We start from the raw sequence: 142,485 nt of genomic DNA, 5'->3' as shown, positions 1-142,485 counted from the left end.
GCTACACTATCTCTGCCTATCAACAAAGGTGATATACGCCCACTCCTGACTGCCTCTCCCACCAACCGATGTAGAACATCCACAACCAGTACAAATAAGAACGGAGAAAGCGGGTCACCTTGTCTCAGGCCTCTTTCCATCTTGAACGGCTTGGAAGGCGACCCATTTATCAAAACCGACATAGATGCTGTGGAGACACACTCCATAACCCACGATCTCCATCTATGGCCAAACCCCATTTTTTGCAATACTATGTCCACAAAACTCCACTTGACTCTATCAAATGCCTTCTGGAAATCTAGCTTGATTAGTGCCGCCTCCTTTTTTCTCAGTTTAAGCCAGTTTACCGTTTCACATGCGATAAGTGCCCCATCATATATCTTCCTGCCCCTTACAAATGCACTTTGAGTTTTCCCTACTAATGCTGGCATCACTGGTCTCATCCTGCTAACCAACACCTTGGAGATAACCTTGTAAACGCATCCTACCATGCTGATAGGTCGCAAATCTTTAATCTCCTTTGCCCCTATGAACGTTGGTGCTAATGCCACCCAAGTGATGTTAGAGTCTGTCGGTAACCTTGACGTCTGAAAGAACCCCAGCACTGCAGCCGTGAATTCAGGCCCAATCTCACCCCAATACCTCTTGACAAAATTCATGTTGTACCCGTCGTACTCTGGTGCCTTAGAAGACTCACAATCCCACATAGCTTCTCTGATCTCCTCAGCTGTCGGCATCGCCTCTAAATTTACAGAATCTTCCTGCTCTATCTTATTTACCAGACCATCTCTGAAGCTCAGCATAGGAGAATTATCCTGGTGATATAAATCTTTGTAGTATTCCTTAATAGCAACTGTTATTCTAGCTTGGTTCCTGACCAGTTTACCGCCGATTACCAATGTATCAATCCTATTGTTCCTCCGTCTTGCTGAAGCTATGTTGTGAAAATATCTTGTATTTTTGTCCATCTCCTTTGCCTAACGAGACCGGGACATCTGTTTCCAACGGATTTCTTTTCTGACATACCACTTCTCACAGCAAGTAACCAATACTTTTCTTCTAGTCTCCATCGTTCCATCATACACCCCATTGCTTACCAAGTCATCAATCTTCTTGATTTCTTCCTCAAATTTCGTAATCTTCTTGTCCATATCCCCAAATTTAGTCTTATGCCAATTCTCTAACGGAACCGTCAAAGCCTTCAACTTGTCAGTGAACTGCATCTCCCCCGAACCTCCCCACTCCTCCTTCACGAAGCTAAAAAAGCCTGCATGTGTAAACCGTGAATCTAGGCTTCGAAACGGCCTTAAACCTCCTCTCTGCCACATGTACTCTAAGATGATAGGACAGTAATCTGACAAATGGTTTAGTATTAATACGTATCTGATTTATTTTAAGGGTAATTCTGATTGGTCATCACCTTTTAATTAGAACAAATATTTTTGTCGCAGTAAATTTTTGAGATCATTCTTTAAGGTTGTAATAATTTAAATTGACTTCAAATATAAGTAACCTATTAAATAGGTTTTACAATTTTGTTTGGAGGTCAGTTTTATTTTAGAGTTTTTTTAAATTTGTTGCAGTTATTCTAATTAATTTCTTGACTTCTCTATTAAAGAGTGTGATGAATGTTGTTGTTGCTATATTGTCGAGAACTTTGAATTTTATCCTAAAATTATAATAAATTATGTGTTCAATTAAAAATATTTTGGATATTCATAAGTTAATAGAATATAATTGAGTATTACATTTAAATGAAGTATTTTAAAATTTAATTTTTTTTATTTTATTTGTGAATATTTTATTTTTTGACGATCATTGTTGTAGAAATATTTATTTTTTTTCCGTTTTTTTTTTTGTAATTTTTATTACATAACATGTAACTCTAATTATATTGATCATCAACGTCATTTATAATAGTCAAAATTGTGTAGACTTTTTCTTTTTTGATTTTGTAGAAGAGTTTAATAAAAATGACATTATATAATGTAGTTATTGTAAATAGAATTTTTTATTTACCTGATTTTCTGATTCCCATGTTATAGCAAGTATATCTTCAACTGTTATTCTATTTTTAGTATCTCATTTTGTGCATTTGAACTTGAATAATATTGATTTGGTATCTCTATTATGTCATTTTCTTGTTCATTCCTATTTAGAATATTTTTGGTGATGTTGTTGATGTAATTTTTTTTTATTATTTGCGTATTGTAATTATTTTTATTCAATGATACGTAGTTAGGAGGGCATTTTCGTCATCTTAGAGCTAAGAGACGGAATGGTAATCTAGTCATATTTAAGGATCTGAATACGAGAAGAATTGTACTATGCCAGTCTTGGACATCAAAAAGACCAAGAGTCCGTCTTAAAAATGGTACTGAAAGGGCGACAACTCATAAAGCCCATTGGGCTAAGTCAGGACAGCAAGAAGCTCAATAATGCTTTTCAAATTCAATGAGAGGCATAATTTATTATTAATTTTCGACTTTTTAAGCATTTATGTTAGTTTGTTTTGTTGTTAGAGTTTGTTAAAAGATTTGAATTACTCCTGATTTGCTTAGTAGTATTTTTAGGGATTTAAAATTTAAATCAAATCTAATCTAATAAGATCAAATCTGATTTAAATTAGTTATCATATCTTTAGGATTTTAAAATTTAAATCAAATCTGATCTAATCTAATAAGATCAAATTTGATTTAAATTAGTTATTTTATCTTTTAGTTAGTTTGTTAGGTGCCTATTTAAACACTTTTGGTGAAACAATTTACATAACTTTTGATGAATAAATTTTCAGTTACTTTTAAGCACGTTTTTATTGTGTGAGGAGTGAGGTGAGTGATTTGCTTTGCTTGTTGCATGGAGAAGATTGAGTGATTCAATTTTCATCCCTCTGATCTAGGTTGTCAAGGACAAGTTCTTTGAAGGTCTAGTAGGGAGCCCCTTCCGGTGACTTAGGTTGCTAAGAACAGGTTTCTTAGAGGTCTAGTAGGAAAAATATTTATCTATCTTTTATGTTTCCGCCGTGTCTCTTTACGCCAATAAATTCCTCTTCTTAAATGCCATTGTTTTCTTGTCCCCCTTCCATTAGGATTTTATTACTTTGAATGTATTAAACCCTTAATGCCCAACATAATTCTTATAATTAATCCTTATCATCTAGTATCAGTTACGAGTCGTACGTAAATTCTTATTTATCTACCCGTTTCATGGGTCTTGTTTAATCTCTTTATTTTTTTTCTTTAATTCACCTTAGAGTTTCCAAAAAAAAAGAGTCACAAAAAAAAATGTTTACGTATTACGATAGTGATGATGAAAGAAGCTCATATGCCAAAAAGGGTTCTCAGTTACAAATCCCTGCATTCAAAGGGAGGAATGATCCTGAAGCGTATTTCAGATGGGAAAGGAAGGTAGTTAGGAAGATCTAGAAGACGGTACGGAAAGAGCCCAATTTACAGCTGGGAGAAGATGAAGAAAATCATGAGGAGGCAGTTTGTGCCATCATCATACCACATGAGGAATCGAGTTGTGCCATCATCATACCACAATGAATTTTTTGGAAGATTTTGTAAGTTGCAACAAGGTTCACAATCAATAATGGAGTACCACACGAAATTTTTATATTTAATGGGCAAAGCTAATATTAAAAGGAGACCTGAGGTTCTTATGGAACGATTTTTGTTTGGATTACGTGAAGAACTTGCAGATACAGTCCAACGTTACCGTTACGCAACCATGGAGGATTTGGTCAAATTGGCCATTGGCTGGGAGCAGGTGCAACAAATGAGAGATCGCCATAACAAGACAATTTCTTCTACAGCTATCTTTCATTCTTCTTCAAAGTCAGAGATGGAAAAATCTGTTGAGTATGCTGTAGATGGTGATGTATTCTTGGAAGATTCAAACGTGCAGAATTTCTCAACTGAGTCCTTGGGATATGAGCAATTTGAAAAATATGAGAGAAAAGAAATTGAAAAAGAGAGTGAGTGTTTGAGTGAAAAGAATCCATGTTTGTTTGAAAGCGAGAGTTTTGAGAGAAAAGATGAGAATAGTGAAAGAGAGGAGTCAATGAGTGACAAAGAAACTGAAAGCAATAAACACACTTGTGAGAGAGATCTAGAAAGTTCTAGCTTAGACAAGAGTGCATTAGTATCATTGAATTCCACGGAATCCTTAGTTTTTCATACATCTAACCATGAAATTCCTAGTGTTTTTATATCAACTTTTCCAGGCTTTGTAGATTCACTGATCAATTATGGAAGCATTAATATGGATGAAAAAAAAGGAAGACAAATTGCACACTTTGGATAAGATGGTGAATGTATGGTTGAAAAGATTGAACTGGCACACATGAAGGACATAGCTACAATTCAGTGGGTAGAGAAAAGTCATCAAACCATGGTATTTAAACTTGGAGATTGAGTTTGGATTCTTTGGAGGGACGAAGAGCATCTCATGCAGGATTTGAGGAGGAATCTTTTTGAGGAGGGAACGAATGATACGTGGTCAGGAGGGCATTTTCGTCATCTTAGAGTTAAGAGATGGAATGGTAATCTTGTCATATTCAAGGATCTGAATACTAGAAGAACTGTACCATACCAGTCTTGGACATCAAAAAGACCAAGAGTCCGTCTCAAAAAGTGGTGCTGAAAGGGCGACAACTCAGTGGTGCTGAAAGGGTGACAACTCATAACAGGACAGCAAGAATCCCAATAATGCTTTTCAAATTCAATGAGAGGCGTAATTTATTATTAATTTTTGAATTTTTAGGCATTTATGTTAGTTTGTTTTGTTGTTAGAGTTTGTTGAAAGATTTGAATTACTCCTGATTTGCTTAGTAGTATTTTTAGGGATTTTAAATTTAAATCAAATCTGATCTAATCTAATAAGATCAAATCTGAATTAAATTAGTTATCATATCTTTAGGATTTTAAAATTTAAATCAAATCTGATCTAATCCAATAAGATCAAATTTGATTTAAATTAATTATTTTATCTTTTAGTTAGTTTGTTAGGTGCCTATTTAAACACCTTTGGTGAAACAATTTACATAACTTTTGATGAATAAATTTTCAGTTACTTTTAAGCACGTTTTTATTGTGTGAGGAGTGAGGTGAGTGATTTGCTTTGCTTGTTGCATGGAGAAGATTGAGTGATTTAATTTTCATCCCTATGATATAGGTTGTCAAGGACAAGTTCTTTGAAGGTCTAGTAGGGAGCTCCTTCCGGTGACTTAGGTTGCTAAGAACAGGTTTCTTAGAGGTCTAGTAGGAAAAATATTTATCTATCTTTTATGTTTCTGCAGTGTCTCTTTACGCCAATAAATTCCTCTTCTTAAATGCCATTCTTTTCTTATCCCCCTTCCATTAGGATTTTATTACTTTAAATGTATTAAACCCTTAATGCCCAACATAATTCTTATAACTCATAAAGTCCATTGGGCTAAGTCAGGACAGCAAGAAATCCAATAATGCTTTTTAAATTTAATGAGAGGCATAATTTATTATTAATTTTCGAATTTTTAGGCATTTATGTTAGTTTGTTTTGTTGTTAGAGTTTGTTGAAAGATTTGAATTACTCTTGATTTACTTAATAGTATTTTTAGGAATTTTAAATTTAAATCAAATCTGATATAATCTAATAAGATCAAATCTGATTTAAATTAGTTATCATATCTTTAGGATTTTAAAATTTAAATCAAATCCGATTTAAATTAGTTATTTTATCTTTTAATTAGTTTGTTTGGTGCCTATTTAAACACCTTTGGTGAAACAATTTACATAACTTTTGATGAATAAATTTTCAGTTGCTTTTAAGCATGTTTTTATTGTGTGAGGAGTGAGGTGAGTGATTTGCTTCGCTTGTTGCATGGAGAAGATTGAGTGATTCAATTTTCATCTCTCTGATCTAGGTTGTCAAGGAAAAGTTCTTTGAAGGTCTAGTAGAGAGCCCCTTCCAGTGACCTAAGTTGTTAAGAACAGATTTTTTAGAGGTCTAATAGAAAAAATTTTTATTTATCTTTTATGTTTCTGCAATGTCTCTTTAGGCCAACAAATTCTTCTTTTTAAATGTCATTCTTTTCTTATCCCCTTTCATTAAAATTTTATTACTTTAAATGTATTAAACCCTTAATGCCCAACATAATTCTTATAATTAATCCTTGTCATTCAATCTACTTTAAAATATTAAGAATCTTTATAACTAAAATTTTACATCTTAAAATAGTATCTTTGTATATGGATCGAGTTAGTTTAGGTTATATAAAAATATAATTTAATTAAAAATTTAATAAACAACTTAAGTAATAAAAAAAATTATAAATAACTAAATAAGTAAATATTTACACTATTATATATTTATATTTGTTAAATATAAAACTATATAATAAAATAAGTTCAGTGAATTATTATTTATTTGTTCTACTCTCAAATATTAATAAACTTTTTATATTATTACATTTGTAAAAGATTAATTTATAATAAAAAATCCAACAAAAAAATAAATTTATAATAAACAACTAAGTAAAAAGATGCAATAATAATAATAATAATAATAATAATAATAATAATAATAATAATAATAATAATAATAAAATTCTACCATAAATTGAGAAATGTTTCGGATCGTTTCCAAACATATTTTCTTTAATATTGATTAGTTAAAAAAATATAAAAGGAAGTATAATATTAAATTATAAAATATCATATCATTCGCATGTAGATTAAGATAAAATACATAACCATATAAAAAATAAATAAATGTTACTAAATATAATATATAGGTAAAAGTTGTATGTCTCTATATTATACACTTCTAATATTACTTGTACATACTAAAATTAAAATATTGTTCTTTTTTTGTTCTTTTTTTTCATAGAACATGCTGGCAACAGCTTAGGATAACAAATGTACAAATAACAAATCAAATTTTATAAAACATTATGTTTATTATTTTTTAAATGTATTTGCTATTTATTTTGTAGATTTTTGTTTTCTGGTTTTATTATAATGGATGTGGTTTATTTTATTGGTGATGTTGTGGATGTATTTTTTTTAATTATTATTTGTGTGTGTGGTAATTTTAGTTTTCTATACATGTATTTTGGTTTTTGAATTTTTTATTAGTATTTTATAGCAAAGATATTATACATGATATTTTGATATATTTGGATAAGAGATGTGACGTGCGTGTATGTATTTTTTTTTTAAACTATGAAACTATTTATATTATTAAAATTAAATTAAATAGTTATATCAAAAAATTTATTAAACAATTTTAAATTACCTTTTTGCACCGCCAAAAAATATTTTTATTTATATTTTTGTGTGTTGGAGTCAGTTTAATTTAATAAAAATAAAATAGATTAATTACATTACTTTTATTTAATCTACTTTTAAATATTAAAAATATTTTATGACTAAAGTTTTATATTTTAAATTAGTATATTTATGTAGATGGAACAACTTTAGATTATATAAAAATATAGGTTAATTAAAAATTTAGTAAACAACTTGAGTAAGAAAAATGATAAATAACATAGCAAATGGAATAACATTTAAAATATAAATTGTGAAAAATAAATGAATAGGCTAAAAAAGATAAGTATTTGAACTTGTCAATGTTCATGAAAAATTTTCGGAGGAACGTGTTTTTCAGTAGAATTTCATTGACAATGAAAAATTTGGACAATGTGTATAATAGGTTTTGAATTTAGTTTAATATAAAAAAAAATTTAAACAGTTATTTCAAAAAATAAGTTTTTTCACTGGCCATCAAACAATCATCCACGTAGTTATTAAAATAAATTTCATTAGAAAAACAATGAAAAATTTTAAGATTGTGTACAATAAGCTGATATATTGGTTCATAGTGGATTAAAAAACAAAAAACACCTCCTAAATTCTAATAACAAAAAACTTTTACTCCCACTTTTCAAATTTTAACAATGTGACACCCCGCAATCCCACCGTCGCACCCATGTCTTTCCTATCTATGCTTTTCCCTTACGTGCCCATTGATGGATGTTCAGTTTAATAGGTTGGTAGATAGTTATTGTAATTCTTACGAGAATGATTAATTTAAGTATATATAATTAACAAATATTGGATACTCATTTCATTAAGTAGCCAGATAGTTATTTTAATTATTAAAAGTTACGAAAAAGATTAAGCTTCTCTAGAGTTTGGAGAAGATTTAAAGTTATGAAAATCCTAAAAATGTAGCCACTCAAATAGATTTTTCAAATTTTGTTCTATAATGTAAAAGCTTTTATGCAAAGAAAGTGAAAGGAAAAATTATTAAAAATGACCGTTAAAAAGATTTAATTATTAAAAAGGACCTTTAATATTAAAATTATTTAAAAGGACTAATTTTATAATATTTTAAAAAAAATATCAAATTTTTTTTGTTAATAAACAAATATATCCTTAGATTATTAGTTATTTATTATTATTTTTTAAAACATATTTTTTTTTAATTATTACGATATTCAAATCCTTAATTTTCATCTATAATTTAAAGACATTTATTATTGTCAATCACAAAACATAAGACTTAAGAGTATATTATTCAAGACTTAATCATTGAATCAAATATAATAATTGGTGCTGATCTAATTGATCTCTGACAGGTAAATAATTGTTTCAGAGTAGCACTAGCTGAAGCCAAAGTGAAACTCCTTTGCCTTACATTGTGAAGATCCCACACCTTCGAACACAAGTTTCAATTTGAACACACAAGTTGTATTTACAACGAATCTCGAGTTTGAATGCAACCAAACCACCTGTCAAATTCAAGCATTTACAATTTGAACTTCCTTAGCTAATTGAATCACTTTGCATCCAAATTAATTTTGGTTTTCTTCTCGAGTACGAACTTCTGCAGCATCTCCGCGCAATCAGGTGACAAGTCTACAGCGGATCCCCTAGGGCATGGACTCAATTCATCCAAAGCTTGTAGAACCAATCAGAGGCGGCGCGGAACAAAGAAGTCGCACTTGTCGATGGTTCGGAGAATGCATTCGACTCTCTCACAGTAATTGAGATTGATGTAGTTGCAGAGGTACGAGTATACAGTTAATCAGTTGATTGAAATGAATCCAATTTGATTTGAATTTGATTATATATCATACTAATTTCACTGATAAAATTTAAATTTAAATTTAAGTTTATTCATAAGAAACTGATTGAATTTGATTCAAAAGAATTTTATTTAAATCAAATCGAGTTAATTATCTTTTATTTGTGAAAATACAAAGACTATACTATTTGAATTATAATTATTTGGTAATTTTATGTCTTTTAACAACAAGATAATAATAAAATTTAAGTTTAAATAAGTTTCTAAACATATTTTTTTGTTTAATCTCTTAAAGTTTGTTTTTGAACCATGAAAATTAAAAAAAAAATTGATTTTAGTCTATGTTATTAGTTTGTTTCACCAATGATAGTTTGTTACGCTAAAATTTAAATAGGTTTTTCCATGCACAATAATAATGCAATTTAAATAAGTTTCAATTATTGCTATACAGTTAGCACTTTTATTTAGTCTTTAGAGGGCATCTATTTAATTTAATTATATAATATTTTATAATGAAATCATATCTATTTTCAAACGCATATATTTATTATTATTATTTTACTGTGACCAAAATATTTTATTTTGTCGCCATGTATGAAGCTGGATCAGTATAAATAAATCCACTTATAACATTGGTAAACACCCCCCCCCCCCCCCAACCCCCCTTTTTGCTGAATTCCTCTACTTTCTAACATGCTTTAATTTACCACCAAACTTAGCAAGTGAAAAAAAAATGAAGCTTATTTTCGCTACACTGCTGCTCTGTTTTCTCTTCTTTTAAGCTCGTCTTTATTGGAACCAGCCACTGCGAAGATGCATGTAAGATTTACAGTCACTGTACCTAACCAAGATCTGTTACTTTGTTTATTGTGGTGTTGAATGAGTTATTTTTCTTTCAATGGCAGCATATTGAGGGAAGAAGTGCTCAGATAGGTGCTCTGTTGCTGGGGTTAAAGTACTGTGGGATTTGCTGCCAAGAGTGCAAATGTGTTCCTTCTGGCACCTATGGGAACAAGCACGAATGCCCTTGCTACAGGGACAAGGTTAACAAGAAGGGAATGTGGAATAATAAATAGCATAACCAATTATTATCTAGAGACTTAAAAAGATATTAAAAATAAAAATTATTTTTTTAATTTAAAAAACTGGTCTTCTCCACTATTCATTCCTAAATCATATTACATAAGATTGCCAAAAAATTAAAAGTAGTTAAGATATGATATCCTTGCTAAATATATATACATATCAACTGCATACCAAAAATTAAAAAAACTAAGCTAAGCCCTGTTTGATAGTTTATTGGAAACCTTAAACTCATTATTCCTTGTTTTCCAATGGTCAACAACAATTCTTCTCAGCCTAATGACTGGTGCTGGGTCAACACTAATCTTGGAGTGGAAGACCTTGATTCTTCCATGGAAAGACTTAGCTTGTCCATCATGTCTCAAGAAAAGTCAGCAGCAGCAAATAGTGTTGACCCTCGTGAATATACTTTGACTCCCTTCACATTGGAGGAAGCTTCTTCTGAGCATGGGAATCAGAATGTTATGAATAACTATAATAATGGGGCCATTGTTCAAGGTGCTCTTCTTACTTCAAGCCATGACTACAACGGCTTCAACAGTATAGAACAAGAGACTCATGATGTTGGGGAATCAGTTGCACAAAGACTCCAAGGTATCAGGGGACACGTGGTTACACTAGCAAGGGATCAGTATGGTTGTCGTTTTCTTCAGGCCATGATTGATGATGGCATTCCCCAAGAAATTGACATGATCCTCGACGAGGTGGAGGATCACACACACGAGCTTATGACCCATCACTTTGGTAATTACTTAATTGAGAAGTTTTTTACCTCAGAAAAGCTCACTTTTAATCAATTTCAAAGGATTTTAAGTTATGTAATCATGGACGTGCAGCAGCTCGAGCATACCTGCATGAACGACCACGGGTAAGTTCTATGTGATTTAATTTTGATTAGGGTTAAGTATTGAAATCGTTTCTAATATTTTAGGGTAAAAATTAAAATCGTTCTCAACTTTTTTTTGTTATTAAAATCATTCTCAATATTACAAAACGTTATAAAATCGTCATTTTTTATTTTAATTTTATTTTTTAGCATATTACCTTTTATTATTAATAAAAATAATATTAAAAAATTAAAACAAAGTTAAGCCCCCTCCCTTTCCCTCCCGTAACTCCCTCACTCACTCACCCCACAAACCCCTCACTCACCCTCCGGTAACCCACTCAGCCCACTCCCTCACCCCCACCCCTCACTCCCTCAAAGAAGAAGAACAAGGCTAACAACAATAACAACAATCACCACGGCGCAAACGGCGAAGACACGGTGCTTATAACGCCGGTGCCAAGGTTCCCGGACAAGAGCGACGACACGGCGGAGAAGGTTGAGCTGAGCGAGGACCGAATGGTGGCAGGGAGCACGAAGGGCTACAGAATGGTGAGGCCAACGAGAGGGGTGGTTGAAGGAGCGTGGTACTTCGAAATTAGGGTTTTACATTTGGGGGAAACAGGGCACACACGGTTGGGGTGGTCCACTGAGAAAGGTGACTTGCAGGCACCGGTTGGTTACGATGGGAATAGTTTTGGGTATAGGGATATTGATGGGAGTAAGGTGCATAAGGCTCTGAGGGAGAAGATTTTTCTTCTCGCCGCCGCCGCCGTCGCGTGGTCATCGGGAGGGGGACCCCGCCGGCGCTGCTTCTTCTTCTGTGAGTGCCTTTGCTTCTTATTTTGTGACTGCCTCTGCTTCTTCCTCTGCTCTGCTTGAACTTCTGCTTCTGAAATTGTAACTTTTGGATCTGAAAACTGAAATTGTAGTTGATGATTATTGAATTATTGTTTATTGAAATTGATGTGATTATTGAAATTGTTATGCTTCTTCTGCCTCCGATTTTTGTGTTGATTTATTTTGTTTTGTGAATGTTGCTGTTAATTTGTTTTGTTATGAGTAATGAATGATTATGGTGGCAGTGGTGATGGTGGTGAGAAAAAGGAGAGGGAGGAGGTGGAAGGAGATTGGGTGAGTGAGGGAGTGGGGGGTGAGGGGGTGGGCTGGGGGTTACGGGAGGATAAGTGAGGGAGTGAGGTGAGGGAGTGAGGGAGATATTATAGTTGAACTGTGTTACGTTTTAGTTGTTATTATGTGGTGCAATTAGTCTGATGCATATAAGGTTGTCTGTGCAGAACTAGGGTAGCACAGAAGATGTTAACAAGTCTGAGAGATCCAGTGCAGATTGCTTATACTGTTAGAAGACTTATGTACATCACTGTGCCACTGCTGAAGAATGCTAATGGCGGTTATGTCATTCAACAGTGCGTGAGAGTTTTCACAGAATCGTGTCAAAAGGTAATGAAACAGTACCCTATATATACACATGATTTATCTGCTATGTTTTCTTATATGATTACATGCATTGTTGCACTAGACTCAATAGGATTATCTTTTTTAATAGACCTTTAATTGAAACGGTTCTGCTATTTTATGATTTAAAGTTGGTGCCTTTCGTTTTAGTGCCGAACTTACCTTTTATCTTTTAAGGTGAATACCAAATAATAATGGAGTTTGACTACAAAATAACTTGTTCATCTAGTATTTCTCTTTCCCAATTGATGGAATGAGTTATACAGTAGTCTATTAGACAATTGTCACTGCATCTAAGAATGAAACCTTTTTTTTCTACTTTTGAAAACTTATATACCTTCTTAGGAGTTGCAAATTCTATGATTTATTGTTGTGCAAAAAGTTTGAAAAAAATATGTAAATGAAATTTTTTGTTAGGTTATTTTCGATGAAATAGCAAGGAATTGTGTAGATGTTGCAACAGACAAAAAGGGGTGTTCTGTAATTCAGAAATGTATGGCCCATGGCGCGGGAGTCCCCATACTGTTACTAGTTAAAAGCATAATATTAAACTCAGGAATACTCTCAGCAGATCCATTTGGGTTAGAACTCTTCTATTGAACAGTTTGTTCTTTAACCTTAATTCCTTCATCAAATATATCTAAATCTATATTGTATAGTTTAATTTCTCTCTAAAGTTGAGTTTCTTCTTGTGACTGTAGAAACTATGTGGTGCAGTATATAATTAAAAGGAATATACTAGAGCCACCTGTAACTAAAATGATAGTACAACATCTTCGCGGTCGCTATGCTGAACTCTCTATGAACAGGCATGCGAGCCATGTAATAGAGGTATTGTTTAGACATTCTGACCCCACCGATGTTGCCATTATAATTATGGAGCTCGTCAACAGCCCCGACTTTGTCAATCTCCTTCGACATTATTATGGGAATTATGTTGCTCAGAGAGCATTGCAATTTTCCACGGTATTTCTAACCTTTTTTGTTGTTACACGCACTGTTTTTTTTTTTTTGTCAAATTAACTTTATCATTGAACATTCTAGAATGGGTCTACAAAACTTATGTCGAAATATTTGTTTACTATTTACCTTTTTTTTTTTTCCCCTTCCCTTCTGTTTGTATTGCAGGGCGTTACGCATAGAACGCTTGTACATAGAATTTTGTCAAATTACGCATATCTGCATGCCCATCCCTACGGTGAAAGGGTCCTAACATGTATCAAAGGAATCAGGTGGCCTGCGTAAGGAATGGATTTATAATGTACCACATGTATGTTGTGTTTAGAGTGCGTTTGGCTTTAAAAGTTTTTTTTTTGAGATATTAACTTATGAAAAGTAATAATATTCATGTCTGATGTAATTTTTAAAATTAAATTATAGTTTTTTAAGAAGCTATTTAAGTATTTATAGAGAAGTTAAAAAAATGACTTCTCATAATAAAAAGTTTTTTATCACATTTCTTTTAAAAAAAATATTTTTAGAATTAAAAAATCAAATACAAAATAACTTATTTATAAATTACTTTTAATATAAGTATTTATTATTTAAGTTATTTTTAAAAAAAAAATATTAATTAAGTTGTTTACTCAAATTAGGCATAGTCTGTTGTAAACAATTATGATGTTTGATTAAATAAGTTTTGGACACTTAATTTAGTAACTTTGACTAAATTATCATGTAATAATTCTTTATTAATTTTATATGAAAACAACTGTATGTTAATTTCTATCATAGTATAAGATATTTATTTTTTGGTTTTGGTTCTTATAATTTTGTTTATGCATTAAAATTTAAAAATTATCTATATTATAGTCTCTATAATTATTTTATTCCATTAAGTATTGACGAAAAACATTAAACATCAATGTAGAAAGTTATCCGATAATGTAACATAAAATTATAATAGACAATTTTAAAATTTTATTGAACCAAAAGTAAAAAACAAATATTTATAAATACCTAAACCTTATTTAGATCCCAAACTATAGTTATACGGCTTTAAGGTATACCGGCGGCATGATATTTGTAAAACCTCATGCTAAGCTAGTTAGCTAATTAGCTTTTATCTGTCTGTTAGAGTGATGGTTCATTTTTTTTTTCTCAAATAGTGTAAAAAACCTTGGCACGAAATGATCTCTTGGATATCATAAAATACATTGACACCTGAATAATTCAATATATATAGGATAGGTTGGAAAATACAAGATAGGATAGGATTAGCATCATTAGTACAATTCGCATAAAATTCAAAAGATAAGTTAGGCAATTTAGGTACCACAACAAAGCCACCATAAAATTCACCCAACAGGAAATACAACTCATTCGGAATCCGATGAGTCTGCTGTTGAGCTCTGCCGAACACTTCTTTTAGTTTGCGCACTTGACCTTGATGAAGATTCACCCTCAAAAAAGATTACTTGAGCTTTAGCCAATCTCTCTTCCAAATCCTCTGTGCTAAATTCATCAGTCCCACCAAGTTCGTCGAATCCCACCTGTTTACATGCCATTATGAGATTAAAGGGAGTAAAATTATAAATGAATAGGAATTAGAGACAGGTAACTATTTCTGTCCAAAAGACCAAAAACAGTGGCATTATATATCACAACCAACACCAAGGTGGTTCAAATACATACCACATAGTCATCCACTTTGGCATTCTTAATGAGGGCAAGAGTTGGAAGAACAATGATCTTGAGCTTCTCAGCCAAAAAAGGACTCTTTTCAGCATTAATTTTCACAAAACGAGTCTCGATATGCTGCTTTGCCAATATACTCAAATGTTTATCAACCACCTGCAATGAACTGTTTCATTGAACTGTTTCATTGAACTGTTTCTCTGGCATATAATTTGTACATTGTAGAGAATAGAAAAACCAAAAGACCATATGTAAAAGGTTAAACCTTATGAAACCACACTTGCAATTCAGCTTTAACAATGAATCATAAACGACTATCGAAAATTCGGCTCCTACGCAGCAAAACTAATAACTTGTTAACTTTCGTTGATAAGAAAACTCAGAAACCACCTTAGTTTCGCTATTTGGCATTCAATTTAAAATTTTTATGCAAAACCTCGTCATTTGACATGATAATTTGAAGGAATGAGGGAAGAAAAAAGCGAAGGTGAAATCTTTCAGAACTAAGCTAACCGAATTAACAGTAATCTATCTCAGTTCCAACTTGTAAGATCACGAATCACGTTCAATTTTTACATACATTATCCAAATCATCATCATTTGGAAGAGAATAATGCATTGATATGAAGTGAAGAAATTCTACCTTGCAGGGCCAGTTTTCGCGGTAGAAATGGCAGACGACGCGCTCGCTGGCCTTGACGACGGAGAAGAAGTCCTTTTCGGAAGGGATCTCGGTGTATTCGCCGTGTCCGAGGGAGATCCAACGGCTGCGCTTCTCGGCCATCTTCTTCATCTGTTGGAGGCGGCGCTCTCTCAGGGCTTCTAGGTCATCAGCGTCTAGGCGGTCGAGGGCGGCGATCTCATCGTCGATCTTGTCCTCAACGGCCTGCGCCACCGTCAGCACTTGCTTCTCTATCACCTCCTCAATCTTCGCCTTATCCATCTTCTTCTGCTTTCAAATCTCAAATCAGAACCGACCCGGCAATCGAACTGGGTCACCCCCGACTGACCCGGTTACAATCGATCGGAGGCAAGATGCGCAAGCAGAGGCGGACGGAGAGAAGAAGGACTTGCGCCACACCTATAACGGCGACGGTGATGAACCAGAGGACGGCGAGACTGGAAGCGTGAGGGAAATGAGACAGTCTGAGAGATCGAGATCCAGGAGGGTGGCAGGGACGAACGATTTTAGTAAATGGGCTAAACGCCTAAACTTTTTTGAATTTGGAGCAGAAGAAAAATCTGTAAATAAATAATTATATATATGTGAAAATAAAAATAGGAGCAGCAAAAAAATTAAAAGGATCAAAAGGGGAAGAAGATCGGCAGTGAAGCAGGGGAAAAATCTGAAAAACGGAAGAGAGCAAGAGGGATTGATTTTTTTTTTTTTGTCAGCGGATTGATTTTGTTTAGTTTCTCATGTCTACATGGCCTGGAGTTTATTTGGGCCCATTATTTTTTTCCCCTTTTATTAACATTTTATTTCTACAACATCTATTTAATTTAATTTTTTCATACCAAAAACAATTAGTTTTATATTCTTATGATAAGTTACACGTTTTTAAATACTAATGTAGATTAATTATAATATAATCTAAAATAAATATATGCTATAAGATATATTGTGTTTAAACAAAATAATTTTAAAATGACTAAAATTTTAAAATTCTTAATACATTTAAATAAAATTTAAAAATTAAAAATTGCTACTAAATTTTACTTAAATGATTATAATTATAATATAACAATAATATAAAATTTATAGTCGAAACTTATAATTTAACATGCTAATTAATACGATAAGAATATAACTTAATTATTTGTATTTGTGTTTTTTGTGTTTATTCATTATTTTATTATAAAACAATTTTTTCGATTGAACTAATAAATCATTAAATCAATAACCATTAAATAAATATGTTTTATAATTTTATATTATAGCAATAAACATGTTCTATATTTTTTATTGTGTTGATGATTTATTGATTATTTTTTATTGTGTTGATGAGAGATGTTATTAATTTTATTGTAAAATAGTTTTTTCGGTTAAATTTGAACTAACAACTAAAATAGTTCGATAACCGATCCGATTCTCAGAAGCTTGATATATATATATATATATATATATATATATATATATATATATATTAAGGAAAAATTCTTATAAATAAAGGTGTAAATTATTCCGGATTAAATATTAAAAAAAATAATTTCATTGATTATACATATATTATTTGATTTATTTTTAATGTATATTTTATAAAAATAATTTATTTAATAACTAATTTTTGGTATATACATAGTATAATTATTAGATGGTACATAATAAAAGTTGAGTTCAGATAACTTTTTCACTTTATTTCTGATTCTTTACTTATTGGTGAATTCTTGGGAAAAAGTAGAAAAGTTATCTGAACTCAACTTTTTGTCTATGATCTTTCACATTTTATGAGTAACTTTGCAGCTACGAAAAATGTAGAGTAAAAATTTATATAAAAATCTACAAATATTGCATAAATTATCCGAAGTCACATGTCTTTTAAAACAGAGCTCATTAGTAAGCCGTGCTTTCTTAGCAACTAACAAACAAAAGTTTCGAATTCTTTAGAATTTTTCAAGGTTCCAAATTTTAAAGTAAAGTTCGGTCTTGTCATGCTTCGAGAAATTTAAGTAGATAGTACAAACTGATCTAATAGTAAACAAACTATTAGAATTTTGAAGTCGCATAACTATATTCTCTCCTAAATTTGGCTCTAGCATCTTTAAGACAATGAAAATGGGTCGCCAGTCCTGCTACCTAGATTATTTCTTTATCAATAATAGATTTACTATTGTAATTCTTTTTTAGTGAGTGTACATAAAGAGTACATAGTATATAAGGTGTAATAATTCAACAAATATTTTCTAAGGGGATTTTTCATTCTCTTTAACAATGAGAAGAACTTATTTTTCTCCCTCTCTTAATCCCTTCTGGTTCATCAAACCATCAACATCACAGCTTGAGCAGCTTAGGGCATGAGATTTTCTTCATGTTGCGGTGAGCGTGGAGAGCAACCAAGCTGTGAATTGAAATCCAATCAAATTTTGCCATTTTCTTTCTATCCCTAATTTTTCTTTCGACATTTTCTTTTCCCCATTCTTACCTCTCCCTTCAAACTCATCCAATAGAGTTTGATGAGAGGTTATTTCGCAAGATTCTTTCTTGGTGAACATAGTTGTTCCGATCAACGAGTTGGAAGGAAGAAGGTCTGAATCCCTATTACTCTATGATTCATTGATTTCTCAAAATGGCGAACATGGTAAACAGATCCTCCCATTGTAGAGGTTATGGAGCTACATTGGCTTGCTCTCATTGTAACAAGCAAGGCCACACATACTCCTCCTATTTCTATCAACGGCATCAACATAACACCACCATCAATTACGTGATCACTGAGGGGCATGATGATATACTCAGTGACAAACAATCCCAGCTCAATTGTCTCCAAGAGAATACTGGAACATCAAGATCTAGGTTCAGTCCAGAGCAAAGATTTGTCTTGTTAGAGTTGATCAAAGACAAAAGTGTGCAGCAACAACCTCATAATGCAAATCAAATTTTGACTAATCCCATTCAGACTTCCACTCCAGGTAAAACCATTGCATTGCATTTTAATGCGAGAATTATGAGTATTATCACTCCAAAATCTGTACTATGGGTAATTGATTCCGGTGCAACAGATCATGTGACTTTTGATTTAAAAGATTTTGCAAGTTTTCAAAATATTACTCCAATCAATGTGATATTGCCAAATAGGACAAAAATTGTTAGCACCATTATTGGCACAATCACATTCTCTAAAAATTATTTTCTCAAAAATATTTTATACATTTCTTCTTTTGATTTTAAACTGATCTCTGTGTCAAAGTTAACCTCAAACTTATATTGTCAACTGTTAATCAATGATAAGTGTTGTGAGATACAAGATCGATCCACATCAAAGATGATTGGCATTGTTGAGTGTATAGAAGGGTTATATACAATGAATAAAGAACCAGAATTCTCTCACTTTCTACCTCTTCTAACAAAGCAAGCTTCATTGGCGGCAACTACGACTACTACTCATCCCACCACACCTTCACACAATGAGCACAACAACATTTGGCATCTTCGATTAGGACACATACCCATGCATAAATTAATTTTTCTGAAGAAGTATTATCCTTTTATAGATTGTATTGTTTCAAAACTTCCTTGTGATTCATGTCATTTTGCAAAACAAAAGAAATTATCTTTTAATCTTAAATTCTTAATACAACTGAAATAAAAGATTGTTTTGACTTAGTTCATATGGATATCTGGGGTCCTATTTCTGTCCCTTCCAATGGAGGACATAGATATTTTTTGACTGTGGTGGATGGTAAGAGCATATTCACTTGGATTTTTTTTATGAAAACCAAATCTGAAGCATCACAATTAGTTATTAATTTTGTGAATTTTGTCAGATTACAATTTGATAAACAAGTTAAGAGTATAAGGACTGACAATGGGTCAAAGTTCACTCTAAAATCCTTTTTTGCATCAACTGAAATCTTACACCAAACTTCTTGTGTAGAAACATCAGAGCAAAACGGAATTGTAGAGAGAAAACACCAGCATATTTTAGGTATTGCTAGAACACTACTATTTCAATCAGGAATTTCATATTGTTTTTGGTAATAAACAGTTGCTCACGCCATTCACCTAATTAATAGGCTGCCCAGCACTAACTTGGATAATGCTAGTCCTTACAAGCTTTTGTATGGTAACTTACCTGACCTTTCACATTTAAGAGTATTTGGTTCTCTTGCATATGCCTCCACATTAACAAATTCAAGAACAAAATTAGACCCAAGAGCTAGAAAAACAGCTTTTCTCGGTTTTAAATTAGGAACAAAGAGTTTTCGACTTATTGATTTAAAATCAAAGAAAATTTTCATATCCAGAAATGTAACTTTTTATGAAACTCACTTTCCATTTTTACATTCCACTAGCACTGACATTTCTGTGGTACCCACTCGTACTCCACAACGCATTGATCTTTTTCAATATGATACCCCTCAAGCTCAATGCACTCACCAATTTTCTCACATACCATTGCACCCATTACCACACCACACACTAACAATGCACTTACATCACAACACTCTGATATCACACATGACTGCATTACTAAAAAATCTGAAAGAGTCAAGAAATCGCCTGCTTATTTGAAGGACTATCATTGTATGACAACCCAGACAGCTCACTCTAGTAACTTTGCCAACTCTAACTCTTTATACCCTATCTCACAACACTTGTCATATGATAAACTAACCCCAAAATATAAGTCACTTTCTCTAGCCATCACCACAAATCAAGAACCTAGCACTTATGAGGAAGCGGATGCACATGAATGTTGGAGAAAGGCAATACAAGATGAATTGACAGCTCTAGATCAGAACAGAACTTGGTGTCTCACTGAACTCCCAAAAGACAAGAAGGCTGTGGGTTGCAAATGGATTTTTCGGATAAAATTCAATCCCAATGGCACGATAGAGAGGCACAAAGCGAGGCTAGTTGCAAAAGGATTCACTGCAAGGAGTAGATTATGGTGATACTTTTAGTCCAATTATCAAAATAACTACTCTACGAGTAATGTTAGCATTAGCAGCAGCAAAAAAAGGGCATTTGAAACAGCTAGACGTCAACACTGCCTTCCTTCATGGAGATTTGGACAAGGAAGTTTATATGAAGATACCACCCGGTTTGGATGTGTCACAACCAGGTTTGGTTTGTAAATTACAAAAGTCTCTATATGGGCTTAAGCAAGCAAGCAGGCAATGGAACATTAAGCTCACTCAGACTCCTATGGATGCTGGTTATAAGCAGTTTTTTTATGATCATTCACTCCTCATCAAGAAACAATCTGAAAGTTTCACTGCCATTCTAGTATATGTTGATGACTTGGTTTTAACCGGGAATGACATTGACGAAATCAATTCCATCAAGCAAAAGTTGGATGACAAATTCAGAATAAAGGATCTTGGTGATCTCAAATACTTCTTGGGAATGGAAGTAGCACGCTCTAACTCTGGAATTCACATTTATCAGCGGAAGTACATCATGGACCTTCTCAGGGATTTTGGTTATCTAGATTGCAAGCCTCTCTCTACCCCATTTGATTATAGTAAGAAACTCTCCAAGGAATCAGGTACTATTTGAACAGACAACACTGTTTACAGACAGCTCATCGGCCTACTCCTTTACCTCAAAGACACTAGACCCGATATCTCTTATGCTGTGGGACGTTTGAGCCAATTTTTAGACTGTGCAACCACTTCTCACCAACAGGATGCTTTTTGCGTACTCCGATATTTAAAAGGCCGACCTACAACTGGTCTTTTCTTCTCCTCTACTTCTAATCTGCATCTCACTGAATTTGCCGATGCTGACTGGGCTACCTGTGCCGATACTCGTCGCTCCGTTTTTGGTTATTGCTTCCTGCTTGGAAACTCTCTCATTAGCTGAAAGAGTAAGAAGCAAACCACAGTTGCCAAGTCCTCTGCAGAAGCTGAATATAGGTCTCTTGTTGTTGCCACTTGTGAAGCTAGTTGGTTATCTTTCTTAATGAATTTTATTGGTTTGCCGCTTCAAAAGTCTATCACTCTATTCTGTGACAACCAGTCAGCCATTCATATTGCCAATAATCTCATCTTTCATGAAAAAACTAAACACATTGAAGTAGACTGCCACATTGTTCGTGAAAAGTATTTGTCTGGACTCATTCATCTTATGCCAGTTCGTTCCATAGATCAAATTGCTGATTTTTTTACCAAAGCTCTGCCACCGGATCCTTTTCTTGCTAATGTTTCCAAGTTAGGATTAGTAGATTTACATAATTCTAGCTTGCGAGAGAGTGTTACCTAGATTATTTCTTTATCAATTACCATTATAATTTTTTTTTAGTGAGTGTATATAAAGAGTACATAGTATATAAGGTGTAATAACTCAACAAATATTTTTTAAGAAAATTTTTCATTCTCTTCAATAATGAAAGGAACTTATTTTTCTCTCTCTCTTAATTCCTTCTGGTTCATCAAACCATCAACATCACAATTTGAGCAGCTTAGGGCATGAGATTTTCTTTAAATCCTCGTCCAGAGGCCAGAATATTTACAATGCATTCGAAGTCCCATCCATTTCCAGCAATATAATTATAAACTCTCTTATCAAAAATGCCCCCAGTTACATCGTTGGACACCTAAGATCTAAGGATCTTTTTAAAAATTGATGTTATTACCCAAAATAACTCTCAAAACTATTTTTTTTTTAATTTCTGCCACGGTTGAAAAATATCTTTTCAGGCTTTTCAGGTATTTGAATAGAAAATTTGATTCTTCAATCAGTACCATCTAATAATTATACTATGTATATACTAAAAATTAGTTATTAAATAAATTATTTTTATAAAATATACATTAAAAATAAATCAAATAATATATATAGTCAATGAAATTAATTTTTAAATATTTAATTAGGAATAATTTACATCTATATTTATAAGAATTTTACTTTTATATATATATATATATATATATATATCAAGGTTCTGAGAATTGGATCGGTCATTGAACCATTTTAGTCGTTAATTCACTGATTTATTGGTTCAACTGGTCCAATTGTAATCTAACCGAAAAAACCGTTTTAAAATAAAATTAATAACATCTCTCATCAACACAATAAAAAAAATCAATAAATCATCAATACAATAAAAAATATAGAACATGTTTATTGCTATAATATAAAATTATAAAACATATTTGTTTAATAGTTATTGATTTAATGATTTATTAGTTCAATCGAAAAAATTGTTTTATAATAAAATAATAAATAAACACAAAAAACACAAATACAAATAGTTAAGTTATATTCTTATTGTATTAATTAGCATGTTAAATTATAAGTTTCGACTATAAATTTTATATTATTGTTATATTATAATTATAATCATTTAAGTAAAATTTAGTAGCAATTTTTAATTTTTAAATTTTATTTAAATGTATTAAGAATTTTAAAATTTTAGTCATTTTAAAATTATTTTGTTTAAACACAATATATCTTATAGCATATATTTATTTTAGATTATATTATAATTAATCTACATTAGTATTTAAATACGTGTAACTTATCATAAGAATATATCTGATTGATCTCTGACAGGTAAATAATTGTTTCAGATCAGCACCAATTATTTCATTTGATTCAATGGCTAAGTCTTGAATAATTGAAGAAAGATAGTATATTCCCAGGTACTCCCAGGTCTTACATTTTGTTATTGGCAGCAACAAATGTCTCTGAATTATAGATGAAAAATAAGGATTTGAGTATGAGTGATAATTAAAAAAAATATGTTTTAAAAAAATAATAAATAACCAATAATCTAAGGATATATTTGTCTATTCACAAAAAAAATTTGATCTTTTTTTAAAATATTATAAAATTAGTCCTTCTAACTAATTTTAATATTAAAGGTCTTTTTTAATAATTAAATCTTCCTAACGGTCCTTTTTAATAATTTTTCCAAAGTGAAATGTTTAATTACGGTCAGCCGCTTCTATCCCTTGTTTGTGGCGGATGAAAACGGAGTGACGATGAAACACGCCGGCTGCGGGAGGGGCCGCGCGGACGGCACATTGAGATGCTTCTAGTGAGTGATGCAAAGTGTGCAACGGTGCTGCTTGTACGTTGGCAGGTCACAGGGCGGCGTGGTCTGATGCTCTCGTGGTGGTGACTAATGTTGTTGTCGAAGCTTTCATCGGTGAGAAGGGAAGAGAGTGGACGTGAAGAAATTCACATCGCATGGGGAGAGGGAGGCTGTTTTTGCGGGGTGATGCTAGGTAACTAAAAAATAATTACAATATAGAAATGTCACATAAAAATTCTCATTCTCTTGATAAGCAAGTGACATACACTTCCTTATCACTTATTTTTTTTATCACCTACTATTTTGCTGCATGTTTGGAGTCATTAATGTTCTTTCCAAAATCAATTTCAGTTTCTCCTAAATCAAATCCCTAACATCTCTCAATCACATTATTATCCATTAAAATACAATAATTTTCTACAAAAATTATGAAAATTAAATTAAAAATTTTTAACAACTACTATACAACTTATATTTTACATATAGACTATTAAAAAATAAAACATAAAATATAAACAAAAATTAAAAAATAATTTTTAAAAAAATAATTATTAACTCGTTATATTAAAATCAATAAATAAGCATACATATGAATATTAAATAAAAATATTAAAATAATTAAAATCATGACCTATTAGTGCACATATGAGATAATTTGAAAAATACAATAAGACGTATAGTTTAAAATTTGATAATATTAATTATAAAAATTTATTAATTATAGACATCATATAGGTATAAAATTATGAATATTATGAGTACAAATTATGGATATTATTAACATGAAATAATGGATGTTATGTGTATGAATCTATGGATGTTATGAATAAATTTATCAATTGAATAAATTAATTTAAGAATTTGATATTTTTTTAAATTCAATTATGATAAAATTTAAAAACATGTGTTAATTTTATAGTTACTTATGCAATAACTAAAAAATGATATGTGTATGGATGTAATATCTAATAAACATGAATTTAATTTATAGATGTTAGTTGTATGTAATTATGGATGTTATGTATATAAACGTATGAATGTTATGTGTATGAACTTAGTTAGTACAATATAATTATAAATGCACATAAAAACACAAAAAAAATTAAAACAGTTTATTATTATACCTCATCAAAACTAGTGTAGTTTTTCATATTCTCGAAAATTGATTGACTACCAATAACCTCGTCGGGTGAGTCCATCTATTGTTCAAATTCTTCAACACTTTCTACCATAGGTACCGTATTAAGGTCGAATTCAAATGTCATACTATTTGTAATGATAAAGATGATTTCTTATAAAATTTCTTGACCTATTCTAATTGTGCTTGCAATGGTATTAGAGTTGTGAATTTTGAATTAAAATAATTGAATTAACGGAAACAAAATTATATTAGGGTAGCAGATTTTGTATCTCTCCATTGAATGATGATAAATGACTTAACAAAAATAGAAAATTAATTACAATAAAAAACGATAATGATAATAATAATAATAAAATAAAAAAGCGTGTATGATAATATTCAATTACAATTATTGAATTTATGTGATATTATCGTATTTTTATTAGGCGAAAGAATAAAGAAAGAATCAATTACAATAATAAATCATAACCGTTGTTAATTATTATTATTAATCTTTATATGAACATACCAGAGAAACTATATATGCTATTACGTGTGTCTTAGGACAATTAATGTCATATAATTATTTTTATTTTATTCTTAAATATAAAAATCAAATTATAAAAGGAAATATTAAGTATTGATTACAAGAATGCTTAATAGTAAAGGATATGATATTATAATTAATATTATTAATAAATGGAGTTGATAAGAATATGATAAGTGGAATGATAAGTAGAATGATAAGAGAGTGGGCTAAAAAATAAAACTGTTATTAAATGATGTAAATGAAGTCTATTATAGAAAGTTTTGGCTAATTATGGCTGAAATTTTTTTGTTACCAAATTTTTTCCGTTTTTGCGGTGTATGTAACTGCAAATCCTTATTTGCACTGAATTTCAAATTAAAAATTATTAATAATTAATTAACTTAATTATCATTTGATGTTAATTTTAATTTTATCCCTATTGTACACATTGTACACTATATTTATTGGCTCCCCATACTTTTTCTATCCTAATTATCCTTGAGTATATACATTACTTGAAAAACAAATAAACTAGGACTCAAAACTAAAATGACGCTAAAATTGAATATGAGTAAGGTATATAATAAGGTAGAATGACATTTTCTTTTGTTAATATTGGAGAAGTTTGGTTTTGACTCTCGATGGATTATGTGGATTCGGAATTAGCGACAACTATTTCTTATTCTAATATTGTGGAAGGACAATCCTATGATTTTTTCAAACCAAATAGATGTATCCGTCGAAGAGATCCTCTATCTCCCTACCTTTTTTTTCTGTGCAAAAAGTATTTCCTTTTTGCTACCCAAGGCAAAACAAAACAAACTAATTCAAGGTATTGAAGTAAATAGGCGATGTCCCAAGGTCAACCACCTCCTATTTACTGATGGTTCCATCTTATTCTGTAAGACTAATTCTGAGACATGTTCAAACATTCTGAATTTGTTGAGTTATTATGAAAGCATCAGTGGTTAGAAGGTGAATCTTAATAAGTCTGTTGTATTTTTAGTCACAACATCTTCTCTACTATTCGTACATAACTGGCTAACTCTATGAATATTGATTTACCTTTTACAGTCTCTAGATCTAAAAAAGCTTCTTTTAGTATGATCAAAGAGAAGGTTCGGAAGATATTCCAATGATGGAAGCACGGTCTTCTATCTTCAGGTGGTAGACAAGTATTGCTTAAGGCTGTGGATGAAGCTATTCCTAGTTATACATTATCTTGCTTTAAGTTGTCTGATGGTTTAATTTTGAAAATTCACTATCTACTTTCTCAATTTTGGTGAAGGCAAAAGGATTCTAAAAGGCAAATGACTTTGATCAGCTGGGACACTATGACTCGTTCAAGAAGAGAAAGAGACATTGAATTTAAAGATCTTAGAAATAAGAATTTGGCGCTATTAGGCAAACAGTTTTGGCGACTTACAACATAACCTACTTTTCTATTATCCAAAATTTTAATAGGTAAATACTTTAGAAATGGTAATGTTATAACTACAGAAATTAGAGTATTTCCTTCTTGGGAATGAAAGAACATATTGAAAGGCTGAAAGATTGTTGAAAAATGTCTTAATTGGATTGTGAGTATTAGAGAGAATATTCGAACATTTGAGGACCCTTAACTACCTCCTTCGTATCCTTTAATGATTTCTGAAATGATAAACATACAAGCTATTTTGTATTTGGTTCCAAAAGTTAAAGATTTAATTACTGAAAACAGGAATTAGAATCAGAATCTCATACAAAAATTTTTTTCCAAAACGTTGTAGAGATAATTTTGTCAGTTAAAATTCATTGGAGTAATGACAAATTGTGAAATAGGATTTGAACAAATCCAAATATTATAGTACTGTTTTAGGTTACAAAACTGACTATTTATTTCACCATCCGTCTCTTGGCTTTGCCCTAATCATAATCATATGCAGTAGAAAAAGCCATACACTGAACTATGAAAATTAAACTTTCCTCACAAAATTAAAACTTTTTATTTGGAAAGCTCTCCATGTCGCCTTCCAGTGCTTGCTCAAATTCACCATCACTTCCTATCTACATGGTCAATATGCCCCTGCTGTCATGAAACAACAGAAACAATCACTTATTGTTTGCTTCACTATTTTAGAATTAAAGAAATATGGTCTCAAAGTTATTTTTGTAATTGTCTTTCCCTTTAAAATTTTGACGAGTTTTGGACATGGTGGACTGCAGCAACAAAGATGTTTAACCTATTGAGGAATACAAATCGAAATCCTCAATTGCTTGCCATCATTTGCTGGCATTGCTGGAAAGCTCGCAACTAGTTAGTCTTTAGAAATTATACTTTAATGCCATCTGCCATTCTTGCAAGTTCCGTCAAGTTGTTCAGTGAAATCCAAAGAACCCCTATCTTAGCTTGCCGTGTCCATGAGGAAAACTTAGTTTCATTCAATTCGACACATTATTCTTTCTTCTTTTAGATTCTTCTTAGTTTTTGACAATGCATCGTTGGATGAATAACTTCAGTATATTAATTGTGTAAATTGGACAAGTCAGTCTCTAGGATAAAGTATAAAATAGTCTGTAAAAAATTAAAAAAATATCAAAACAATCCTTAAAAAATTTTTAAAGTTTTAAAATAATCTTTTTTAATTATTTATATATAATTATTTTTAAATTAATAAATTTTAATTTCTAACATTTTCGGTCTATTTATCTCAAATTTAATTGTTTATATACAAATTTTTTTATGTATTTTCAAAATAAATTATAACTTAATTTTGAAAATGTACTTTTTTCAAAAAAAAAAAATTTAAAATAAATAAACTCGTTTATTTTTTGTCATACAAGATATTAATTTAATTTAATTTATAAATACTATATTTTATGATCATTCTTTAATGATGACGAAGAGAATGAGCTATTATTGTTTGAAAAGATAGGAGAACTCTTATTTAACATAAAATTTTTTACATATATAAATAATTGAAAATATTTGTGTAAATGCTTATGAAGACAACATTTTATTAGAATTTACATGTAATGCGAACCAAGTCATTTATGAAGTCAAATTTTTAAGTTTTGGTTAACTACAAGATCAATATAGATGATTTACAAAATCTTAATGTGAAACTTCTAATACTTCATAATACTTAAAGAAATGTCTTGGTAAATTCAAATGTTCTATTAATGTTTCTTAAAGAATTTTAGAATTCAGTTGCTGCAATATTGCATAAAATAAACTTACAGTTAAAGTTGTTTGTACTACCACAATCCATAGATAATAATTATGCAAATAGATTTTTTTTTACTTGAAAATATTTTTTTAAAATTTATTCGATATCAATATCTTAGAAGTTTAGATATATAAATAACAGCTTTTATAATTCAATAACCTCTTAGATTTAATTGGTATTATTATGGTTTCTATATAATCTCGATGTAAGTATCATATATTAATGATTAAATAATGTTATTTCTTATAACATTTTAGTATTAATAAAATTATCTTATAGTATATATTTTATTATTTTTTGTATTCTTTATGTATTATATATTTTTCAATAATATTTTATTTCTTTGATTAACAAAAATATTATAAGACGTCGACTTGTGAAAAAGATTGTTTTTTATTTTTGGTGTTAGCCTTTTAATGGTGTTTTTAAATAATGCGAAAACTTGATATAATTTTTTTTATGTGGAGAGCTCAAATTTGTGATTTTAAAATTTTTTTTTTAAGAAAATACAAATCTAAAGGTTAGATTTGGGTTTAAATGTACAAATTGGACCCTAAATTTTGTATCCCAAACAAAATTGAGCCTTCAATTTGTTCATCATCTTCACCACACCACAAGTCGGACCCTAAATTTTGTATTACAGGCAAAATTGAGCCTTCAATTTACAAATTCTAACTAAAAAAAATTCACCTTTATATCCATAAAAAATATGCTATAGTTCTATAATTGCGCATAACATATGTTAAGTCTCCATTGCTAAAAAAATTAGCCAAAAAGATCACAAATATTTGAAAGGACTGTTTTGAAATTTTAATACTTTTTCAAGAACTGTTTTGAGATTTTTTTTAATTTTTCAAAGACTGTGTTGTATTTTACTCTAGGAATTTATTTGTCCAACTTTCACACATGGACACTTAACGACCACGTGTGTGAGTTAACATTCTACGTCAGTAATTACTGTTAGTGACTAACGGAAGGAGATTGTATTGTCAAACGAAAATAGAAGTTGAAGACTGTTTTATGTATTTTAAAACCTGAAAGACTAAAATGTCCGATTTTAAAATTTCTAAAGACTAATTTGAGTATTACCCTATATAAAATATTTAAATTCGTATATACTAATTTTATATTGGGTCGACCCAATTTATTTCGAGTTATTTTTGGGTCGAATCAAAATTAATCCGATACCCTTTTAAATGTGATTAGACCCAATCCTAAACACTCTTACCATGAGTATCTACTAATGTCTTCTATCAATTTTTTCATACTATAAAATAGCAGACATTAATAAAATAAAGAGAAAATGACAAATAGGTCCCTGACCTTTTGTCCCGCGGATATTTTTAACTTTTTTTTAATAAGTTTTGTAAACATTTATAGACCCTATAGTAATTAACAAAATAAAAATAGGAGAGAGAGAAAGAGAGACTTTCGTTTAACCCTAACATTTTGTCCCAAAAAAGAAAAAATAAATAAATAAATAAAAGAAACGAGAAGGAAAAGAAAAACCCTTTAACCAGACGTTTCCCTCTATTCACTTTCCTTCACCAGTTCTCATTTCTCTAAAACCTCGGCAACCCATTCTTTCCCGTTTGAGCCTTCTCTGAATTGATTGTTCTTCAGTTCTTCCATGGCAACAACTCTCTTCAACTTGTGCGCACGCAAGAGAACCATTCATAGGCTCAAGGTTCTCCTTCTTTCCAACATCCACCATTTTAACGCCGCTTCTACTTCACAATTTCGAAATTTTGATGCTCCAATTCCAAGTTTCTCGACCCACTTCCGGAACTCTCGTTTTCCCCTGCGTTTCCTCCAAAGTTGGAATCTTTCCGGTGGAACAACCCTCCCCATGAGGCAGTTTTCAGACCACGCCGGCGATGGTGGCGGCGAGAAGGACACTGCCGCGGAATCGGATTACGAATTTGGTAAGAGTGTTAGTTTTGAGCTTGAAAATGAAGTTAATGGTGTTTCTTCCTTATCTGGTAGCGTGGTTGTTAAAAATGATGATACTAATGAATGCAATTCGGAGGTAGATGATGATTCTGTAGAATGCAATAGTAATAGTAGTAGTAGTAGTATTGGTAGGGATGAATTAGAGAATAATAGTAATAATAATAATCAGAATAGTGAGGAATTTGCAAGTGTCGCATTGCGAGATCCTGTTGAATTGTACCGTGCCCTTTGCGATGCCAAAAAGGGTGCAAAGCTTGAGAGATCAGAGGGGGAAGTGCTGCTGGAAGTGTTCAATTACTTTGCCAAGTCAGGTTGGGCGTCAAACCAGGCTCTGGCCATTTACATTGGTTTGTCTTTTTTCCCCACAGCCGCGAGCAAGTTCCACCACTTTTTTAGGAAGAAATGCCCTGCTGATGTTGCTCGGTACCTGGTGTCACTAGGGCCGAGTGATTCTGCTGTGAAGTTCTTGTTTCCTATATTTGTTGAGTTTTGTTTGGATAATTTCCCGGATGAGATCAAGAGGTTCAGGGGTATGGTTGAGATGGCGGACCTCACGAAGCCTCACACTTGGTTCCCATTTGCGCGGGCTATGAAACGGAAGATAATTTATCATTGTGGGCCGACTAATAGTGGTAAAACATATAATGCTCTGCAACGGTTTATGGATGCGAAAAAGGGCATTTATTGTGGTCCTCTCAGGTTGTTGGCTATGGAAGTTTTTGATAAGGTTAATGCAAAAGGCATTTATTGCAGTCTACTAACGGGGCAAGAAAAGAAGCACGTCCCATTTTCGAATCATGTTGCATGTACTGTGGAAATGGTGTCAATGCAAGAATTGTACGATGTGGCCATTATTGATGAGATTCAGATGATGTCAGATCCATATAGGGGGTTTGCATGGACAAGGGCACTCTTGGGGTTGAAGGCTGATGAGATACATTTGTGTGGCGATCCTAGTGTTTTGGATATTGTTCGAAAGATCTGTCAAGACACTGGAGATGAGTTGTATGAGCAACATTATGAGAGGTTCAAACCGCTGGTGGTTGAAGCAAAGACCTTACTTGGTAATCTTCAAAATATTCGATCAGGGGATTGTGTAGTTGCCTTCTCAAGGAGAGAGATATTTGAGGTTAAGTTGGCCATCGAGAAACAGACCAAACATCGTTGTTGTGTTATATATGGTGCCTTGCCACCAGAAACTCGTAGACACCAGGCTACTTTGTTCAATGATCAAAGTAATGAATATGATGTTCTAGTAGCTAGTGATGCAGTGGGAATGGGCCTGAACCTTAACATTAGAAGGGTGATTTTTAATAGCCTCTCGAAATACAATGGTGACAAAATGGTCCCCGTCCCAGCATCACAGGTTAAGCAAATTGCAGGAAGAGCTGGTAGGAGAGGATGCCTTTATCCCGATGGTCTTGCCACGACCATGCATTTAGATGATTTGGATTACTTGATCGAGTGTTTGAAACAACCTTTTGACGAGGTTAAGAAAGTGGGGTTGTTTCCTTTCTTTGAGCAGGTTGAATTATTTGCCAGTCAACTTCCTAATATGACGTTCTGCCAGCTACTAGAAAAGTTTGGTGAAAGTTGCCGTTTGGATGGATCATACTTCTTGTGTCTATATGATCACATAAAGAAGATTGCAAATATGTTGGAGAGGGTCCAGGGACTGTCTTTAGAAGATCGTTTTAACTTCTGTTTTGCCCCAGTTAATATTAGAGACCCGAAAGCTATGTACCACTTACTCAGATTTGCTACGACGTTCAGTCAGAATATGCCTGTCAATATAGCTATGGGCTTGCCGAGAAGCTCTGCCCGGAATGATTCAGAACTCCTGGACCTTGAGACTAGGCATCAAGTGTTGTCTATGTATTTATGGTTGTCAAACCACTTCAAGCAGGAAAGATTTCCATATGTGAAGAAAGCCGAGGCAATGGCCACAGACATAGCTGATCTACTGGCTCATTCTCTTAGCAATGCTAATTGGAAGCCGTTATCAAGGGGAACAAGAGGGAAACCTAAAGCCGAAAAAGGTGAAGGGCAACCTGAATCCGGGAATGCAGTTGTATTGAAAACTGGAAAACATAGTTATTTAAGGCCACAGGCACTTTCTAAATTATATGACAGGTAAGTTCTTGCAGACGTATACATTACCTAAGTGTTAGTTTAATTTTATTTATGCGGAATAACAACATTTGTGTTTTTTATTAAAGCAAATGTCAGTTATTTCTCTCTTATTATTATAATTTTTTTTTCAATATTTCCAGTGTCTACATTTGTTGTCTGATAATCTAAGTGAAAGGCACCTGGTTGTTTTTGGAGTTTATCATCAGTTGGGATTATTAACTGCGATTTTTGAAAGAACTACACTGATATGAAAAGAGAGTGAAGAAAATACTCTTTATATTTGGAGATATATTGTAGACTGTAGAGAAATTCCTAACGAGACTAGGATTTTTAAACAAAAGATATTCGAGAAAGCACTAAAATAAAGTGAATGACACACTTCCCTGTATATTGATATAAAATGGTAAAGGTCTTATTTTTAACAATAATACGGAACTTAAAATAGCGTGAGATACTGAACTAAAAGAACTTCTTTACTGGGCTTATGACTTAGACTACTCCAATAAGCTCATTCTGCAATGCTATTAGGTTTCTTTGTAAAACAAATGAATAATGCTGCTTCAGTAAGAGTGATCATCTCTGGTAGTTTTGCATCTTTGGCTAGGATTGATTATCCCCTTCTCATTTCTTCTCTGAGGCAAGTCTTGGAATTAAAATGATTGATTTACAATGTTTTTGTATGTATGGAACTAAATTTATCATACACATATGTAGTATACTCTGGCATTTGTGAAATTGCAGAGAAAGTATATTCCTTGATTATTTGCTAAGGTTATGGTTCAAAACACAGCATGTCAATAAACTGAATGTGAAGTTTGAAGGGCATTTGGAACTGAACATGGTTGGGATTGAACGATGGTAATAAAACATACATTTAGAGCAGTGCTGATGTATGTTTTATAACTTAATAGTTATTCTAGCTCTTAATGTTATTGATTGTGACTTTTTTGAGGTATAATATGCAGCTTTATATTACACGTCTTTTGATTTTCTTACGATCTTAGTTAATGAAATGACCTCTGCATACTTCTTTAGTTTCTGATTTCAAATCATATTTTCTGCTTTTTTAGGAGACGGCAGGATAAGCCCTTGCAGGTTGATCAGTCAAAGAAAGTAGCTGCATAATAATATGGTAATTTTGTTAACAGTGATCAATAATCAATATTCACCTAATTTGATGAATGCTTACATATAGTTCCCTGAAATTCATATGAAATTTGTAATTATTTTGTGCTTCATTGTTAAACTATGAGAATTAGTTTTTCGGTAGTTATTTTATACATATTCATTGATAGTAGTTTGTGGCCTCAAAAATTCTTTTTCTTGGGGAGATGTGTGCTATTAGGGTATGGCTTCTTGTTCAGTTCTTAGAAGCTTTGCTTTATTATTTCTTAGGTTGCTTAATTCAATTTTTTTTTTCTTTTTCCTTATGTGCAAAATTTAACTATATTATTTCTGTCTCTGTGAATTTTTGGTTTAATTACTCTGTTGGTCCCTATACTTTTTTCCTTTTAATTGGGTCCCTACACTACTTTAATTTTATAATTAGGTTCTTCATAGTGTAAAAAATGATAGAGTTAACTGAATATTTCTTTGCAAATTGAAGGTATTCATAATTAAAAACCTAACTAGATTTTTGACTACATGTATTTTAGGAGAAATATTTTGTTAATTATTTTAACATTTTTTATATGAGAAGTTACAAAATTAAAAGTACACTAGGGACCCAATTGAAAAGAAAAAATGTATAGGGACCTAATTAAAAATTTGATGAAACTATAGGGACCAATAGAATAATTAAACCTAAATTTTTGTTTCCTCTACCTCGATCATAACTTTTGTTGTTTCCTTTATTTTGGTGGGGTGTGTGTGTATGTCTGTGCAGGTAATTGCAGTATAACAAATTATAACAGGGATTTGCATGAATTCATTGAACTGCTTTTTATCCAAAAGTCTTGATGGATCAAGTTGGGAATGGATTGAAGGGAAGGGAAAAAAATCAAACGGAGAAAAAGAATAGAGAGAAAAGCCAGTTGGCAACACTGGCATGCTGTTCGATTTCGTAGGTAAACCATGAGTGCATTTTTGTGGTGCTGCAAGTGTGCTGTTTTTGTATTTTAATGTAAGCGTAGACTAGAAATTTCGTTGAATTTAGATGTCTATATTTCTAAAAGGATCCCATTAATACCTTTTCTCTGTGGTGATCCTTTGAAATACAGATGAAAGCTTTTCAAGATTTTTCTGATGTTTTAAGTACTAAGGAGGCTTTGTAGCAATAGGGAATAGGATCACATAATAAGGTAATTAATCTCCTTGGACATTTTCATGTATACAACCATTTCTTAACGAATAACTAATGCTTTTTTTAGATTAAGTGTACTGAATTTAGCTTCTTCTTTTTTAACATTTATTTTTTTTCGTTTTCATGGTTCCCATTACCGCTTTTTATTTTTAGTGTTGTGGTTCAAGTGGTGTTTCTTAACAATGTGAAAACATGGTGTATTTTTTTTTTTTTTTTTTTACGGATACCACAAATCTGATGGTCAAATTTGTGATTTTCAATTTTTTTTTAAATATGTAAATTTAAGGGTCAGATTTTTTTTTATTTAAAAAATTTACATATAAAATCTAATCCTAAGATTTGTTTTTTAGTGATGAAAAAATTTTTAATCATACTTATCAGATCCTCCGATTTGCTTTATAGCAAAAAAAAAATTATTCCACCACAAATTGGATTCTTTGATTTGTGCACTATGAAGATTTTTGTTATTTAAAATAAAAAAATTAAAATTCATATAAAAAAATACACCAATTAATCATGATATTGCATTAAACAATTTTTTTTCATTTCTAAAAAAAATTAGCCTACTATTGCATGTGTTACAAGAATCTTTATCATGTTTGTACAAATCAGATATTAGTAATTCAAAGTTCACTGTAATTCATCTGTTACTGACCCTAAATACAATGAATAACCAAGCATCAAACAGATTTTGAAAATAAAAGAATACCAAAGACATTCAAGTTAACAAACACATATTTAATGCAAAAAATTTGCATAACATGTGACACAAAAAATATGCATAATATCCAAAAAATATCCATAATATGATGAAAAAGGGTCTAGCAAAATTTTACAACATATACACACATATATATATATAGGGGAATGCTAGGAGAACAATGAAAATTTTGAACAACTACTAATTAAATAAAAATACACTACACTCTAATTTAATGCTATTAATTAAATTTACTCTTTTAACCCTATTAATTTACATTATTTACACATTGTTCAAAAATCTTGTTGATTACCTCTACTTTTCCATATATATATATGACATTTCTGTCCACAACATATCTAACACCTCAGATTCAGTTTTTTCAATGGACATTTCTTGCACCAAAGTGGAATTTCCTCGGAACTTCAGGAACTGGCTGCTTTGTGATTGTATCTTTCTTATGAACAGTGTTGGATTATCCACCCATGCTTTATGCTTCCCCTTCAGCTTCTCCTTCCATCCAGGGGTATTCGCGGTGCGGTTTGGTTCGGTTTTAAGAAAAAAAAAGTCATCCAATCCGAATGCTTAATTTATGTGCGGTGCGGTTTGGATTGGATAAAATTTTTTCGGAAATCCAATCCGATCCGATCCGATTACAAGCGGTTTGGATCGGTTTAGATTTGCGGTTTTTTAAATAAAAAATTAAATACATATAACAAGTCTTAACATCAAATTTTAAATAATCAACAATGACATAACAAGTCTTAATAATATCTTAAAAAACTAACGATAACATAACAATAGAAATAAAATTATAGGTTAGTTAAAATAAATAAATAAATAACATTTTCAACATAAAATATTTATTAAATAATAATAATACATGAATAATAGAAAAATGTATAACAAATTGAAGATGTTATAAGTATAATTGTAAATATAATAATAAAATAATAATATTATAGAACATTGTGCAGTTTGGATTGGATTGGATCAGTTATGAAAAGTAGATCCGAAATCCGATAAAATCCAGCGGTTTGCAAAAAATAGAATCCAATCAAATCCGAATTAGTACGGTTTTAATCGGTTTTCGGTTTGGATCGGATTGAATAAACTGTTTAATTTGGATCGGTTTGGATTTGAACACCCCTACTTCCATCTTGTTCTCCCTCTCTTCCTCTTCGTTCTCCACTCTTTCATGGATCATAGGCGAGTTCTCTTTGTCCTTCGCCAGAGTGAGATACAGTTTCATGCCCGCTTCGTTTAACCTGATTTCTTTTCATCCTTTTCTAAATCATTGTCCTTAGATCCTCATAAGGCAGGGGTGATACGATCACAAAGCAACCTCAAGTTTCGAGGAAATCTCACTTTAGTGCAAAGAAATTGTCTATTGAAAAAACTGACTCTGAGAAGGAGTTGGAGATATTATGAGAAGAAATGGAAGCTTTGCTCAGATTAGGTGAAGTGGATTCCTTAATAAGTGATATTTTGCTTCCTGAAACATTGAAAAAAAAAATTACAATTATACAGATTTACTTGCTTTTACACCACTCATAATACTCTTTATTTACAATAATGCTTCATAAAAGCAATATAAATACAACTCCTATATCTCTTAAAAAGAAACAAATTCTAAACAATAAAAGCGAGGGAAAAATACTGAGGAAAAAAAAAACTCTTTCTAGCCACTTATAATTTGGGAAGGAGTAAATGGTTAAATTAGTCCCTGAAAAATTATTTATTTTTCAAATTGGTCTTTGAAAGATTTTTTTTAATTAAATTCGTTCTTTAAAGATTTTAAATTAGTCATGTTAGTCATTCCGTTACTTTGTTTGTTGATGGTGTCAAAATTTATTAATGTGACACGTTAAGTGACACCCAATACACACCTAAAAGTCTTAATTGACTATTAACATGATTAGTTTATGAAATTAGATAAAATTAATCTTAAATTGAGAGATTTCAATGACTTAAGTTCTTCTCACAATTAGATTTTTATTGGGTTAATAGTCAAATTAGTCCCTGAAAGATAAGATATTCTTCAAATTCATCCTTAAAAGATTTTTTCAATCAAATTGATCCTTCAAAAATTGCGAATTAATCATATTTGTCCTCCAGTCACTCCATTAATAATTTTTTCAAATATTAATGTTGTAAAACGTCAATTAATAACGTATATAATACCTAATATGTCTAATTGGATATTGACCAAATATGTTTATGAAAATTTATTAAGTTTATCATTTTTTCTAATTATAAAAATTGTATTCCTAATATGACCTAATGACTAAATTGATAGATTTTCGTAAACATATTTAGTCGACGTCTAATTGAACATGTTATATGTCATCTGTCATGTATGCTTTCAGTTAACATTTCACATCATCAATCGTTGACAAAAATTGTGAGTGGAGTAACTGAAGGACAGATATGATTAATTCGTAATTTTTGAAGGACCAATTTGATTGAAAAAATCTTTCAGCGACGAATTTGAAAAATACCTTATCTTGTAGGGATTAATTTGACTATTAACTCGATTTTTATTTGATCTAATTTTATAAACTTATTATGTTAATAGTCAATTAAAATTTCTAAATATGTGTTAAAGTGTCACTTAATGTACAACATTAACAAATTTTGACATCATTAACAAACAAAGTAACAGAAAGACTAACATAACTAATTTAAAATATTTAAAAAACGAATTTGATTAAAAAAATCTTTCCGATGGCTAATTTGAAAAACAAGTAATTTTTCAAATACTAATTTGAGTATTTACTCATTTGATACCGAAAACCTCTATGTCTTCTGTTCAAAATTACTCAGACCGGCCTAATGACTTTCTAGTTTCTACCAATTATCATCTCTCTTTCTCGAATTCTAGTCTATGATAGTAACTTAAGGGTCAAATCTAATTTCCACACATCTCATCCTCCATCACCTCCATGCTCCAACAAACACAAGTAAAAGCATATCCAACATAACAAAATCACAATTATTCTAAATAGTACTTACGCAACCCAAACAAATATACGCACTCAAATAATTCAAACAAATGCATACGATGATACTTATCCTACTGATATCAGTTCAATGTCGGTTACCTCCAGAACCCGACACCTTTTCACAAATGGTTTTGAAATAGCACTCTTATGGACGTTACATATCGTAAATCCCCATATAGCATTTGACTTTCCGATCCACAAGTGAGCGTTATGTATCGTTGTCGTCATTGGGGTCATGCCTCTCATCAAATCATAATCATCAACACAACATATCTTATTTCACATAATTTAACATCCACCAAATTTGACTTAGACTGTTATCTACATCTTGCATTTCTAAAAGTCTCTGGCATGATACCACAGGCTCGAGGTTAAAGTTACAGGATTCCGCAGACTCGCCAAATGCAACCAACCTTCACGTTGAAATTAGTTTAGTTCTATTGAGTTTAAAATTAAATTTTTTAAAGTTTAAGATCTTATTTTAGGAATATTTGTATTTGTTAAAATTAATTATAAGAGTATTTTAATATTTACTGAAATTTAAAATTTTGTTTTTTTAATTTATTTAAACAACTCTAACTTAAAACTATTTAAACATACAATGGAAAATCATGTGCAATATAAAAAGTGACATTATCAAAAAGAATCCCAAAATTTCAAAGGCCGGTCTTAGTGATATGCCTATATTTCCTCTCTAACGTCCCTTGATGTGTATAGGGACAATAGGAATGATAGAAAGTACCATGATCTGCAAGGAAGTAAAGGATTTAGGCATCAATTCTATACCATTGTCACTTTGTAAGGCTTTGAGTTTATAGCTAGTTTGAGTCTCCATGCCGGTTTTGTAATTTTTGAGGGCCGTAAGACTTTGTTTGTTTATGAAAACATGATAAGACAAAATACGGAGAACAAGACATAAAGGACATAGATACAAAATTTTATATTCTTGTATTCTGTTTGGTGATAAACTAGAACAAATTATGAAAATTCAATTTATTCTATTTTTTTTTCATTCAAAAAATTTGAGACAAAAAATATAATAATAAAAAATATAGTTATGAAAAATTAACAAGAATAATTAAAAAAAATAAAAAATAAGTTGTCTCTTGTTAGTGTCTCTGTGTCCTTCCTATCAGGATGGACACAAAATACACTAATTCAATGTATCTAAACACATTGTCTCTGTTTATGTCTCTTCTGTCAAACACAATTTTGTGTCTCTGTGTCCCTATCTCAGTGTCCTGTCTCAGTAAACAAATACAGCCTAAAAGCTTAAGGTTTATTGACAAGGAGCCAAGGAGGAGAATGCAAGAAAAGCATCCAAGAAACAGAGAGTAACGAAAACCATTTGTAAAAGTAAAGGTGGATGGACCTCAAATATCAACAAAAACCAATTTAAGGGAGTTGGAAAAGGACAATTGATTTATGAGACATGGTGCCACGAGAGGAAGGTATCTAACACTGAGACATGAGTACATGACCAATTGAACAGTTTTGATGGCACTATATGTCTATAGCCCAACCTTTTATGCCAGAGCTCAACAGCATTGTTTCTTTGATTCTGTGTCAAGAAAGCTAAAAGTGGGCTACTATTGTCATTGATCTTTGGTTGTTAAGAATAAAAGAAAGGAGAAGAATAAGGGAGAAGGTTAATCTGGGAGAAATGTTCATCAGAATTGATTTGTGAGTATGGTGTTCAAGCTTAGTTAGAATGATAAATCTGTTATTATCACACAAGGTAACACTATTAGTTCCAGAATTAAAAGGGTGTGTTATTCATAGGATTCAAACTATTCACAGAATCATCAAAAGAAGCAAAAATGTTCGATGTCTTACACAAAAAACTATCAAATGGTACATTGGAATCTACAGAACTACAAGAAAAGGAACTACAAATAGCAGTAGGGGCATGTGACTTATCAGTAGAAAGATTCAAAGGTAGAATTAAAAGAAACACCCTTAGGAGGCGTAGCGTGGGGAACAAGTAAATGATCAAAAGAGTAAATTCCTCCTCTAGCTAAGTCCTTGGGGAGAAGATCCCTGGTAACCTGGTCATGAATTAAACAAAATTTAGGCCAAAACTCAATAAACATGATAATTCTCAGCAAAGTTAGATACACTAAAGAGATTATGAGTTACTTGTGGAACATGCAAAACATTGGTGAGTTTAAAACATATATTGCTATTGTTGCCATACAATAGAGAAGAGCCATGATGATTAATAGGAATACCTTGACCATTACCAACAAAGCGCTAACCCAAACCTTATCAAATATTTTAAATCTAAATTAATATCAAACCTTATAGAATTAATACAAACCTTGATGTCTCTCGAGTCTGTAAGGTCAGTTCCCAGCAGCAGTGTCATTTTTTAAGTGTTCAACTTGTGGTGGAATCAAAAGCTGAAGTCTACTTCTGTACCTTGAGATACGGTGTAACCGTTCTTCCCTTAATCTACAAGAAGCAGAAGACAATAAGTATGGCAAATTGGTATTAACATTCAAGAATTGTTATTTGAAAATATAATGTGACACCATGTTGACTCATACTATTCACTATTCGTCTATTCGATGAGATATGAAGCCCATATTCCATTTAATGGTAAATAGTGAGTGAGCATGTATCTCACAGATCTTATGTACACAACATTTTTCTTCATTAAATCTTGAATTATGCACTCGCCAAAGTCTCTATGTGTCGTAGAACTTCAATGTTACAAGATTCACTGGTACAAACATCCCTGGCACACCATTCTTTTGTTATATACACTCTACCCGAAGGTATAAATTGGTAGCCATTACTCCAATGGAGGATCAAATGAAGCAATTTGGAAAGTCCCCCTGTACCTTCCACTATTTTTTTAGGGGGTCAAAATTGAGTGAAACTTTTCATGGATCTATTATAATTTGCATCCATGTTTGTCCCTTAACAAGCATACCCTTACTGGCAGAAATAAAAATACAAAAATTATTCCTCAACTGAAACTGTTAGACATTTATGTCGAGGGCAATAATAAAAAAATAAGTTATACATACAGGTTACTCAGCTTCAAATAAGTAATGATGTGATTATTAGTCACAAAATTTGAATTATTAATTGCAGAATAAAATATTCTGCAGTGAAATTTATGATGACAGCAAAATGTGACCATAATTATGCAATGTACAAATGACCACAAAGGCAGAACTCATAAGATGTGTTAAAGCAAAACCGAGTCAAAAAGATATAATACGGAAAACACTTACCTTGCTCTAACCTTTTTAGCACTTTTAATATGTCTCTTCAATATATCTGGTGCTGATAGATGCTCAACAGACTCCTCCTTCTGAAAGCAGAAATGTGTATAAAATCAACAGATAAGGATTTAATAAGATCACTCTCTCGGCGAAGAATTGAAGAACTCTGTTTTAACATGAGCTTTGAAAAATACTAGACAATAGCTGTAACTCGTTATATATAAAATTCATGAGCTTTCAAGTTTCACCATATAGCTTAAAGGAAAAGTGGGCACTAACATAATATCAAAACCTTTATGACCAAGCAGTTTGGAATTTCTAAATATTCACTCAATATATAGCTAATATTTTTTGTTCAAGAAAGTTGGCCTCATATTGTGTAATCAACAATATAAATGTTGTTAAGAAATTGTATTTGACATGTAAACAAAGCTTTCTGCTTCCATTAATCATTTTTCCTAAATATACTTAGCTAACTAGAAAGTCAAACCTCTTCGTGTTCATCATTGTCTTTTTCTTCTTTCTTGTTTGACGTATAACCAGCCACCGCAGATGCAGGCAATGGTTTCGGAAGTGCCCTCATTACATCATTTTGTTGTGGCTGCCAGGTACAATGAAATATAAGATGATAAATTGATAAGTTCATCAAAATAAACAGACTCATACAGAAAGTAAAATAAAATATATATATATATATATATCACAAACAAGAAAGTCTTTGGTCAGAACCCTATTAACAGTGCAATATGATGAAGTTACATAGAAGCTACAGAACACAAAACAGATGTAACAAGGCTTTTCATTTTCATAGTACACTTTATACTTGCCTAGTTGCCTTTTCTATAAAATTTTATTAAGATTAAGGGCTTACTAAAGGGTAAATTACATTCACCTCTCTTGAGGTTCGTTGAGATTACACCCGACACCCCTTAATTTATATGCTATACTAACCTCCCTAAGGCAGACGTAAGTTTAATGTTTAAAATGGGTATCAAGTGTATAATATCGCCCAAACTTCATGGGAGGATAGGGTATCTTTTAAAAAATCAAGGGGTGCCTTATACAGTATTGTCTGACCTCGTGGAGGCTCTTTCAAAAAACCTACACTCTGACAATTAGCAGCTAACTTGTATTTTGTACCCTAACCACTAGTTAATCTGATCATTTGTAGCTAATTAGAGAGCTAACATCGATATTCTAACAAAAACAACTGAAATGAATGTCAAACAAACATTTTGGCAAAGCTGATTGATCCTGTTTTAACAAAACATTAAAGCTAATAATCTAATGTTGTGACAGTTAAACATGATTTCCTCAGATGCCAAACTATGAAAAGAGAGATATTACTCAAACCTGGTTTTCTTCATGTACACCATTCCTCAGCCATGATCTACAAAGTGCATAGAGGGAAGCATCCTCTGTTATCCTGACCTAAATTATGAATAATAATGTAACAACTATCAGAATGAAAAAATCCAATGAGAAGCTTTTAGCAAGAAAAATGTTCCTGATGGTTAAAAAATAAAAAAATCTATGATTAAGTTTTAATTAGCTGCGAAGTAATGAATTTGAAAGTGATTGAAGAATATATTAAATCTTACACTTTAGCTACCAGTAGCAAATAGTGAGAAGACAAGGCATGGAATTTGACTTTATTCAACCATAAAATAAATGGAGTTTGGCAAAATAAATAAACCAAAATACAAGCCACTTTATTGTGAAATGTTTCAATATTATTTTGTACCCCAATTTATGTCTAGGCTTGAATAACATGTTATTATAGCTTGGTTAATATGCTTTCCCTTTTACTTCTGTATAAACCCATTCCTACATCATACTTCTCATAGATGTATCTGTGATATGACTTCCAACAATGATGTAAAGCTTGCTCATTCCACAAACCTGAATTCATGAAGGACTTGGTATCTAAACATTTAACACCAAGAGAAAAAATATACAAACTTCCACCGTCTGTTAAAATCAGCCAAAGCCATTTCTAAATGCAAAGTAAATATAATTTATCTTTCTAGTTGTAACATCCATGAAACAAGTGAACTATCTCAACTTCCTTACTTCACATGTCATCTCAGAGCACTCTTTCCAAATCAGAACAAGGATGAAACACAACAAAAGCAAGAGTTCAAGAACTCACTCCTGAATAACTAGAGTTGGAGTATGCATGACCACTGGAATATCTGAATATGTACAAAATCAAAGAATACCAGTAACAACAACATCAATTATGCTTTACGCAACATGTGAGAACACACCCATTTGTAGAACTCAGTTTAAATCACATAATATCAAGGTATGGAAGGGAAAGTAAGAGGAATCAAAAGGAACATAGGAGACCATCAATTTATTGGAAGGACCCTCACAACCAGAGTTTACATGTATAATTGTAATAAGGAAGAAATTAAGAATCAATAAGAAAGATAAATTAGGATCAAAAGGCAGAACAATTGACAAGCATATAACATGCAAGAGAGAGATTAGCCGATTCAGCACATTTCAAGATGAATTTAAACACACACTCCAAAAAAGGAAGAGTATCCTATTGTCACACATTTAACGCAGACAATTTATTATGATATCAACATCAATATGGTCTTTCTAACACAAGAACTTCACAATTAATTTCATGCAAAATAAGCAAATGAAGACTCACTTTTCTATCTCTGACCACGATATACTGATCATCTCTGCTTCTCTCCCTAAGAAACAAACCAAACATATTAAAATCGATTCCAACACAGCAAACGAATATATATAACATATCGTTTAAACATAAAAATAACAACCTTGTGCTTGTATCTTTATAGCCATTGCTATCAGTAACAGCAGACCGAGGTGTAGCCTAAATACAAACCCCACAATGAAAAATTAATTTAAATAATTAGAGCAAAAATCATCAAATATCAGCTTATAAGAAGCACAATAACACAGCCAGAAGCTAAAGCTTCAACGAACAATCAACAATTAGTTAAATTAGAGTATAGAATTAACGCCACAAAACAAAAGCCACAAAAGCATTTACTTTTGGAATGATTATTATTACAGAAATTAAACAATAGCACCATAATAAAACCAGAAGAATTGAATTTCTATTACAAGATACCTTGTGTTGTTGAGGTGAGAGAGGAAGAGCCTTAATAGTGGGACCTAGTTGCTGATGCCTAGTGATCTGGCTGAGATACTCAAGGTGAGCATGAACGCCACGAGCGTAAGCTAGCGAAGGCGACATGTGGCGTGCGTCGGCGCCACCACCACGGGAGAAGGGATTCGTAATCCCCGGGATGAAGCCGCGGCCAGAAGAAGAAACTGGATACAGAAAAGGCTGATTCTGATTCTGAGATTGGTCGTGGTTATTGTTAGGTTTCGTTAATTGCGGGTTTGGGCGAACCTGTGGTGATATAGGTCTTGCTGGTGCAGCGGTGGTGGCGGTGGCAGCGGTGGCGATAGCGGTGGTGGTGGTGGTGGCGGCCGCTGTGAAATTGGGATCCAAGGACATGGTTGGTGGGAGGGAACAAGGTTTAAAACTTCAAATTATTTCTCTATCTCTCTCTCTTGAATTGATACTCTAATAAGTAAAATTAATAAAGTGTGTTTATGAATTTTCAATTTTCTGTGCGTGTTTTTTCATATTTGGAAGAATCAAGATTTGCAGATCGCCAGTGACCACAACACACGCAGACGCTGCTATGGCTGCGAGCTTTGGTTGTTTTAAGTTTTTAACTTTTAGATGGAACAAAAAGGAGGGAAGTCCAAATTTTTTATTTTTTATTTTTTAATTAATAATAATAGGGCCATGGATTCCTTACTCCCACTTTTATGTGGGAGTATGATTAACCTACAGTAAAATAATTACAAATTGTACCCCATTTTTTATTTTTAAAAATTTACTAATTAGATTTTAACCCCTCAAATTATTGGTTTTTAATTTTGACCTCTTTCCCTTCTTTGGTACGAGAAACTGAGAGATTACTGATTTTTGGAGAGCATCAACCAGGTTGAAGCCTTTCTTTCCTTCCCTAACTCTGCCCTCACTCTCCACCCTCCTTAGAGTTCTTGAAAAACCCTAATTTTGCCATCCCCGTTCTTTTTCTTATTTCAGATTCAGGGGCATTTCAGAGAAGAGAAGCAGTTAGGGTTTTCAGACAACTGCAATCCCTGCCATTCTCATACCCTTCCTCTGCTGCAAATTTCCGCCACCTGCTTCCGCCGACGCGCCACGCCTCCGCCGCCGCCGCACCCTGCCTCCGCCTCGCCCCGCTTCCGCCTCGCCCTGCTTCCGCCGCCGCACCACGCCTCCCACGCTCAATAAGACAAGAGGTTTCTGCGGCCCTAAATCGCTCATCTGGTTCATCAGGTATACATCTTGATTTCATATTCCGAATCTTAAATGTGTTGTATATTAGGTATGTTTTCAACAATTTGTTAATATAAGAGATTTATTTTACTGTTTATAGACGGTTCAATACCCGGTGGAACATGCTGAGAAGTTTGAGAAATTTGGCATGTCGCCTTCCAAAGGTGTTCTTTTCTTTGGCCCTCCGGGCTGCGGCAAAACCCTGTTTACAAAAGAAATTGCAAATGAATTCCAGGCCAACTTCTTAAGTGTCAGGGACCTGCATTGCTTCTGCAGTTGGCCTGGCATTCCAAAATCCACACGGTCCAAAATTCATAAATGGACCGAGTCATTTGTTGTCCTGGGAAAAAAGAAGTCTCAGCTAAAAAGGGTTGAAGGATCTTAGAAATGGTGTTGCTTTGTTAATTAATGGTTGGAGATCATAGAAATGATCTGAAAAAATCAACAAAAAATTTCAAACAGTCCAAAATTGAAGCATGGACTAAGTTTTTTGTTGAAAGGGAAAAAGAATTATCATAGCCAGTCAATTGGATGGGACATTGCTTTTTTAGTAAAATGGGTTGGATGGTCATACAAATTAGAAATTGTGCTCACAGTGGTTTACCTTAACTGGAATTTCTCCTTTTACTCTAAATCTAAATACATTGGCTTTAATTAGATATCATTATTGTTTGCAGGTACACTACTTAAATCTACTTAGAGTTTTTTTATAAGTTTATTATTATTATTATCTAATCAAGCTTTCTCATCATTTGCCTCCTGTGATGGGTGACAGATATCTGAGGTTGTCAATACTCAATTCCATGAAAGATCTGATAGATATCTGTCGGGAGCACAAAATTGGGGCAATTGGTAAATTTTAAATTGCTTTTGTTACTATATTACCCTATTGGGCTGCAAATGGACGGATCGTTTGTGCCTAGAAACAACATTGAAGAGGCTATACTTCTTTTAATGATTTTGCTAAGAAAAGTCACTCTAAATAGAATTGAGTGGGATCCTTCAATTTTGGACCACCTTTCATTTGCTCTATCTGTTTCTGGAGATTTGATGATTTTAGCCAATCAATTGGAAGAATTGCTTCCTGGAACTATCCATCGAAAGGAGAGGTTCCATGCTTTAGCTCTTTGTTATTACGGAGCAGGGAAGAACGTGGAAGCGCTGGATCTTCTTAGAAAACTGCTGAGTAATAGAGAGGACCCAAGACATGTTCCAAGTTTGTTAATGGCTTCTAAGATTTGTTGCGAGAACTTCAGTGTTACAAAAGACCCTGGGGTAAGCTTTGCTCGGATGGCACTTGAGAACTTGGATGGAAGATGTAATCAGTTAGAAAATATGGCCAATTTCTTACTTGGTGTTTCACTTTCTGCATACTCGAAATTTGCAATTTCTGATGCTGAGAGGGTTAAGAGACAATCTGAGGCACTTCATACCCTTGAAAATGCCTGCAAATTGAGCAGAATGGAAGACCCTGTTGTATTATACCATCTGAGTTTAGAATATGCTGAGCAACGGAAGTTGGATGCTGCACTTCATTATGCTAAGTGCATTGTAAAACTTGAAGTTGGCTCTAATGTTAAAGGTTGGTTACTGTTATCTAGGGTATTATCCGCACAAAAGCGGTTCTTAGATGCCGAATCTATTATCAATGCTGCTTTGGATCAGACTGGGAAATGGGATCAAGGTGATTTGTTACGAACAAAGGCGAAACTTCAGATCGCTCAGGGCCAGTTAAAGAGTGCCATTGAGACATACACTCAGCTTCTTGCTGTTCTTCAAGTTCATAGTAAAAGTTTTGGTTCTCGGAATAAGCTATTTAAGGTTTGTTTTCTTAATTTTTCCAGTCCCAAAATACAGAACCTCTTAGTTAATCATTATCCCTCTTCAATTCATCATTTCGTATGTTTTCTTCTCTGTTCTTTGCACTGTTACTTCTTCAATCTCTTTGACCCTCTCTCTGACTTTGACCTCCACACACACGCACTTTCTATGTTGTAAATGGTTAACACACGTGGTTGTTGTTGGTGGTGATAATGGCTGTGTTTCTCATGTCAACTCTCTCTACTTGCTACTATATTTATTAGTTTTCGGTGTTTTATTGGCTTATTCATATGGTAGTTGTAACCTCGGCAGAGTAACACGGAACAAAAACCATGTTTCATTCGGCGAGTGTTCAACAAGAACATGGTCTTGTCCATGATTTTGTATCCCATATTGGTCGATTTGCCTTTAATTCCAAGTTCTTCACCTTTGGCTCTGATAATTGCGCTTTAGCTTTATCAAATTACTTGCACTTCAATGTCACAAACCACAGTGTGTGTTCTGCTGCTTCTCCTAGCTTGAAACTTGGAGGCAGAGGGGATTCGAATTTGAATTTTAGGAGGTTTTTTAATGATTTCAACACCGCTATTAGGTTCCACACTCAGAAATTGCCAATTGGATTTGATTCTCCTGCCTTGATGCTAGGGATAATAGTGATGATATTGCCTTGCTACTCAGTAGCTATGAGGAATGTTATTCTAGGGATAATAGTGATTTCAACGCAGCTATTAGGTTGACTAGTATGTAAGATAATACAAAGAAAAATATTAGTCTTCTAATATTTCTCAAAATGAAAATTTATAAATAAGATAATCCTTCTGTTTTGTTTTATAAATTAGAAAAACGAATAGCCGCTATTAATTTTGTGCCTGGTGCATTCTAAAACTGATCTGTTAAGTACTTATGCCAAAAATGAATGATGATAATAACTGTATTGATGTTAATGTATATGGCTTATGGCCCTATGATGGCGCGACTAGTAGTTTGATCATGGCCTTGACATTTGTTTTCAGTCTATGGAGTATGTAGTGATAAAATTATGATTCTTCCTCCGCTTAATTTGCTCTGTGCTGCATTATTATGATTATTGTTATTGCTTTGCTCTCACAAATATATTAATGTTTTTGACGGCTCTGATATGTCAATTCAAGTGATTCTTGGGTTCTTATAGTGTCACAATCATTCACACTAGATTGCAGCATGGCCATCACGACTTCATACACAGTTATGAATTATGATGGGAGCAAGTAAGCTAAATCTTGGAGACAAACCCAGAGCAATGAAGCTAGTAGACTATTCCGTTCAAAAACTATATCTTGCGCAGCTTTGGATGGCTATTGAAAAATTCGACAAAATCAATCTCTGGAAAGGGTTGCAGAGCCTCAAAGTCCCCTGTGAATTCAACCTTCATAAAAAGATGCTTCACCTCACTTGCCAATTTCAGCATTTTACATATTGCATCCCAGCACCACTGGACTCCTCGCATCGACAGGAACTCCAGAACATTGAGGTTTCCGAAATCTATCATGTATACCCTCCCTGGAAACAATTAACATGAGATGAAAGAAATATAAGAACAAGAAAACACAGCCAGTAAGAAAAAACTATATGTACAAGAATCACTTAATATGGAAAATTACCCGAACTGTTGGAAATTGAAAGCTTCTTCAAATGCCCGGTTTCAGGGACCCTGATCCAACTACAGCCTTGTACCTCAAGGGATTCAATTTTCGGAGAGATAAGAGAAAGTGAACAGTTTTCCAGACCATAAAAATCGTCCTCATGAAGCTGTTTGAGATTGAGTCATACAAGGCATGGGCAGCTGCAGAACTTGAGCAACAGAAAGAGGTTGAAGAGGCTGAGGTTTCCATGCAGGAAGCTCAGGACTACCTTGATTCTATCACGGAAAGTGCCATGGACGAGTTCCGGCGCTTCGAAGAGGAGCTTGAGAGCATGTCAAAGGCTGAAATGGAGAGCCTAGTTAACACTGCTGAGGGTGCAAGAAAGATGGGAAATTTGATGGAGAAAGCTGCCTCCATTGCTTCCAAGAAGTATATTGAGGCTGCACTCAATTCAGCCACTGCTTCCATGAAATCTGCTTGGAAGGGAATCTCTTCTGGCAAGGTCCATCCTTCTTAAAACATGACAATAACAAAATAACCCTCCTATTGAAATGTATTTAGTTAAAATCTGTAATAAGATACTTCTGTTTTAGCCTTTTGTTTTGTTATCTTCTGTTCTTATATTGCTGCTATAGAAATTGGATCAGAATTGATGTACCAAATTTGATAGGCTGAGAATTCATGATTCAGCCACCAGTGAGAATGCAAACAGATTTAATGTTCATGACACATTGAAAATCCAATACTTTCATGGATGAATCTGATATAACAGTTAGTAGTTAGGTTTATGAAGCTTAATCTCCAAGATTTGTCAGTAATGTATTTATCCCTCGATTCTTCTTAAGAGATATATTATTACTTCTTTGGTTTAATTGAATTTAGTGTCATCGAAGGGCATATGCATATCAAAAGAAATAACCATCCAATTAAAAATAACAAACATAATTATCTGCATATCTATTAAATTAAACATATAATATATTCATTATTCACATTGTTTAGTATTCTCATTGTCTATTTATACTTTTTTCATAAAAAAAATTCATGAAGCGGCACCTCTGATCTGAGGAGACAAGAAAGCGTGCGTATTTTTTGGTACATTGTATAAGCTGAGATAATAGATTAATAATGAATTCCAACATATATGTATTGTTGTGGATCTAGTATAGATTCAACAAAACGTAACTTGTCAAAATGAGTATGAATCCACTTGTCGAATGTAAGAGTAGAGTCACACAAAAGTTGCATACTCTTCAATTGCTACACATACACCAGCCTTCATATATAAATTGTAACAACTCTTTCGACTTGGAATTGTCTTCTTATTCAGAGCATTTGGTCTTATATCATCTCTTGCTAGTACATTAATTTAATATAAAGTTTTAATTCTCTGCTGATTTACCAGAATATACAACATAAAAAATATATACTGCACCTCCGTTTGGACTATGAATTTTCTTCGGCTGCTTCATATCATATCAAATATCATAACTACAAAAAAAAAAAAATAACGACTCTCAACTATCAATTTTACAAGGTTTAACTCTATATATATAGTAAGATATTTAATTTTCTTAGCAGCAAAGTGTATCTGATCGTTCTCTATAACTAATTAGTCACCCTTAGCTTGCATTGGCTTCTTCAATTTCTTCCACTCAATGTTTTCATTTCTGTATTATCTGCTTCTTCTTGCAATTCCTCTAATGGCAGTAGTGATATTTCATCACTTAAAGAAACAACAACACAAAAGAACCACTACCACCAGGTCCTAAACCACTTCCCATAATCGGAAACCTCCACCAACTCGACAGCTCCAACCTCAATCTCCAACTATGGAACCTCTCAAAGATCTACGGCTCCATATTCTCCCTTCAAATAGGGTTCAAACCAGCCATAGTTATCTCCTCACCGAAACTCGCAAAGGAGGTTCTCAAAGACCATGATCTTGACGTTTCAAGCAGACCTCCGTCGCTCGGAACCACTAGACTCTCTTACAACGGTTTCGATTTGATTTTCTCTCCATGCAGCGAGTACTGGAGAGAAATCAGGAAGATCTGCGTCGTTCATTTCTTCAGCTCCAAGCGAATCTCTGGATTCTACCACATCAGAAAATCTGAAGTGGAAAGAATGTTAGGCAAGATATCAGAGCACGTGAGTTCTTCGAAAACCACGAATCTGAGTGAGATATTGATGTCCGTGTCGAATTCTATAGTGTGCAGGATTGCGTTCGGAAGAAGATACGAAGTTTATATGGCAAGAAACCATTCATAGAAGATGAAGATATTGAAAAGCTTGTTTATCTGAAAGCAGTGATCAAAGAAACATTAAGATATTATGCACCTGCACCATTGGTACCAAGAGAATTCAACAAAAATAGCAGAATAGCAGGGTATGAAATTGAAGCCAAGACGATAGTATACGTAAATGTGTTTGCCATCCATAGAGACCCTGAAACTTGGAAGGATCCAGAAGGGTTTAGTTTGATTACATTTTAAAATGAATTGATTTCTCAAACCAAACCAAAATTCCAAACCAATTTGAGTATAAATAGTTTATTGAGTTCATCCACCATGCCTAAGCTACTGCTATCTTAGATTTTGTCCCCCCTTAGAAATTCCAATTAACTCAGCTTACTAATCAAGTCTCATTCAACAAAGATTAATCACTTACAGGTTACAGCAGTAATAGCAGTAAAGTATAATAATGTTTTAGCAACAAGGACCATTCAACAGTATTATAATAAAACGTTAAATGAATAATATAAAACAATGGTGAGGTCAATTTTACATTGTCACGCATAACGGTTCTCTTTCTCCAATAATTACCCGTTTATGCAGCTAGAAAAGCAAGCATCCAAAAGACACCCTTCACTGCCATTGGCCACAACACATACACAGAAGTTGATGGCTTGCTGACAGCAATAAGTGCCTCCACAACTTTCTTTTCTTTTCTGTTCATAAAAGTTTGAGTTGATCTACATCTACTACACTAGATTAGATAGTGCTGCTCTATTTAGTATTTACCATAGAGGTAGTGACCAGATACATATACAAATAAAATTATTTTCAGTGAAAATACTGAATAGATTTCTAAGTTTTCATTGCAAGCATAATTAAATTTCTTGACTATTGAGAAAAAAATAATGATTAACTAACCTCCAAGTGTGGCGGCGGCGTCTTGCGAGGCGGCGGCAGCGAACGAGAGAGACTGCGGAGGGAGAGGAAGAGAGAATGGCTACACCGCTACGGTGATTGAAGGAGGAAAACAAAACCCTAGCAGACCAAATGTCTCACTCTCAGTCTCTCACCACTACTTTGAATATGAAATTAAAGAAAAAAGAACAATGTGTAAAAAAGAGTAATTAGAGGGTCAATATCTAATTACTGATTTTTTTAAAAACAAAAAAATGGGGTTCTTTTTGTAATTATTTTAGTGTTGGCTAATGATACTCCCACATAAAAGTGGGAGTAAGGAATCCATATGTAATATTTGTAAACATAACTTAAAATTTAATGATTTCAAGTAAATAATTTTTACATATTTTTAAAATAACTGGAATTATTTTTAAAAATATAAATTAATTTTAAAAAATGACTGCTCTATGGTACAGATAAAGATTGTGAAGAGGTACAAAAAATGTTATTCCAAAAAGCAGTGTGTGGATTGCTCTCCTGTAGGGGTTAGCTTCGGGGGGGTTATAAACTTATAATGGGTCCTCCTAGGTCGACTCCCTTGTTAAGTTAATGTTAACTTTGGCTTACATAAGACAGATGCTATGAGCCTTTGTAGGTAGTTGGGTCTTGGTTACTATTTATTGTATAATATCTTTTTTTGTTAATAGTTAACAGTGACAGCGCGTATTGTAAGGTTATAAGCAAGATGAAAAAAAAAAAACTTGAAGGAATACATGACACAATTTGCAACAGCAGTAATGGAAATTCCATATCTCAATCCAGAAGTACACTTGCATGTCTTGAAAAGTGGGCTCTGTCCCAAAAAATTTCAGGAAGCAATAGCAATAGCAAAACAAAAAATATTAGTCGAATTTAGAGATAAAGCAACAGGTCAAATTGAGATTGAGGAGTTAAGAGAGGCCAAGAGGATGGAAAAACCATCACCGCGCAGGGAGGATGATAGGCAAAACAGGACGAGCAATAATCAAGAAGGCAAAAAGCAGTTTAAATTGACACCAAAATTCGATTCCTATACACAATTTAACTCAGAGAAAAGACATTATAAAAAAAATCTTGCACGTCAAAATCATTAAACCCCCCAATAGAGCCGGAACGTATCAAGATAAAAAATGTGTCAACAAAAATAAGCATTGTGCATTTCATTAAAAGTTTGGATATACGACCGACGAGTGTGTAGTAGCAAAAGACCTTTTAGAGCGGTTGGCACGACAAGGATTGTTCGATAAATATGTCAACGGCCGAATACAGAAAACTTCCGAGAGTCCCCCAGCGACTGAGGATCACGCGAACTCAGCCACAATTGCAAAAAATAATGCCAAATGGTCCAATACAAATCCCCCACCCCCGACAAGAAAAGTCAGAAACTATATCTCATGAGGATTTGCGTGTGGAAGACTTACAAGCTCCACAAGGAAGAGAAGTTACAGGACCATGCTAACCTTGACAAAAGAATATACGGAACTTCGGAACCCAGCAAACTCAGTACCATGTATCACTTTCACTGATTCTGATTTTCGATCTAAAAGCCAAAACCTGGACGATTCCGTGGTAATATCTGTAACAGTAGGAGAAGCCACAGTTAGGAAAGTACTAATGGATCCAGGTAGTAGTGTCGATATGTTATTTTTATCAACTTTTTGGAAGATGCAGCTAAACCCGAGCAGTATGCAACCTTCATTTGGAGAATTGGTTGGCTTTTCTAGGGAAAGAGTACCTGTAGCAGGTTATGTGTGGTTGAGAACAACTTTAGAGGAATACCCCATTCAAAAACCCTAGATATCCAATATCTGGTAGTTGATTGTGTTAGCCCTTATAACATTATATTAGAGCGACCATCTTTAAACTCTTTTGGAGCTATCGTTTCTACTATTCACCTATGTGTTAAGTTCCATGTGCAAGATAATGTTATCGAAACTGTACATTCTGACTACAAGGAAGCGAGATAATGCTATAATGAAAGGTTGAAGGTCTCGTAGTTAGTCCTAAATACACTTCAACGAGGATGGATGCGGAGCCAGAATTATTCTTAAAGACAATACTGGAGTATGTGCCAAACAGTCCATCACATTCCTATTCAAGACAAGTAATAATCAATCCGAATACGAGGCTCTTTTAGCCAGTTTACATTTGGCCAAAGACGCAAAAGTTCAACACCTTAAGGTTTACTATGATTTATTGCTAGTTGTACAACAGGTAAACGACAACTTCTAGGCAAGAGATCCCTTTTTGGAACAATATTCGAACAATGTTAAAAGGTTAATTCAAATTTTCCAAACTTTTGAGATCACTCATATACCTTGGGAGGATAATAATAGGACAGGTGTTTTATCCAAATTTAGCAACTTCCAAAGTTACAGACACCATACCAGTTCTGTCACAACTAACGCTTGGGGAACCAATCATATGTAGTATCCATGTCTTCTCTTTGTCACAAGAAACAGATTGGAGGACACCATGCAAGCTTTATTTGAAAACAGAAAAGATCCTGACGACAGAAGAAAACCTAAAGTTGTTTAAGAAGAAAGCGAGTCATTTCACCTTGATTAGGACGATCTATACAAAAGAGGGTTTTCCAGATCACTGTTAAAGTGTCTCGGAACGGAGGAATACTGCCTCGCCATGGTAGAAGCACATGAAGGGATCTATAGAACACATATCGGAGGGCACAACCTAGCTTCAAAACTCCTTCGCACAAGTTATTATTGGCCAACACTCTAGAATGATTGCATGAGGAAAGTACGACATTGCGACAATTGTCAGAGGTGTGCACCAACTATTCATAATCCAGCTGAGCTGTTACACACCTCCGAGGTAGGATGGCCTTTTTATAGGTGGAGGCTTGACATTCTCGAACCTTTCTCGGTATCCAAAGATCAGGTAAAATTTTTACTAGTTGCCATTGATTACTTCATAAAATGGATAGCAGCCGCTAGCCAAGATAACCTCAAATAAGGTACGATCTTTCATATGAAAATTTATCATATGTAGATATGCTTGCCAGGTGATATTGTTACTGATAATGATAGATAATTTACTGATAAAAGCATAGCATCTTTTATAAATAACCTTAATATCAAACATAATTTTTCTTCTGTTGAGCACCCACAAACTAATGGTCTCGTTGAGGCTGCTAACAAAGTTATTTTGCAGTCCCTACAGGAAAAGTTAGCCAATGCCAAAAGACACTGGGCCGAGCTGATCCCAGAAATCTTATGGAGCTATAACACCACACCAAATTCAACAACTAAAGAAACACCATTCTAACTAGTATATGGAGCAGACTCAATGATCCCAGTGAAAATTTCACAAGGATCACTAAGAACTGAACTAACAACTACCAAGGCCAATGACCAGATAAGGCGAGTCGAGCCGAGCTGGACACTTTAGATGAAGAATGCACCTCGGCCAGACGAAGGCAACAGGAAATGCCGATTGTCATAAGACAAAAATATAACAAACGGGTGCGACCGAGAACATTGCAACACGGAGACCTTGTTCTAAGGAAAGTAGAAGATGTTCGCAAACCTCTTGGCTAGGGAAAGCTTGCCGCCACATGGGAAGGACCATTCCGAGTATCAAAAGTACACGGACGAGGGGCATATTCTCTACAAACACTGGTAGGAACCGAGCTCCCAAACACATGGAACATATCTTCCTTGCATTTTTATTACATGTAAAAGCCGAAGCTGAAAGGTACTCTTTTTCTTACCAACGAAGTTTTTCCCAATAAAAGAACACAGGTTTTTCTCGGAAAAGTTTTAACAAGGCCGATCACTTTGCACCTTCCATATTAGAAAGTATTGTCAAATCCTCCAGTTCAATAAAGTACTATTTTTTCTATATGAAAGCTTGCAAAAATTACACACACAATATGCAAACATGCATTCATCAAGCAAATAGGCAAGTTTTTCAAAATAATGGTGTACAAAACACCATGTCAATCATTCAAAATATACAAACCAAAAGGCCATTGTCAAAAGAGCTACCAAACAAGCCACATAATACAAAAACTACAAATTTTATGTCAATTATCCTTCTGAACAGATCCTCCATTGTCACCTTCTGCCTCCTCACCAGTTTCACCATCTACCAGCTTACCATCAACTACTATTTTCGTCATGTCAAGACTTTCGACATCAAAGTCAGGGGACAATGCCGTCACCTAACTAATAGCTCGGTCAAAGCCTGTCGCAAACATTTCCATCACTTCTTATTCCAACTCATGTACCCTAGAGGTTAGCTGCCCTTTTTCATTATCAGCATCCTTGACCTGACCTTGCACTGCTCAGATCTATTCATGAAGTTTAGCCATTTCCACTTTCATACCTTTCATCTTTGCCGTAGCCTCAATAACAACCTCATCCCTCTTTTAATAATTTCTCCAAATCCAGAATTTTACTTGCATATTTCCTCTCCTCCGCTCCGACTATTTCAGACATTCAACCTAAGCATAGCATCCTGGCACCAATGACCTAAGAAGTAGCCACAAGGTTTTGTAAATAACCACATTACTAAATCCAGTTTTTTCCTTTTTAACGGACGAGCACTTGACTATGCAGCATCCATCTCTATACCCTTTCCAACAACCGCGACAGGAGTTTCTTTATCATTCTTCTTCTTTTGATCCAAAAACAATCTCATCCATGCAAATGATAAGCTCGGAATCTTTCCACTTGAAACAAATGACATAGCATCAGAATCTGAGAAACAACCAGCTTTTTTCGAATCGATTATAAAACTCAATTTATGCCAAAAATTTACTAATATAAGTTCCCAAAGCTTCTTTATCACCCTCAACCTTCAACATCTCAAGAATAGAAAACAACTTTTTTGAAGAAAAACATTTTATCAGGAACTCTAACACCAAATTTTCCTCCTCATTCTTTTCCGGAGCATCTAAAATTTGCATGGGTTTGGGATACTAATATAAAGGAAACTTTTCCACCAACTCGTCATCTAGGTAAAACGGATATACAATTTTCACTTATGGTACTTTTACAAACATTTCTTTGAAACTTTTAACTAGAAGCAATTCTACACCTACTAGCATACTAGCCCTGACGTAACTATAAGCAGAAAGTTCAGAAATTTTTTCAACTTTGTAATACAGGGAGTCGCGACACTTTACATCCGCATGCACCCATGCGTACAGATAATTTTTTACTTATACCACTTTATTCTTTTTGTCTTTTACCATGGTAAGAAAAGAGGAAGAAACAGACAAAGACGAAGGTAAACAACACTAACCTTTGGAATGTTGGGAATAAGACATCATTCCCCCTTGAGAAAACACCTTTGACAAAGAAATAAAATAGACACAATCACAACACAAGAATTTAACGTGGAAACTCCCGGAGAAAAAACCACGGCCGTTGTCAAATGACAACCAGAGAATATCACTATGTGAAAATTGTTACAACACATAGACTTCTTTCTCTCTAACACCGGCACCCCAGTACACCCACACTCTCTCAAAGCAAATATCTAACTACACCTGACAATACTCTCTAATCAAAGAGTATAGAGAAAAAGAAAAATCAGATACAAGCTTAAAGTGTTTCTGACTTATGCAAAAACAAATGGAGAACTTAGCCTCATATTTATAGCCTAGGCCACCCACTCCATTTGCTATCCTAAGCAATGTGGGACTAATTCAACCAAATCCTAACATGGAAGTCATCCCTTCTTCACTTGGTAAAGTTATGAGTAATCACCCAGCACTTGTTCCTAATGTGTAAAAAAAAAGTGTAATACAAATCATGGTAAGCCCACTAGCACATAATCTGCGTCATTTACCACTATTTACCATTGGATGAGAAAAAACTATTCATCTACTGCAAAAAATGAACGGATTTTATTTACTTGGGATAATCGCATAAAGGTAATTATTACATTAAATACATTGAAAATAACGCAAACCTTTAACATTCCCTAAGTAACATTCAAGAGGCCTAAAAAGCTTAACATGCATTCAAATGGTCACACGTTGAGCTTGAGGGGCTACTGCGATACTTACAACGCTCCGAGATACAAGTATCATAAAAAAGCTCAACTTGCTCACACAAAAGCAAGTCAAGTTTGGGGACTATATCCATACTTGAATACTTTGGTCCATGACACCATATCTCGGAACTAAATTTCAAATATCAAAAATATTTTCTAACAAAAAAACCGTTACTAGCACCTCTATAGTATTCGTGCATATTTCGGCCACTACAAAGGCAGTTCGAATTATTATCAAACTGACCGTGGACAACTCGTAAAGGCCATGCATAGATCGGTTCTCACCATGTAACGATAAATAGAGAGAGGTCACGGTTATAGAGGGAATCAGATACAAAACGGGCATAAAGATAATAGTTTTTTGAGTATTCTTTAGTATTAAGAACTGATTTGAGCGTCGGAGTCCTTTTTCTCTTGATTTTAGAGTGGAAAGAAAGATAAAAATAATTTTTTTAGATTAGTATATTTGAATTTTATTCTACTTATTCTCATCATATTTATGTTGCATTGAATTCTTAGTGATGGACTATTTAAAGTAAAAATATATTGGCATGATAAAGATGAGATGTTGAATTACGATATTTCATTTCTTGATCGTAGCATATATTTTGGATAGAATTTGTGTTAGTTAATAGAAGCAGAAAGAAAATACCTTCAAACTTTGAGAATAGATTGAATGAGAATGAATTTGTAATTAGCAAAGTAGCAGGTGAAATTGAAGGCAGACATGATAAGTTGCTAAATAAAGCTGAGGTGGTAGCAGCTGCTGCAAAAAAATAAGTAGTTGTGATATTGAATAGCATTGGACACAAAAACAAGTATTTGTGATACACATATAGTAAATATTCATATTTTAAGAAAAAGGAATATATGCTTTTAAGAGAATTTTAATTAGTTTTGAGCTGTGATGGTTGACCTTAGCAAATTCATTTCGTTAAAAGTACAATAGTAGGTAAAAGGTTGCTGAAGTGCTAAATGATAAATTGTTTATTATTTCTCCATTTTTTCAATGAAAGCATGACTTCTGACTATTTGAGGTTGATTAAGATACAATTTTCAAACAAAAACTTGACTGTTAAGATTGATTAAGTGAGTACATGAATCTAAATGTGTTTCAGAAAGAAGCAATGAGATATTATTATAATGAAGCATCAGTGTTTTTTTATGTTATTTTTATGCCAAGTTATCATAAATCATTAGTATACGACTAACTAGCAGACGCTAGACAAATTGCTAGAAGTTTTGAATGGTCCATGCTTACTCGGAGTTAGTATTTGCATTATTTTTGTGACTTGATTATTTGCTCATCACTAACAAATCATTATATTGCTAACAAAACTGAGTATTTCTTCAATCATATTAAAGAATGCTATTCTTTTCTTCTGTAATTATTTTTTATTCTTTTTAAATGTAGATTGCTTCCTTTATATATTTGAATAAATCCTTCTATTGATTGCCATCAAGCAACCATACTTTATTTTCTTAGTCCTTATCTTGAATTTTTTTTTTTGTAAAGTTCATGGCTGGAGCTGTCATTATTATTGCACTGCACCCGCTTAAAGGTCTGCTAGGTTACTAGGTATAAAGAACTTTACCAAGAATACTGATATTGTTTTTGTAATGATCTCGGTTTGGACTTTGGAGTAATGTGCACCATAGGGTGAATCTTCATCTTTCTTTATATTTTAATATTTATGTGGGTCTCACTATTGGCAGAGTTTTGTTAGGACAATGGGTCATGGCCCCTCAAAGCTTTTGTAAGTAATTTGTTCGGTAGGTCGGTTACCGGACGATTCGGGTTTGGACTTCCAGGGAGTGGTAGGGGCTCGTCAGGTCGTGGACTGCCGGGCTGGCGTGTACGAGGTCCCGAGTACTTCGTGTAGAAAAGGGGGGGTGTCACCTGCAAAGACACTCCGACGCTCTTGTCAGTAAAAGTGCAGGCGAAAAGGGGTGATGTGATATGTGACGTACCTTGGGGGAAGGGTAAAACCTTTCCCTTATATACTGTGTCAGAGGTGGGTCCTACAAGGGTAGGCCCACTTTTTCCGAGACGTTATCCCACAGCTGTAAGTGAGCTGTCTGGGACGCGTGTCCGGGTCGGTTACGGGGCGCCTCACCCTTGACCGTTCGGGTCGGGTGGCGTTCGGATTGGACCGACCCGTTGAGGTTTTGGGCCAGGCCGTAACAGTGCCCCCACGCGCCAGTGATAGTCGTGGGATCTATTAGTGGCGCGTTATTTCATGTTCTATGCATCATCGTCAGGTCGGTCGCCCGTGGAAGGGACATGCCCCTTGCGCGCGTGTCTCTTGGTTGTTGAAGCAACCGTTCGTCGCTTCGTTCTTCGTGCTGAGCATTAAATGCTCATAATGGGTTGCAAAACCCCATGCACAATTACCATTTTGCCCCCAAGTCTTTCGCGCTTCCTGAATGGCAGTTTTTAAATAGTTCACCTCCCACTTTTTCTTTCTTTTTACGCCTCTGTTTCTTCCATTTCCTTGCTATCTCCCTTTTCCTTCCCTCAGAAATTCCAGAGTGCTGTTGCAGTTTTCTCGAACATCTTCCTCTCATCCTTCCAGCTTTCGCAACAAATTCAGGTAATCCTCGGACTTCTCTTTTTCCTGTTCTGTTATTGTGTGCTTGTTGTTAGTATTTGTTTGTTCTTGCTGTCTTGCTTGGAATTTGTGGTTATATGACCTTTTGATGCTAGGTAGACGTGTTAGGGAAGGGGTACCATTCCAGGGTAGGTTTTTAGGTGGCTTTCGGGATAGGTGTAGCTTTAGCCATGCTTGATCTTAATTGTCAAATAGGATAAACGTAGTTTTTTGGGTTTTTCTGGGCTCCCGACCTCATAGACTAATGGAGTGGTACCCCCACTGTAGGTATGCCTCGCGTCGTCTCTCGGGCTTCCACCTCCGCGGCGAACTATACCCCTACGCCTGGGTGACCTCAGACATAAAGGACTCGCCGAACCAGATGGATCTGGAGGAGTTGACGGAGTTCCGGCAAGCCGGATATCTCTGCGGGGGAACAGATGAAGAGACCAATTACGAGACTTTCGTCCCTGCGCCCGACGAGCGTTTGTACGAGATTAATTTCCGTTCTCCCCGGATCGCCGACTGGATTTGATTTTACAAAGCCATGTTCACCCAGGTCGGCGTCCGCCTGCCGTTCTCCGATTTCCAGATGTCTCTCTTTAATCGGATATCCGTGTCGCCGTCGCAACTCCATCCGAACAGCTGGGCTTCTATCCACTGTTTCGAGATGGTTTGTGAATATCTCGAGCTGTCGGCGTCAGTGGATGTCTTCCTCTTCTTTTTCAACCTTACCAACCCCTCCAAACAAGGGAAGGCGAGGAAAAGGGTTTTTGTCTTTCCGGTCTGCCCAAGGCCGGAGAATATTTAGCCTGTTCGAGGACTCCTATCATGGGTTCAAGGACAAATTCTTCAAAGTTCGCTCTGCTAAAGGTCACCATCCCTTTTGGTTGTCGTTAGAGGGGGAACGCCTCATCCCGACTTATTGGAGTTTTGGGGCGGGGTCTAACTCTTTCATCAAGGTGACCTACAAGGGAACGTCCTCTGTAAATAAAAGGATTGCCGATGTGTTGTATGCTATTTTTGGAAAGAACCCCGTGAACCCCCACCTCCTCATGGGTGAACGGAAGTCCGCCAGGAACTATATTTGTGAGCTATTCTGCCTTGTGTTTTTGCATTGATTGTTGTTTATTTTGTTTCTCCCGACTTCACGACTAACGTGTTTGGTTTCTTGTTGTAGTAGAGATGTCTGCTTTGGTGACTGGGCTTGAAAATTTGGTCAAGACCTTCTTGGAGGATAGCGATGATGAGAAGGCCGACGAGAAGGATGCCGGGGAACCGGGGGGCCCTTCCGGGGAGAAGGGGGATCAGGCCGTGCCCTCTCCCCAGGACACCAGGATGTTTGAAAAAGATCCAGCCGAGGTGCAGGCTTCCCCTATTCCCGAAGAGGCGGCCATTGCTAGGCACTCGTCTCCTACCCATCAAGAAGATGATGATGTGGAACTTATTCATACCCCCAAGAAGCGGAAGGCATCTGCCAGCCCGGAAGGGACTCTCACCATTATCCTGGGACGGAGGAGCATTTTCTTGGGACCGACCTGGATGGGCAGGCGCGATGGATGTACCGGACTCTGCTCCGGGGGGCCGTGATAGCTCAAAAGGCTGAGTTCGAGTTGTCGGGAATGCAGACTCTCCGAAGAAAACTCGAATCTTCAGGCAAGGCGAACAACGACTTTAAGGTGCAAGTCGAGCTGCTCCAGAGTCAGTTGTCCGAGATGGGGGAGAAGCTCAAGGCTTTTGAGGAGAAAGCGACATCTGTCGGGGAGAAATTGAAGGCTTCCGACGAGACGGTGGCCCGTTTAGCTGAACGGGAGATGACTCTAGAGAGCCAGCTGAACGCTGCTCAGGGTCGGGTGGTGGTCTTGGAGAAGGAGCGTGACCAGACCATCTCGTCGGCTAAAGCCGCTAAAGCCGAGGTTGAAGAGCTCAAGAAAAAGCACAAGGCGACCAAGGAGCAAAGGAAGAACGCGATCTTCATGACCGAGGATGCTCTGAAGGCCCAGGTGAAGATCGTGGCTCCTGACTTCGACACGTCGGCTATTGGGGTCTTCAAGACGATCTAAGACGGCAAGATTGTTGACATGCCTCGGAAGTGATTTCTTGTAACTTTGATTTGGTGCAGATTTGTTGAACATTTTGTCGTGACTTTATAACTTTTATGCTTAACTGGTCGCTTGGTCGACTTATCATTATTATCGTTTATCTTGCTTGGCGTTTTATTTTCGTTACCGTCTTTCCGGGGTGGACTTATTGCTTGTGTCCGTTTTGTCATTTGCGTTGGTGACCCGATTGGGGTCGTCGTGGTTTTATTTTAGAAACCGTTGTGGTCTTATTATTGCGGCCATTCGATATGGCTATGGTTCCGTTGGCTTCCCGGGGTGATCAGTCCTGGGTTGCCGTTTACGAGTACGATCTTTGCGGGGTACGCATTGGAATATTTGGACAATTAAGAATTAGTCGTTAGCTAGACAAGTTCATGAACACAGTAGGCATTTGATAAAAGTAAATAATTGGGAATTAACATTTGATTAAAGTAAACCTCTATCCAGCTCATCAGGCCACTTGGTCGGGGCAACCAAGCTACGAATAGAACCTCCACAGGTTACCTGCGTTCCATGTTCTCGGGATTTCTCTGCCGTCGAGTCTTTCCAGCTTGTAGGTGCCTTTGCCGAGCACTTCTTTGATTCTGTAGGGGCCTTCCCAATTTGCCCCCAGTTTTCCTTCTCCTGGGGTCGGTAAACCGACGTCGTTGCGTCGCAGGACGAGGTCTTTTTCTTCAAAGTCCCTCCTGAGGACTTTGGTGTTGTAGCGTAGGGCTATTCTTTGTTTTAGTGCTGTTTCTGACAAGTGGGCCATCTCTTTGGTCTCTTCCACTAGGTCCTTTTCCACCGCTTCGTGTACTCCTGTGAGGAGTAACCGTGGACTCGGTTCGCCAATTTCCACGGGTATCACTGCGTCGACCCCGTATGTTAGGCGAAAGGGGGTTTTCCCGGTGGAGCTTTGCTCGGTTGTCAGGTAGGACCAGAGGACCGAAGCGAGCTCGTCGGCCCATGTGCCTTTCTTGTTGTCTAAGCGCTTCTTGAGGCCTAGTAGGATGACTTTGTTTGCGAACTCCACTTGTCCGTTCGTCTGGGGATGTTCTACTGAGGAAAACCTTTGTTTTATCCCCAGGCCGGTGAGAAATTCCGTGAACTTCTTGTCAGTGAACTATGTCCCATTATCCGAAATGACGATCTCCGGGATACCGAAACGGGTTATCACCTGTCTCCACATGAACTTCCTACAATTGGATGAGGATATGCTGGCTAGTGGTTTAGCCTCTATCCATTTGGTGTAGTAGTCGATGGCGACTATGAGATATTTGACTTGCCCTAGGCCAACCGGGAAAGGCCCTAAGAGGTCGACTCCCCATTGAGCGAAGGGTCGTGTAGACGTTAGTAGGCTCAGCTCGGAAGCCGGCGCTTTGTGGAAGTTGGCGTTTTCTTGACACTTTACGCATTTCCTGACAAATTCTTTGGAGTCTCTCATCATTGATGGCCAGTAATACCCAGCTCGGATGAGCTTCCTTGCTAGGGCTTTGCCCCCGATGTGGTGGCCGCAGCATCCCTCGTGGACTTCTCTAAGTACATAGTCCGTTTGGTCGGGGTGTAAGCACTTCAATAGGGGTTGGCTGAGGCCCTTTCTGAACAGTTGTCCTTGTATGATTGCATATTTGGCTGCCTCCCTTCTCAATGTTTTGGTCGCCTTCTCATCATCAGGCAGCTTGCCATGTTCCAGGAAGTTTGTGATGGGGTCCAGCCAGGAGGGGCTTGACTCCGTCAAATGGAGGGCAACCGTTGGTTCCTTCACCATGCCCTGGATGAGAGACCGGTTGCCTGCTCCCGGCTTCGTGCTTGCTAATTTAGATAGGAGGTCTGCCCGTGTGTTCCTTTCTCTTGGAACGTGTTGGACCGTGACCTCTTGGAACTGCCTGGTCAATTCTCTAACCTTTTCTAAATACTTTTGCAGGAGGGGGTCCCTGGCTTGATTGCTTCCGTTTACTTGCGAGGTGACGACCTGTGAATCGCTGCACACTTCCAGCCTTGTCACCCCGACTTCTCGGGCTAAAGTTAGTCCACCTAAGAGGGCTTCGTATTCCGCTTGATTGTTCGACACCAGAAATTCGAACTTGGTCGACTGCTCGTAAATGACTCTCGCCGGGCTTTCTAACATGACCCCGGCTCCCCCGGACTTCTGGTTGGAGGCCCCGTCTACGTGGAACCTCCACCGTGTGCCCGTTTCCTCGTGGGGATCACCCGTTACCTCTACCAAGAAATCTGCCATCGCCTGTGCCTTGATTGCATGTCGGGGCTCATACTGCAGGTCATATTGGGAGAGCTTGATGACCCAGGTCATCATCCTTCCTGCCAAATCAGGTTTTTGGAGCACTTGGCGAATTGCTTGGTCCGTTCTTACGATTATGCGATGGCCTTGGAAGTATTGCCTCAACCTTTGGGAGGAGGTTAGGAGTGACAGCGCCAGCTTTTCCAGTTTGCTGTACCTCAGCTCTGCTCCTTATAGAGCTCTGCTTACGAAGTAAATCAGTTTCTGAGCCTTCCCTTCTTCTCGTATGAGCACTGCTGCAAGGACTTCCTCTGTTACTGCCAGGTAGAGGTAGAGTGGCTCTCCGGCCTTGGGCTTCCCAAGCACGGGAGGTGCTGCTAGGATCTCCTTGAAGTGGTTGAATGCTTCCTCACACGCCGGGGTCCATTCGAATGCTATCCCCTTTTTCATTAGATTAAAGAAGGGCAGAGCTTTTGCTGCCGATGCGCCGAGGAAACGAGATAATGCAGTCAGCCTTCCTGCCAATCGTTGGACGTCTTTGATACAACCCGGGCTCTTCATCTGGAGAATGGCTTGGCACTTCTCAGGGTTGGCTTCTACTCCTCTTTGGGTGATCATGAACCCTAAGAACTTTCCGGCCTCCATGGCGAAGGCGCATTTGAGCGGGTTGAGCCTCATGCCGTGTTGCCGGAGGGACGCGAACACGCCACCCAGGTCGTTTAAGAGATCGTCGAGCCGGGTGGTTTTTGCGAGGATGTCGTCCACGTAGACTTCTACTGTCTTGCCTATGAGCTCGCTGAATATCTTGTTCATCAGTCTTTGGTACATGGCGCCAGCGTTTTTCAGACCAAATGGCATTACCTTGTAGCAGTAGATTCCTCCCGGCGTTATGAACACTGTCTTGTCCTCGTCGGGTCGGTGCATCGGTATCTGATTGTACCCGGAGTAGGCGTCCATGAAGCTCAGATATCGGTACCCCGCCGCCGCGTCGACGAGCGCGTCAATGTTAGGGAGGGGATAGCAGTCTTTGGGACATGCCTTGTTGAGGTCGAAATAGTCTACACACATTCTCCACCTCCCATTGTGTTTTTTCACCAAGACCACGTTCGATAGCCAAGTCGAGTAGTCCAGTTCTCGGATGAACCCTGCTTCAAGGAGGTTGGCTGTCTGCCTGGCCACCTCCTCTGTCCTTTCCTGTGACATCTTCCTTCTCCTCTGGGCCACCAGCTTAGCCTCCGGCTTGACGGCCAGATAGTGTGACATGAGCTGGGGATCTATCCCTAGAATGTCAGCTGGCGTCCAAGCAAATAGGTCGGCATTCTCTCTGATCATCTCCATCAAAGGTTCCTTTAGTTCATGGGAGAGATTTCTATTTATGAATGTGAACTTCTCCTCTCCGTCACCGACCCTAAATTTTTCCAAGTCCCCCTCTGGCTTGGGCCTAGGCTTGTCGTCTATTCTGGCATCCAGGTCGGCAAGGAAGACTCCTGATGCTTCTTTGGACTTTTTCCTGAGAGAGAGGCTGGCGTGGTCGCAAGCGACTGCCGTTTCCAAGTCCCATCTGATGGATCCTACAGATCCGTCATCCGTAATGAACTTCATTACGAGCAGCTTCATACTAATCGCTGCCCCGAGGTCGTAGATGGTTTTTCTCCCCAGGATGACGTTGTAGGCTGTGGAGTCTCGCAAGACTACAAAATCGGCCATTACTGTCCTTCGCTTCTGTCCTTGTCCCATGGAGGTCGGGAGAGAGATGATCCCATCCGGCTTGATGAAGTGGTCACCCAACCCTACCACACCGTGCTGGTGGGTCGCTAGGTCGGCGTCACGCAGTCCCAAGGCATCAAAAACTTTGCGAAACATAATGTTCGAGTCCGCCCCTGTATCCACTAGGATCCTTTTGACGAGGCCAGTTCCGACTCTGGCCGTGATGACCATGGGAAGACTTTCCGGTACCTCGTCGAACCATTGGTCTTCGGGGCCGAAGGAGATGGATGGGAGTCCCTGGGAACTTCTCGCGGGTGAAGAGGAGACAGCCAGGACTTTGGCGTCTTTCTTCTGTGCCGATCTCGACCTCGGGGCGGAATTCCTCGCTGTTACCACGTTCACCACCGTAAGACCGTGGTCCTCCCCCTCTGGTTCTTGGCGTCGTCTTGTCGCCCGGGGCCTGTCCTCGCCCTCGTGATCGCGATTCCGTCTTCTCGGCTCCCTTATGAGGTGGGAGAATTCGGCAAGCTTTCCGTCCCTAATTGCTTGCTCCAGGGAATCCTTTAGGTCGAAACAGTCTTGGGTCTTGTGCCCGTATCCCTTGTGATATTCGTAGTAAAGGCTTTTGTTTCCCCCCGTTCTGTCTTTCAGAGGTCAGGGTCTCGACAGTATCCCCTTCTCGACTATCTGTTGATAAACTTCCGTGATTGGTGCCGTGAGGGGGTGTAGTTGGTGAATTTTCCTACTCGGGGAAATGGCTTCGGCGCCTTACTTGGACCGCCGTCCCTGGCGTGTTCCTTTTGTCTTTCTCCACCCTCGTAGTGGCGGGTTTGGTTGTAGGGGGGTTGCCATTTGTTGGCGGCCACGACCCGGCTGACTTCTTTGTCGTTAATATACTCCTTAGCGACGCATTAGATCTCCTGCATTGTCCATACTGGCTTTGTGGTAAGGTGCTTCCTGAAGTCCTCGTTCAAGAGCCCGTTAGTCAAGCATAAGCTCGCCACCGAGTCCGTCAGCCCGTCGATTTCCAAGCATTCATCGTTGAAGCGATCTAGGTATTTTCTGGTCGGCTCCCCGGCTCTCTGGGTCACCCCCAGCAAATTGATCGGGTGCTTGGCTTTGGCAATTCTGGTCGTGAACTGAGCCAGGAAGGCATGGCTGATGTCGGAGAAACGGGTTACCGAGCCCTGCGGGAAGTTATTGAACCACCGTATTGCAGGTCCCGCCAGGGTGATCGGAAAAGCGCGGCACCTTACCTCGTCTCCCACTCCCTCTAGGTTCATCCTGGCCTCGAAGGCCGTGAGGTGTTCTAGTGGGTCTTGCGTTCCATCGTACCTCATGTCCGTTGGCTTGTCAAAGTGTTTTGGCAGCCGGACCTCGAGTATAGAACGGTGGAATGGGGTTGCTCCCATTATTACGGGTCCCCGTGTTCCCGTTGTGCTTCCCTCGTCGTTCTCCCGACGAGTGTCCTCGTCCCCGCGATTCGCGGTACGCCGCCTCTCACGTCTGGCGTAAATGACGGGGTCATGACGTCTTCTCGCGCGCCCTCGCCCCCCGGTGCTTTCGGACTCAGCTTGGGGGTAGGCGTGCGTCTGGAGCGACTCCTGGAGCGAGAACGGGAGTGAATCTGCTCTGGGGTGTGTTGATCGCGTTCCCTATCTGCTAACCGGCGTTCCAGGTCTTGCATTCTGTGGCGTAGCTCTTGCATTATTCTGGCGTGGTTGTCGCCAGTTCTCCCAAAGGGGCGTCCCTCGTGTGACTGTGTTGCGTTCCTTGGAGGCAACCTGGAATGTTGTCGGGTTTCCGTCGCGGCGGCGTCGCCACCGGGCACGGCCTCGCAGCCTGTCCCAGTTTGGACTAGCACGAAGTCCATGGACGAGTCCCCACAGACGGCGTCAATGTTCGGTAGGTCGGTTACCGGACGATTTGGGTTTGGACTTCCAGGGAGTGGTAGGGGCTTGTCAGGTCGTGAACTGCCGGGCTGGCGTGTACGAGGTCCCGAGTACTTCGTGTAGAAAAGGAGGGGGGGTGTCACCTGCAAAGACACTCCGACGCTCTTGTCAGTAAAAGTGCAGGCGAAAATGGGTGATGTGATATGTGACGTACCTTGGGGGAAGGGTAAAACCTTCCCCTTATATACTGTGTCAGAGGTGGGCCCTACAAGGGTAGGCCCACTTTTTCCGAGACGTTATCCCACAGCTGTAAGTGAGCTGTCTAGGACGCGTGTCCGGGTCGATTGCGAGACGCCTCACCCTTGACCGTTCGGATCGGGTGGCGTTCGGGTCGGACCGACCCGTGGAGGTTTTAGGTCAGGCCGTAACATAATTCTATCTAAAAAAAAGGTTAGCTTAATTGATTAAAATGATATGCTTTTAACTTATATACTTGGGTTTAACATTCATCTTCATTATTCTTTGAAACTTTTTTTCTTGCATGCATATATTAAATCAATATTACACTGAATTATATTTGATTTCTCAAATATTTTCATGCATCATTTTATTTTTAGAATAATAAAAATTATAGTATAACTATTAGTAATATCGGTTATTAATAAAAAGTTAATATTTTATTTTAAATCAACATTACAAGTTAAATATTATTGTAGTATCAACACGGTTTACATTAATAAATTTTGATATTTTTATTTTATTAGAAATTTAAGATTTTATTTTATTGTATTATATTATTTGATTGTAATAAAAATAATACCAAAGATAATTAGTCTTAAAATTTTTGAGAGATAAATATTATCAAAAATAAAATTAATCTTTTAAAATGTTACAAAATAATTTATAAGTCATAATCGTTTTTGTATAATTTAAATAAAAAATCACTCTTTTGAAAAGAAAAATCAATTTTTAAATTAAAAAATGATTTTTTAAATAAAAATAAATTTTTATAGACAAAAACTATTCCTTTTCATGTAAAAAGTAATTATTTTTTTTAAATTAACTTTTTATTTAAAATCAAATTGGTTTATTAATCTAAACAATTTTTTTATCGAAAATCAGATTTACTTTTTTAGTTAACCTTAATCATATGTAATCTTATATTTTAATTAATAAATTTAAAAATAAAATAATTATATTTCTAGGTTTTTTTAATATAAATACTATTATATACTTTTTTTTTATTAAAATTTTTGGTCCTTCCAAAAATTTCTTTTAAGCTCCACCATTGTTGGTCTCACTATATTTAGATAATGAACAAGCTCACAAATAATTATTGCTTTGATGCTTTCTTAAATCTTAGTTTCTACTTATAGTGGAATTGGCAAAGTCTTCTCATTGGACTACCATTTTTTATCTTCCTTCTTATAACCAAGTATATTGTAAGAATTCCAACATTTTTCCTTCAATTAAATTACTCTGTCAAATCCAAAATGAATCTCACTTTGATCGAAGTTACAAGTCTAAGAGGCCATGGGGAGCATATTAAACAGCTCCTCTTAGCACTTAAAATTTATTCCCTTTTAGAACTTGCATTGCTGTTCTATTGTGATAGCAGGCGAAAAAGAACAAGAAACTCTTCTATGAATCTGCAATTTCTCCTATGATCACTGTTGTGGTGTCTATATTTCTGTGTGTTTATTACCAAAACAGACAATGAAGGCGTATCAATTGTAAGTACCATGATAATAATGTTAATTGGGTATACATGTATTTTCTCTAAAGTTGAAAACAAAACTTAATCATAGTATTTATATGCTACTTCATCAGATGAAACATATTAAGAGTGGTGCGAACCCATCATTGCTAATGAAAATTTTTTCGGTGGAAAATATGTAGCCCCTGTGGTGTTAGAGTTGGTGTTGTATCTGCCATGGTTGCCCTTATGGTAAGAAAATTATGAAGCTCATTTCTCAATCCACATAACATTTATTTTATGTCTAACATAAGACATTTCTAGAGCAGGCATTAAATTTGCTACAAACTTTTGTTGCATTATTTAAACTATTTCAGAAAACTGTAGTAATTGGCAGAACTTTTGCTCCAATAACAGACTATTCACTGGATGGTAACAAAGAAATGGTAGCAATGGGGAACAATGAACATTGTTGGTTCTGATGATTGTTTTATGGTGCTTTTTAACCACTGATTACCATTAACTAACTTTTATGTCCAAACAATATTATAATCTATTTCTCTCTTTTTTATCATAAATTATTTTATCTTCTTTTTATTTAGTTCTCTCATTATTTTTTATTTGCAACGTTTTTTCTAAAATAACATGTAAGTTACCCTTCATTATGTGTCACATTTTAATTGGTTCTTATCTTAACCATAATTGGGTTATTTTATAATTTATTATTTGAGATTAAAAATGATATAATTTCTTAAAATATCAAAACTCCACTCCCGTTAATTGAAGCACATTTCACTCCTCCATTCTTTGTTTATCACTTCATCACCTAGATTCGGTCATTTCAAGTACCGTCGCGTTCGTGACAAGAAGCGCCAACGTCATCGCCATCTACTACCCTCCCACACAACCTCTCTTCCCATAATTAATAGTTAATTTGGTTATTAAAATTTTTTATTAATAAAATATATCTTTATTTAATTACGTGACGGAATATATATTTATATGTAAAATATAATATAATAAAATAAATCTATTCAAAGTATTTAAAAGTATAATTAAAATCATGAACATACAAATATAATAATAAAATTTGTACTCCAAACAAATAAACATATTTTTTTATCATACATATATTATTTAAAAAATAAATATATTATTAAAATTAATAACAGAAATTTAAAATGATAAAATTCAACTTTTTTATCGTATTTTTATAGTATTTTTATTTTTTTAATTTTTAATTTATCAGTACTTTATTATTTAATTAATAATTAAACAAATTATTTTTATGAAAATTTATTTTTTGTATTATATTAGAGAAGATACCAATATAACAGTTTAAAAAATAAATGGTATAATTATTTAAGAGATAAATATGAAATACATACCTAAGTAATGTTTAGTTTGGTTATTAAATTTTTTTATTAAAACAAATCTTTATTTAATTACACGATAGAACATATATTCATATGTAAAATATAATCAGAAAAAATATATTTTTTATCGTACATAAATTATTTTTAAAAAAATAAATTGTTAAAATTAATAACACAAGTTTAAAATGATAAAATCTAACTTTTTTACAAGTATTTTTTTATAGTATTTTTATTCTTTTAATTTTTAATTTATTCGTACTTTATTATTTAATTAATGATTAAATAAATTATCTTCATGAGAAATTATTTTTTGTATTATCTTAAAGAAGAGACCAATATAACAGTTTAAAAAATAATGTAAAAATAATTTTTAAATAAAAAATAGATAATATTAAAATTTTTAAATACAAAAGTAAATTATATAGATAGATATTTAAGAGATAAATATAAAATATATGTCTAAAATAAATAAAACAGACAAAAATAATTCTCTATTTCTCAATAGTACTCCCATTTTGTCTGTTTTATTTATTTTAGGTATGTATTTCATATATATCTCTTAAATATTTATATAATTTATTTTTTAAACTGCTATATTGGTCTCTTCTCTAATATAATACAAAAAATAATTTTTCATAAAAATAATTTGTTTAATTATTAATTAAATAATAAAGTACTAATAAATTAAAAATTAAAAAAATAAAAATACTATAAAAAATACGGTAAGAAAGTTGAATTTTATCATTTTAAATTTCTGTTATTAATTTTAATAATATATTTATTTTTTAAATAATATATGTATGATAAAAAATATGTTTATTTGTTTGGAGTATAAATTTTATTATATTTGTATGTTCATGATTTTAATTATACTTTTAAATACTTTGAATAGATTTATTTTATTATATTATATTTTACATATAAATATATGTTCCATCACGTAATTAAATAAAGATATATTTTTTTAATAAAAAAATTTAATAACCAAAATTAACCATTAATTATGTGGATAAACAGTGATCCATGGCAAAAAGAGATGTTGGCTATACGGGGAAGAACGACGAAGTTATGGGCGACGGAATTCAACGACGTGACTAAGGGATGATGCACTAAAGAAAGAGAGGTTGTGTGGGAGGACAGTAGATGGCGATGACGTTGGCGCTTCTTTTTACGAACGCGACGGTGCTTGGAAGGACCGAATCTATGCGATGAAGTGATGAACAAAGAATGGAGGAGTGGAATATGCTTCAATTAACGAGAGTGAAGCTTTGATATTTTAAGAAATTATATCATTTCTAATCTCAAATAATAAATTATAAAATAAGCTAACTATGGTTAAGATAAGGATCGATTACAATGTGACACATAATGAATGGTAACTTACATGTTATTTTAGAGGAAGTTGGATAGCATTCACTATATATATATATATATATATATATATATATATATATATATATAATACAGGGAGACTCAAATCCGCGACCTCTTAGATAAATATAAAAAGACTATGCAATTTGAGTCAATTAAGATGAGAGATCGAATTGAACCACACAAAATTTGAGAGACCAAACTGAGTCTTTTTCTTTTCATTTCTATTATAATCTTGCCATGACAAATCCCCCAAGCAAGCTTGGTTTTTTAAAATGGCTTTTAAAAAAGAACAGTGTTGAATATTGTGCGAGAATTAGGTATTATCGATTGTAAAAGTGAATTATGTATTGACTCACTCAATCATGCATTTATATATACAAAGTGATAGTCTAACTAACTAATATGACTAATTCAAATCCTAACCAACTTGTTAAGTTATAACAGACTGTACAAGACTACAAGTATATGCTATAGCTAATAAACAGGAGCAATTTCGTTATAACATATCAACTCCCAGTGTAATGCTTCCTATCAATCCATCATAATCAAACCGAGTTAGTTGTTTTAATATGGAGTATTTTTCCAGTTACATGTCTTTTTAACCTTTTCAATATTTTGAAGTTGCATTAGTACTCAATTACTCATTTTTACAGTCCTACAAAACAATATGATGCTTTCGGTTCAGGATTAACCAAGATAAAGAGAAACTCTTAACAATTCAAATGCGTTGAAGTCTGGGAGATCAAAGGCAGAAGTATAAACAAAGTCAATCTAATCAGAGCATTAATAAATACTACTGCATCACTAAACTGTTGGAACAGGTGGTGACATAGTCAGCATCTTAGACAATAAACATTGCTCTTAGGTTGTGAAAGGTCATAGCCAATCCTTCTGCTGCAATTTCAAGGGCAAATAAACCTCAGATAGATACTGAAAGCCGAAGGTGCTCAGGGCCTGAATTTCAGCCTTCTGCTTAGTTTTCACCATTAATGTCAATTCCTCAACCCAACCTGGATTTTTCTTCACAAAATCCTCCTCCAACATGTCCTTTCCAGTCTTAATATCCTGCTCAGTCATTGGCAACCTACACTGCTCGGGTATCTTGTACTTGTCCAAATCACTAGGCCTAACCCCGAGCCACTTTATGTCAGGGGTTGTCAGGTTGGCACTGTCGTAGGACATATTCTTTGACCCACATCCGTAGACAGAGAGAATCTTCAACCCATACGGATCACTGTCTACAAGTGCAAGCACTGGCAGGTTCAACTCCATCTTCATCTTCTTCAGGAACAGCCTTGTAGCAACATCGGGTTGCCCTTTGGCAGTCACGATTATACAAGGAAACCGGTTGTAGAATCTATCCTCGGCCAATCTCATATAAGCAGCATCCTTCTCCACCAACAGAATGAACAAAGCATCACTCTGCATATCCCCAACTCGATCAATATTTGGTGGAATGGCCTTCCCACCCATACCCATCTTCGTGCAATCAATCATGTCTCCATTGTCACTAAAGATCAGCCTCCCAACAACAACACCTATGGTTGATAAACATCACAAGAAACAAGTGAAAATAATTGGAAAAATTTTACTAGGCAATGAAATGTGCATATAACAAGTCATTTATACAAACATGAGTAGTAAATCACACATGCATCTATATCTAAGCCTAATAATCAAATCACCCAGAGGTAAATAATCACTAGCTAATCACATGAACTAATCTGATTACATGGGAGCAAACAATCACTTAGTCAGGTGCATTTTGTAACTAACAAGAAGAGTCAGCTAAAATTGCCAGAGTAACTACACCAAACTACTCACAACGGATCAATCAAGATGATAAACAACCCAAGATTCCAGCATAATGAGTTTGAATATATAAAAAGTGATATAAATTTGCATACTAAGGTGGCCAGGAGGAGCCCAAAAATATGGAACATGCCTTTAAACGAGGAGCAAGCTAACACCACATCTTAAACTAAGACTCTTAAGATAATTTCAAATATATAGTCCCTTGCACCAAGTCCATACTACCACGTTAAACTTCGTCAATAAAACTTAAACGTCTAACCTTACACTCCCCAACTCATACAAAACCGAAAATGCTCATAACAAGATGCAGATGCAACATTGCAATCACAACCACCACAATTGACATGTGACTCTCAATCACACAATTACATTAGCGTGGCAACAGTTTCTATTTCAAGTTTCATACACACAATTCCATGCCTTGCAATTGGAAAATTTACTCAACCATTTCAAATTTAGATTTTTATCCACAATTGACAAGTTGACTCCTACCAAATTAATAAAAATACACACTTCACATAGTCAATTGCACTTTATACTTGAGAGTATCCACATTGCAACCACCAAAATTTCTACAATGAACAGCAACCGCAACTGCAATTTAAGACACTGTGATCTATTAAGGCAATACCTTTCTCGGCTGCAACCACATTGAGGCTGGACCGTGTGCATCCGAGCATACAGGACACGTCATCAAGAACCGTATCGGACTGGATCTGATCCTGAAACAACTTAACATCCGTGTAGAACAGATCACGCTTCGTGACATGAATCCCCTTAATGCAAAGCTGGTGAACCAGCTGCAATATGCGGGCAGTAATTGCGGACTTCCTAACCGTCGAGATATTCGCAAAAGGACGAAGTGAACTCTTGTCCTTGAGGACAATTCGGTCAAGCTCCGGGACGTAAAACTGGTTGGTGGCGGCACGGGAAGGGACGTCGAAGGCGAAGCCGTTGCCGGAGAGGATGGAGTGGGCGATGCGGAGGACGAGGGACTCGATGTTGGACTGAACGGATGACAGGCTGAGATCGGAGACTTCACGGCAGGAGAAGGGGAGGGAGAGGTCTTGGAGGGTTAGGGTTTTGGAGGAAGAGGAAGAGGAGGAGGAAGAGGTGGAGAAGTCTTTCAGGGTTTGGAGGATGGTGGAGTCTGGTTTAAGCTTGTTCTTGAAAGGGAGGTCGTCGGTGTTGGTTCGGCGACGCTTTTTGCTGCTCTCTGCCATGGACGGGAGGTGAGCAGTGATGGGGCAAAGTGTGGGCGTGAAATGGAAGTGGATGACTACACTGATTTTGACTCTGGATGGGGACAGTATTTGCGCAGAACTGCGGATGGAAAATAGCACAGTTATTAGAACCGAACCGGTAATTGACTCGGTCATACGACCGGATCACTGGTTCAAATGGTAGGTCACTAATTTATTCGGTTGATCTGGTCATAATTAAATAAAAATGTAAAATTATAAAAATAAAAAGTATATGTCTTCACAAACATAATAATAACAATCAAGCATTAAAACATAATAATAACAATCAAGCATTAATTCTTAGACATAACTAAAGTACAAAAAGAGATAATTAATTAGTCACTAATAGAAAATACTTTCTCAATTTAAATAACAAGAGAGAACAAACTATAACACAATCAGTAATCAAATCCAAGGGGTGATCTGCAACTCGGCATCTGTATCTTCATAGGATAAACTTAAAGCTTGACCAACATTTCCTTCATTTTGATTTGCATCTATATCTACATTTGTATATCTTTCACAAATCAAAACCAAGAATAATTCATAATAATACAAACAAAAAGTATGGAAACAACAATTCAACTGAACAATTCTATTCTAAATTGCAAAGAGCTTGAACCTCATTTTCAACAACAAATCCAACTATAATCATTTTCAGCAACAAATGATTTAGTTACAGCAACAAAAAATTTAGCTAAGCGATTATTTCAGCAAGACAATAATAGATTCAATCTTCAGTGAACGAATTCAACTCGGTGATGAATTTCAGAGAAAAAAAAATTTAACCAAGTGATTATTCAGCAAAACAGCACCAAATTCAAGGTTCAATTAGTAACAAATTCAAGATTTTCCAACAAACAAACTTAAGCTAAGTGATTATTTCGGCACATTCAGCAAATTCAATAACAAATTTCAACATCAAATTCAACTTTCAGCAACAAAATCAGAGTGCAGTGATGCAGCAACAGGGGAATTTGTTGGAACTCACCAAATCGGGTTGCGCAAAAGAAGCTGACGGCGAGGCTCGAAGCAAGTAGGCGACAACGAAGACCAGCCCACCGGGACCTGCAGCCTCTGCTGCCGGCGACGACGAGGGCAGGGAAGGCGCGCGTCTGAGTGCGAGACGATGACGAGACAGAGAGCGACGACGACGACCAGTCCCGAGACCTGCTGCTTCTGCCGCGGCGACGACAGAGAGCGACAGCGATGACTGAGTGTGAAGCGATGAATGCGAGACCGAGAGAGAGAAGTAACAGACCGGAGATGAGAGGTGAGAGACCGGAGATGAGACGAGCTGACGAGAGCTTGAATTCGTAGGAGAGAGTGACGAGAAACTGAGAAAGAGAGTCGAGAGACGTTGGGGGCTGAATCACCAATTAGGGATTAGGGCTTCACCGTTTTTGTTAATGAAGCACACAACAAATTCGATTAAAGAAAAGGAGAGCGTGAATCTCAGAGAAATAGAGAGAGATAAAGAAATGTAAGACGTAAGGTTTGGAAATCCAAAAGAGCAACATCAATGGTCATCCATCCTCTTGTTCTTTCTTTCTCTGTCCCTTTTTTTTTTTTATCGGGTTTGATATGCGGTGTCTCACAAACAGTGTGCGAGTGAATAGAGAACGAACAAAATTTCAGATATAAAAGATATAAAAGAAAATGAAAGAAAAACAAGTGCGAGTAAAGTGAAGTGTGAGATAAATATGCTACACTGCTACTTGATAGATGATAAAAAAGAAGTACTTGAAAATTCAACGTTAAACGTTTAAATATATTTGTCAATCAAACCCATCTTTTATAGATACAATATTAGTTTTATTTTTTCATAAATAATTTTATCAGCATTCTAAATCTTTATAGGTAATAAACAAATATCATTTTGGGGGGAAATGTACATCAAATTAAAAATATTACAAAACTAAGACGCTTCCCATAATGTACTTCAGAGACCTAATGCTACTCTAGTGATGACCTTCCAAACCCAAAACTGAAGCAACATCCTTAGGCATGGGAGAAAAATTCAAATTTCCCATATTTAGCCAAATTCCATCTCATATTTATGGTAACTCTCCCAACTGGGGTTGGACATAACATCCATCAAGATCAACAAGTTCCTAGTTATGTGTAGCAGCAACAATTTAGAGACACAGCAAGAGTTTGTAATTGTGCAAGGTTTCAAGTCCTCTTGATCTTCGAGAAGACTCCGATTTCAGAGAAGTAAGTGCTTTGAGTCCCACTACCAAGTTGGTGTGCGTGAGCCTGTGGATTTGTCAGCTCAATCCCCTGCAAATAATATTGAACACGAATTTAAAACTTCAATAAACGTCAATGAGAGAAAGACTAATGAACTATATTCGAGTTATTCTGCTTAAGAAGCTGATTAAGATCAAATAGTCCATCATCCATATGCTAAATAGTGGCCAGATATATATAAATATAGTATTTCTTTCAAGCAGGAGGCCTAACAAGAGTGCAGTACTTTCAGACTCAATTTTACAGAGATTGGTGTGTTATTTATTTGCATGTGTCTAAGAATCCTTCACTTCAACCAAACATCAAATAGATGCATGATAATAGAATATGCTAATAATGAAGGCAAAACAAAATCACATAATGGCCTCATTACTCAATCTTTCAGGATATTCTATATAAAAAAAAAAAAAAAAAAAAAAAAAAAAAAAAAAAAAAACCTAGGCAACCATAAATGAAACTCAAAAGGACAACAGTCCTGACACTTTTGCTAAAGTTCATTGACCAAACTACCACAAAATCTATTCAAAACCAATATATTTGGTATTAACAAGAAAAGAATAACCTAAAGAGTAACAACTGCAGCAATACCAAGAGAATACTTGTTGACAGGCAAACTCAATTATTACTACTAAGTAGACTTTATTCTGCTGGATATAACTTTCCGTGTCCATTTCATGCAATTTACAATGTTCCAGCTAGTTATGAAAAAAAAAGGATAAAATCAGCAGGAACAGTGATAAGTGATGCTAAGTATTCTATAGGAAAATAAGCTGATTGGTTTGTGAAATATTTCTATTTTTATTTGCTATTTTCATTTTCTGAAAATCGTTTTCATTTTCAGATTCTTAGATTTTTGAAAATGCAATTGGCGGCTAAAATGAATTTTATTTCCAAATAGAAAAATAATGAAATATGCTTGATTGATCTTTTTTATTATTAAAATTAAAAATTATATTTATTACTAAAGAAAAAAAGATTTTCAGTTAATGTATTATATTTTTATTAAGTGTACAATTTAGTTAATCAATTTATTTTTTTAAGTTAACAATTAATTTTATAAAATGTCTATTTTTTCTAATTGATGAATGATGACTAAATTGTCAATTAGAAATTTTTTTAAGACAATGAGCAGTAGATAAGTCCCTCAAATAAAAACAAAATAAAGGTTGAAAATATGCCTGATGAAAAAAAAAGAGGGATTTGACATTTGATGAGAGAATAGAGAAAGTAGTACAGAGGGATTAAAAAAAGGAAAAAGGAACACATATGCAGTAATGAAAGTTCAAACAGTGCACATGATCATTGAAAGAATGAAATCACCTCCTTTTGAGTTGAAAACATTTTCAACTCTTATAATGGAAAATTCCAGAAACAAGAAATGCCATTTTCAGTTGTGTTGCATTTTTTAAAATATTTTTAGAATCTGTAACCAACCATATTTTCATGCTTTATTTTCATTTTTATTGAAAATAGAAATGAAAATGATCAAACCAATTGACTCCTAAATGTTTTGTTTCTATATCTTAAGGAGATTAGAAATACTCGTCTCATGCAATAAGTTGACCTCTATATTTTTCTAAAATCACTAACCTGAACTGGTGTAAAGGCCAAACTTGAGGTCAAACCAGATGTAGCACCACTGCTGCCATAATTCTTTTCCTTGAATCTAATAAATAAAAAAAGGTCCATCAGAAACATAGTTGATCAGTCAAATAAATAGAATGATGATCCAGTGTCCAGTGACAAAAAACAATCAAATAATTAAAACATAACTACATGCATAAAATTGAAGGATCTAACAGGGCTAACCTCTTAGCAACTTTTGCAGCAAGTTTGCTAGGCCCAATTGACACACGAAGCTTGCCACTGCCAGCCTGACCAAGCATTCCGTAACCCTCACCTAGACCATCCCCTATAATGCAAAAGCAACAAATCATTTTTAAAACATCAAAATACTTGGAGTGTTGGAGAACAAAATAAACAGACAAAACTAAATTTCCAGAGACTTTTATACTACATTCTGTACTATATATTTATATATAGGTAACACTTCTAATAATTGTAGCTTAAAAAGTGTTATTATTAAAAATAACAATGTGGCAGACTGTGCACCACAAAATCACCTCTCTGCATTCTAGTCACCCAAAAGGCCACTTCACCATAGTATTATGGTGGATATGGTGGCTATAAAAAAATTAACTACTCTTAAAAAGAGTAGCTAAAATTAAATTACACTTTTTTTACTATTTGGCAACACTTTAATTTGATCACGACATTTACTTTTTTCTTTATTTTAAAATTAAAAGTGTTGCCAAATGGTAAAAAAATACGACCTTAATAATAGCCATCATAGAATTAAGTGTTGCCAAAATTTCATAGCCACCACAACCGCCATAATAATAGCCATCATAGAATTCACTACATATATACATGTATATGGTAATTATGTTTAATTGGTTAGATTGTGTTAGTAATTAACTAAACTATTTGGCTAGAGCAGTATTCATTTCAAACTTTTACTATACTTGGAATTAAACCTGGATTAATTCTCTTTTTATTCTCTCTGTCCAATCACTATAAAAACATTATACAGCATAATAGACAGACAGATTCATCAAATAACAAATATACTGCATTGTAAAAAAATCACATCGGGATTACTGTGCTGTCTGTGTATGTGAAATTTTGTTAAAATTACCTAAAGAACTCTCTTCAGGAACACCAAACTGCATCCTGTTGGCCAACTTTCTCATGTCTGTTACTGCATATCTGTCATAAGAATTGTAGGGTCATGAATTCAATATAAAAGGGAAAAAAAATTAAAACATAGCAACCTGAAAATTCAGTATATGCAAGTTTAAAACTATGATAACCTTTCTTTCATCTTCCTAAGGCGGCGACCACCTCTCTTCTTTTTAGGCTCGGAATCAGGAACAGGAAGCGGTTTGGGTTGCTTGGCAGGAGGGGGCTCCTGCCACTTCTCAATTTTTTTGTGGATCTCGTCCTTGAAATGCCTCCCAGTTTTCCCAGATGGATCCCCACGTATTGAATCTACTCGTGCTGCAAGTGTAGACTTTGCAGCCAGGAGTCGGCACGCTCGCATCCTAAGAGGAGGAGGAGTAGTCTGAAATATTTCTGTTTGCTCAATGTATCCTATGCGAAACTGAGATGTTGCAGTGGAAAACCCAGCAAGATTCTTTTTCTTGGCACCTAGAAGCTGAACGTTGCAGGCAGGCATCTTTGCTAGAGCTACTAGACCACCAGCTGTCCCCATGAGTTTAGCTGCAACAGCACTCCCAACTATAGTAGAAAGATTAGGTGCAATATACCCCATTCTACTCTCGACAAAGTCAAGAACTTTTTTCTTTGCTGAATCAAGAGCAAGAGCTCGATCACATGCTTCAATTGTCTTACTGAGGACATCTTCTGGTAGAGGCTTGCCAGTTGTAGTTGACGCTGTAACTGAGACAACCATGATAATTGCGGAAGGCAACAGCCCTTCTAGATCAACAAGAGTAAGATCCATTTCATTTCCTATCTTCTTAACAACACGAGCATAATCAATTGGGTGATGAACCAGTGACTCAAGCTCTGGAAATTTCAAGCGATACTTATCACGAATAAAATTGTGGATAATCACAATTTCATTCTCAATGTCAACCGACAGGGCATTGCATTCAACAATCAATTGGTATTCAGGATCATCTTCTAGATCTACTCCTTGAATTGACACATCTGTACCCTTTTGAAGGGCTTCTTCCACTTTCTGCCACGATCGAATAATGTTAGCCCTAGTTACAAGCCTTATATACTAAATCAAGGGGGAAAAGTAAGATAATGGTGTAAAGTAATAGGCACAGAAGGATAGGAGGCAAAAACGGAGAGGGAAAAAACAACAATATTGCATATACAACAATTTTTTTTTGGGGGGTAGAGGAAGTATGAAGTCAATAGCTTCAGCTGCAATTACCAAAAAGCTTAGAAGCATTAAGAATTCAATGTCAACTATATAAAGGTAGCAATGTATATCCCAATTCTGGCAATTCGGCAACTGCAGAATAACAGAAACTATTGTATACAAACTAACCTGCATAATATCAATGTATCTCTGGGTTTTCTGCAACTTGGAAACACTATCCAAGTCATCATAGTTGAGATTCTCTAGGTCAGCCAGGTCACCATCGATATCTTCTTCCATATCTGCTGCATCGACCTCATTATCCTCCTGAAAGAAAAAGCACCACATAGTTCATCAATCCTTAAATTTTAAAAATAGAAAAATAAAATAAAATTATTTCGGATAGATAAGAAATAGAATATTGTATTCACCGGAATTTCAGCCTCGTTATCAGAGAGTTCATCGAGGTCAGCAAGAAAAGAATCGGCGAGGGTAGCCTGCAACCAATTGAAAAAGGAAAAACCTAAATTTGCCATCTTAGTACTGTGTTCAAAGTATAAACAAAAAATAAAACACAAAATTGCTTTAGAAAAAGGAACAGAAAAGAAGGGAACAAACCATTGTGGTTGGAAGCAGCAACGGATGAACACAGTCTTGTTTCTGTAGCTTCCTTCAATGGAGAATTTGGATTGCTAGAAATGATCTGGTTTTTTATAATAAGCCAGTCTCTCCTCTTTAAGCTGTCGCAGTTTCCTCAGCTCTCTGATTCAAGAATTTTCTTGATGAGGGCTAGTTAGGTTCTGTTCTTTCGCTTTTTGATCTTCTTACGATTAAAATGTTGGTTTTCAACAGGTAAAGTTTTTTTTTTTTTTTTTCCTAAAATTTGATAAAAATTTTAAAAATATTTTTAAATTTTATTTTGTTTTAATTTTGTCTCAAAAAATTTTTTATTTGTATTTTTTTAATGGTTAATTTTTTAAAAAATTTAAGACCAATTCAATAATAATTTCATAAAAACAACTCTCAATACAAGCAAATAAAAAAATGTATTATTATTAGATTGGTCTTAAGTTTTTTAAAAATTTAGCCGTCGAGAGTATATTTGATGCAAATCGAAAACTTGTAGAACAAAATTGAAATAAAATAAAACTTAAAGATATTTTTAAAATTTTTGCCAAACTTTAAGAACAAAAAATATACTTTACCGATTTTCAATAATATATATTTATAAAATAAAAAATACGATTTATTATTATTTAAAAAGTAAAAGTACTTAAAAGTTAAGAATAAGTCTGAAATGATGACATTTAGATGTGTCCAAATATGGACGGAACATTTTTTTATCTTTTATTAAGACACATTTTAGACATGAAAAACATGCGTGTCGAACGAGTGTCAATGAGTGTGGTGTCCGAAATGTGTCTATGTTTTATTTATACAATAAACTCTTAACATATTAGGTAACTTCTAATATTATTAGGTCAATATTTTAACGAAATTGCCATTTTATAATTTTTCTATCATCATATCACTTTTTATTCTTCTTACGTAGTATTTAGTTTTACCTGTTAATATCTTTTATTCTTTATTTTTATGCAGGTTATTTTATGTCTTTAGTAATAATATTATTTTTTTTTAATAAATATAAATAAAATTTTATTTATTCTCTTTTTTTATTCTCACTTTTACTCATATTTACTATATAAATTAACATTCATTTCACACATCTTATTTATTTCCTCTAATATAATCTTATGTCTCTCACTCTTTCTCTTCTATCTGTACAAATATTTTACACAATTATTTAAAAATTTAGTTGATGACTATAACTTTTTATTGTAATTTGCTAAACAATTTATTCACTGTATATTGAGTGATAAACATCTAAAATACTATAATGTATAATGTTCTTATAAATGTTTTTAAGTTTTCTCTTTTTATTTTTGGTCTAATTATGTTTATCAATTAGTTATTATTTGTCACTTATATATCACTTTTGTTTTTAACAATTTATATTTTTTAATATTATTTAACTATAATAATTAGAAAATACATAATATCATAATTCATGAAAAAACGGATGTTATTTTTAATTATTGAAACATTATATTTATATTTGCATTTCATTCTTGCACAATAATATATAAGTTTATTAAACATATGTATTAGGCGATGAATTTTTCAAACACTAAAATGTATAATATATTTACAATTATTTAGATTTAAGATTAATTTTTAAGATTTTTTTATTAAATAACATTTTATATATAAAATTAAATTATTATAGTTTCGTATAATGGAAAGATTTAAATCTAGTTTATAACTTAATTATGAGATTTTTTGTGACTTAAATAAGCTAAACAGAAAAAATAAGAAAAACAAAAGAACTTTTTAAATAGAGAGACAGTTCTGTTTAAGACTACTCTTTAAACTCTTTCCAAAGAGAAGGACTCCAGTTGATGAAGTTGTAACCTCATTGCCATCTTTACCAAAGTGTCAGTCACCGTGTTTGCATCAATCATAATCAAACGAAACACCAATTTCAATGCATGATATCCCTTATTTTAAACATTGACGAATCAATAAACCTAAAATCATCTTAGTGATTAGTAACAAAATTAAACACTTCCACACAATCCATCTCGTACATAATTATGAGGTTTTGAATTCAAGTATTAGAAATAAAAATATTAATTATATATAGTAAAAAATATTTTAAGAAAGAAAGTTGTCCTCAAGTCACCAACTCTTCTCGTACTTCCATTAGATATAATAGATATAGATAAAAACCTCAAGAACTTCAAAATAAATTTGCTTTTGAAGCAACTCAAAATCACTTAGAGATAAAACATTCCAAGCACAAAAGTGACAAAACCCAACCTCTAACTATTCCTTTGAAATAAATTCCTACGAGAAAAACCGCAACAAAATTGTATCTTTTCATCCCTGATCAAATTCATCATGAGTTTCAACTTTCAATCTTCCTGATTAGTATAAACAATTTCTGATCAACTGCAAACTTGACGCAATGTGAAGCATGACCTCTTAGCATCATCTGCAGCCCACCAAAAGAAGCGTATACCTCCCTGAATTAAGTCAAAAGCAAATCAGTTAGATCCAACCAACTAAAACCAAAAGATTCCAAAAAGAAACTCAACAACAACAAAAAAGTTTAAAGAATAAATGACCATTTGTACCCATAAGAGATGAAAACGCTGACATTTGTACTCATGATAGCTTGAAACTAAATTTATACCCATGATAGATGCCCTCCGTGTGACAAAAGTGCCCTAGCTTGGATCTGAGCTTGGTTTGTGGAAATTCGATCCTAGGTGGCACTCCAACCCCCAAAAAAGCAGAGTGCAATGAAGCAGAGTGCAAACTCCAGCAATAGCACCCACTGATCCAACTATGGCAAATGCCAACAACCCTGTTGCAAGGTCTTTGACCGAGAAGATGGCGCCGCCGCCGGCAATGGCACCATCGCAGGAGGCCTAGCCGGCATCACTGGCACTTGAGCCCCACAAGGCCTAGGCTTACAAATGTTACCAAAACCAGAACACAAGTATTGAGATTGAGGATAGATACCACACTCACTGCAAGAAGATTGAACACAAGGACCCCCGGAAGAATCGGAGACAAAAAAGGAACCACAACATCAGAATCAGAATCAGAACCATTTGACCAACCAGGACCCCAACACAAACAGAGAAATTTCTTGTCGTTAATCCACAGATAAAATCAGATCCAGAAACAATAACCTCAAAAGACACACCTTTTGTGAAATTAGCATTGAAAATTCCGTTGCCACCCCAACAAAAAACAGAACCATTGGATCTTCTAATAGCACAACTATGAGAATCACCGAGAGCCAAACCAGAATACTCAAAAGCAACACCTTGATGAGGAACCTCAATTTGCCCAAAACTGTTACTTCCTTTACACACCAAAAACCCAGTTGAATTCAAACCACAGGTGTGAACCGCCAGCCACAATGCTCAACATTGAAACGTTTCGAAACTCACTCTATGGAATCCGCAACGGAAGCGTTACTTCCCCAACACCGAATTCGAGAACTTTCCTTCAAAATACCACATGAAAAACCCAACCCTGATGATATGGATGCGAACCGGTTCAACCCAGATGAAAAGTCGGAACCTTTGCTTCTACCAGTTCTCCAACACGACGCCGTCCCGGTTCCCACAACCGTGGCGCAAACCTGGGAGTCCCCGACGGCGAGATTCTCGAATAGAACAGTGTCATTGTTGTAAAGTCGCTTGCTTTCGAAGGTGGTGGCGTTGGTGGTGGTGGTGGTGTTCCACGTAAGATAGGGCTTCAAATTCACGTAAGATAGGGCTTTGGGGGGTTGGAGTGCCACCTAGGATCGGATTCCCACAACCAAGCTCAGATCCAAACCAGAGCACTTGTCACATAGAGGACATCTATCATGAGTATAAGTTTAGTTTCAAGCTATCATGGATACAAATATCAGGGTTTTCATCTCTCATGGGTACAAATGGTCATTTATTCAAAGTTTGAAATTTAAAGAAAAACAATTTAACACCAATACAAAGTAGGGCTACTCGTACTAGGGTGCGTGAAGTGTAAACCTTAATCCATTTTACACTTCAGACCCTTCCCTTCAGTCCTTTTCCCCCGAAATTGAAACTCACAAGCATACCCTTATATTCTCATATAGTTTATTGAAATATTTAGCAAAACAGTAGTATACTAGCATATGTATAAATTACTATTGCAGAAGCTCAACTTTGACAATAGAACTCAATTTGAGTTAACACTGCAATATTTACATGGGGACAAGACGGAACAAGAAGTAAAAATATAAGTGAAAATTTGCATACACTTCAAGGTCAGCCTCTGAACTTCCATCATTGGTAATGTTATACAGCCTTCCATGCATGATGTACTCAAACTTGTCTTGAATTGGCACTGGACCATCCTTGAGAAAAAATCAATTGAATGGAAAGGCACAATTAGATACTTTCAAGACAAATGAAAGTCACCCTACCAAGAACCAATTACTTGTCACTCATTTTTGCATAAGAATAAAGATGATTTTGATATATGACTATTGTTAACAATATTGGATCAAGCTATATTCCATTTTTCTATCGCTCCATAAATTAATGGACCATAAAATCCTTCAATAAATATGAAGATTAGATCACAGTGGTTCCATGATTAATCTCCCCTTCAACGGAGCAGTTCTGATTTTCTTTCCCCGAATCATGCAGAAGAAATATGGAAGGCAGAAGATGAATGTCTTTTTCTTTTTAGGCTTTCATCTATACCGCCCAAAGAGTTTACTAGATACATCCTCGAATCAATAATCAATATATTGCTAACAAGAAGTGACTAAGACAAATAGAAGAGAACCGGACAAATATCTCTTGTGGTTCTGATGTTTTCAATTTAACTATTTGAATTACCTTAGTTAGGCATCTAAGGCCATGGTGCTAACCACACAATGAAAAAAAAATCTTTCAGAAAGAGTTATTTAATTTAATTTACAAATCCAATAACACCAATACCAAGATAAAGACAAGATAGCTAGCACCAACTGAAGAAAGCTCCATAGATTATGTTCAACCGCAAGTCTGTTTTCTTTAGGCCCAACTTACGACAAAGTTTCATTGTGTGAAAGGCTGAGAACTTGATGAATTATTAAGTAAATAACAGAGTCGTGCTTATATTGTCTGTAAAGCAAAAAATAGAGAACCATAAAGTGAGAAGAGATCGAAGCCTACCTTGGTATTTAAAACAAGAGAAGGAGACAGAGCCATCAAGAATCTTTCATCTTTGTTCATTGGATAGATCTCTGTATTCACATCTAATAGCATGTGCATGTCACGCTTCTCACTCTGTGCTACAATCCGAGAAACTACAATACAAGACAATAGCAAGAAAAATGAAACTGCAAAGCTCAGACCAACTAAATTACACAAATTATCTGGAGGGGGGGGGGGCACAGAGATACAAGGCAAAAACACATATGACACCATGCTGGCTAGAATATAAGAAATGTGTTATCTATTCATTCATCGTCATACACCAATTCAATACACATGCCTCCACCATTGAATCGAGCATGGAGCACATCCCACATAGGTTCCACAAGGATCATAAACACAAAGCAAAAATAAGTACAAATAACATATCTCCTAAAATACAATTCAACAAGGATCATAAACACAAACACAACACATGTAAAACGACATTTAAGAATAGAATTATTATGTAATGTGACTTGTATCCATGAGAAGTTTCACCTAACATCTTTTTGGGTAAGTTCAGCCAACAAATTATTTTAAACCTACAATTTTTTTTACCAACAATTTTACTCAGCTGATAATCTGATACCGGCACATAAAGTGAAGAACTTAAACCTTCATAAATAAATCCCAAATATCCAAGTCAAAGCAATCAGACCCCAAAATTATGAAAAATCAACTAAGAAAGCCACAATAATGATTGATGATGCTATAATAAACAACCATGGTGTTGTGCACTTGTGCTTCAAACAAGTGATTGAATGTAAGTTTATGATATACAAAAAGGAAGGAAAGAAGAGGACTACCTTTGTCATACTTTTTACCGTCAGGGTCTATGTTCTCTACCTTGAAAACATCATCAAAGAGAAGCTCGCTCATCTTTGAAAGAAAAAATAACAGGAAGTTATAACACAGTTCAAACTTAGAACTACTGAAGAATAGGTTCCAAAAACTGGATGTCAAGCTAAAGGTTCATTGGTCCAACCAAGTGAATCAACGTAAAGCCAGATTCTAATAAAATAATATATTTAATTTAAGGTAAAAGACACCACAATAGATCACAAATAAGGACACAACCTTACTTGGCATTCTAAATTCAATAACCTATTCAGTATTGACTATTGTAGCTAAAATCAGGAGTAAGGAAATGATAAACACTTAGAACCTCAACAAATTAAAATCATATCATATCTATTTTTCAAGCAAGCTGAGCAAACCCCGGAATTCAAGTAAGTTAGAATTACCAAGTATAGGATTAGACTATTTTAGAACAGAAGACCTATCAGCAATCAGAAATCTGGTAAAACAACTTGCTAAATGCTTAAATTAACTGTCATCTATCAGCAACTAAATGCCTGGATCAACTAATTAAAAAAAATCAATTAGAGAACAAAGAAAAAGAGCTTACCTGCGGCGACAAAGAAGCACGAGCAGAGCAGAACAGCGGCGAGGAGAGGCCAAAGCGGCGAAGCAGAGGCGAGCAGTGGCAGACGGCGACGGCGAGAGTAGGGTTAGTTGTCACTTGTCATCAGGGTTTTTCTAACAGAAGAGGTTAAAGGGTTAAACTAACAGAAATGCTCTAAAAACTAAAACTAATGAATTTCAGGCACGCCTAAAAAATTTTTATTTGGTACAAGTTATTGAGAAATATCATCTCAAAGAGTGGTCTTTCCTCTTTTCATCAAATTTTTATATATGCTAGTCCAATAAATTTTTAACATTTTTTTTTACGAAATAACTAGGTTTCAAAAAATATCATTATAAAATAATTTTTTTAAACGATAAACAAAAAAACTAATTTATAAGTAATTTTTAAGAATTTTTAGATAATAATAATTTATTGAGAATTAAATCATTCGACTTGAAATTTTTTAAGACTAATTTAAGTATTTAATCAATAAAAATAAAAAAAAAAACTCAAAAAAGCGATAAAAATAACTAAAAGGCGCAAATTTTTTTGGTAAGTTGTAATGACAATAACTAGTGTATTTGATCCAATTTTTGCTAGACATTTGGATAATGATTTAAAATATTCAAACAAAAAATGGAGCAACAAATATTTTTCATTTTCTTGAAAAAATTTTCGTCAAATTACAAAAACAAACGTATCAAATTTCGACCTATAAAGTCCTGTTTGATAATATATGTATTTGATTATTTTTATTATGTTTTCAATTTTTTTAGGGTATTCGCATATACATTTCAAGAATTTTTTTATTTAAATTAAATAATTATATTATTTACGAAAATTCATAAAGCATAGAATATTTATAAATTTACAAAATGTATCACATCTTAAGTATGGTGATTCGAACGCAATTACGAGTATATATGTAGAATTTTATTATACTAATAAAAATATAATTAGAAGGATTTGAATTTGAGTCTTTTCTAATATTAAAATATTTTTATCCATTAAATCATTTATCTCCTTAATTATCTACCTGCATTTTTAACCAATAATAGTTATTTATCGATATTTTATTTTTTGTATCAATATTATCCATAAATTTGTTGTCTTATAATTTTAAAAATTAAATTATACCTTAAATTTAATTATTTATTTAAAAAAAATAGACCTATTGACAAGTTTTAGGTTAGGCCAAATTTGACAATAAGTCAAGCTCATTACTCATTAAAAAAACCTTTACCAGACTACATATCAAGTTTAGGCCAATATACTCTATTATAAATTAAGAGTAAAACCTAATTTGGTTTGGCCTGTTTTCACCTCTAGTTGCAAACTTTAGTAACTTTTTAACACTTTTAGCTCGAATACTTAAAGTACACAATATATATGCGACGGAGACATCAATCGACTAAATGTGATGTGGCACATTATTGGAGCATTGGATTATGAAATTAGTTTTTGTTTTGTCTCTTTTATTTTGAGTAATTAATTAGTTTATATATTTAGGCTTTATTAAGTTAGTTAACATATTAGGTATTTTGAGTTGGTTAGAAGTAATAATACTTACCTAATTTATTCAACATGTTAGCATAAAAAGATATAAATAATTAGAGTACGTATTAAAATAGCTAGTTAAAATTTTTTTTATTTAATTTAAATAAATATATTAGTGAAATTAAATAAATATATTATTTTAATAAAATACATGTTAGATCATATTATTTTACTTTAATTAATCGTTGAATCGAGATTATTTAAAAGACCATTAGTTACGTTAGAATAGCCGAACATGAATAATTAAAACTTACTTGAAGTTCCTGTTTTTTTTATTTAATACTTAGGATATTACTAATTAATATTAATGTTGTTATATGAATATATTATTCATGACATAAAATATTTTATTAACAAAATTATTTATCTACTAATTTTAGAATATTTAAATACAATAAATATTACTTATCTAATGGGTTAGATAAGATTAATTTGTGAGACTAAATGTTGCTATTATTGTGGAGGTATCGATTGCTATTGTCACGCCGTATGACCTTGTCCATTCTCCTGCCACGTCCTATTATCTTATATTAGGGAGGTTGAATTTGAACATGTAGTAGAGTTGAGGAATTTTATATTTGACAATGTCTTGTTCTCTACATTTGTGAAGTGGTGGAAGTCCAAGACCTATAGTTTTCACCTTCCGTAGGGTGAAGACAGTATTACGCTCCAAAATGTTGCTTACCATCTTGGTATGCACACTGACAGCGAGTCGATTGGGAGTTGCACCAGAGACTTCTAGTAGTACCATGGATACACCGCATGAGAGTGAGTTGAGAATTTGCTTGGCAACTGGTCGCCACCAAAGTCAAAGGAATTGAAGCAGATTTTTGGTTTAAGGATAACTTGGCTGTACAAGTTTTTGGTTTGAGCATGTATTATTGGCAGGATGACCTTACACATAAAACTACTATCCAACTAAGCATGGTCCTAAGACATGGTTAGCACCAAACAGATATGTGGTCCGCCAAATAGGTATGTGGTCTACCAAATCTATACACCTCCCTACAAAATTACTCATAGATCTCAGCTTCTAGTATACAATATATACACATTTAATTTCATAAAGGATAAAGGAGAAAATCTACCAGTAATTTAAATCCTATCGAATTGCTGTATGAAGACTCCATGGACACCCATAAAGAATTGCTTGCAACGACAATAGTATTTAAGCTTATTTGAGTCCAGAACTCTATATTTCGCGTTTCTTCCAATACTGTACTTCTTCACTGTCATCAAAACAGTATCACTATTGTTGAACATATGTCGCACCCGAAATTCCACACCACCATCTGTATTGTAATCCTCCCCGTCGCCAGGGTTGAAAGGATCATCCAGCCATTACATCCAAATTCAAGTGTAATAATGACTTGAAACTTCTAATAATTGTGGAATGGCCAAAGAAAAAGGCAAGAGAAACCGATCACCCTCACCGGTGGAAGTCTCCGCCACATTCTCATAAGAGGAATCACTCTTGTTGGACGATCCGGTTTCGCCAACATAATCCGAATCACTTTCGCTGCCATCCTCTTCGACACTATCACAAGGTTGGCGAAGTGAATCGGTCTTGCATCCAATAGGACTACTTGCGGCCTCGAAGAGGACGGCCCACAACCACCACCCACGTCACGAACAGCATACCACTCCATCACATGTTGCATTAGCCTAACATGTACGTCGAACATTACTCTCACATGTTGATTGGCTTCGAGCTAAAATAATTTGTTAGTAAATCTACCACTTGAAAGTGCTCATAAAAATCTATATACAACAAGCCCAACTTCCTTGGAATCTATTGCCCATTTGTTGCTCAGTAAGACTGTCTTTAGCGCATGTAGAGAATCAACACAATAAGTACGCAAATCACAGTTGAATTAGATTCAAAAATCACTCCTTTCTCACCGTTTCTTATTATCCCGTTGGGATAAATTACAACAAAAAAATTGATTATTATCCATGAATACAAAAAAGAAGGATAAAGATAGAGAATAGAGATATGGATGTAATGCAACTAATGGTTGAGCTAGGAAGTTCTTTATATAGAATTTTTCTCTTAGTTATCTAGATTGCAGATACACCTAGATAATTAGACACGTATCTCGAATACTGTGACCCCATTTTTTATTATGCATGCATTTTGGGTACTATGACCCCATTTTTTACTATGAACGTACTGTGATTCATTTTTCTCTGCAGGCATATCTTGGTACTCAGTATCCGTTTCTCCATCTGTGTTGTATTCCAGGTGTTCAGTCATCGGGATATGCTCGTAATTACATTCAAATCATAGTACTAGAAATGTGGTATGCTATACAAAATCGTAAATACTCTGTGCTTTTTAAATTTTCATAAATAATATAATTATTTAATTTAAATAAAAAATCCTAAATTTTGGAGACACTTCTGGTGACGTTGTCATTTTCTTTCGGCTAAACTTTTAAAATTGTTCTCGAATTTTTAAAGACACTAACAAAAATATTCGGGTTTTTTTAATGACAAAAATGTCATAAAAACATTTTTAAATGCGATAAAAATATTCAATCGTTGAATATATATTCTCAAAAAATATTTTTGATATTGAAATTTGATACGGTTTTTTACAAACATAATTAGACAAATGAGACATTTTTATCTTTAAAATTTAGTAATTTTATACTAAATAGAGTGTTTCAATTTTTTTTGTTCAATGCCCAATAATGCTTTTAAAAAATGAAAATTTTCTACAAATCAAATTTTGGTCTGGCTTTTTGTGTGTACTTTTTAAATAATTATCTAAATATTCCTATAAAATGTTAGATCCGCAACGGATTAGTTCTTGACCTGTTAGGTTGGAAGATACCGTGGACAAAAAAAAAATTTGGATAAAATGTATAAACGATTTGTTAAATACAAAAGTCGTTTGTTACTTATGAAAAATAATTAGAAGTCCTCACTCATTTTTCTAATTCTCTTCCTGACTTCTAAATAAATAAAGTTTTGAATTTTATAACGTTTATGTTTTCAAAAAATAACATATGTATTTGAATTTTTACCAATTTAAGTATCAGTCTCGCTACACATCTAAGTCTTTTTGGTAATCAAGTCTAATCAAGTTGGCCCAAACCCAACAAAACTCACTCATACCACATGCGCGTGAAATCACGCCGTTCATCTTCTTCATGTTTCTTCGTGGGCCTCCTCCTCCTTCTTCTATTGGTGTTACTGTTGCTGCATTTTATTTTTGCTTCTTCTTCTCCTCCTCCTCCTCTTCCTCATGTGATATTGCAGTTATTTATTCTTCTTTGTTTGATTTTTTCTTCTCTTTTTTATTTTATTTTATTCCTCTTAAGAGAGTGAAATAAGAAGAATTATGAGAAAATGAATCAAGAAGAAGATGATGAAGAAGAAAAAGATGAAGAAGAAGAAGAAGAAGAAGAAGAAGTAGCAAAAGAGGAGGAGGAGGAAGAGAAGAGTTTTGAATTTTGCAGCATTTATTAAAAAAAATACCGAAATTTCTTAACAATCACACATAAATTTTTAAGTTTTGACACCGAAATATTACTACAAAAGTATACAAATGTCTTCTTTAATGTTTTATTTTTTTCTTCTTTTTATTCTTTTTTTGTCTGTTGCTTTTATTTTTTTTAGGAGCATTGTTTATCAGGTTAGACTTGAATGAACATGTATGTACTGTATTGCAATCTTATTTAGTTGAATGAATGTAGGTTTTTCCTCTCCTTACTGATTTTACAGCATTATGTGTTTTTTCTTTTTCTTTATTTGATAATAAAATAGAAGATTAACAAAAAAAAGAGGATGATGATGATAATAAAGAAGAAGGAAGAGGAGGAAGAGAAGGAGTTTTGAGTTATTATTAAGTAATTTCAGTGCATTCTGGATTTAAATAAGGTGCACTTATTGGTCTGTACTTGTTTTGAACTGAGTTTGTTTGTGTATCGTCATCATTAAGTAATTTTGGTGTATTCAATGTGCACTTTTGGTCTGAATTTGTTTTGAATTGAGTTTGTTTCTGTGTCGTCATCATTAAAAAATTTCGGTGCATTCTAGATTTGAACTGTTATACATATAAGACGAAGATGACGATGATGACAATAACAATAACAATAACGATGATGATAATAATGATGATGGAGGTGGAGGAAAAAGAAGGAGGGAATCGAAGAAATTCAAAGAGAAAGATGGAGGAGAAGGAAATGGAGGTGGTGGTGATAACAACGATAATGAAAAAGAAAGATGAGGAAAAAGGAGGATAAGAAGAAGAAGAAGTAGCAACAACAATAGGGTGAAGAAGAAGAAGAAGATGCAGTAGCAACATGGGTGAAGAAGCGTGCGTGAATTTAAAACTCTTGATTAGACTTGATTAGGTATTTTACTTGGTTGTAGAACCTTATTCTTTAAGTATTAGGAGTATAATTAGAAACATGAATCAGAACTTCTAATTATCACTCGAAATAATATTCTTTTTTGTTATATTTTTTTTTTTGAAACAAGAGAGCTCAACACTAAGGTAAAGCAAGAAGCGGTGTCAAAAAGTCTAACAAAAATAGAAAACAACTAGCAACTCACAGAACAAAAACAAATCTCATTGTCATCTTCGACATAGCCATCAACAACACAAGGGATCTTTATACCTCCACTCCTGGTAACTAAGAAAGGACATGTCAATAATGTCTTCTACTCCTTTTTCTTTATTCTGAAAAATTCTCATGTTCCTTTCCAGTCAAACGTTCCAGACTATCGCAAAATAGCAAATGAACCAATTTTCGCACTCTTTCTTTCTACCGGTTGCGCCTGTCCAACTTTGAAAATGTTCCTTCCAGTTCCGAGAAAGGACCAATTCCTGCCAAGATGAACTAACCAAGCGCACCAAACCTGCCAAGTAAATTCACATCCAAAAAATAAGTGATGAACATTTTTAACATCTTTTTTACATAAAACACACATATTATCTTCCTGATTAATTATCCTTGTTATGTATGTCGTATTTTAAAATATTTTAAAATTATTTATCATATTTTATAACATTTTAAATGTATTTTTGTTGTTATAAAAAGTGGATTACTTTTGTCAGCATTTTCAAAATTTGAGGTGATTTTAGTAGTTTGTTTATTTTTTTAAAGAATAAACCATTAAAAATATCCTCGAATTATCTAATCAATAACAAAAATACCATTGTTTTATGATAAACACACAAAGTAGCTTCAAAATATTAAAAATGCACTAAAAATACCCTAATATAAATATTAACGAAAATGACTAACGTGCTAAACCATACTCTTGTTATTCAATGAATGAACATTCAACTCGACCTCGGACCCAGATTGGTCCATACCCTGAACTGACTAACGAAAAGTGCCTACGTGTAAAGTTAAATTGATATGCGTCTGTTAAATGACGCGTTGTTAGGGGTGGCAACGGGGCGGGTTTTTGCTCTACCCGACCCCGCCCCGCCCTACAGAAAATCCGCATTAAACCCGTCCCGCCCTACCCGCGGGTTGTAAAATGTTAAACCCTAACCCGCCCCTGCGGGTACCCGCCCCTATAATTATTAAATCCAACAAATAAAATTAAATTTTAAAAATTATATAACCACCATTTACATACATAATATAAATTAAAGTAAAAATTTATATATAATATAATATTATTAATCATTTTACTAATTATTTTATATATGTTACGTATATTATATATTAAAAATATATATATTTACATATATATTATATATACCGGGGCGGGTTTAGGTTGAACCCGCCCCGCCCAAGAACACGCCCCGTTAAAAGCCGCCCCGGTGCGGGGGCGGGTAATTACCCGTCCCGAGCGAGTAATTACCCGCCCCGAGTGGGTAGGGGCGGGGTGGGTACCCGCGGGTTCGGGTAGTGTTGCCACCCCTACGCGTTGTCAACCTAGAACTGGACAAAGACCTATCTTTATATTCATTAATATTAATACAATAATTTATTTAAGAATAAATTTAACATGTTAAAATGGTTTATATTTTAATAATTAATCCTACTTTTTTTAACCTTGCATGAATATTAATACAAATGGAAGGAACTCTGTCACCGTTCATGTTTTATGATGGAAGATACACCCTTTTGTCTTATAACTTTGAAATTGACATTAATTTGATCTTTACACAAAATAAAAGATTAATAATAATATTAAGTTGATTCTAGTACTTTGAAAGCTAATAAATGAATGTTATTTTTCACAGCAAGATCCACAAGTCAGGTTTGACGGTTGGGGAGAGCCAGTGAACACTAACTTGACGCATTAAAAACAAGAATTTAAGCACTAACATAGACTAATCACTGAAGCAATGGTATAATACAATTTATCACAGCTGGTCCTAATTTAATCTGCCATATCCCAAAAAGAAAAAGAAAATCCAAAAAGAAAAAGTAGACAACCCCCATAAATAATTATTACCCAACTACATTAATTGTCACCCTCCATAACCTAACCCACAAGAACCCATGCCTAAAGCTATGAACTGTTAGATGAAAAATAATCTTATATTCATAATACAAAAGAGTACAGCATGCTTCCCCTGATGATTGTACAAACTGGAAAAAGATCCTTTTTTCATTAGTCTCTATCCATTGATTGAGCATGAGAGAAATGGTGACCACCACCATCTGCATGATTAATAATAACATCAAGGTTGGTTAAAAATAAGTGATATTAGAACTGATCACTCAGTTTATTATGAAAGGAAAATCATGAACCTATTTTTAGCAAAAAATATGGTATACTCCATTTTCAACGGTTCTATTGGCATGAAGAATGTGTGGAAAATATTGAAGGTGGCGGGAAGCTCATTTACATTTCAAACCCACAAAATCTATGGCCACACCAACATTGCTGAAGTTAGTGGAAAGTGATTTTCCACCATTGATAATAAAAGCAAGTTTAGCAATGTGAGTCATTTTATTTTCATTACCTATCTTCATTTCAATATTATTTATTGTTAAAATTTTGTAAAGAAAAAAATGAAAAGAAATAAAAGAAGAGAAAAGAAAACGAGATTTCAATCTTTTCACCTTTTTATTTGTAAAATTTTGAAAACAGAAAACAGTCAAAACACTGAAAAATTAAACCGGAAATTAAATATAATTCCACTCCCCTTTACTTATTTCACCTGTCCAAGTCAACATGTAGAAGCTAACAAGTAAAATCATTAACAGTTCAGATAAAACCATACTAAGCAAACATTTCTATTTAAAAAAAAATCAAATCATGTTGCATGTTCAGAAATTTTATATTGTTCCTTCCAATTTATTTATGTAATGATTGTGCACTAAATAGATCTACTCAGAACCAAAATATCTCACGACCATTTAATCTAGAGGAGTACTTTTGGATAACAGAATTCACAAAGCACTGCAATTAGCTATGAAAATTGAGAATTACCACTCTCACCATCAGAAAGATCTTCAAGTCTTGCAATGGCATCAATAAGAGCTTGCTCATGATCCTGCATTGAATTAAATACAAATCAGGCATGTATACATACAGAGAAGGAAAAAAGAACGGTAGATATAAGTACATAACAGCAGAGAAATGTTACTGTCGCCTTACATTCAATACTTTCTTTGCTTTGTCAACTTCAGAGGGATCAGGACGATTCACACTGAATACTCTCTCCACCTGTCGAGTTCAACAGAGGCTTAAGCATATATTAGAAAAAGACCAAACAATCTCAATGAATTAACATTCATATAGAACTGTTGTCATTTACCTCCTTGATTAGTGTGTCTGTGTGAAGTATTTGTATATCATCTGGAGCTTTCTTTCCTATGCCGTTCTGTGATGACAAAATATCTTTCCTGGATTGCCCCTTTGGAATTCCCCTACCTCTTCCGGCCCCTGGAACACTATCACGTCCGACAGGCCTATTCATCCCATGCCCAGGACCTGCTATACCCCCACGAAGATTGATTCCAGGATCCTCACCCACCCATTGAATATCTTCAGGAGATATCTGCAGTTAACATACTGTATCTGAATTAGCAAAACATATAAATAGCAAGACAATCGTTTTCGAAAACATCTAGACATTATCAAGCAATCCCATACATGGGACGAACAAAGCAACACGTCTAAGTACGTGGAACCAAAATCAAATTATCACCACAATGAGGAGATGAAAACAAATCAAAATATTGTTAATTAGTAATTACAGAGTAACATGGCAATAGTTCAAGTAGTCATGTTGGTCATGTATTAAGAATGAGTCTAGTGCATGCAAGAGATAAGAGCAATACTGACCACTTTGCTGAATGAGAGGGTGCTTCTTTGATGAATGACGGGGTAAAAACTAAGAATTTTAGCTTTTTGACAGTGCAGATTTCTTGGATTATCATTTATTAAAAAATAAATAAAGGGGAAAGAGAATAGAGTTGGACAGTGATTTGGTAAACAACGGAGAAAGAGAAGGGAATATTTTTTTATATTTTTGGTATTTCATGCCAAAATGGGTAAATATGGGAAGTGAGTGTATATGTCAGCACCTTTTTTGCAGAGTGAAGAGAAGGTGAACAAATCAAAATATCGTGCAAAATTATGTTACTGCCTTATTTCCATTTAAGGTTGTTAAAACAATACCAAGGAGTTATTACTAGAGATAAATTAGTACGGAATAAATGTGTTAATTATAAGATATATGCAAGAATTCAACAACAGGAATTAGAATAAAGCATCAGATATACCTCTGAAAGATTAACCCATTCCCATGTCTCATTTGCACTTCCCATGTCATAGACTAGATTATGTAGGCCCTGAAAGGATAAGAGCAAAAGTAAAAACACTGATACATTTCAATGGAAAATGAATCCCAACTCCCCAAGTAAATTGGTGCAGAAAATACATTAGTCGGATTGAAGTCTGCGATAACAGCTTCGTAGAAGTTATTATCATCGGGCCATTTTGTCCGCACTCTCCTACCAACCAATGAATCAAATGATGCACCCTCAGCTAGGTCACCCACTCTATTATTAGGCACTTGATTCCTTCCACCTCGTCCTGATGGAAATTGCTTCATTGAAGGTGCACCAGGTGGCATTTGACCCTGCAAATACAGAAATAAAAACAGAAAAATGTTACTGAAGTATAATTTATCTCTATCCATGTTCTACTACAATATCTCATAAACAAATATCCTCTAACAATCAAAAGGCCAAACCAAGCTATGTAAGGTATATACAAGCAGAGGCATGCTACAAACTAATCTATATTGCTTACTTACAGGTTTTTGCTTCTTTCCCTTTGATCCAGGAACAGATCCTCGTTTGGGTCCCGAAGAAGATGGCTGGTGGGGCGTAGTCAGTGGTTGGGGATGAAATGAAGAAGAAGGCACACCTAAAGACCGTGTTGCTCCAGATGGCGTTATCTTGGCCTTTTTGTGAGGTGCAGAGACTGTTGGGCTGGGATTAGAATCATGAAGTGCTGGACCAGTATTTCCGACGCCTGGCTGATGGCCACCTGCCTGTCTCCATTCTCTAATGGCATCATGCAACATGTTAATTAACATATTCAACCATAAATATCACTTCTAAAGAATAGCTCACAAAAGAACCTTGTATCACAATTTTATCAGACCTTATCCTTCGAATCACATCATCCGCATTAACCCGACTTAGAAGTTCTCTGTGCTCCTCATTTGACAATCTCAGTTCTTTTCTCAGTTCTGTAATCAAACTTTCTTTCTCCTGAATAAAATACATGACATGTAGCAATCACTTAAACCTGGCCAAACAAATTTAAGGATATTAGGTTTGTGGGAACAAAATTATAAAATATACCCAAGTAATGGCATCAGCTTGAGCTTTAAAGGCTCGTAGAACTGAACTGTATGCTTCCTGCTCAAGTTGGTGAATTTGTGCTTCCATATCAACATCACCATACATCCTGGGGTATGGAATTGAACCCACAGCAGATCTACCATTCCCAGCAAGACGACCTCCACCCCTGGGAATCCTATTTTGGTGTGCTGGTGGAAGATCATCGTCGGTTCCTGCAGTCATAACAATCAAATTAATGAATATAACAAGTGAGACTGGATCAGTAATCCACAGAGCAAATATCAACCATATTTTTCAATGTTATACAAATATTTTAAAAAACTCTATCCCATACATAAGGCAAGCATTAAACAAATAGTTCAACACAAACAGAGTTGCATTACTAACTAAAACATGAGGACAGAAGAAAACCAACACGCAGAACAATGAGTTAGATTTTGCAAGACATTAAAATGCAAGCATTAGATGATACGGTTTATCTTGCTAAAATACAAAGTTTGTCATTATTATTTATACCTTAATGTTCTACAGAACCACCTAATTCATATCTGAGTATCTTAAATGCATAAGCATAGTTCAAGTTTCAGTTTAATATGCCCTTAAGGAATATTCTCAGATTTTACATGAAAATTCTAGGCTAAAGCTTAGTTCCAAGTCAAAATCTTGCTCAAGACCAAGAACAGCACGAAGCAAGCTTTATCCCGCTGGCAAAAGCTGTTTACACGGTTAACTTCTCCGTAAAAAAAAAAAAACTAAATCACAAGAAACAAAAAAGAGTACAGAAATAAATAAACCCTACTAAGCTCAACCCCAATTCTTCGCCTAAGCAAGTAAACATAAATTAGTAACTAAAAACCTAACTCATGGAATTAATGGCCTCCTTACGCTCCAACTTCTCGTCTTACACAGCTTCAGAAATTCATAGTTTCACACAAGTAACACTTCTAATTGCCCTAAAAACCCTAGAGACGGCACACAAAAAAAAATTGAAAATTGAAAGCGAAACCCTAACCTTAATCCCCCAAGAGGTACACACAGTTGAAACTTGGGAGAAAATAAGAACTAAAAAGTAAATAAATAAAGGAAGGAACTTTGAAGAGAAGGAAGATGAAGGCCACCACTACTATCGAAGGGTTCGTAGTCCATAGCCAGTTTGCGATGAAAGTTGAGCTACGCAGATCCCAGACAAAAGAGAAACGCTTTTCGAAACGACGCCGCGTTAAGAGCTGGAATCAAGTGAGGGCGGTGCAGGAACAAGAATTGTGGTCGCTATCAAAGAAGAAGATCAAGAAGAAGAAGAAGAAGAAGGATGAGACGGGGTTTCGGAAGGATTGAGAGAGAAAGATATCGCGGCGGGTCAGATCGGACTCGGACTCGGGCTCGGGCTTGGGCTCGGACACTGAGTTTTGGGTGCCACCGCGAGGGACTGCTGAAAATTGATCGGCCCTTTATTTTATTAGTTGAAGTCTATTATTTTTGTTAAAATATATATATATATATATAGGGTGTGTTCCTCATGTAATTTGAATACATTTTATTTTAATTTCAAATTCAATCTAATTTAATCTAATATAATCATATCCAAATTATTATAGTTTGAATTGAATCAATCTATTCAAAGTTTCAAACTTTAAAAAAAATAAAATTTAAAGATTTTATTTATTAAAAAAGAATAGTTTTAGAATGATAAAATAAATCAATAAATAAATCTCATTTTATATTTATAAAATATTTACAAAATAATATATGAATAAAATAAAAATATATAATAAATTAAATATGTTATAGATAAAATTTAAATTTAATAATAAAATAATACTATTATATAATCGCAGAATTTGATGAGTTCGTGTTAAAAAATAAATACAAAATACAATTTAATTTATACAATTTGCTAAAAAATAAAATTCAATCTAATTTAAATCGGTATGATTTCAATCAAATTTCTATTTGAATTGAATTAAATGACTAGTTTTATTTAGGTCAATATATATATATATATAAAAGATTTTAGTGTATACAACTTTTTCACGTAATAGATATTAAAGAATTTTAATGTATAAACTTTTATTTTTAAAATCTCTTCGTCATATGTTTTCATAAAAGAAAACGTTTTGTAATTTTTATAGATTAAATTCAAATTTTTTTTTTTACTTATAATATAATTTCGTACTAGTGCATGCCTGCATGGATCCCACAGAAATGCAAATATCAATAACCATTCGTTAAAGGAATGTTTTATTAATTACATACAACTATTAGTATTCCAATAAAAAAAAATATTGCATTAGATTAAGTATGATTTCAAGGACATCTTTTCTTCCACTTGTCATGAGAACTTTGAACTTCTGTTTACTGATTTTGAATCTAAGGTTACAGCTCACATGAACCATAGGTTTCAAAGACCAGTGACTATGGAGGAAGTAAAACGTGCAACATTTAGCATTCATTCTCAAAGTACTTCAAGGGATGATGGTATGACAGCAAAATTTTTTCAAAACTTCTGGAACATATTTAGTGGTGATGTGTTTCGAGCAGTTAAGAGTTTCTTTTCAGGGGGTAGAATTTTGAAGGATTTTAACCACACTCAGATCTGTCTTATTCCCAAGATTTCTGATGCTAAAGATATGACTCAGGTAAGACCAATAAGCCTATCTTCAGTCTTTTATAAGATTATCTCAAAAGTATTTGTACATAGACTTCAGGGTATGATGAATAGACTAATTAACCCTACGCAGATGGCTTTTATTAAAGGCAGATTAATCTCTGATAGTATCCTAATTGCTCACGAGTGTATGCATTACTTGAAGAACAAAAAAAGGGGACTCGAAAATGAAATGGCGCTAAAATTAGTTATGAGTAAGGCATATGATAGGGTGGAATGGCACTTTCTTTGGTTTATATTGGGGAAGTTTGGTTTTGACTCTCGGTGGATCATGTGGATTCGAGAATTAGAGACAACTGTTTCTTATTCTGTTATTGTGGAAGGACAACCTTATGGTTTCTTCAAACCAAATAGAGGTATTCGACAAGGAGATCCTCTATCTCCCTATCTTTTTCTTTTCTGTGCAGAAGGTCTCTCCTTCTTGCTACACAAGGCAGAACAAAACAGACTAATTCAGGGACTTCAGATACATAGGCGATGTCCCAAGGTCAACCACCTCCTCTTTGCTGATGATTCCATCTTATTCCGTAAGGCTAATCCTGAAGCATGTTCAAATATCCTGCATTTATTGAATTCTTATGAAAGCATCAGTGGCCAGAGGGTAAACTTAATAAATCTGCTGTATTCTTTAGCCACAACACTCCCTCCACTACTCGTACACTACTGGCTAACTCTATGAATATTAATCATATTGGGGCTCAGGATAAATACATTGGTTTGCCTTCTACAGTCTCTAAATCGAAAAAGGCTTCTTTTAGTATGATCAAAGAAAAGGTTCGGAAAAGAATCCAAGGGTGGAAGCGCAATCTTCTATCGTCAGGTGGTAGACACGTATTGCTTAAGGCAGTGGGAGAATCTATTCCTATTTATACATTGTTTTGCTTCAAGTTACCTGATGGTTTAATCTCGGAAATTCACTCTCTACTTTCTCAGTTCTGGTGGGGACAAAAAGGTTCTGAAAGGCGGATGGATTGGATTAGCTGGGACACTATGACTCGCCCACGAAAAGAATGAGGCCTTGGATTTAAAGATCTCAGAATCCAAAATCTGGCGCTTTTAGGCAAACAGTTTTGGCGACTTGTAACATAGCCTACTTCCTTGTTATCCAAAATCCTAAGAGGTAAATACTTTAGCAATGGTAATGCTATAACGGCAGAAATTGGAGTCTTACCTTCTTGGGGATGGAGGAGCATACTGGAAGGCCGAAAGATTGTTGAAAAAGGTCTTAATTGGGCTGTGGGTACTGGAGAGAATATCCGAACCTTTGAGGATCCTTGGCTGCCTCCTCCGTATCCTTTAATGATTTTTGACATGCCAAATAGACAAGCTATTTCTGAGTTAGTTCCAAGAGTTAAAGATCTAATTACTGAAGATAGGAATTGGAATCAGAATCTTATTCAAGAATTATTTTCCCAAGATGTTGCAAACAGAATTTTGTCAGTTAAAATTCAGCAGAGTAGGGACAAATTGCAATGGGATTTGAACAAATCCAAACAATATGATACAGCTTCAGGTTACAGAATTGGCTATTTATTTTACCATCCGCCTCTGGAGCTTTGCCCTAATTATATGCAGCAGAAAAAGTCGTGGATTGATCTATGAAAGTTGAACTTGCCTCACAAAATTAAGCTATTTATCTGGAAAGCTCTCCATGGTCGACTTCCAGTGCTTGCTCAGATTCATCACCGCATCCCATCTATATCACCAATATGTTCCGCTGTCATGAAGCAATAGAAACAATCACTCATTGTTTGATCGATTGCTCTAGAATTAAAAATGTATGGTCTCAGAGTTATCTTCGTGACTGTCTTCCCCCTCAGAGTCCTAACGACTTTTGGACATGGTGGATTGCATCAACAGAGATGCTTAACCCGTTGAAGAATGCTGACCGTAATCCTCAATTGCTTGCCATCATTTGCTGGAACTGCTGGAAAGCTCGCAACCAATTGATTTTTGAAGGTTCTACTTCAATGCCGTCTGCCATTCTAGCAAGCTCTGCCAAGTTGCTCCGTGAAATCCAAAGAACTCCCAGTTTAGGTCGTCATCTCCATGAGGCAAGCTCTTAGTTGCATTCAATTTGATTTATCATTCTTTCTTCTTTAAGATTTTTCTTCGTTTTTCGACCACGCACCGTTGGATGAATACCTTCAGTGTAGTATTTTTGGGAAATTCCCACCTTTCATTATGCTGTCCTACTTTTGGACATCTTTGTATTTCATTTTTCAATAATTAATGAAATATAACCTACGATCTTTGGAAAAAAAAGTATTATTTTAGTTTTTAAGGTAAAAAAATTTTTGTTTCTATCTTTTTTTTTACATACAAAATTGTTCCTAAAGTTTAATTTAGTTTTAAAATCGTTCTTTTTATCTAAATTTTAAATTTTATTACCAAATTATTCCTAACTGATAAGAAGTTATTGGAGTTTTAGGGAGTTTAATAAATTCGAAGTATTAAAGTTCTAACGGAAGGATTGGAAGGAAGATACGAAAAAGAATGACACAAAAAGACACACCCCTCGAGACACACCACGAAAACATAAATGATAGATAAGGAGATTTCCTATTATACCTCCAAGAAACCTATTCTTAGCAATTTAGGTCACCAGAAAGGGTTCTCTACTAGAACCTGTCATGGACAACCTAGATTAGAGGGATGAAAATTAAAAGAGACTAGCAAATTATCTTAGTGTTGGATCTTTCAATCTTGACAACCTAGATTAGAGAGATGAAAATTAAAAGAGACTAGCACAAAGAATTACCTTAGTGTTGGATCCTTCAATCTTCTTTATGCAATAAGCGAAGCAAATCACTCACCTCACTTAATCACACATGAAAACGTGCATAAAACAACGGAAAATTTTATTCATAAAAAATGGTCTAAATTGTCTCACCAAAGGTGTTTAAATAGTCCGCTAATAAACTAACTAAAAGATAAGATAAGATAACTTAATTTAAATCTCCTAATAATAAGATAACTAATTTAAATCAGATTTAATCTTATTGAATTATACGTGATTTAAATTTAAAATCCTAAAGATATATGATAATTAATTTAAGTCAGATTTAATTTTATTAAATTATATCAGATTTGATTTAAATTTAAAATTTCTAAAAATACTACTAAGCAAATCAGAAGTAAATCAAATCTTTCAACAACTTTAACAGCAAAACTAACTAAAATAAAATCCTAATCAATTCGAAAATTAATAGCCAATTTGTATTTCTACTGGACTTCAAAAAAAATACTGTTGGGTCTCTTGCTGTACTGACATAGCCCAATGGGCCTTATGAGCTGCCGCCATTTCTTGAGACGAACTCTTGATCTCCTTGATGTCCAAGGCCGTCATAGTATAATTCTTCTAGTATTCAGATCCTTGAATATGACAAGATTACCATTCTATCCCTTGTCTCTAAAATGACAAAAATGCCCTCCTGAACATGTATCACTAACCAAAAAAATTATAAAATGAAAAAAAAAAGAGAAAGAAATGGATGAGAAGGAGAAGGGAATTATGCAAAGGGGAGGGAAGAAGAAGGAGGGAGAGGGAATCGACACCATTCTTCTTCTCCTTTACCCACCACAGCACCGCCGCACGTCTCCTTACCCTCCTCCAGCTTCTCCCCTTCGTGCTAGCTCCGTCGCGGCGAGCTCTCTGTCCCCCTCTCCGCGAACCCAAAACCTTCCGAACCCTACCACACAAAGTTTTATGCTTAATTCGTAAAACATAGGTGGTGTGGTATTACGACTTCTAAAATAAAATATATATACGTATAATAATTGAAAGAACATAGTATATTAGGAGCCTTGAAGAATAGATAAAACAAAACCGTGAAATTAAAAGCGCAATGCTCAAGAACAAGGATTACTTGCGTACAAAGAAAGCTAAGGTTCATAACATATATATACAGAAAATGAGAATAGAGGATCATTAGTACAAAATAACAAGCTCCTAACTCAGCCTGCGAAGCCAAGGCTGGCCGTAGAATATTTACGTACATAAATATGAAACCCATAACCCAAAATACATAAAGGTAACCCTAGTTCTCCATAAACCTCTATGAGGTGAAAAAGCAAAACAGATATACATAAGGAAAGTTCTATACATGTAGATATGACCAAATAGAACAAAAGGTACACTCCCAAAAGTCCATCTTTGCTGCAGAGAACTCCAAACGCCTAGCGAGGTACCTCTCGACCTGCATTTGAAAAACAATAATATCGTATGGGATGAGAACCGAGGGTTTCCAGTATGGTTAAGGTGCCCATATACATAATAAATAAGGTCCCGAAAAAGGTAGAGGCAATCCTAGAACTCCGATATAAAACTTAAAGATTTAAAGACGAAAACCATAATCAGGGTGGTCCTTTAAGGTTTTTAAACTTAACTAAACTCTAACCAATCCCCTCCAAGATTCATCTCCATCCTTCAAAGTCCTCCAGAATCCAATAGAGTCACACAGATAAGCAAGACAGACAAAGACAAACACAAGTAGAATACAATTACAGCAGGTGGCAAGTTTGGCAAGTAAGCATAATAATCACATAGGCAAACCCAATTAAAACACAAGCAAGCAATTCAAACATATGCATATGATGTGTGTCTATTCTACTGGCCGTGAGCTCACATGTCGGTTGAACTGCCAGAACCCGACACATTTGGTAGCTAACCCAGACATTTGTCTCTAGGTTGCGCATCTTCAGGAGGAACTTTAACGAAGGAGAGTGCCTTTCTACCTCTTCTCCTCTTTGCGCTAGCTCCGTCGACACCCAGGCTGCTGCGACGTCTCCCTCCTTCGTCCCTCTCCAACCTAGCCGTTTGTAACATCCTGGTTTTTGCGTTAGAGTTGTGTATGCGAGTTTTACATTTTATTCGTGTAACGTCTATGATAAGTTTTTTTCTACGATTTTAAATAAAATGAATAATAATGTAATATTAATATTATGTTATTATTTAATTTTATTTGACGAAAGATGGTCACTTGATATTGGATCCGAAAAATTTTAAAAAGCTTGGCTTTACTAATGTCATTTACATTAGTAATTTACCCAATTACCTTAATTATTTGAGATAATTATTTGAGTTTTTACCATCCCCAATTACCTTAATTACCTTCTAAGATATTTAAAAATTTAACCTTGCTGACTCAGTAACTGACTGCGGCTCAAAATTGTGACACGCAGCACTTAAAGTGTCACGTGTCGCGACGCATGCCTTTCTCCTTTAATTAAGTGACATTTACTCACTAATTACATGTTATATAAGGCACATATTTTCTTTCTCTCCTTAAAGAAATAGCCGAAGCTATGCATGGGAGGAATAGAGACAGAACATCAAAAATCCTCAATGGAAATGGGAGAGAATCACCATAGATTTTGTCACTGGATTACCGAGAATGTCGACTGGGCATGATGCTATATGGGTTATAGTGGACAGATTGACAAAGTCGGCTCATTTTCTTCCGATCAGAACCAATTATACATTGGAAAAGCTTGTGCGTTTGTACATTCAAGAAGTGGTGCGACTGCATGGAATACCTTCTTCAATTGTTTCCGACAGAGATCCGAGGTTTACATCAAGGTTTTGGGGAGCTTTTCAGAAATCTTTTAGCACAGAGCTGCATCTAAGTACGGCTTATCACCCACAGACAGATGGACAGTCAGAACGAATAATTCAGACATTAGAAGATATGCTGAGATCATGTGTAATTAAGCAATAGGGAAACTGGGACAAGCAATTGCCATTGGTGGAATTTACCTACAACAATAGTTATCAACAGAGTATTGGAATAGCCCCCTACAAAGCTCTTTATGGACGACGGTGTCAGTCTCCGATGTGTTGGCACCAAAGAGAAAAACATAGTGCGTTGGGTCCGGATTTGGTGCAGGAAACAACCTCTCAGATCAAGAAGATTCACAAGAAGATTCAGAGGCACATAGTCGACAAAAGAGCTATGCCGATAATATACGTAAGTCTTTAGAATTTAGGGGAAGTGAACATGTTTTCTTAAAAGCAAATCCTACCACCGGTATAGGTTACACCCTTAGAAGCAAAAAGCTAAACCCTAGGTACGTGGTCCCTTTTCAGATCCTTAGAAGAGTCGGTCCAGTTGCGTATCAAATAGCTCATCCACTTTCCACGTCCAACCTTCATGATATTTTCTATGTCTCTCAGCTTAAGAAAGATAATCCTAACGAGAGTCATGTCTTGCGACCAGAGACAGTACAATTGCGGAACGATCTAACATACCCGGCAACCCCTGGTTAAGATCATCGATAAGAGTGATAAGCAGCTGCGAGGCAAAATAGTTTCTTTGGTCAAAGTAGCGTGGGGATGCAACGCCGAAGCTGGGCATACATGGGAACTAGAAGACGAGATGCGATCAGATTATCCCCACCTGTTTACATGTAAAGGAAAGGGATAAGTACGATTTTGGTCCCTAAGGTATAGGCCAAAAATTGTTTTCGTCCCTAACTTTTTTTGGCACACAAAATTGTCCCTAAGGTTTAACTTAGTTTTAAAACTGTTCTTCAGACCAAAACACCCTTCTCCTTCTTCACCAAAATACCCAATTTCTATTCTTATTTTTCTTTCTTCTCCATCAGAACAGTTCTCAAGAATACAAGAATCAAGATCATTCCTCTCATTATCTTCTTCATTTTTCACTTGAATCTCATAAGGTTAGTGAAGAAAATCTCTTAATTTCTTTCCTTCACCAACCGATTTCTTGAAGAGCTTTCTTAAGAAATTTATGTTGTTTCTCTTCTTGATTAGCAAGTCTTTCTTAGGAACTTCAAAGAAAACATTCAAGCTAGCCAAAAATCAAGCTCAAGAGGGTGAGAAATCACTCCCTTTTCTTCTCTTGTTGGTTCGGCCATAAGGCCTAAGTTTCATTAATTGGTGTGTTGTTTTTGTTTAGGAGGATTTTTGTGTCTAAGAAAATTAAGGAGTAACTTGGAGAGGAGGTAAGAGTTAGGATAGTTCAGATTGTCTCTTGAATATTCTTGAGTTCATGCTTGATGTTTGATGATGATTTTGTGAAAGTAGAAGAAAAGAGAACTTAAAAGTCTCAAGAGTAAAAGAAAATGTATGCATAAGGACAAAATAGTAATCATAGAAAAAGACTAAGGACAGAAGGGCCGGACCCCTTAGAGAATTGATATGATGAATGAATAATGATAATGAAGGAAAGCCCTAAGATGTTTATGCACTACTAGAAAACTAGTTATTACAGACGGATATTTCCGACGAATTTTATCCCACAGAAATACAGATGAAATTTTAGAGGAATTTTTTTTCGGAAAACAAAAAAAATGAATTAGCATAAATTATCGACGAAAAAGAGAATCCGTCGACAATTCTGCCGAAAAAATTAATTTTTTTCGTGAGAAATGGTTACAAACAGAAAATTCGTCTGTAATTAATTCGACAAAATGCTATATTTTATTAAATTATTACAGACAGAAAATCCGTCTGTAATTTAAAATTTTCCGTCAGAAATATTGAATTAAACCAAAATGAAACATGAGCTTCTTCCAAATGAAACACGAGCTTCTTCTTCTCTCCGTAGCACGAGCTACTTCTTCTCTCCGTGGCTGCTACTTCTGCTTCTTCCACCGCTGCTGTTGTTGCCGTTGCGTCGCACAATCTCTCTCTGTCATCCCTTGCGTTGCACGAGATCCCTCTGCCACCGCTCTCATCGCATCTACTCCCATTGTTGCAGAGCTCTCTCTGCCGCCGCTCTCGTCGCATCTGCTCCCTCTGGCTCCTCTTCCATCTAATCTCAACTCGCTCTCTCAGTTCTTCTCGTAACCATCTCAAATTTCAGGTATATATATCCTGATTTTGTGATTCTGTTCTTCGTGATAAATCTTAGGGCTCAATTTTTCTGTGCCAGTTTTAGGTTTATCATACTCTGCTTTTGTGCTTTGTTTGAATCTACAGATTTACTCTGATTTTGATGAATTATTTTCTGCAATCGAAGCTTTTTTGACCTAAAATTCATGGTAGGCTATTGCTTTCTATAGTTTTTAACTTTCATAGTTTGATATTGATTTTGATGATTTTTGCAAGTTTTCTCTGAAGAAAGGTATAAGAGATGGTGATGATGGTACTAAAGAAGTGACTATTTTAACGTTGGTAGAGAAGTCCACGCTGTCCACGCTTCAAAGGGCTTCATTGGTAGAGAAGTCCAGGCAGAAGCCACCGGAGAGGATGAGGGTTTTATCTGATGTACGTTGTTATTCTAAATTTTAAGTGATGTGGTTACACTGCTTATGCCTTGGTTAAGGAAGCTTATTAATTATTATTTTGTTAGGCACTAAAAACCAGTAACTATGGTTCTGAACCTATGCTTCAAAATTGTGAAATCTCTATAAGCATCGGCTTTACTCAAGTGGATGGTCGTGTTCTACCTTCACCAAAGGTATTTAATATTTCTTTTTGTCATTGTACTCTTGAAACTTGTTTATTGTGTGTTGCCTTGTTGTTCTATTTGAACTTGGTGACCTTAGGTTTTCTTAATTATGACTTGGAAGGTCCCTGAAGAATATATTACTAAATTTGATGGATCTTCTATTTTGAAGGTATAAAATTCTAATTCTTCCTCATATTAATCATCTAAATGTTAGTAGTTATTAACACATAAGTTTTCTTGTTGAACTGGTGGCAGAGATGTAGTTCCAATGCGAACTTCTAGAACAGCGAGTGGGAGAGGGGGGGCACGGTTTGGTTCGAGTTGGTTAGAGTGATGGATGAAAGAAAGAGAAAATAGAGATGACGATGAGGAGAAGATGAGTGACAAGATTCTGGAAGTAGACACATGAAAACCGCCACTAAGGTCATTGAAAGGAAAAGAAGAAGTGTGTTCAAGAACTGCCGATAACATCCCGCAAATATTATTGTCTTCATCATCATCTAGGAGGCATGGTGCTCCTTCCATGGCAATGCAGGGCACCCCAACTACATGTCCAACACGCACTCTTCTAGAGCTAAGGTTAGATCGCAGAGTGCACCAAGATAGAGACTTGATTATGATAGAGATACGGATACGCTTGTTCTAATAATACTCTTCTTCATTATCATTCACATTTAAGGAGTAAGGTGTCAAGTAGACGTTCCAATAGAATTGGGGTTACCAATTTAAGGTGACATTGCTTGCATGCATGTCTTTGAATATATCTTTATGCACACTAAATAATAATATTCATTATCAATGCTTTTGTAATTTTTCATCAAGCTATATATAGTAACAGACTAAACTGTCTTGTCTACAACTATTCATCTTAGCAAAAAGATACGTTGCTAGCTACTCTCAATTTCCATGTATAAATTCTTGTCTATATCATCACTGCTTGACCTGATTCTTGGATATGATTTTATCGAGAAGCATCAGTGCTTGAACTCCTATGTTAAAATTTTTTGAATGAACCTACAGGTTTTCAGCTTTGCCATCCAGTTTGCAGTTCTGTGTACTATATTTCTTAGTGTTTTAAGCTTTTAGCTCAATCTGAAACATACCCATTATTTGATTTTTTTCATTAGTTTCCCAAAATTTCAACCTTTTTCTTTACGAAACCCTTTTTTCCCAGTCTCTCATTAGCGGTTACCAACCCCCCAAAAAAGAAAAAAAGAAAGTTGCTGAAGTTGCAGTGATTTGAAGAAGGGTTATCAATCATAGATGGATAGTAGCAGTGGAATTGAGAGGAATGGGCGTGTGCCACTTTCAGGGGTTGTTGCAGGTTGTGTGAAAGGTGGTTCAGAGACACTCTGAAAGAAGCTAAAGCTGGGGACATAAACATGCAGGTCTTGGTAGGTCAGATGTATTACAGTGGTTATGATGTTCCCAGAGATGACCAGAAGGTGTGTTCTTTCTTTTATTTTGATTATGGTTATTAGTTATTACAAATTAATAATGCTTTTCAATCAATTTTCATTGCATTGGACTTTCTTGAGCTTGTTAAGAGTTTTAGGTTCTGTTGTATTATACTATTTGAGAATGTCCACGTTAATTGACAATAGAATCTTCAGGTGGTGACTATGAAAAATTGAATAAAAATATTAGCATTCTCTATTGGTCTTAATTTTAGTAATGAGATCAATTTTGATGCTGATAATGCATATATACTATTAGGCAATCAAATCTTGTATGTTATATAACTTTTAAGATAGTGGGGATAAGACTTAAGAGTCAAATAATTTCAATGACCGAGTTATATATGAATAGATGACTGTCTATTTAGTTAGGTATGCACAATTAGATGCACTTAAATGGATGCTTCATGTGGAGTTGTGGACACATCTATAATAGCAGCGCAGAATGCTTTATCATGGATGCAAATCTAATATCCATGCTTAAATGGAGGCTTCTTCAGTTGGCTTCTTCACTTAAACACAGTCTTTGTCTTCTTCTATGGAGGCTTCTTCAGCTGGTTCTGCTTCTGCTTTGAACCTCCATCATCATCCCTACTGTTGTCTCGCATTCTTCACTGATGCCTGGGATCTACGATGGACTTCTTCAATTAGAGTGAGAAATCGCACTACACCATTTTCTGCTATATTTTAATTTGCTCTTATATTTAGTAATATAGTGCGGTTACTAGGATCTTGCACAGAAGGTGTTTGTGGATTTGACGAGATGGTGGCAGGGAAGGAGAGGAAGTATTACATGCTTAGTGGGAAAGGGGGTGTGGGAAAAACAAGCTGTGCTGTCTCCCTTGTAGTGAGATTTGCAAATCATGGGCACCCCACTATGATAGTTTCAACTGACCCTGCTCACTCCTTAAGCGACTATTTTGCTCAGGTACCTAACGAGACCAAGAAAAATCTCTTGATTGTTTAGTTTAGTAGTTCTTCAATATGGATAAAACTTCAGAAGTGTAACGCTACAATCTCATTAGTAGTTCTTCAATATGGATACAACTTCACTGCAATAAGTCCACTTATAATCATGCATGAATTAATAAGAATCATATCCAAAGGTAAAACAAGCAAGGTTTGAGATAAATAAATTTAGAGCTATAATAATTCTAGCATTCAAGTATCTACTCTATTAGTATCTTATGAGAAGGAAGTTGAGAGAGAAACTGCAAAAACTGCTGACATGAAGGAGAAGGGTGCTAACCCTTATGATCTCAAGCAGCAGGTATCTAATTTCAATTTATCTATTTATGCAAAAATAATATGTGATTGTTTTTAAATATAGTTATTATTAGATTGAATTATTTAAATTGTACATCTTAGTAGGGTGTGGATTTTCCTCCTTAATTGTTTTTGGGAAATCACTAAGGTCAGTGATGATATGGTGAATAATGATTGCAAGTTTTATTTGTTGACTTGATATTTTGGGCAGGAAAATGTGCTGGCTGAGTCTAGGATGATGATTCCTGATTGCCACAAGCGCCTTGAGGCCGCACTCGTGGATTTAAAAGGAGCATTGGTAATGTACATTTTCTTGTTTTCTTTTTCCATGGTTATTAACTTATGCCTTAGTTTTGTGTTGTTTTCTCATGTTGCAAACATTTTACATGCTTTGCATTTCATGCCTTGGATTTTTGTTTCCAATGGATGATGGTATTGGTACCCATTAATGATGTTATGAGTTGGGTTTTCTTTGAGTTTATCAGTGCAGCATTTGTTGATTTGATTCCTGTGTGTCCCTTCATTTTTCTTCATCTAATCATAATCTCAATGTGATAAACAACTTATTTATTTTATTAGTGGAAGATTGAGGCACTGCTTTGATTGGTACTCTGCTAAAAAATTTTATAACAAAATCTTTTCCAAAATGTATTAAACTGAAATATAGAAGTTGAAAACTAAAGAGAAATCTATTGTGCAATTACTTTTGTTCTCTTAAGCAAGCCAATGAAGGTTCATTTATTTGTTTGAAATAATTTGTACTTCTTTCTTCATTATGTTTGATCTATATTTTTGTTTTGTTTTCTCTGTTTTCAAATAGCAAGTTCAAGTTGCACATATGCTTGAAATTGAGTCTATATGTTATGCTTCTGATTCATGGAATCATGGCATGTGGGCCATTTTTATGTCCTCTTTCAGGCTGAGCTAGAGAAATCAAATGAGAAGGAAGGTTCTGAAATCGATGATGCTTGAAACACCATTGCTGAAGTTGAGAAAGTAGTTGGAACTACTGAAGCTTAGCTAGGTAGTTTAACCACTGCTTTTGATGGTAGAAATTGAGATTGTATTACATAGCTTCCATCTCACAGAAACAACCATACATGGGAATAGGTTATGAAACTTGTTTAACAAGATTTAATCTTCTCTAGTTATGTGCTGTTGAACATTTGAAAATGAATGAATATGACATCTTCTATAAGCTTCATATCCAGCATTCTTGCAGGGGACACAGAGTTTGCTAAAGATGCCGCCTTTGGCTACAAATCTTCGAATTTGCGTGATGTAAAAGCCTCTTTGTTCCTTTTTATTACTGGATTGTGCTGACTTTTTTTTATATTGGCATAGAATAATTTTTTTAAAAGACATTTATCCAATTAGTGGGTAGAAGAGAAGACTGGTGGTCGAATACCTGCATCCAGTTACTTCTGTTTCCATTAAACTTTTGAGGAAAGGAGGACCAGATGCAGTTTGCCAGGATCTATGCAGTTTGAAAAAGGTATACAAAAATTGATAATGCACTTTAGTTTCTACATTCTTAAGTTATAAGAAGAAAACCAGTGACTTGACTTTGTCTTGTTAGAATATTATGAATTAGTGTGTGTCTATTAGCAGTCCCCTTACTGTGTTTCTATTGTAAAAGCAGGGTTCAGCATGTGCAGTTAATGCAGCTAGTAAAAGAGACATGGCTGTATTTGCACTTGGAATGATCAAGGTAGAATTTCATTCATGTTAATTGTATTTATTTGCCCCTTTTGCATGATTGTTTACAGATGTTAATGCTGCTTTATTGTTTTGTCCTGTTAACAGGAAGAATTGATGGGAAAACACTTCTTATCTCGTACTACTGCTAGTTTTGTTTCTTCCTATAGACCAACTAGAAGCCGCACTTGACATGCTCACAAGATGGATGCAAGGAAAATTAAATTAAGTGAAGCCCTCGTCATAAAATCAATTCAAATCAAAATAAATTTATAAATGATTATCTCTTGTAAGAAATATATACTAATGATATTGGACTATTTAGAGGAGATTACTAAATGTCTTTGTTCTTGATACATTGTCAAAACCAAACATCATGTTTGATATTTTGAAATACTATGAATGTTTGGATACAAGTCAGATGAAAATTAGATGAAAATTTGTATTCATTAAATTTATATTTATTTTGTAATAAAAAATATCTAAAAAAATGCTATTTTACCTTACTGACAGATTTACAGACGGATTTTCTGTCTGTATTCAGAGTGTGAGATGATTTTTCAATGTTCAAATTACAAACGAAAAATCTGTTGCCAATTACCGACGGAAAATCCGTTGAAAAATCTGTCTGTAATTATCGACGGAAAATCCGTCAAAAAATTCATCTGTAATTACCGACGGAAAATCCATCAAAAAGTTCACCGTTTTAGGGAAATCGAGGGGAGAATTTACCGAGGAAAAATTCGTCGGTAACTGGTAAAAATCCGTCGGTAATTTTTCGACGAAAAAAATTCGTCGGTAAATAATTTCCTACGAGGCTTTTATAGAGGGACAAAATCCGTCGGTAACTAAAAATCCGTCTGTAATAAAGATTAAATCTGTCTGTATTAACCAATTTTCTAGTTGTGATGACTTCCTGAAAGAATGAAGGTGTTATTCCGCCTAGCCAGTGCCGGAATGATATCGGGATGCCCTCTGTATGACGATGTTGTTCCTCAACTTGAGATGTATATATTGGCGTCAAGCTTTGCAATGATTTCCAGTGTTTTGACGGACATGGTTTCGACCATGACGATCATATACCTGACCGACTCAGTTGAGGAACCATATTCGGACTCAGTCTTGCGTAATGTCAGGTGCGGGTAGTCAACCAACACATAAGTTCATGGTCTGCTTAGGACAGGCATGCATCATATTTTTTGTGCATTGTGTATTTTCTGTGTTATACTATGTTTCTACTCTCCGTGGTTTGAATAATCTCTGTTTTATGTATTATATGTTTAATTTGTGTTTGTTTACTATTCTGCTACTTAAACTTTGTGATAGATTAGGGAATAGTTACTGAAAGATTGAGACTAGGATAGATAAGCGGAAGCTAACACTAAAACCTAGGGTTAGTATGATAAACGTACGACGATCTAAATGATAAAGCGGTGTCTTAGGATCGATATACGTTTTGTCCTCTCATTAGTATCCTGTTGGGAATCGTAAGTTCTCATCCCCTTTCCTCCACGTTTTCTACAAGTGGAGTTGACAGTGCCATTTGCTGAACAATGAAGCTGTTGTTCGTTATGAAGTATATTAGTATCTTGAAAGACACCTGTCATGTTACTATAGGAGGCTAGAGTGATTCTCTCCACTTGTTAGCATTTTTGTGAGGGTTAGGTTTTATTATTGCTATCAGTTAGTACTAAGTTTCAACCTAAAAACTTCTTAAATAGGCAAAAATTTGGGTTGGATTAGTCACATAAGAGCGGGACGGTTCCAAGTGTAGTAGTGTGGAGGCAAGCGCCCTCACTACAATTTGAAATTTTTTGAGTAGTATATGGTAATAATATTTATTTGCCCCCATTAGATTATTAAATTTGACCCCACAATAATTTTTATTCAATTTTTGGTACTTAATCGTCAATTTAAAAATTTTATATTAGATATTCGTTAAAATTATCAATTCTCAGATTTAAACGAAATTAGTGTTCTATTTTAAAAATCAACTCAAAAGAATATTATTTATCTTCTTTTCAAATTAGCTTTAATTTTTACGTAGCAATGGTATTAATTGAAAGAACTTTTTTAACTATAAATATCAATAAGAGTCGGCTTCTAATTGTGTTGGGAAATAAATTTCTTAATAATTGTTTAGTAATATATATGGAAAGAGAGAAATTTTGATGGTAGTGTTAAGAGAAAAATCACTTAATTTTTTAAAAATATAAAATCTAAAACAATAGAATTTTAAATTATATATTATTATTTAAATTACTATTTTAGTGTTTTAATTTATATATTAGATATTTTGAATACTAATAATATTTTATAATAACAAAATATAATCATAACAATAATCATGTTATATGTATATTAAAAATAATTATCTGTATAAAATATATATTAAAATATAAAATACATATTGAAAATAAGTTAAATAATATATGTATTTATACACAGATATATAATAGTTAATAGATAATTTAATATTTAATTTTTTATATATACGTTATTTTTATTATAAAAATTATTATCACGTTATATAAATTTTTTTTATTAAAATTTTCTGGATCCATCACTGCATGAGAGTATGTATAATATCTATATAATATATTAAGAGAGTTTACGTCTATATTGAGGTATTGTGTGGCCTGTATGTCTGAAATTTCTGTCTAAATGCTTATGTGAAACTTTATTAATATTATATGTTGTATTCTATTTTTGTCTATACTCATGATCACTTTATCTTTCTGTCTTAACAACTCATACTAATATAAAGTGATGCGAAAAATTCGATTACAAATAATGCTACATATTCAATATTATATAAATAAATATAGAGTCTAGAATACCTTAGGTTGACTTAATGGTAATGCCTAATGATTGTAGTTGTCCGGACCTGCTGAGAGTTAGGATGTTATAGGAGGAAGATTAGAGATATAACCATTCATGTTATATCCTTCTAATAATTTAAACTTTTGTGATATGTGCTTCAAATGTTTATTATATAAAAAATTTAAATATTTTTTAAAAATTATTAATTTATATTTTTAGAATATTTAATTTAATTTGATGTATTTTGATTTTGTTTATTTAGTTACTAAATTGGACTTTATGTTTGTGGGCTTAGAGTTTTCTGTATTTTAACCTCCTAATAAGAGGTTATAAATACCTCATAAACTATTGTAGTCTTAATACAAAGTGATTTAGAGGTTTAAAAAAGTCCTTTTTGGTTTCGTAATAAAACCATATTGTGGACAAGTGAAGTTGAGTGAGTCCCTCTCTTGTTGCATCCAAAAATTGAGTAGAAGGTTGAGTGAGTTTCTTGGATTTAATTCCCAAACTATGGTGTGAACAAGTTATGTTGAGGAGTCCTTTTTTGTTGCATAAAAAAATTAGATAAAAAGTTGAGTGATTATCTTTGTATTTAATTTCAATCTATCATTTTTGTTTCTATTTCAATTTTAATATATCTTTTTTATTCAATTTCAATTAATATTTTTTTGTTTTTTTTTTTTTGTTTTTATTGGGAAGTGGCATGAGACTGTGAGAGTGAAAGAGACAGTGAATAGGAGGGGATAGGAAATAGGGTTCCGAATTAGGTTGCCTTATACTATATATATTTTTATTTATTTAATAATTTTTTATTTTGCGGATCTGGAAATCGAATCGCGAATACTTACTTATATTCGCGATCCGATCCTCTAGTTTGCGAATTGGATCGGATATGATCCAATGACCATGTGAATCAAATTTGCAATTTCGAATTAGATATACAGATAAAATATCATAGATCTACAAATCGAATTCGATTCATAAACACCCTTAATATTATGTCATGCCTCATCAAGTCTTCTACGACGGAACACTCTTATTGTGAAAGATTACATGGTGTAAAATTAATAAGTGCATATTAAACATCGAATGCAAAAACTCTTATTTAAGATGCCAAGATTCTCATTGTTTTTAAGGTTTTGGTACCCCCTCTCTTTCTCTCTATTTCTCTCTCGGTTTTGATTTCGCGAAATAATAAAATAGAGGGTCAAACTATTTTCACTGCTAAATAAGTAGGGGTGTTCGTGAATCATATCGGATTATATATGATTAAAATTGCAATTTAAATTGCACTAAAATTATCAATTAGATCAAATCGATATCAGATATATTCGCAGAAACAAAAAATTAATAAAAATGAATAAATAATTAATAAAAATTAACCAAATTTGGTAAAACTAAACAAAAATTTACAAAAAAAAATTAATAAACTTAATAAAAATTAATAAATTTAATAGAATTAATAAAACTTACACTTTATATTTTTATTTATTTTTTGCAAATTTTTAAATTTGCATATATCTACATAAAATTCGTAATTGATCCTATAAGACTGCAAATTGGATCATATGAAAAAATTTCTGAATGAATTCGGATAAACACGATAGATTTACAAATCGGATATGATCTATGAATATCTTTGTAAGAGAAGGTGACATTAATAGTTATATCTCTAATATTTAGAATTCTGATATCATGTTCCGAAATTACTTATCTTAAAAACTTAAACTGATAGGAGAAAGTAACATTAATATTATATCTTTAATAATGTTGTATTTTTTTTAATGGTGAATTCTATGATGCCTATAACTTGGTGCCTATTTACTTAACTTTTGTCTTAACTTATTTTTTATGACAAATTTTGAATATTTAATAATTATTTATTTTTATACTTTAAAAATTAAATATTAATTTTTAACCCTTTTTAGTAAATTAGACAAATATTTTTAGACACCATAACAATCACCTTTTTTAATATCAAATTTAAACGGTTTATGCAATCACGGTTAAAAGCAAAAATAAAATAAATTCAGTTTTTCATTTTCGCACGTATTGTTAGCGAATATATCAGTGTTTTTTGTCACATTTTTGCTCTGGTTGACAGCAAAAATGGAGTAGAAGAGAGACAAAAAGTAGTGATACATTCTCTATACTAGTACCACTGACTGATACACGTAATGTTTAAATTTGTAAATTTCTTTAATTTCAAGTTAAACCGTTAAATAAGCTATTTTTAATTTTTTTTATTTAAATAAAAATGCATTTTATATTGTTATACAGTTTTAGTCTCCAATTTTTTTTTTATTCATATTTTTTATAGAATCTTGTTTGGAGGACACTCGATCAGGATCTTTCAATTGATGCATTGTATTCAACCCCTTTAATTAATGGTGAATGCTACGGTGTAGATAAATAATTCTTTCTACATCTATAAATGCTAGATATCGACTTCACCAGATAGTCAAGAAACCATGTTACAATTATGATGCACTATTAAGTGTCAGAAATGACATGGTGATATGGTGATAGGAGTAGGGGTGGCAAAACGGGTCGAGCCCGTCGGGCCGATCCGCTAAACCCGCTAAAAAAAGCGGGTCGGGCTAGGATTTAGAGCCCGCCAAATTAAACAAACTCGCCAAACCCGCACCGCCAAATTGGCGGGTTTTGGCGGGGTGGGGCGGGCCGGTCCGCCGGGCCGAAGATTTTTATTTTTCTTTTTTTGGTATTAAATAAAAGAGTGATTACTATTATAAAATTAATAATTATAGAATTTTAAACACTTTTTTTTTATTTTTTGTTTTTATTTTTCTTTTAGTTATTAACTTTATTTATTTTATTTTACAATTTCGTATATATGCTCAAATTATATGACTTGTTTTTTAAAATAAAGATGATTCTATTGACAAATATTATTTTGAACAATTTTATTGAAATTAAAAATTAAAAAAAATGGTAAAAAATTATATTATAATTTGACTATTTTTTATTTGTATTTAATTTTTTAATTATTATTTTTTGGTTAATTTTAATGAATTTTGTTTTTTTTAAAAAAAAAGAAGCGGGCTAGCCCGCCAACCCGCCAATCCGCCATAAAGTGGGGCGGGCTAGCATTTTGAACCCATTTTAGTTGGCGGGGCGGGCCGGTCCGCCCCGTTTATGGGGCGGGCTTAGGCGGGGCGGGGCGGGTTGGGGCGGACCGGCCCGCTTTGCCACCCCTAGATAGGAGGACAACTCCTGTGTTATTTTAAGTAGTAGTAGGTTGAGCTAGGAAAGATTAAGAGATTATTATTATGAAAATCAGTAATAATTAATTAATGTGTAGCACGTTAATAAGATGGATTTGGTAGTTTGTGGGCTTTAATTTATGTTTAATGTGGATTATTTGTAATTCTTTTGTAGGTAGAAATGAGTTGTTAATTGGAGTTGGGTATCCAATTATTCATTATAGTTTATCCTTTATTTAATTATTATCTATTGTAATAATTATTTTTAGAATATTTAAAATTTAAAATGATATCTTTTAAAGTTAAAATATTTAAATTTAAATTTAACAAAATAAAAATAATAAACTAAATTAAAATTAAAATAATAATATCAAAATCAAATTTTTTTCGTTTTAAGACTGGTATATATAATTTTTTTAGTTCTAATTAACAAGAACAATGAGCATAATTATTTTTGGATAAGTTTTAAATATATTAAGAAATTATTTATTATGTAATTTTGTAATTTTAGATGTGTTACAAAATTATTTATATTAAGAAAAACATAAACATGAATTTGAATGAATTTTGGATGTATACTAAAAATATTTTGTGTATTATTTTATTATTTTAGATGTGTTAAAAAATTATTTATGTTAAAAAATATAAACACAAATTTAAATGAATTTTAGATGTGTATAAAAAGTATTTTATGTATTATCGTATTATTTTGAATGTGTTATATGAATATCTATAAAATAATAAAAAATATGTTTAGGGACTTACTGATCTTGAGCTAAAAAAAACACGTAAGGACTGATTAGTTTGATTATTTTCATTTTTGTTTTCAACGAAAAGAAAAATAAATTTTAATATTTAATTGAATGAATAGTTTCTGACCGTCGCCATATAATTGTAGTCTCCCACCCAGTTCGCTTTGCTAAATTGATGGGTTGTAGTTAATGTTTGGGCCAAAAATATCAGATAATAAATAATTTTCTTTTACAAATTATTTTTCTTTTTAAAAATATTAATGCTTAATTATTCTGCTAATTAATGGTCTTACCAGTTATATTACTAGTTATTAATGTTTGGGAGCCACTCATATCAAATTATTAAAAATATTTTTTTTTTTAAAGACACCTTGTATCTACCTATTATCTATAGACACATAATATAGTAATTAGATTTGGTTTAATATGATCGATTTTTACCAAAATCAACAATTCAGACCGAACCGGACCGAATAATTCTTTTCTTTTTTTTAATTTGAAAACCCTATCCCCTTCCTCTTTTGTCCCTCTCTCACATCCTCACTAAGCTCGACCTCGGTTATCTCTCTCATTGAAATTTGGCTCATTGGCTCTGGCACTCAAGCTCTCTCCCGCTCTCATCTCCGGCCTCTCTCACTATCTCCGGTTTCACACTCAAGCTCGTCAACGCTCTCTGGGTCGTCAGTCACCACCGTCTCGAACTCAATCGCACTCGTCGTCGCCGGCGGCAGAAGCAACAGATCCCAGGACTGGTCGTTGTCGTCGCCCCCTATCTCATCACCTGGAAATGACGAAGTTATGCTTATATTGTTCTTCATGCAGGATTGTAATTCTTAAATCTCCAGCCAAAGGAGAGAATGGATCCTTGAACGGACTTAAGCAAAATTCACCTCTGTTCCTTATTCACACAGATCAGTAAATGCGTGCGAGCAAGTAAATTCTATGATCGAATATTTCCTGTTGTATATATTTCATCACTGAAAAAAATGTCGGCATCGCAATCCCTCGGAGGTCCTTCATGGTGCGGTCGAGTGCTCGGTCCATCACTCGACAAGATCATAAAGAACGCCGCGTGATGCAAGCATTCTCACCTTGTCGCGGCCTGCAAAGCAACCCTTGACAAGCTCGAATCAGTGTTTGAGTCTGAATCTGAATCGACCACTTCAGGCACCAACCAATCCCAATCTCCTCTTTCAGGCCTCCCCTCCAAAAATAAGGGAAACAGGACCTGGGGAAAGTAAAATAAGGGAGGATGATTTTCTTCTTTTCAAAAATTTGTGCAAACTGTACATGAAATTCTCATCTCAGCAGCACCCTGACAATTGTATCCTCTTGAGAGGGAAAATTTTGTCCTTGGAACTCCTTAAGGTAGTCATAGATAATGGCAGCTCAATGTGGCGCGAGAATGAGAGACAAGTGGTATCATAGTTGCAACTCAATCATTTATAATTGCTCCTTTATTAGCATAATCATTTTATTTCTATACTTTGCATAATTCAAACCATATGAGGTTCAATTCTTGTCTGGGGACTTTTTCAAATTGTGACTTCCACTTTTGTAGAGATTTGATGATGTTGAAACTACCGAATTACAACCACTTCTGCTATTACATGACTATGAACTTTGAATTCTAAACTGGCATACTTTTCTGTATCTGTCAGACTCATCTTTGCTTTTCATGGTGCAAGTTTCTAAATACTATCAAGCAGTATTTTTGCCTGTCATTATTAAAGAACAGTGCCCTCTTAGCTATGGCCATTTTCCAGCTTCAGTGTGCAATTTTCATGAACTTGTTATCTAAATTCAGATCAGGATTGAAAAAGGAAATTGGCATGTTTTTTTATGCTTATTCTCCGGGTTCTAGAGAATGTCTTCAGCCCAATTTTTTGTAGAAAATGACTGTTCTCAACTTGTTGGACAAAATCTCTCAAGATCCTCAAATTATAATTGACACTTTTGTCAATTATGATTGTGGCGTGGATGCTTCAAATATATTTGAAAAGTATCATGCTTATGTAATATTTTGCTGTTATTAAACCTTAACAGTTGTCATTATTCAATTAAAGAAATTTGCTAACGTGCTTAAGTATTTTGTTTGGGTTTGGCTGTGGTAAATTGAGGTTAATTGAAATAGCTTTTCTCCCCTCCGTTTGCTTACGTATTATATTCTTATTAAGAAGTTTGCTTACATGTTATATTTAGAGTACTCTCTTTCTTAAGCTAGAGCCTTTTTTGGGATCCTCATTATGAATCTAGAAAATATTCATGTATATTCTTGTGATTTCTGCATCTTTATTTAGTATTTAAACTCCTATAATTCAATCAGATATTTGCAGGATTGTCAACGGCCTTCTTAAAACTGCATTGTGGCCATCCACAGGCTCAACCACAGCTTTGTCTCCAACGCAGGATATAACTTTCCGACATGAATCTGTGAAATGCTTGGTTAGCATCACTAAGCCAATGGGGGCGATGGACCAACAAACAAGGATAGGAGATTTATATCTACCAAAAATCTCTTGAGTGCAATGGTACACCAGAGCATCATCTACCACCAAATGGTGAAGAAGGGAATGCTTTTGACCATGAGCTACATCCTGATGTAAATTTTGAATTTTCAGATGCTGCTGCGCTGGGGCAGCCCCGGACATATAAAATTGAACTTCAGGTTGGCTCATAGGATGACAAGTACTCTTGCAAAAATTTAGTGGTATGATTGAATAGTGTTAAATGCTCCATGCTTGATTTGATACGACACCGACCGGTCTTGAAATCTGCTACTTCTGTCACCGGCGACGACGAACACGATTGAGTTCGAGACAGTGGTGACTGACGACCCAGAGAGTATTAACAAGCTTGAGTGCGAGACCGGAGACAGTGAGAGAGGCCGGAGACGAGAGCGGGAGAGAGCTTGAGTTCCAGAGCTAATAAGCCAAATTCCAGTGAGAGAGATGAGCGAGCTCGAGTTTAGTGAGGCTACGAGAGAGGAACAAAAGTGGAAGGGGATAGAATTTTCAAATTAAAAAAAAATTAAGAATCATCTGGTCCGGTTTATATAAACCGATTCGGATTGTTGATTTTGGCAAAAACCGATCATATTAAACCAAATCTAATCACTATACTATGTCCATAGATAATTGGTAGATATAAGGTGTCTTTAAAAAAAGTTGTTTTTGATAACTTGATGTGAGTGGCTCCCAAATTATAATACTAAAACGCTGGCTTAAACTGGGTCCTATGAATACAGACACTGTCTCCCATTCTGTTCCAATGGCACCCTCTCTCTCTTCTGGTTGCAACACCTAGCATCTATAGGTGTAGAAAGAATTCTTTATCTGATATCATTGGGGTTATGGCTCCATGTTAATCCAACTCAACTTATTAGTAGTTCACACGGTCTATTCTTTGCTTGGATTATTTGTTCTTCTCTGTCTATGGTAAAATTAAAGTTCTGCTGATAACATGTTTGCGTCTAATTAATTAGCTATTAGTTATTAGTATGACCATAATAAGATAATAGTTAGCTTATAAAATTACTATATATTATAGAAAATCATCACATGAACAAAGCATAATTTTAATGGCAGTCCATAATATATACTATACTATACAAATACAAATCAAATTCAAAAAGAAACACTAAACGAAGTTGCAGATGATGAACAAAACATGGAAGGTCGAGGTGGCAAAGGTACAGCAATAACATCCTCAAGCATTTGAGCAACCTTCTTCATAGAAGGCCTTAGTGAAGGATCATCTTGAACGCACCAAATTGCTACCATAACATGTTTTTCCACCCTTCTAATATCATTCTTTGCCTCCTCATCATTCTCAACAAACTGAGCCAAATTTCCATGTTTGTAACAATCATATGCCCAATCTATAAGCGCTTGTTCTTCATCATTTGACATTGAAAACACAATACTGGATTTGCAGCATATGAGCTCTAGCAGCACCACTCCAAAGCTATAAACATCGACTTTGCTTGTGATTGAAGCTTTTGTAAACCATTCAGGTGCAAAGTATCCAATAGTCCCTCTCGCGTGCGTCCTAGTGGCGCGAGTTTGCTCCGCCAGCAACAGCTTTGCCAGCCCAAAATCGGATATCCTGGGTGCGAATAAGTCGTCCAGAAGAATGTTGTGAGGCTTGATATCGCAATGAATGAATTGGGTGTTACACTCTTCATGCAAGTATGTGAGTCCTTTAGCTATTCCCAATCCAATTTGCACTCTTTGATTCCAATGAGGCCTAGAAATCCCAAAAAGAAAGCTCGCCAATGAACCATTGCTCATGTACTCATACACAAGAAGACGATGCTCCCCTTCGTCGCAGTAACCAAGCAACCGAACCAAGTTCCGGTGGTGGGTTTGGCCTATCACACTCACCTCTGTTTTGAATTCATTTTCACCTTCTTCAACCACCTTATCTAACTTCTTAATAGCTACATATCTTTTTGTATTAGACCCTAATTCTAATACCCCTTTATACACAGTTCCAAAAGCACCTTGACCCAATCTCAGTTTGAATCCACGTGTCGCCTTCTCAAGCTCTTTGTATGTGTAGCTTCTAACCGTCTCCGGCGCCAAGCTCGCAACTAGTTGCTGCCCTAACATCTTTCTCTTGCGCAAGAACATGTAAATTCCAAGAATTCCCAACACCAACAGAATGTTGAGGAAAACCGAGCTCCCAAGAAGAAATGACAAAATAAGTGTTAAATAAGATCGATGTTGGTTACCATACCCTGCCTTGCGAAACTTGAGGAACACTGTTTTTCCATTTTCGGCTGTCGTACTATACCTTCCATTACTCAAAGGGTACTTCTTCTTCCAACATTGTGCCACATTGTCCTTATCAACGGAATATACAGCCGCGGCACAGAAGCAATCGTCACGGCACCTTTTTCGACACGTGTAGTTATCGAAATCACCGCTCACCAACTCGTAATCGGAGAAAGGCCAGTCCAAATTCTGCCGTTCATGGAAATCCACCTTGGCCGGATCCATCTCCCAGCCGTCGACCAGACAGCTGGGAGGCGGAAAATCCGGCCTACAACTTGTTAAGTTGTTTGGATCATTAGGCTGCACAAAATAGGAATAATTATCTGGACACATGCATTGAGGCTTTCCATTTATGGAAACACAATAACTGTTAGGCCCACAGATAAAATTTTCATTCTGAGCTATCATAAGAACACATATATCATCAGGTTCTTGTTCCCACATTGTCCATCCAGAAGAACAGTTATCCTCCTCGTTTGTAACCGTTTTAGTCTTCTGGTACAGCCTGAAGACTCCATCAGATTCAAATCTCGCCATGTAAAAATATTGAGTTGAACCTGGGTTCCCGTTTGTTACTTGGACCAGCTCAGTGTTATTATCATCCTTCACGTAAATCCGTCCGAACTTATCGAAGAATAAACCCGATCCGCGACCGTCAGTTCCGGTTGACCAGTATGCATAATTCTGCGCCTGTTCATGTTCTTGGTGATTTTGAGAATAGTAAAGTACCAAATTGCCATCGCCTTGCCAGCTGAGATTGAAGTTATTGTTAGTTGAGAAATTTGTTTCCGATTGACGAGCTTGCAAATTGAATGGCTGAGACTTGGAAAAATTCTGACCGGGGAGAAGCGTGTCGCTTGGTTCTTCAAAACTCTCCCAAACTATATTACCGTCGTTGTCTTTAAGAACAAAGTTTCCAGTATCTAGCATAGAAGCACAAGTTACCATTTTGTCCTTCTTTTCTGGACGGGACCAAATTTCACTTCCTTTGGGGTTATATATGACGAGACTATTGTTTGTGATATGGATAGAGGACCCAACCGGGATTTCTTGGTTGGGTTTCGCGTACCAAACAATGGTCTTGTTGGGTGATTTGGTGAAGTAGATGGAGAGCAGAGGGACACAGCGTGGATCCTTGAATTGAACAGATTGAAAACCGAAGGCAAAATCTTTGGATGGTGAAGTCCATGGAGATGAAGGTTGTGTGGATAGAGGAGAGAGGGCATTACTTGGATTACTACAATCTGGAATAGCAGTGATTATAGGAGTGATTACGAAGAAGACAAGTAGAGTTTGAAGCAGGGAATTGGAACGTGTTTTGGCCATGGCTTTCGTTTTTTTTTTCCCCTTTCTTTCTTACTATTATTTGTTCATTGAAGTCTTTCATTTTTATGGAGGAGAAGTTATACTTTTATTTACCTAGATGACTAGGTCTCATACACTTAATACATTTATTTACGTAGATGACTAGCTAGGTCTCTGATGCTGATATGTAATAAAAGTATGAGGAGATAACAAGCCAATTTTTTAAACAACTCTAATATAACCTATTATTTATTTGTTGGTGACTTGGTGGAGGGTGTTCATAGGCAAGATGAATTTAGATCTGTCCTGTTTCAAATTTAATCTTAAATATACCTTGAATTTATTTTTTAGATTTTAATCTAGTCTTAGATTCAATAAAATTTGAACATTTTCAGGCCACAGATATATTAAGTCTAAATCGGGTCTTTAAAGTTTTATCAATAATTTATAAAAAAAATTATTTATATATGATACACTTATTTATAAAAAAAAAACTTGTTATAAAAAAGTTGAAATTCATATTTGAACTTGAATTTGTCCATAAATTCTAATTTGATGCTTCTTTGATCTATTTTCTAATTTAACAAATTAAGTGTAATTAAAAATAAAATAATAAATTTATAATTAATATAACATAATATTAAAATTAATTTAAAACATATATATCTTTTTTAGTTCTCTTATTAAGGTACACATGAGTCGGGTGAAGCCGGGTCGTTTTGACCCGGACCCGACTTAAAATAATGATCGGGTCTATTTTTGAGATTCTTACCCAGTTTTAAATCCAGTAAAATCATATCAAATTAGTCCCTAAAAAGTTCAGAGGCAAATCGAGTCTTCGAACTAGACCGAACCATGTAGACTTCTAACTTGGTGATCCATAATATAATTGTAAATAAATAATATGATACTTTAAAAGTATTTTTATTAACTCCAAAAAGTTAGATATTAAATTTATTATTATATATTTATATGTATATATATTATTTTTTATATTTTTAAATAAAATAATTAATTATCAAAATAATCAAATTTAACATAATAAAATTATTAAATTTATTATAATAAAATAATTAAATTTATTTACAGTAATATAACTAAATATATACAAATGAGTAATAGCTCAAATGTCATAGTCTTCTCATACTCAACTAAGAGATTGCGAGATCGAGTCTCATATCTTTGGTAAAATATATATATATATATAACTAAATATATATTTTTATATAAATAAGTTATTTTCAGTATTCATATAATATGGTTAATGTCACTTTACAGAGGACTTTTATATACATGACTATGAATTGGTTCCTATCAACTGGACCATTCTATTATTGTTTGATTTTGTCAAAAATAGTTTTCCAACGACAGTTTCTCGGAAGATAACGTTAAATTGTTGGCAAATTTTCTGGTATAGATTGGACAAACATTCATACATATAGATATTGAGGTATATGTATACTAGGCACCAACGGTCCAACGCATAGCTAGCTTCTTTTTTCTTAGTCACATGGAGAATTGTAAATTTAAAAGCGTGTGATCACAGGTTGATGTAGATGGATTATCATAACTGGTTGCATGTTTAATTAAAAAAAAATAATTATATTAATGTGAGTGATTATAATTTTTAGAATTGAGCTTAATTTTTTTGGATTTGTTTAGTCTAAATGAATTTTTTATTTTATATAATATGAGATTATGTAGTCAGTTTTAAATTTTTTTTATCATCATATTCTGATAATATGAAAAATTATTTGGATTTTACATTCTTAAATGAATTATGAAAGCAAGAATATGCAGGATATTATTTTGAACTTTGACAAAAAAAAAAGAAAAAAAATGATGCATGACCAAAAAAATAACAGAAGAATGAGAAGATGATATTTCCACTATTTAATCCATTTGATAAAATGACATTTTAATAAGTTTTTTATGTATAAATTAGGAATAATTATTCGATTGTTTCCCAAAAAAAAGAGATTTTGATATAAAATATATGTACCTATTGAGATTTTGATATTTTTTAATATTTTAAGGTGTTACAAAAATATTTAGCTCCAAATTTTATTACATTAATAGAAATATAGTTTATGTTATTATTAATATTAAATATATGTATTATGATTAATGTTAAATATATGAAACATATGTATTATTATAATATATTTTATTTATTACGTTAATCATGAAATATATTAAATTTTTAGGGTAAATATTTTTAAAAAAAGTAAAATATTTTATACTATGTAACAATAATAATAAAAATATATTTACTGTTAAAGTAGTAAATTTTATGTAATAATAAATTGAGAATAATAATAATAATCTGAGAAAGTCTAGGAGGCCAGCAACTTTAGTGTTTTGTAGCCAGCATTTAACCATCAAAAGAAAAGTAAGGAATTTTCCATCATTGGATGTAATCTCACACCATTAAAAACACTATTGATGACTAATTGATGGTTACAAAACATAAAAATTACTGACTCCCTAGTACTCCTCAAATATTTTATATTAGTATTACTAACCTACTCAATGATAACAATGATGAGTAAAAAATATTAATTTTGGTCTTGTGAGAGAGATTATTCACTTTTTTTTATCAACGTTAATTTTTTTTTTTTTTGGTCAGAGAATAAATTTTTTTTCAGAATTCTTTTTTGTTCTTTAAAAACATTTTTGATGAACAATCTAGGTTGGGTATAGATTTTTTAGGCAAATATATATTAATATATATGGAAAAAGATAATTCACTCGAGTCTGTTAATCCACAATATAAAGTCTTCAACTCTAGAAGCCCAAAAGCCAAAAATATTCGACAAAATTCCAAAAACTATAATCACTCACATTAATACAATTCTTTTTCTAAATTAAACGTGCAACCAATTATGACAACCCATCTATATCAATATGGGCCCATCTACATCAACCTTGGGGTCACACGCTTTTAAGTTTGCAATTTTCCATGTAACTCAGAAGCTACGTGTTAATGTTGGTGTTTAGTACACACCTGATCTCAACATCTATATGTATAGATGTTTCTCCAATCCATTCTAGAGAATTTGCCTAAATTGTTAGTATAAGCAAGTTATTTAACTTTTCAACCATTTATGTCAAGCTTTTTATCCCTTTTTTCCCTCTCTTTTAATGATAATTTAATAATAATTGAATAAGCGAGTAAAAAATATTTTACTTTTGATGAGTAAATTATTATATATATTTGTGTGATGTACCAAAAATATATATATTTTGTTATATTTAAGTTATCTCATTTATTTATACCTAGGGTTGGAAGTGAGTCAAGTCAGCTTATGAGCTAGCTCGAGCTCGACTCGTTAATAGCTCGATAAGCTAAGCTCGTGAGCTAGTGAGCCAAGCTTGAGTTTGGAATTGAGTTCATAAATTAAATGAGTCGAGTTTGAGTTTGGATAAGTTCAGTTCATTAGCTCGTGAGCTGACTCGATTATATATATATATAATTATTAATACACATATCTTATATGCATTTAATCTATACTTTTAATATTATATATATACATATGAAATAGTACTATATATATATATATATATATATATATATATATATATATATATATATATATATATTAATGACCTTAATTATTTAAAATTTTATATTTAATTTTTACATATAATTTTGATATAGGACATAAATAAAAAATTTATAATTTAATGATATATAACAATATATAAAATTGATCTTTTTAAATATTTTATAAAATATATAAGTTATAATTTATTGATATAGAATTATAGATTATGTATTTATGTTTCTATTATTTGAGTCAGCTTATGAGCTCGAGTCAGCTCGTGAGCTTTCAGTGAGCCGAGCTTGAGCTTAAGAAATAAGCTCGATTATTAATGAGCCAAGTCGTGAGCCAAGCTCAATTTTTGTGAGCCGAGCTTAAGCTTGGTCTAGCTCGGCTCACTTCCAGCCCTATTTATACCTTCATTATTTTACAAAAAGAAATAATCCGAAAGCTACGAGAAACAGCATTGATCAATACCATTTTATTTTTGTTTATTCAAAAGAATATTGTGAATTAAAATTCTTATATGGAGTCACATACCAACTCAAAAAAGTCTAACAATCATGAAATCGTTGCATGTTTTTTTTCCCTTCTTTTTTCCTGCAAAAAAATATTACTAATAATATAAAGCATTGAAATTATTAAGCAATGTAAAAAAAAAAAAAAAACTAATCATGTGGCCTTATAGCTTGTTGGATATTTGGTTTTGGTACTATTGGAATTTCATGAATCCTGTAATTATTATTGGATGGTCTAACACGAGGAAGATGCACAATGCGTTCATTATCATCATTATTATCATCACGCTTGAACACTGATCTCAAGTATAATGCTAGAAGTATAGCGATCAGCCGATCACCTGAAAGAGTTCAATTTGTAAAGTAATAACAAATATATAATTTCGAGAGCAGTTATATGACATATTCCAATAATAATATCACATTAGAATTGAATATAAGTTAAATATATACAACTCATAAAATTAGCTCAACTGCTCAAGGTTGTCTAAAATTTATTCAAGTTATTTGATGCATTGATAATATAAAATATTTTATATCATCGTTTAATTATATTTGGATGGCCACTCACGCATTTAAAAAAAAATTAGTTATTTTTATTGATATGACATACATAATTTGATACATAATAAAACTTGAATCAAAATTAAATTCTTTATTTTATATATAATATAATATAATGGAGATATGAGAGAAAGAGTTAGTATACAATTCTTTTTTTAAATATTCTTCATCATATATATTTGTAAAAAATAATGTTAATTTTGACTATGTATCTAATTAAACTGTATGTTGTTCAATGCATTTCAAATTTAATTTCTACCACCATATATGGCTCTATAAATATATATACCTGTAATACAAAAACATCAAGACCAATCCATCTGAGGACACTCCAATGGACATTCATGAAGCCATAAACTCAGATAAATCTACCACTTGTATCTTTCGGTATAACCTACACAGATTTTTTTTATTATTATTTATTAGAACATTAGGGAAACACATTCTCATAAGATATATATGAGATTATCTAGTAATAAGAATATAAGTTACAAAACAATTGTTAGAGTAGTGATCGAAAAAATGCTAGCACATCCAAAGGCCAAAGCTATATAGACTTTGGATGCATTAAATTTTTTTACTCCAATAATTATTATGAGAAGAAAAAATAATAAAAATTTCATTAAAATTAAATTTACGTCATTATAGCATAACACATAATACACCAAGTTTTTGGGTTAATTTCTCCATTTATTTAGCATGGTGGAAATTGTATTATTTATGCAATTGTGAAAACAAAGAATGAAAGTAGATATGTTAAAGAGTTAATTATTCTATTCTTTTCTATAGTTTTATTAAATTTGTAATTAGATTTTTATATTTTTTTTAATTGGATTCGTACACTGTTTTTAATTTTATAACTAAGTCATTTTTAGTGTAAAAAATATTAGAGTTAAATGAATATTTTTTTTTGCAAATTGAAAGTATTTATAATTAAAAACCTAATTAGATTTTTGGTCGCATGTATTTTAAGAGAAATATTCTATTAATTTTAATATTTTTGATATAAAAAGGATCTAAGTATTACAAAATTAAAAATAGTGCAGTGATCCAATTAAAAAAAAAAATATAAAAATTTAATTGAAAATTCGATAAAACTACAAGGATTAACAGAATAATTAAATCATATGTTAATCACCTTTTATGGAGGAGAAGTTATGCTTTTATTTACCTAGATGACTAGGTCTCATACACTGTACTTATACATTTATTTACGTAGATGACTTGCTAGGTCTCTGATGCTGATATGTAATAAAAGTATGAGGAGACAACAAGCCAATTTTTTAAACAACTTTATTTAATATAACCTATTATTTATTTGTTGGTGACTTAGTGTAACATAGGCAGGATAAATTTTGGTTTGTCCTGATTTAAATTTAATCTTAAATATAACCGAATTTATTTTTTAGATTTTAATCTGGCCTTAAATTCAATGAAACTTGAATATTTTTAGGTCATAACTATATTAAGTCTATATCGAATTTTTAAAATTTTAACAATAATTTATAAAAAAATTTATTTATATATGATGCATTTGTTTATAAATAAAAAATTTGTTATCGAAAAGATGAAATTTATATTTGAACTTGAATTTGTCCATAAATTCTAATTTAATGTTTCTTAGATCTATTTTCTAATTTAATAAGCTAAGTGTGATTAAAAATAAAACAATAAATTTATAATTAATATAACATAATATTGAAATTAATTTAAAACATATATATCTTTTTTAGTTCTCTTATTATAGATAGCGTTTGGTGGAGAGACAGAGACGGAAAGACTGAGACTGAGAGATAGAGACAGAGATTGAAATAAATTTCAGTATTCTGTTTGGTGTAAAATGGAAGACAAAAATTGAAATAAGAATGAAACTCTAATTTAATTTGCACAAAAGATAAAATTGGAATTAATTAATTGAAATGAGGAATTTTAGGTATAAAATGTTATTAAAATTTCAGCCTCCGTCTCTAAAAATTTTAGTCCCCTATGTCCCTACATTTTAGAGGTACTGAAATACTGAAATTTTGGAGGCAGAGACAGAAATTTTAGTACCAATCTCTGAACCAACAAACATGATATTGAGTTTCAGTCTTTCAATTTCAGTCTCAATACCTCAAAACAAACGCTACCTTAAGGTACACATGAGTCGGGTGAAGTCAGGTCCATTTTGATCCAGACCCGGCCTGCAATAATGATCGGGTCTATTTTTGAGATCCTTACCCGATCTTAAACCCGGTAAAATCATATCAAATTAGCCTCTAAAAAATTTAGAGGCCAAACGAGTCTTCAGATTAGACCGGACTATGTACACTCCTAACTTGGTGGTCTATAATATAATTGTAAATAAATAATATGATACTTTAAAAGTATTTTTATTAACTCTAAAAAATTAGATATTAAATTTATTATTATATATTTATATGTATATATATTATTTTTTATATTTTTAAATAAAATAATCAATTATCAAAATAATCAAATTTAACATAATAAAAATATTAAATTTATTATAATAAAATAATTAAATTTATTTACAGTAATATAACTAAATATATATTTTTATATAAATAACTTATTTTCAGTATTCATATATATAATATGGTTAATGTCACTTTACAGAGGACTTTTATATACATGACTATGAATTGGTTCCTATCAACTGAACCATTCTAATTGTTTGATTTTGTCAAAAATAGTTTTCCAACGACAGTTTCTCGGAAGATAACGTTAAATTTCTCTGGTATAGATTGGACAAACATTCATACATATAGATGTTGAGATGTGTGTATATCAGGCACTAACGTGTAGTTAGTTTCTTTTTTCTAAGTCACATGGAGAACTGTAAATTTAAAAGCATGTGACCGCAAATTGATATAGATGAATTATCATAACTGGTTGTATGTTTAATTTAGAAAAACAATTATATTAATGTGAATGATTATAATTTTTAGAATTGGACTGAATTTTTTCGGATTTGCTTAGTCTAAATAGACTTTTTATTTTGTATGATATGAGATTATGTAGTCAGTTCTAAATTTTCTTTTTATCATTATATTCTAATAATATGAAAAATTGTTTGAATTTTACATTCTTAAATGAATTATGAAAGCAAAAATATGTGGGACATTATTTTGAACTTTGACAAAAAAAAAAAAAAAGAAAAGAAAAAAAGATGATGCATGACTGAAAAAATAACAGAAGAATGAGGAGATGATGCTCTCACTATTTAGTCTGTTATATAAAATGACATTTTAATAAATTTTTTTATGTATAAATTAAGAATAATTATTCGATTGTTTCCAAAAAAAAAGAGAATAATATGAAATATATGTACCTATTGAAATTTTGATATTTTTTAATATTTTAACGTGTTATAAAAATATTTAGCTCCAAATTTTATTACATTAATAGAAATATAGTTTATGTTATTATTAATATTAAATATATGTATTATGATTAATGTTAAATATATAAAACATATGTATTATTATAATACATTTTATTTATTACGTTAATCATGAAATATATTAAATTTTTAGGATAAATATTTTTAAAAAAAGTAAAATATTTTATACTATGTAACAATAATAATAAAAATATATTTACTGTTAAAGTAATAAGTTTTATGTAATAATAAATTGAGAATAATAATAATATTTATATATTTTATATTAGTATTACTAACCTACTCAATGATAACAATGATGAGTAAAAAATATTAATTTTAGTCTTGTGAGAGAGGCATTATTCACCGTTTTTTTTTATCAACGTTAATTTTTTTTTTTTTTTGTTCAGAGAATAAAATTTTTTTCAGAATTCTTTTTTGTTCTTTAAAAATATTTTTGATGGACAATCTAGGTTGGGTATAGGTTTTTTAGGCAAATATATGTTAACATATATGGAAAAAGATAATTCACTCAAGTCTGTTAATCCACAATATAAAGTCTTCAAGTCTAGAAGTCCAAAAAGAAAAAAAATTCAGCCAAATTCCAAAAACTATAATTACTCACATTAATACAATTCTTTTTCTAAATTAAACGTCCAACCAGCTATGACAACCCATCTACATCAACCTACGGTCACACATTTTTAAGTTTGAAATTTCCCATTAAACTCAGAAGAAAGAAGCTACGTGTTAATGTTGGTGTCTAAGAAAAAGTCTAGAGGGTCAGCAACTTTATTAAATTCTGCCCAGCATGTAATTAGCAAAAAAAAGTGAACTATTGGATGAAATCTCACACCATTAAAATTATAATTAATAACTATTTAATGGCTACGAATCACAAAAATTATTGTCTCCATAACATTTTTCGGTGTCTAGTACACACCTGATCTCAGCATCTATATGTATATGTATGGATGTTTCTCCAATCCATTCCAGAGAATTTGCCTAAATTGTTAGTATAAGCAAGTTATTTAACTTTTCAACCATTTATGTCAAGCTTTTTACCCCTTTTTTCCCTCTCTTTTAATGATAATTTAATAATAATTGAATAAGCGAGTAATAAATATTTTACTTTTGATGAATAAATTAGTATATATATTTGTGTGATGTACGAAAAATATAGATATTTCGTTATATTTAAGTTATCTCATATATTTATATACCATCATTATTATTTTACAAGAAGAAAGAATCCGAAAGCTACGAGAAACAGCATTGATCGATACCATTTTATTTTTGTTTATTCAAAAGAATATTGTGAATTAAAATTCTTATATGGAGTCACATACCAACTCAAAAAAGTCTAACAATCATGAAATCGTTGCATGTTTTTTTCCCCTTCTTTTTTCCTGCAAAAAAATATTACTAATAATATAAAGCATTGGAATTATTAAGCAATGTAAAAAAAAAAAAAAAAAAAAAAAACTAATCATGTGACCTTATAGCTTGTTGGATATTTGGTTTTGGTACTATTGGAATTTCATGAATCCTGTAATTATTATTGGATGGTCTAACACGAGGAAGATGCACAATGCGTTCATTATCATCATTATTATCATCACGTTTGAACACTGATCTCAAGTATAATGCTAGAAGTATAGCGATCAGCCGATCACCTGAAAGAGTTCAATTTGTAAAGTAATAACAAATATATAATTTCGAGAGCAGTTATATGACATATTCCAATAATAATATCACATTAGAATTGAATATAAGTTAAATATATACAACTCATAAAATTAGCTCAATTGCTCAAGGTTGTCTAAAATTTATTCAAGTTATTTGATGCACTGATAATATAAAATATTTTACATCATCGTTTGATACATAGCAAAACTTGAATTAAAATTAAATTTTTTATTTTATATATAATATAATATAATGGAGATATGAGAGAAGGAGTTAGTATACAATTTTTTTTTAAATATTCTTCATCATATATATTTGTAAAAAATAATGTTAATTTTGACTATGTATCTAATTAAACTGCATGTTGTTCAATGCATTTCAAATTTAATTTCTACCACCATATATGGCTCTATATATATACCTGTAATACAAAAACACCAAGACCAATCCATATGAGGACACTCCAATGGACATTCATGAAGCCATAAACTGAGATAAATCTACCACTTGTATCTTTCGGTATAACCTGCACCGATTTTTCTATTATTATTTATTAGAACATTAGAAATATGGGCGAAACCAGACAATATTTATCAGGGCCAATATTCTTTTTAGTTTTTTATTTTAATAAAAAAGTTAAAAGTAATTCTATATATAATTTTAATTAAAAATAACAACTGAAACTTAAAATTTATTTTTTATAAAATAACTGAACATATTGTATATTAAAATAATTAAACACAAATATCTCAAAACTAATTTCAAATATTGTAAATATAAGTTGTTACATACTTGTTTTTAGAATCTTCAACTACTATTCAATTCTTCTTTAGACGTTTCCTGCAAAATTATTAAAAAAATGTATTATACTTCAACCTTCATGTAAATAATTTAAATCACAATCATAATTTATGCAATAAAAAAATTAGTAACAATATTATTAGAACTGAAATAAATTAAAATTTACAACTTACATAGACAATTGAGCTCGACGTTTTTTCCTTGATTCAAAGTCATCTATTATTGAATCTGTACTGAAAGTAGCTTCAATTTCTTTCTCAATGTAAATGACTAAATTATCTGCAAGAAATTCGTCTGTCATTTTACTCCGAAGTCTTGTTTTAACAATTTTCATTGCCGAGAAAGCTCTTTCTGTTGTTGCTATAGATACTAGAAGAGTCAAGACATTGCGAATCAGTCTATCAACCAAATGATAAGTTCTTGATTTTCCTGTTTCCTTCAATCTTTGACATAACTCAGAAAGTGTCCCAACATCTTTTAGATGATTCGGTATATCAAATGCATAATGTTGCAATCGAGCATTCAAGAGAATCTAGGAGTTTCTTACCATTGTAGCAAGAACATGTAGAATTTCTTTCTGAACATCACTTGAAGTATATTTAGCAAATCTAGGAGTATTTTCCAAAACAAGCTTCTGAACACTACTATTGTAAGAGCCAAAAACTTTAACAATTCAATAAAGTTACCTCGATTATCTGAACTCGAGCTTTCATCATGGCCTCTATAAGCGCAACCTTGAAAAGTCAACCATCTAATACAATCAATAGATATGCTCCAAGTCTACGTCGATTATTCTCAATTTCCTCTGATGTTTGTCGTTTCATAAGTGTATCAACATGTTAGTTGTGATTGCTTCATCAAATCATCACATGATTTCGTTGCCCTATGATGGAACGAATTGGGGCCTTTGCCAATGTGATTCAAAAGAGGACAATCTTTTCCACTATTTACCTTCTTCCAATTCCTGAAGCCATTTTCATTGAAAGCATTTGAACCTGTATTGATTGAAGATTCCATAGCAAATAGGTAGCATGGTAAACAATATACAGCATCATCTTCAATAGAATACTCTAACCATGAAGGATATAATTCAAACCAAGAAGCTTGAAAACAACGACGATGACTTGTATCGCTTGAGAATGGATACTTATCAAGTATTGGTTGATTTGGTCCAGCTTTAAGATAAGCTCGATGAATTTCATCTCTTTTACTTGGATGAAACTTCCAAATCATTGGTCGAATTCTTGGATCTCTTACCAAATGACGTACTTCCATTTGTTTAGAATTAAGTTGTGGGCGCTTTGACTTTAAACTATCTTGTTGAGGAGCTAAAGTGTTTATGTTTGATGCCTCAAGTATTGAAGAGGTTGGTGTTGATGTAACAACATTAGAAATATTTTCACTCTTCTGGCTAGTCTTTTTGAAAAAAGTATCTATTGTTTTCATCTTGCTCATGATTCAACTAAATTCCTACAATTAAAAATTTACATAGATAATAAGATAAACATTATGCAACTTAACTAAACTCAATTTATTTTATTTTTTGCAGATCAATAATATCACTATCATAAACAATTAATAATGAGAAAAAAATTAAAAATAATACAAGGATAACATTATAATTACATGATTCAAAAATCTAAATTATTATTACAATATTATAAACTAGATAAATAAATAAATAAATATATAAATTATTCATAAAAACAAATAAAATAAATAACTTACAAAAGAAAGAAGAATGAAAGATGATAATGGAAGACCAAAGACTACTTGCTTTCTTCTAAGTTGTAATGATAATGAAAATATGGAGTGATGTTTTGTTTTCTAATTGAAAGAAGAGAGAAGAATGAAAAAAGTGATTTGTT

General features: G+C 33.8%; 14 protein-coding genes and 2 pseudogenes across 24 annotated transcripts; 8 read left to right on the top strand and 8 right to left on the bottom strand.

The window, feature by feature from the left end:
- The first annotated feature begins 9,808 nt into the window (after nucleotides 1-9,808).
- LOC148549914 (snakin-1-like) lies at nucleotides 9,809-10,214 on the top strand (annotated as a pseudogene).
- Nucleotides 10,215-10,304: 90 nt separating this feature from the next.
- LOC107614275 (pumilio homolog 12) lies at nucleotides 10,305-13,834 on the top strand. Its single transcript, XM_016316499.3, has 5 exons — nucleotides 10,305-11,026; nucleotides 12,283-12,445; nucleotides 12,878-13,041; nucleotides 13,162-13,426; nucleotides 13,589-13,834. The coding sequence occupies exons 1-5, from the start codon at nucleotides 10,410-10,412 to the stop codon at nucleotides 13,703-13,705; spliced, it is 1,326 nt and encodes a 441-aa protein (XP_016171985.2). The 5' UTR covers nucleotides 10,305-10,409; the 3' UTR covers nucleotides 13,706-13,834.
- Nucleotides 13,835-14,616: 782 nt separating this feature from the next.
- On the bottom strand, nucleotides 14,617-16,040 carry LOC107614320 (thioredoxin domain-containing protein 9 homolog). The gene is made up of 3 exons (XM_016316530.3): nucleotides 15,741-16,040; nucleotides 15,095-15,253; nucleotides 14,617-14,952 (listed from the first exon to the last, which is right to left on the bottom strand). The coding sequence occupies exons 1-3, from the start codon at nucleotides 16,038-16,040 to the stop codon at nucleotides 14,779-14,781; spliced, it is 633 nt and encodes a 210-aa protein (XP_016172016.1). The 3' UTR covers nucleotides 14,617-14,778.
- A 14,079-nt stretch (nucleotides 16,041-30,119) lies between these two features.
- On the top strand, nucleotides 30,120-35,116 carry LOC107613676 (ATP-dependent RNA helicase). Its single transcript, XM_016315781.3, has 3 exons — nucleotides 30,120-32,746; nucleotides 33,817-33,878; nucleotides 34,632-35,116. Exons 1-2 carry the CDS (start codon nucleotides 30,291-30,293, stop codon nucleotides 33,869-33,871), a joined length of 2,511 nt encoding a protein of 836 aa, XP_016171267.1. The 5' UTR covers nucleotides 30,120-30,290; the 3' UTR covers nucleotides 33,872-33,878; nucleotides 34,632-35,116.
- A 5,384-nt stretch (nucleotides 35,117-40,500) lies between these two features.
- Nucleotides 40,501-45,737, bottom strand: LOC107614016 (proline-rich family protein). The gene is made up of 8 exons (XM_016316226.3): nucleotides 45,108-45,737; nucleotides 44,791-44,846; nucleotides 44,658-44,703; nucleotides 43,343-43,420; nucleotides 42,480-42,590; nucleotides 41,999-42,078; nucleotides 41,074-41,207; nucleotides 40,501-40,801 (listed from the first exon to the last, which is right to left on the bottom strand). Exons 1-7 carry the CDS (start codon nucleotides 45,498-45,500, stop codon nucleotides 41,099-41,101), a joined length of 873 nt encoding a protein of 290 aa, XP_016171712.1. The 5' UTR covers nucleotides 45,501-45,737; the 3' UTR covers nucleotides 40,501-40,801; nucleotides 41,074-41,098.
- A 213-nt stretch (nucleotides 45,738-45,950) lies between these two features.
- Nucleotides 45,951-50,547, top strand: LOC107611482 (protein NPGR2-like). Of its 5 annotated transcripts, XM_088497482.1 has the most exons (4): nucleotides 45,955-45,998; nucleotides 46,104-46,358; nucleotides 47,134-48,179; nucleotides 49,372-50,547. In XM_088497482.1, the coding sequence occupies exons 3-4, from the start codon at nucleotides 47,259-47,261 to the stop codon at nucleotides 49,408-49,410; spliced, it is 960 nt and encodes a 319-aa protein (XP_088353608.1). In that variant the 5' UTR covers nucleotides 45,955-45,998; nucleotides 46,104-46,358; nucleotides 47,134-47,258; the 3' UTR covers nucleotides 49,411-50,547. The 5 variants fall into 5 exon arrangements, with proteins under 5 accessions (XP_088353606.1, XP_088353608.1, XP_088353607.1 ...); XM_088497481.1 differs by having other exon boundaries at nucleotides 45,983-46,358; XM_088497484.1 differs by having other exon boundaries at nucleotides 45,983-46,358; nucleotides 49,331-50,547.
- On the top strand, nucleotides 49,962-50,547 carry LOC148549913 (uncharacterized). The gene has a single exon (XM_088497485.1). It carries the CDS (start codon nucleotides 49,962-49,964, stop codon nucleotides 50,316-50,318), a length of 357 nt encoding a protein of 118 aa, XP_088353611.1. The 3' UTR covers nucleotides 50,319-50,547.
- A 912-nt stretch (nucleotides 50,548-51,459) lies between these two features.
- LOC107605412 (5-OH-xanthotoxin synthase-like) lies at nucleotides 51,460-52,296 on the top strand (annotated as a pseudogene).
- A 16,234-nt stretch (nucleotides 52,297-68,530) lies between these two features.
- Nucleotides 68,531-68,959, bottom strand: LOC148549912 (uncharacterized). The gene has a single exon (XM_088495849.1). The coding sequence runs from the start codon at nucleotides 68,957-68,959 to the stop codon at nucleotides 68,531-68,533; it is 429 nt and encodes a 142-aa protein (XP_088351975.1).
- A 5,593-nt stretch (nucleotides 68,960-74,552) lies between these two features.
- On the bottom strand, nucleotides 74,553-78,688 carry LOC107613301 (DNA topoisomerase 6 subunit A). 2 transcript variants are annotated; one of them, XM_016315247.3, is made up of 3 exons: nucleotides 78,008-78,688; nucleotides 76,404-77,095; nucleotides 74,553-75,495 (listed from the first exon to the last, which is right to left on the bottom strand). In XM_016315247.3, exons 2-3 carry the CDS (start codon nucleotides 76,993-76,995, stop codon nucleotides 74,834-74,836), a joined length of 1,254 nt encoding a protein of 417 aa, XP_016170733.1. In that variant the 5' UTR covers nucleotides 76,996-77,095; nucleotides 78,008-78,688; the 3' UTR covers nucleotides 74,553-74,833. The 2 variants fall into 2 exon arrangements, with proteins under 2 accessions (XP_016170733.1, XP_088352464.1); XM_088496338.1 differs by having other exon boundaries at nucleotides 76,404-77,519; nucleotides 78,008-78,464.
- Nucleotides 78,689-78,809: 121 nt separating this feature from the next.
- Nucleotides 78,810-84,014, bottom strand: LOC107613334 (U4/U6 small nuclear ribonucleoprotein Prp31 homolog). 2 transcript variants are annotated; one of them, XM_016315290.3, is made up of 8 exons: nucleotides 83,786-84,014; nucleotides 83,599-83,664; nucleotides 83,357-83,494; nucleotides 82,143-83,035; nucleotides 81,968-82,038; nucleotides 81,079-81,181; nucleotides 80,860-80,935; nucleotides 78,810-79,299 (listed from the first exon to the last, which is right to left on the bottom strand). In XM_016315290.3, the coding sequence occupies exons 1-8, from the start codon at nucleotides 83,786-83,788 to the stop codon at nucleotides 79,192-79,194; spliced, it is 1,458 nt and encodes a 485-aa protein (XP_016170776.1). In that variant the 5' UTR covers nucleotides 83,789-84,014; the 3' UTR covers nucleotides 78,810-79,191. The 2 variants fall into 2 exon arrangements, with proteins under 2 accessions (XP_016170776.1, XP_088352463.1); XM_088496337.1 differs by having other exon boundaries at nucleotides 83,599-83,690; nucleotides 83,786-83,974.
- Nucleotides 84,015-85,750: 1,736 nt separating this feature from the next.
- On the bottom strand, nucleotides 85,751-90,623 carry LOC107614074 (DNA-directed RNA polymerases II and V subunit 8A). Its single transcript, XM_016316300.3, has 5 exons — nucleotides 90,368-90,623; nucleotides 89,766-89,838; nucleotides 88,936-89,069; nucleotides 88,030-88,127; nucleotides 85,751-86,253 (listed from the first exon to the last, which is right to left on the bottom strand). The coding sequence occupies exons 2-5, from the start codon at nucleotides 89,836-89,838 to the stop codon at nucleotides 86,136-86,138; spliced, it is 423 nt and encodes a 140-aa protein (XP_016171786.1). The 5' UTR covers nucleotides 90,368-90,623; the 3' UTR covers nucleotides 85,751-86,135.
- A 7,590-nt stretch (nucleotides 90,624-98,213) lies between these two features.
- On the bottom strand, nucleotides 98,214-103,199 carry LOC107612728 (protein EMSY-LIKE 3). Of its 2 annotated transcripts, none has more exons than XM_016314449.3 (10): nucleotides 102,849-103,199; nucleotides 101,731-101,942; nucleotides 101,528-101,637; nucleotides 101,175-101,427; nucleotides 100,797-100,997; nucleotides 100,639-100,707; nucleotides 99,669-99,911; nucleotides 99,509-99,577; nucleotides 99,341-99,404; nucleotides 98,214-98,565 (listed from the first exon to the last, which is right to left on the bottom strand). In XM_016314449.3, exons 1-10 carry the CDS (start codon nucleotides 102,874-102,876, stop codon nucleotides 98,516-98,518), a joined length of 1,299 nt encoding a protein of 432 aa, XP_016169935.1. In that variant the 5' UTR covers nucleotides 102,877-103,199; the 3' UTR covers nucleotides 98,214-98,515. The 2 variants fall into 2 exon arrangements, with proteins under 2 accessions (XP_016169935.1, XP_016169936.1); XM_016314450.3 differs by having other exon boundaries at nucleotides 99,350-99,404.
- Nucleotides 103,200-111,911: 8,712 nt separating this feature from the next.
- On the top strand, nucleotides 111,912-113,668 carry LOC107612730 (protein argonaute 4A-like). Of its 2 annotated transcripts, XM_088497016.1 has the most exons (6): nucleotides 111,934-112,224; nucleotides 112,341-112,402; nucleotides 112,482-112,628; nucleotides 112,714-112,821; nucleotides 112,934-112,981; nucleotides 113,068-113,668. In XM_088497016.1, the coding sequence occupies exons 2-6, from the start codon at nucleotides 112,400-112,402 to the stop codon at nucleotides 113,092-113,094; spliced, it is 333 nt and encodes a 110-aa protein (XP_088353142.1). In that variant the 5' UTR covers nucleotides 111,934-112,224; nucleotides 112,341-112,399; the 3' UTR covers nucleotides 113,095-113,668. The 2 variants fall into 2 exon arrangements, with proteins under 2 accessions (XP_088353143.1, XP_088353142.1); XM_088497017.1 differs by lacking the exon at nucleotides 112,341-112,402 and having other exon boundaries at nucleotides 111,912-112,224; nucleotides 112,470-112,628; nucleotides 112,910-112,981.
- A 1,045-nt stretch (nucleotides 113,669-114,713) lies between these two features.
- On the top strand, nucleotides 114,714-117,672 carry LOC107611483 (ATPase GET3B-like). 3 transcript variants are annotated; one of them, XM_088497019.1, is made up of 8 exons: nucleotides 114,714-114,921; nucleotides 114,998-115,197; nucleotides 115,747-115,833; nucleotides 116,454-116,559; nucleotides 116,758-116,816; nucleotides 116,913-117,030; nucleotides 117,178-117,246; nucleotides 117,342-117,672. In XM_088497019.1, exons 2-4 carry the CDS (start codon nucleotides 115,033-115,035, stop codon nucleotides 116,505-116,507), a joined length of 306 nt encoding a protein of 101 aa, XP_088353145.1. In that variant the 5' UTR covers nucleotides 114,714-114,921; nucleotides 114,998-115,032; the 3' UTR covers nucleotides 116,508-116,559; nucleotides 116,758-116,816; nucleotides 116,913-117,030; nucleotides 117,178-117,246; nucleotides 117,342-117,672. The 3 variants fall into 3 exon arrangements, with proteins under 3 accessions (XP_088353145.1, XP_088353146.1, XP_088353144.1); XM_088497020.1 differs by having other exon boundaries at nucleotides 114,781-114,921; nucleotides 116,747-116,816; nucleotides 117,342-117,572; XM_088497018.1 differs by having other exon boundaries at nucleotides 114,781-114,921; nucleotides 116,454-117,030.
- Nucleotides 117,673-127,532: 9,860 nt separating this feature from the next.
- Nucleotides 127,533-130,226, bottom strand: LOC107614540 (G-type lectin S-receptor-like serine/threonine-protein kinase LECRK3). Its single transcript, XM_016316732.3, has one exon. The coding sequence runs from the start codon at nucleotides 130,134-130,136 to the stop codon at nucleotides 127,659-127,661; it is 2,478 nt and encodes an 825-aa protein (XP_016172218.1). The 5' UTR covers nucleotides 130,137-130,226; the 3' UTR covers nucleotides 127,533-127,658.
- Nucleotides 130,227-142,485: the final 12,259 nt, after the last annotated feature.

Source organism: Arachis ipaensis, chromosome B8 (genome assembly GCF_059453495.1).
Source record: "Arachis ipaensis isolate K30076 ecotype BB chromosome B8, ASM5945349v1, whole genome shotgun sequence".
Lineage (NCBI taxonomy): Eukaryota > Viridiplantae > Streptophyta > Magnoliopsida > Fabales > Fabaceae > Arachis > Arachis ipaensis.
The sequence above is the reverse complement of the archived record's forward strand: the minus strand, read 5'-3'. Positions and strand labels throughout refer to the sequence as shown.

What these genes read in the sequence shown, in the direction of transcription:
- LOC107614275 (XM_016316499.3), top strand. Translation starts at nt 10,410, where the DNA reads ATGGTCAACAACAATTCTTCTCAGCCTAATGACTGGTGCTGGGTCAAC. An exon ending in ACCTGCATGAACGACCACGG is followed by an intron (nt 11,027 to 12,282) that starts GTAAGTTCTATG and finishes TTGTCTGTGCAG; the next exon opens with AACTAGGGTAGCACAGAAGA. An exon ending in CTCTCAGCAGATCCATTTGG is followed by an intron (nt 13,042 to 13,161) that starts GTTAGAACTCTT and finishes TTGTGACTGTAG; the next exon opens with AAACTATGTGGTGCAGTATA.
- LOC107614320 (XM_016316530.3), bottom strand. Translation starts at nt 16,040, where the DNA reads ATGGATAAGGCGAAGATTGAGGAGGTGATAGAGAAGCAAGTGCTGACG. An exon ending in GCGAAAACTGGCCCTGCAAG is followed by an intron (nt 15,254 to 15,740) that starts GTAGAATTTCTT and finishes AGTTCATTGCAG; the next exon opens with GTGGTTGATAAACATTTGAG. An exon ending in CCAAAGTGGATGACTATGTG is followed by an intron (nt 14,953 to 15,094) that starts GTATGTATTTGA and finishes GCATGTAAACAG; the next exon opens with GTGGGATTCGACGAACTTGG.
- LOC107613676 (XM_016315781.3), top strand. Translation starts at nt 30,291, where the DNA reads ATGGCAACAACTCTCTTCAACTTGTGCGCACGCAAGAGAACCATTCAT. An exon ending in CTTTCTAAATTATATGACAG is followed by an intron (nt 32,747 to 33,816) that starts GTAAGTTCTTGC and finishes CTGCTTTTTTAG; the next exon opens with GAGACGGCAGGATAAGCCCT.
- LOC107614016 (XM_016316226.3), bottom strand. Translation starts at nt 45,500, where the DNA reads ATGTCCTTGGATCCCAATTTCACAGCGGCCGCCACCACCACCACCACC. An exon ending in TCTCACCTCAACAACACAAG is followed by an intron (nt 44,847 to 45,107) that starts GTATCTTGTAAT and finishes GTTTGTATTTAG; the next exon opens with GCTACACCTCGGTCTGCTGT. An exon ending in GTGTACATGAAGAAAACCAG is followed by an intron (nt 42,591 to 43,342) that starts GTTTGAGTAATA and finishes TGTACCTGGCAG; the next exon opens with CCACAACAAAATGATGTAAT.
- LOC107611482 (XM_088497480.1), top strand. Translation starts at nt 47,259, where the DNA reads ATGGACGGATCGTTTGTGCCTAGAAACAACATTGAAGAGGCTATACTT.
- LOC148549913 (XM_088497485.1), top strand. Translation starts at nt 49,962, where the DNA reads ATGAAGCTGTTTGAGATTGAGTCATACAAGGCATGGGCAGCTGCAGAA.
- LOC148549912 (XM_088495849.1), bottom strand. Translation starts at nt 68,959, where the DNA reads ATGAGGTACGATGGAACGCAAGACCCACTAGAACACCTCACGGCCTTC.
- LOC107613301 (XM_088496338.1), bottom strand. Translation starts at nt 77,151, where the DNA reads ATGACCGAGTCAATTACCGGTTCGGTTCTAATAACTGTGCTATTTTCC. An exon ending in TGTGGTTGCAGCCGAGAAAG is followed by an intron (nt 75,496 to 76,403) that starts GTATTGCCTTAA and finishes TATCAACCATAG; the next exon opens with GTGTTGTTGTTGGGAGGCTG.
- LOC107613334 (XM_016315290.3), bottom strand. An exon ending in ATAACGAGGCTGAAATTCCG is followed by an intron (nt 83,495 to 83,598) that starts GTGAATACAATA and finishes TTTTTCTTTCAG; the next exon opens with GAGGATAATGAGGTCGATGC. An exon ending in TGGCCTTTACACCAGTTCAG is followed by an intron (nt 79,300 to 80,859) that starts GTTAGTGATTTT and finishes TATTATTTGCAG; the next exon opens with GGGATTGAGCTGACAAATCC.
- LOC107614074 (XM_016316300.3), bottom strand. Translation starts at nt 89,838, where the DNA reads ATGAGCGAGCTTCTCTTTGATGATGTTTTCAAGGTAGAGAACATAGAC. An exon ending in CGGTAAAAAGTATGACAAAG is followed by an intron (nt 89,070 to 89,765) that starts GTAGTCCTCTTC and finishes CTTGTATTGTAG; the next exon opens with TTTCTCGGATTGTAGCACAG. An exon ending in TCAGAGGCTGACCTTGAAGT is followed by an intron (nt 86,254 to 88,029) that starts GTATGCAAATTT and finishes GACTTAATTCAG; the next exon opens with GGAGGTATACGCTTCTTTTG.
- LOC107612728 (XM_016314449.3), bottom strand. Translation starts at nt 102,876, where the DNA reads ATGGACTACGAACCCTTCGATAGTAGTG. An exon ending in CAGACACACTAATCAAGGAG is followed by an intron (nt 99,578 to 99,668) that starts GTAAATGACAAC and finishes TGAACTCGACAG; the next exon opens with GTGGAGAGAGTATTCAGTGT. An exon ending in TCTTTCTGATGGTGAGAGTG is followed by an intron (nt 98,566 to 99,340) that starts GTAATTCTCAAT and finishes TTAATCATGCAG; the next exon opens with ATGGTGGTGGTCACCATTTC.
- LOC107612730 (XM_088497016.1), top strand. An exon ending in GGATGAGGGTTTTATCTGAT is followed by an intron (nt 112,629 to 112,713) that starts GTACGTTGTTAT and finishes TTATTTTGTTAG; the next exon opens with GCACTAAAAACCAGTAACTA. An exon ending in GTGTTCTACCTTCACCAAAG is followed by an intron (nt 112,822 to 112,933) that starts GTATTTAATATT and finishes ATGACTTGGAAG; the next exon opens with GTCCCTGAAGAATATATTAC.
- LOC107611483 (XM_088497019.1), top strand. Translation starts at nt 115,033, where the DNA reads ATGGTGGCAGGGAAGGAGAGGAAGTATTACATGCTTAGTGGGAAAGGG. An exon ending in TAAGCGACTATTTTGCTCAG is followed by an intron (nt 115,198 to 115,746) that starts GTACCTAACGAG and finishes TATTTTGGGCAG; the next exon opens with GAAAATGTGCTGGCTGAGTC. An exon ending in TGGATTTAAAAGGAGCATTG is followed by an intron (nt 115,834 to 116,453) that starts GTAATGTACATT and finishes GTCCTCTTTCAG; the next exon opens with GCTGAGCTAGAGAAATCAAA.
- LOC107614540 (XM_016316732.3), bottom strand. Translation starts at nt 130,136, where the DNA reads ATGGCCAAAACACGTTCCAATTCCCTGCTTCAAACTCTACTTGTCTTC.